The sequence below is a fragment of the Suncus etruscus genome, chromosome 4, assembly GCF_024139225.1.
Source record: "Suncus etruscus isolate mSunEtr1 chromosome 4, mSunEtr1.pri.cur, whole genome shotgun sequence".
NCBI classification, from domain to species: Eukaryota; Metazoa; Chordata; class Mammalia; order Eulipotyphla; family Soricidae; genus Suncus; species Suncus etruscus.
Window position 1 is genome coordinate 86,411,442 of NC_064851.1, and position 129,585 is coordinate 86,541,026.

The following is a 129,585-nucleotide window of genomic DNA, read 5'->3' on the forward strand; positions in this document are numbered from 1 at the left end:
TAATTTATGTTTAATTTTATTCTCATTATCATTTTTTTTTTTTTTTTGGTTTTTGGATCACACCCAGCGGTGCTTAGGGTTTCCTCCTGGCTGTCTGTTCAGAAATAGCTCCTGGCAGGCACGGGGGACCATATGGGACACCGGGATTTGAACCAAGGTCTTGGATCAGCTGCTTGCAAGGCAAACGCTGCTGTGCTATCTCTCCAGGCCCTCTCATTATCATTTGTAAAATTACTCTAAATATTTACTTTATGGAGTCAGAAGACTCACATTAAATATATATTTTAATTTATGTGATAAGCATTTAACTTAGAATAAAACTCTCCTCTTGTTTTTAATATACAATGTACCTGATTTTATTTGAAATTCCATTTTTCAGTATCTCTTTTATGGCAGATATAATAAATATATCAGCAGGTTTTGTTTGTTAGAGAATTTTTTTGTTTGTTTTTGTTTTTGAATCTAGGTTATACCCAGCAGTGCTGAGGAATTATTCCTGGCTTGTATAACCCCATCAAAAAGTGGGGAGAAGAAATGAAAGACACTTTCTTAAAGAAGAAATACAAATGGCCAAAAGGCACATGAAAAAAATGAATGCTCCACATCACTAATCATCAGGGAGATGCCCCTGTTTCCTGTCATTTCATATTTGTCTTTCTTCTCCCTCACTCAGTTTCTTTCCTTCTCACTGTATTCTTTCTTCTCATTGAGGCACAGAGTTGACAATCCCCGTTTAAACCATTACATTTCTTCATGTAGTTATTCTAAATTCCACATATAAGTGGTATCATTCTGTATTTATCCTTCTCTTGGCTTACTTAATTTAACATAATATTTTCCAGTTTTATTCATGTTGCAGCAAATTGTATGATTGTATCATTCCATACAGCTATGTAATATTCCATTGTATATATGTACCATATCTTAATGATCCACTAGTATGTTGTTTGATATCTAGATTGATTCCTAGTGATGGCTATTGTATTAAGTGCGGCAATAAATAGCCTTGTCCATATATCCTTTTGGATTAATTCTTTTCTGTTCTGGGAATAGATACCTCAAAGTGGTATTGCTAGGTTATATGGCAATTTAATTCTGAATTACTGAGAACAAATTTTTTATTCATGAATGTCTAGTTGTTGAACTTTTGGGGTAAATGAAAACCCCATAAAACATGCAAAGATTTTTAGTTAATATTTCTATTTAAGCATAATGATTACAAACATGTTTGTAGTAGGGTTTCAATTATAAATAAAGACACCCTCATTCACCAGTGCAGTATATCCATCACCAATGCTCCCCCCCCATTTACCTCCTGCACAATCTCCTGCCTATACTCGAGACAGGCATTCTATTTCCCTCACAACCATTGTCATGATAGTTGTCAGGGTAGTTATTTTCTAACTGAACTCACCACTCTTTGTGGTAAGCTTCATGCCTTTGGTTGGTACTTCCAGTCCTCATCTCTATTGTCTCTGAGTATAATTACAAGAAAACTATTTTGATCTCACCTTTTTATGGGATACATTTAAGTCTTTTCTCCAAATAGATAATAGATTAGGTCTGATATAAATCATAAAATCTACTTTCCTTCTTTTTTGTTTTAGTGTTGACTAAAGGTCATTGTACCCAACTTCTTCTAACCCATTTTCTGGAAATTTTCTAGCAGTCTTCTTTTTTCAAACTTAAATGATTTAGAAAACCTTAAAAGGATACTTAAGATATTAGTGTATATTTTACCCATTTTAAATAAAAATAAGACTTTGATAAGTTCTCTAAACTAATCTGTTACCACTCATTTGAGGATTTTTTTTAATAAAAATTTCTTATTGAACAGTTTGAGAATGAGGGCAAACAATTAAGTGTGGGAACATTTAACAGGTAGAAAAATAGATCAGTAATTATAGCTGCAGTTTCAACAAGTCACCAACTGGACCCTGACTAGAATGTGATTTGTACAACATTAACTCATTGTTTCTTTAATCTGTTTTAACTCGTAAAAATTAAGTTGTTTTAAAAAACTGAAAGCACTCCATGTTGTCATGATTGGTGTTGAAATATTTCAACTCACAAAGTATGCAGAATATAATTCTCTTGATATATATCTGGAGAGTCTTTGGAGAAGATGCTAACAACACAATTACACTTTCTTTATTCCATGTACCTAGAGTAGCATGAGGGTCAGTTGGGCCAAGGAAAGATATATTTATATGGGTATATTTATTTCTAATTAATTTGTTAATTAATTTTGGTTGCTTGGCATTCTGTTATTTACAATACTATTAATAATGGTTTGTCATGAGCAAAATTTCCAATATTACACCCATCACTAGGATACCCACCTCTCTCCCCACAATGGCCTAACTCTTTAAGCATTACCATCTCAACTGTGTGGATCAATTCCACCATCACGTTGCCTTTGGACCTTTGTTGTTACCTTGAGATACATCTTTAAGTCCCACATATGAGTAATTTTACATCTATTCTTTTCTTTCTAACTGACAATGATTTTTAAATATGCCCTGCATGTTGACTGGAAACTAGTTGTACATTATGTCTATCTAGTGAGATTTTCTAAGATATAAGACAAGAACTGAATGGAATCAGAAATACTGAACAAGTTCTTCCAGTATTCTGTTGAATACCCAGGCTTTGAATTTATGGTTCATTTTTTTAAAAAAGAAGAAAAGCTTCTCGTCTCATCCACTCCAGAACTGAGCTGTACTATATGGCAGTTGTACGTCTATATTATTATGTGTATATATAATACGTACCATGTCACTCTTGAGAATTTAAATTGTGTTGCTACTTGAGAATTCAAAGACATATTGGATATTAGATATTTTGAATATGTTCAGTTAACAAAAATACTATGAAATTTTGTTTCACCTATTTCTTTTTACTTAATATCACTACTAAACATTTGAAATTATATGACTTGCATTATACTGCATAATCCTAATATAAAAAGCATCTATCTTGAAGTTCAGTTATTTTGAGTCATAAAATTCTAAAGTTAACTGAATTGCGTAGAGCCATGTTTCTGACAGGCCCTTCTCCCATTATGTTCCAAGTAAGCCATAGATAAAATCACATTAACAAAGGACCAGAGTATAAGACTAGGGGCTTAACGAGGGAGGTCAAAGGAAGGAAACAAAGTTGGAAGAGGAAAAAGTGTAAAAAATACTGACATCATGGATACAGCTCTCACTTCATAAATGATTAAAGTAACACAGGTGTGTAAAGAGAGTTATTCATGTTGCCTGAAATAGTGGGCAAGCCAAGAGTTCCAAATAGCATTATTTTCCCATTCCCATCATCCTTTGCTGGGGTGTAGTAAATTACTTTAGTATTCCTAAAATTATGGAACATAGAAAGAATCATCAGGAATAGCCCCTACTACACTCTGTCTCTCCCTATACTGTCTGCTTAGCTTGTGCTTTCAAAGTTCATTTCTCAGGAGAGCCTTATTTGAATCCGAATTCAATGTCTCCCATTTTCACCATTTTACATTAATACTAGTTTTGACTCCACATGGATCTATGGTTTTAGCAAAGTTTTTGTAGTTTTCCAATACATTAAAATACATTTTCATTTATTGAGAAGTGCTAACCTTGGAAATTAATTAATATTGCTTTCCTTCTGCCGTTTTTTCCCCATTTCTTTCTGGCATCCACAGAACGATGTTTCTTTTTTCCCCTGTTCTAGTTCTAATTCATTCTTCAGAAAGATCAAATGCTGATGGAGTTGAACCACCCCTGAATCTTATCTTTATCTGCAAAAACAGTCATTTTCACCTGGCATATCAGAGCCTGGCTTATATAAGACTTCTTTAAAGATAGAAAGATATATTTTTCTCTCTCATACTTTAATAAAAAAATTATCTGTGTATTTTAAGAAAATAGTACTATTATAACATTTAAAATATTTTTAAAATAGCTTTTCTGGTTTTGGAGGCTAGCTCTTGCCAGGCATGGGGTTTGGGGAGGCCCCAGGCCTAGGCCTTCTCCCTAGCTTTGGGGTGCTGGGAGGCTTGGCAGGCCCCCAGCCATCCCCCTCTTTTTCCCCTGGACTACGGGCCTTCCCTAGGTGACGGTCCAGGTGGCCAGAGGGTGAGTGCCAGGTGGACTCTATAGGGGTCCTCAGGCTTCCCCTTCTTCTCCTTACAATTGGGGGGAGGGGCACGGGGAGAAGGGCGGACAGATATCTTGATTCCAGTTCCATCTTTGATTCTGGAGACCAGCTCTTGCCAGGTATGGGGTTTGGGGAGGCCCCAGTCCGTAGGCCTTCTCCCTAGCTTCATGGGTGCTGGGAGGCTTGGCAGGCCCCAGCTGTCCCCCTCTTTCTCCCCTGGACTCCAGGCTTTCCCTGGGCGCTGGGCCAGGTGGCCAGAAGGGAGTGCCAGGAGAACTCTATAGGGGTCCTCAGGCTTTCCCACCCTCTCCCTACACTAGAGGGGAGGTGGGGAGGAGGGCAAGCAGATGTTGTACTGGGTTGTGTTGGGGCAGTCACTAGCAATTTTTCTCAAAACATTTTAAAAATATTTTCTCATTATTATAGTAATCTTTGCTGCTCTGAAATGTGTCTTACAGAAATCTATTTTGCTGTATGATTCAAGCCTGTTGAGATCTATGTATGTACATGTCACAAAAAAGTATTAAAACTAATTTGTCATGTGTCAAAGTCATTGAAAGTGAAAGTTTCTAAGTGAAGTGAAAGTTCTAACTGATGTCTATTTTGATATAAACTTCTGAATTCCTTAGATTTAAATGTAAAGTTTATAGAATAATTAATGCATATAAATAATAAATGAGAAGGCTACAGACAAATAAAAGTATGTGAATAAATACTTTTGGGTTTGTTTTTTTTTGCTACTGAGCAGCCTTCATTTCTTTTATATCTTTAAACACCTTGATTACAAACGTGATTGTAGTTGTGTTTTAATCATATAAAGAATACCCACCTTCACCAGTGCAACATTCCCATCACCAATGCCCTAAATCTTCCTCCTCACCATCACCCTCCCACCTATATTTGAGACAGGCTTTTGACTTTTTGGGTTTTTTAAGATTCAGTAATCAAATGCTTTCCAGTTAGAGTTTCATTGTTGGCAGATAACAAACAAAATCCTTTGCATCACTCCAAAGCACTGTGTTAAACACAGAAAAATGATTTGATCGTGGCTTTGCTTTATCATCACTTAATGAATGCTTTTGTAGTTTGTTTTAGTACTTTTTGTTCTTTCCAATCACAGAAAATAATGAATAATAATAAATATTACATACTTATAGACCACAATATTAGAACCATCTGCTAGAGCAGAATGTGCTCTGTGCTGGTTCCTATACTAATATACAATTGTTCATAAATGTAGGTGGTAGGAAGAACTTTTTCAATTCTCTAGCTTTACTGAGAGCTGGAACGATTATTTATTTAAAACCTGAGATGAGATCAAATTGAATATGGTAGGTATACTCTCAGAAGCATAGTCCTTGAAATTCCTTCACAATGGGTGGGACCTCATGACTCATTCATTAGAGTAGAGCTTCTAGTTGAAGAGATGTCAAATCTCCTGAAGCCTCTAAATACTAGCGATTGTCTAAATTCTTTCAATTTTAAATGTTGTGTTTTATGTATTAATATTTTCCTGACATATTGATATGTTATATTGTGATAATCCTAACACAGATGGTAGAGCAGTACTTACTGCTGCAAAGATAGAAAAGGCTGTCGACCCAGTCAACTTTTATCACCTTCCCCTCCATCCTGACCAGGAGCACTTGGAACAAAGATCATTTCTCCCCAGATGATGACCAGGATCACAGGCTGATAATAAGAGATGCTTTATTCCATTCTAACAATGCTTAAATAGGGCAAAAGAAACTGGGATACATGTAGGGTGACAGTGCCAGAGATATATAAGATTGACGGGCAAGGGGAAGCAAGGCACAAGAAAGAAGTTAAATACTGGGGATTAGGAGTGTTTAGGAGCATCATGATAGGTGATAAAAATGGTCTTAAAGTTGATAAGTAATCCCATTAACCCAAGTTCTCTGTGAGGGAGGAAGAATGGCCTGGAGTCAAGCCTGAAAGCAATTACAAATCACTGCGAGAAGAAGCAGCTCTTCATGTTGCTTTTCCCCATCTATTGAGAGGTTTCTCCTAAACTTTCTCACCTTAAGGAGAATCCTGACAACATTTGCTCTACCAGGTACTGTCTGCCAGGTAGTTAAGAAACAGCATCAAAAGGGGTTCTAGCAAGAGCCAATAGAGATACTCATATTATTAATATAAGCAGACATATGTAAGACAAGAACAAATTACAAAATGACTGTATAAGAGTCCTGTGTAAATTAACATTAGTAGGCAGTCCTAATAACACATTTTTGGAATATAGCATCAATTTGTGTATTTGTATTGAACCAGAGTTGCGATGCCTCTAAACTTCTGTAATCCTTACACCTCGTTCAGTGAGGATCACCAGAGACCCATACTCAGCACAGGCATCTCTTTCTCTCCCTGCAAATGGACAACTGCCAAGAAATATTCTGGCCCTCCACTGTTGTAATCTAGCCTCACTGCTAAACCTATTTCTAAGTGGTTATATCCTCTTTTTTTTTGTGTGTGTGGCTACACCCAACTCTGCACTCATGATCACTACTGGCAGTGCTCAGTGGACCATATATTGAACCTAGATTGGTTACATGCCAGAGATTGAGACCAGATTGTCTTACCCATTGTACTATCTCTCTGGTTTCTGTTCTTACCTTTACTCCTTTTACTGCTAATCAAATTTTATTCTTGTAATGGGAACTCCCCCATTCCTAAAATCATATGATTATTACAAAATCATGTGATTATACACAATAAAAACGTGATTTAAGTTGTGATAACATCAATCATAATGTGAAACCTGTGAACATAAAAGTGGAAGTTAGCACTTTTTAGATTTGAAATTCATATTACAACATAGCCCTTGAAATAAATCTTATGAGAAAGCGCAATGCATTGCTTTAAAATGTATCTGTTTGCTACTGTTTCCTTCTTTTACCGCATGAGCATGCTGCCAAATATCTCAATGAGTTTGTTTTCAGGAAAAGATACTTCTACTTTTTCTCTATTCAACTTTAGTTTAGGCACATAGTTTACAAAATTGTTAATGGTAAGGTTGGGGCATAAAACATTCAGCACCACAACTTCCACCAGAAAATGTCCACTTCCCTCTCTCATTGTTCTAATGTCCCTCTTCTCATCTTATTCTTCCACTACCACCTCTGGCCCCACTACTTAAGTACTATTGTGAGTTTCCTACTGAAGACTAGTTCTCAGTTTCTAATGCCTTTGGGATTTTGTTATTCCTCTACTATGTTTCTTTATATCTTGCCTGTAAAAGAAGTCATTCTGTTGTCTGTCCTCCTAACTTCACTCACCATGATAGTCTCCAGATCCATCCACAAAGAAGCATATTTAATTATCTCATCTTTTCTTATAAATAAGTAGTAATTTATTGTGTATATGCACAAAAGTTTCCATATTTAGTCTGGGCACTTGGGTTGTTTTCAGGATTTTGACTATTGTGAATAGTGCTGCAATAAGCATAGGAGTGCAAGAGTAAATTCTATATAGAGTTTTGGAACCCTTGGGGTAGATGCCAAGAAGTGGAGTCAGTGGATCATCTGGAAGCTCAATTCCTAGTTTTATTAAGAAGTGTTCATATTGTTTTTCCAAAAGGTTGGATGGATTGATATTATATGGCTAACTTGAGAAAGCTTTTGTTCATCTTTTTCCTCTTTTTTAAATGGTGTTGGAGTTTTTTTTTTTTTTTTCATTGTAAAGCTATACCAGTGCTTTATATATCTTGGATATTACCCTTAATCTTAATCTTGGATACAACCCTTAACCAAAGTTGCCAACTCTAATAACTACTATTCAATATGACATTTTCTATAAATTATTTTTCTTAGAAATTATGCAATAAGAGATATAAATAAAGGGCATCTAGATTGAAAAAGAGGTCAAACTCACTATATACAAATGACATGATACTAAACTTAGAAATCTTAAAGATACAACATAGAAAGCTCCTAGAGGGCCTGGAGAGATAGCACAGCGGTTTTTGCCTTGCAAGCAGCCGATCCAGGGACCCAAGGTGGTTGGTTCAAATCCCGGTGTCCCATATGGTCCCCTGTGCCTGCCAGGAGCTATTTCTGAGCAGAAAGCCAGGAGTAACCCCTGAGCACCGCCGGGTGGGGCCCAAAAACCAAAAAGAAAGCTCCTAGAAACAATAGACTTATACAGTAAAATGGCAAACTACAAAATCAGTGTGCAGAAATTCATGACTTCTCTATATGTAAATAATTAAATAAGAGAGAAATTAAATACAGTAAATCCAATCCCATTCATGATTGTGCCTCAGAAAATCAAGTACCTAGCTATCAGCTTAACAAAAGTAGTGAAAGAAACTCAAAGCAAACATAGTATGACATAGTATGACATTTGCAAAGCATTGTATGACATAGTAGGACATTTGCTTTACTCACATTCAACCTGAGTTCGATCCCCAGCATCTTACATGGTCATCCTAGTATCACTGGGGTGGTTCCTGAGTGAAGAATCAGGAGTAACTTCTGAGCATTAGTGGGTGTATGTCCCCCCTAAAAAACCAACCAACCAAAAAAATTTACAGGAGAAAACTATAAATCATTACTAAAAGAAATAAAAGAGGACAACACATGCTTTTTATGGACTGGAAAGATTAATGTTGTCAAACTAAGAATCTTGTGCAAAGCATAATTCAGATTCGCCTATCATACATTTTATTATTTAGCTAAAAGAATATTTGAAGAAAATAGACTTTAAGAAAATTGTCAGAGGGGCTGGACAGATAGTACAAAAAGTAGTCCACTGTCTACAAACTCATGTCCACATAAAGATAGATTCTATTATTAGGTTATTGTTGGAGGCCTGACTCTCATAGGCTGGGTCTGAGCTCTTAAGATATGATTGAGTTAAGAAAAGATAAATAATTGATTAAGATATGGCTTAGGAGAGGAAGAAGGGGAAAACAAAAGATAAGAAAGAAGAGAGAAGGAGAATAAGTAAACACAGTGCAATGGATTGAATTGATGAAGAAGAGTAAAGGACAAAGGGGAAAAAGAAGTAGAGGGAAGAAGAGAGAAAAATGAAAGAAAGAGAAAAAAAGGACGTAGTGATTTACCAAAATGTGTTCGGTGAGTGGGACCTGTAGCATAGGTTTGTGGTGCACCATTGACAGTTCCAGTGGTCCTAACTGAAGACATAAACAATAGGAAGTGGGTTAATTCAAGTATTTTATCAAGACATTGACCTAATGGGCACTGTATAGGGTATCCAGTATGATTGACCACCAAGGTTTAAAATTAGGGTGTCTACCCTTTGTTTCTAAGGCCCCCTGTGGACAAAGAAGGTGAAGTGTTATTTTATACTTGGTAAAATTAAGGCATTAAAGCATATTGTTAGTAATCACTGTAGCAGGAGACCAGGCTTCCAATCATATTCTGCACCTGGTTCTGTGGAAAAAAATACATTAGGACATGATTGGAGACCTTTGTGGTTAGAGGTTGATTGCATACCTGTTTACTCAAAAACTGTTCTTTCCGTCGTTGCTGGGTTCTTTAGGTTATAATGGGTATTCGCATCTTTCTGTTGTTACCTTTCCACTTCATTTGAGCACTTCACCACATTATATGGTGGCACCTATGGTGTTTGGAAATTTTACCCTTTTGACCCTTGTGTTTGTTCATGGATTACTATATGTCAATGTGGTATATGTTCTGAATACCTCAAAGAAGTGCTAACATTCTATATTTACCCTTCTTCTGTCTTACTTCGTTTGACATAATATTTTGGAGATTCATCCACGTTGCTGCAAAATCCATGATTGTATCATTTCTAACTGCTATGTAGTATTCCAGTTGTATAAACACCACATCTTCATGATCCATTCATTCATTGTTGGTCATCGAGGTTGGTTCCAGTCTTGGCTATTGTACTGAGTGCTGCGATGAATAGTAAAGTGCGTACATACTTTGGGATGCATATTCTTCCATCTTGGGGGTAGATACCCAGGAGTGCGATTGCTGGATCATATGGCAGCTCAATTCTAAGTTTACCAAGCACACTCCATACTGATTTCCATATGGGTTGGACCAGGCAGCATTCCGACCAGCAGTGGATGAGAGTCCCTTTCCTATCACATTCTCACCGACAGAGATTGGACCCATTATTTTTTATGTATGCCATCCTCACTGGTGTTAGGTAGTAACTCATTGTTGTCTTAATTTGGATTTCTCTAGTTATGAGTGATGGCGAACATGTTTTCACGGTCTTCCTTGGAAAAGTGTCTATTCACACAGCTTTCCTATGTTTTATCCTGGGCACCCCATATGGTTGGTACCATGAGGCTTGTCAGGAGTGATTCCTACACAAATGAGTGTGACCCAAACTCCTTTTCCTCAAAAAAAAAAAAAAAAAAAAAGTAAAAAAGAACTTACAAGTTTGTATATGACATGTTTCTTTCATAAATTCTTTGCACAACCTCTATTTTTGGTATGTGTATGTGGTAGAATTAAATCTCTTATTTAGGTAATTTATTAAAGAGAAGAATCTAGAAGGATCCATTCTCTCTGAGTTGGATCTGGCTCTTTTTCAACCTCCTAGAGATTATTCAAGATAAGAGAGAGGCAAAATGTGAACCCCTCAGATGTCTTAATTTGGTGGTTTGATGATCAGTATAAATGATTGTCAGTGTAAAAAATGAATAAAATAAAAAATAGAATTTAAGTACCTGTCTTTTCAATCACACCTCAACATTTATTTAGAAGTAAAAACTTGTTTATATTTCTAAGCTCTAGAAACACCAAACTAGTAATGAAAAGTTTTACTCTCTTATTGTAAAGAGACATTCTTTGGGAGTTGGGTTGAGGTTTGGTTATCCCAAAGTTTCCAAAAGAGAAAGGGATAGACTATACCCCCTATCTAGGGAGTACAGGAGAAGATGGTATGTTGACATTTCTCTGCAATAAGTAATTCAGACAGATTATTGAGGAAATAGCAGGCAAGAAAATTTATACTGCAAGCTGTTCACCCACAAGCCAGTTGCTCCAACAAAGGAAACCACAAGCCTAGATGACAGCCCCAGCTCAGCTCTCCTGCCTTCAATTTATTGAAATCCAAATTCAAGCCACCCCCCCAAGGGAGGGGAAATGATTGAGATACAAATGAGAAACAAATGGGGATTATTTCAAAATGTCTCAATTTACTTAATACCTTATAATGATTTATATATTTAACAGCATAATTTCTAAAAACTATATATAAGAAATATTGCTTTTGTATGCAATTCTGACACATAAGTCATTTATTTATGATTTACTTACATAAGATCACTACAGAGCAAGAACTGGCAAAGACATATAAGATCTGGTATTTTATAAAGTATTGATAGAGAATCATTTCAGAGTCATTTGTGAACCTAATTTCTTTTTTTTTTTTTTTTTTTTTTTTTTTGGTTTTTGGGCCACACCCGGCGGTGCTCAGGGGTTACTCCTGGCTGTCTGCTCAGAAATAGCTCCTGGCAGGCACAGGGGACCATATGGGACACCGGGATTCGAACCAACCACCTTTGGTCCTGGATCGGCTGTTTGCAAGGCAAACGTCGCTGTGCTATCTCTCCAGGCCCGAACCTAATTTCTAAGCAAAAAAAAAAAAAAAACCACGGATCATACAAGAATAGTTTCTATTTTATGATTCTTCTTCTTTTAGATTTCTGTTTACCAGCAATAAGAAGAGTTGGATACATTTTGCAAACAGTTCCTAGTAAAACTGATAAATAGAACTTTATTATTATTACTAATTTGTGGTCAGATTAAGGGTTGCTGAAGTGAACCTCAGGTTCAGTGCTTAATGATCACTCTCAACAGTGCTCAAGGTATAATGTGGCCAGATTGAACCTGAGGTTTCCATTATAAAGTGTGTCCCAACTTGCTGAGCCATTTCCCTAGCCTCCCCAAACACATAAGAATATATTTCTGAACTAAAAGAATACACATATGTAAGTGCAAAAGTGCAAAACTGTGGAAATGGAAGAAGTCATGTAGTAGGGAAGGCACTTGAGTTGCACATGGTTGACCAACATTTGGTCCATGTCACTTCCTAAGCACTACCAGAAGTGATTCTTAAAAATAAAGTTAGGCGGAAGATGTAGCCCTAAGAACTGGAGGGTGTAGCCCCACAACAACAATAAAAAGTGCAATTTACACACTAAAATTGGTAAGCATTATGTTTACCTGCTTCATAATAATAAATATATTTTAGCAAAAACTATTTCTATAATAATTTTGTAAATTGTAATAGTTCATTGATACAAGTGTATCTTCCTATTGACACTTTTGGCTCAGTTGTAATAGTTATACTTCTTGTTTCCTTCATAGTGTTTAAATTGTAAAATTTAGGAGCTTATTGGCTATGTTTGAATCTCAGGGAATGACTGACATCTTGCAAATTAGAGATGCACAAATAAGTTAGTGCTATTATTTCATACTCTGTTTAGAAACTGGAAAGACAGATCTTTCATTGAAATGAAATATATATGGCAGGTAATGTGGTTAAGTGGAAACAGCTGGAAGACCTTACAATATTATTACAAATGAGAATTTAGTAATACTTCCCCTTTCTTCCCCCAGCTTGTGTTACTTTCAGTTCTTCTATGTGGTATAGGTTTATTTTTGTTTGTTTTGTTTTGTTTTTGGGTCACACCTGGCAGCACTCAGGGGTTACTCCTGGCTCCACTCTCAGAAATTACTCCTGGCAGGCTTGGGGAACCAAATGGGATGCCGGGATTCGAACCTATGACCTTCTGCATGAAAGGCAAATGCCTTACCTCCATGCTATCTCTCGGGCCCCTATTTTTGTTTGTTTGTTGTTGTTGTTGTTGTTTTTACATAAAATAATGCCTCCTGACTATGAATCTTTTAAGTTAAATTTCTAGGCTAATAATTTTTAATAACCTTTAATAAAAATTCACAGTTGGCAATCTTTTAACCTTTTAATCCTTACAAAACTGGTTTATTTATGCACTTGTTTCTAGAGAAAATATTTGTATATGAAAAGAAAGTACATATACATATGAATATATCTATATGCATATTCCTATATACATATTGAATATCAATACATGTTATATATGCACATAAGATATACATTTTAGCATATGTACATGTGTATGTATACATATACACATACATATATGCTATACATATATATGTATATATATCATACATATGTCAAGAAAAATCTTGACCTGTATGCTGACATTTCATTTGCAATTTTTCAGGTAGTATTTACTTACTGAAGTCAAGGAAATATTTGGAAGCTAATTTTAAGGTCTTTACAAAATAAAGTGACATCATCATCCCTCTTTCAACAAAGTATGAGTTTGCGTAGACATATCAATTTGATCACAGGTCAACTAGTTGCTAAATGATGATGGGTTGTATATTTAGTGCTTGAAAGCACCAGCAATACTACAGGCACCATGTAATGCTACAGATCAAATTCAAGACATGCTGAGTATATGTTCTGCCATGTGATTCATAACTAAAGCTTCTAAGATTTATACAGATCTTCCTGGCTGTATGTTCAGATGTGACTCCTGGTAATATTTGGGGACCATATGTGGTACTATGAATTTAAGTAGGCTGCATGCAATGCAAGCACTTAACTTCTGTGCTATCTCTTCAGTCTTACCTAAGATACTTTAAATGTGATTTTAAAAAACTATTATTGTAAACTTTGAGAGATATAGCTATCTAATGTTTTCATCCTAGAGTCATTATATGATGGTATGAAAGTAAAATTGAGGTTATATAATGCAAATTAAAAATTTTAGTATTGGGACCAGAAAGAAAAAACAGGGTGTTTGCCTTATAGACAATTGATCCAAGGTTCAAATTTCTGGCACTACATATTAATGGGTTCCTTGAGCACCACCAGGAGTCACTCTGAAGCACAAAGCTAGAAACAGTCCATTTTTTTTTAAGTTTTTTATTTTATTGAAACAATTGTGATCAACAGAATTTCATAGTTGAATTTGAGATTATACAATCAGTCAGGGCCCTTCCCACCACCAGTGTCAATATCCCTCCACTAGCACTCTAGAGTCCACCCATCCTTTGCCTCCAGGCCTGCCACTATAACAGGCCCCCTTAAGTTTAGATTGTTACAGTTTCAGTCCCATGATTCTATTATTGTTGACTTTGGCTTGGATCTTGAGTTCTGTGCTTAATTACTTCTTTGCCAATTATCTGAGACCTCTTGGCCCCTGGCCAATCAAAGGATCTTTGATCCTTTTTTCTTAGTTTTATAAAAATAAAATGTGGGAATATATGGTAAAATAAAGTAATTCGTGTCCCAAGGGTCTATGAAAAAGGTGGGAGCCCCAATTTAAAAGCTAAGAGATTAAAAACATCCAATTAAATAAAAAAGGTGTGTGTGGCAGGTATTTTGTTTTTGTTTGTTTGTTTGCATACAGAAACAGTCCTTGAGCACTGTTGGGAGTGACTGGAAAACACAGAAGAAGAAAATATTAATACCAACAATATTTGGCTGAATATTTAATTTTTAGTATTAAAACTTAGAGTACCTGAAGTAATAGTACAATGGGTAGGACACTTGCCTGGTATGTGAATGACCCAGATTCAATCTTTGGCATCCCATATGGTTACCCAAGGACCAGAGAAAAGTGATCCTGAGGGCAGAGCCAGGAGTAAACACCGAAGACCCTCAGGTATGGCCCAACACCACTCCTATATAACTAACAAATAAGACTTTACAAAGCTCTAAATGTTATGATTATTATAAATTAATATATAAGCATATGACTACAGTTCAAATCCTCACTTATATTTTGTTTGTTTTTTTTGGGCCACACCCATTTGATGCTCAGGGGTTACTTCTGGCTAAATGCTCAGAAATTGCCCCTGGCTTTGGGGGACCATATGGGACACCAGGGGATCGAACCGAGGTCCTTTCTTGGCTAGCGCTTGCAGGCAGACACCTTACCTCTTGTGCTACCTCACCTGCCCCACACTTATTTTTTTCTTTTTTCTTTTCTTTATTTAAACATCTTGATTACATATATGATTGTGATTAGGTTTCAGTCATGTAAAGAACACCCCCTTCACCAGTGCAACATTCCCACCACCAATGTCCCAAATCTCCCTCCATCCCACCCCACCCCCACCTGTACTCCAGACAGGCTTTCCAGTTCCCTCATTCATTCACATGATTATGGTAGTTCTCTGTGTAGCTATTTCTATAACTGCACTCACCACTCTTTGTGTTGAGCTTCATGAAGTGAGCTAGAAGTTCCAGCCCTCCTCTCATTGTCTCTGAGAATTGTTGCAAAAATGACTTTTATTTTTCTTAAAACCCATAGATGAGTGAGACTATTCTCTGTGTGTGTGTCTCTCTCTCCCTCTGACTTATTTCACTCAGCATGATAGATTCCATGTACATCCATGTATAGGAAAATTTCATGACTTCATCTCTTCTCATGGCTGCATAATATTCCATTGTGTATATGTACCACAGTTTCTGTTGCCCTGTTGAAGGGCATCTTGGTTGTTTCCAGAGCCTGGCTATTGTGAATAGTGCTGCAATAAATATAGGTGTGAGGAAGGGGTTTTTGCATTGTATTCTTGTGTTCTTAGGGTATATCCCTAGGAGTGGAATAGCTGGGTTGAATGGGAGCTCAATTTTCAAATTTTGGAGGAATCTCCATATTGCTTTCCATAGATTTGGACTAGACGGCATTCCCACCAACAGTGGATAAGAGTTCCTGTCTCTCCACATCCCCGCCAGCACTGATTGTTCTCATTCTTTGTGATGTATGACAATCTCTGTGGTGTGAGATGGTATCTCGTTGTTGTTTTGATTTGCATCTCCCTGATGATTAGTGATGAGGAGCATTTTTTCATGTGCCTTTTGGCCATTTGTATTTCTTTTTTATCAAAGTGTCTGTTCATTTCTTCTCCCCATTTTTTGATGGGATTAGATTTTTTTTCTTGTAAAGTTCTGTCAGTGCCCTGTATATTTTGGATATTAGCCCCTTATCTGATGGGTGCTTGGTGAATAGTTTCTCCCACTCGGTGGGTGACTCTTGTATCCTGGGCACTATTTCTTTTGAGGTGCAGAAGCTTCTCAGTTTAATGTATTCCCATCTGTTGATCTCTGCTTCCACTTGTTTGGAAAGTGCAGTTTCCTCCTTGAAGATGCCTTTAGTCTCAATGTCATGGAGCCCACACTTATTTTTATATAGTAAAAAGACATTGTCAAATAAACTTTTGAATTTTATGAATAATAAAAAAGGACAGGGGGTGGAGAGATAGTACAGCGGGTAAGGCACTTGCCTTGCACACAGCTGACCTGACCCTTCATCAATCTCTGGCTTCCCAAATGGTTCCCTGAGCACTGACAGGAGTTATTCCTGAGTGCTGAGCCAAGCATAACCCCTAAGCAAAGCTGGATATGACCCCCTAAACAAACAAAAAAGCACATATATGTTTATATCAACAATATTAACCAAAGAGCATTTCCCCAAAAATAAGTTCCTGTGTAACATAGGCTATGAAGTGAGTAATGAAAAGAGTAAGAAATGTATGTTATATCTAAAGCTATAAAATAGAAAGATACTATCTTGATCATGTCTACTATATATATTTATGTCTTTATATTAAAATACATACTATTTTAAAACTGGAAAAATTACTTGAAGATCTCCTAAAGAGTTTCTCTGGTTTAATGAATTAATCTAAAACTTTGTTAGCAGCCTGTAATACTTATGTTCAAATTTTTGTTATTTGGCCCAATGGCTTAAGTTTTCTCTGGGTCAAATATGCAGCCTCATATTTAGATTAAACGATCTTAATCTTAGGGTTGACCAGTGATCTCCAAATTGACTTTTATATAGTCGTACAATTGCCTTTAAAGTTTGTTAGATCATGAGTTCAAAATTCCTGCTTACTAAATATAACCCAATAGGTCTGATATTGTGAGCCTGAAATATCTCTGGGTCAAATATGCAGCCTCATATTTAGATTAAACGATCTTAATCTTAGGGTTGACCAGTGATCTCCAAATTGACTTTTATATAGTCGTACAATTGCCTTTAAAGTTTGTTAGATCATGAGTTCAAAATTCCTGCTTACTAAATATAACCCAATAGGTCTGATATTGTGAGCCTGAAATATATCAAAATCTCAAGAGTCACGATTCATATTGTGTACCTTAGCCTCAATTCATGTTACAGTCCTAAACCACCCCTCCCCCACCATGTGTTTATTATTTGAAGATCAAACTTTTTATTTTTTAAGAAATTCACTTATTTTCCATCAACCTGATTTCCATTCCTATTTCAGTCTAGAAAAAACAGCTTAAGACCGACCATTCAGTGGTGGTTCCTACCCATTCAGTGGCCTGAGCAGTGGAGCTGCAGACCAGTCTTCTGTGACAGGTTGAGAGCTCCAATCTTCTGTAGAGAACTGCTGAATCAGCACTGAGGGCACCGGCACCCCTTCAGACAAGACTGGAACCTCAGGCAATGAATTCAGAAGCTGGAGCAAAGCATTCGCCTTGAAACTCCTCCTTGGTCACAGCCTTCTCAGCACCAACCTGCTCTTCCTGTTCAACCTCCTCAGGATTTCTCAAGAAGTTGAAATCGGGCATGACCTCCCATGGGTGTGCACAGGAGATGGTGCTTTGCATTCTCAGAACTTCCTGGGCCAGCATCTACCACATGAGACCCATGGAGTGAACTCCATTGTTGTTACAAGTGATGGCAATATTCACATAGCGCAGAGGAGAGTGTGTTACACAGCAATTGTAGGCAAATTAATATAAGATGCCTCTGTGAGGGGCTGGTGGTCGGCCCTGGGATCAGTAACCACCAAAAGTCTCGGCACCCAGAAAGCTGCCTGGATTTGATTAGTGAAATTTCCAGGCGTGTATTGGCCAGCCGCCGGAGAGGCTCCAGTAGCAGCAGCCAACTTTGGCACAGCTCCCAGGCCAGTATACCTGGATGAGATCAGACTGACATCAATTGGGTTTTCAATGGCAACAATGGCATGAGCTGCCAGCAGAAGCTTCTCCTAGGTTCTATTCAAATTTATGATGTAGATGCCGTCATTGTTCCTCTTGTAAATGGATTGCTCGATCTGGAAGTCCAGGTCAGTGCCACCTAAGTGGGTGCCCAGGGTAAGGAATTTGAGGACATCCTCCTCGCTCATTTGCAGGACATCGAGGGCTTCGGATATTGTGAAATTTCCCTTTAAGTCACGATGAGAATCGAGAACAAAGCAGTATGGATCCCTCGCTGGGTACCACCGAAAGCTTTTAATTTTTTAAGTAATAAAAATTTATTGAGAATTCCTGGATTGGTGATTATTGTCTCCCAACTAAAAGGGGGGAACTAACATTGTCGGAAATCACTGAAAAATCACACTGTCCCAGTCTCCTTAGCTAAAGTGTGGGAGGAGGAAGTTCATAACCCTGGTCATGGATAAATCTTTGTTGATCTTGATCTTTCATCAGGGGACAAATGAGATGGGGACTGTGACCATCACGGGATACTGGGGTGGCACTGTGGATTCATGCCCGTTCCTCAAACACCAGGGAGAAGCAGATACACCTCTCTGGGGTAAAGCTTTTAGGAGGTAATGTTACATGAAGTCTTAAGGATAGGATCATAATTTAATAGGACTAGTAGCCCGATAAGAAAAGATAAAGACACAGAAAGATGGTAAAAAGTTTTTTGTGTTTTGTTTTGTTTTGTTTTGTTTTTGGGCTACACCCGATGATGCTCAGGGGTTACTCCTGGCTATGCGCTCAGAAATAGCTCCTGACTTGGGGGACCATATCAGACTCTGGGGATTGTACTGATGTCCTTCCTGGGTCAGGAGCGTGTAAGGTAAACACCCGACGGCTGAGCTATTGCTCCGGCCCCGGAAAAGCTTTTTATAAAATATTTTGTGAATTTGGACTTAATCCTTTGCATAACTGAAAGTAAATAAATTTCTGCTATGTCTGCCAGTATTTAGTTATGGTAGTTGAATTGAGAACTGCTGACGGAGGTGGTTTATGTGTTTTGAATACCACTAGGTCATATCCTCCAGAAATTCTAAATTTATCTAAGGCTAACACTGTTCGTCATTATTTTAACATATTATGAGAAGTGATTCTAATGTGTAATCAGAATTAAAAACCAATGATCTAGGTATTTTTTTTATTTTCTAACTAAGGACACTGAGACTTGGCAACAGTGATTTGCCTGATATTATGTATGCTATTGATGATTGAGCTTTATAGGAAAGAAAAATAATATCCTCTTGGGTACCACTTCTGGTATTTCATTTAGGAGAATTCACTTTAATTGACTTTTCCAATAAGTTCTGGCCTAAGACTTTTATATAGTCTTGTTATATTTTATTTGTATGTCTATGTCATAACCTGTATGTTCTATTTGTTGTAACATACTTGATGATGGATCATATATATCTACATATACATATGTAAATACATATATTGATATATGTGCCTGGTTTCAGATTGTAATATTAATTTGACCAGTATAAAATGAAACACTGATAACATTTTATATGCCTGTATATAATATTATACTATACATTGTATAATATGATATCTGGTACAACAGCAGAAAACTTAAAAAACTGACTCAGTCAATAAAAAGATTAAATTGGGGGCCAGAGCAGTAGCACAGCGGTAAGGCATTTGCCTTGCACGTGGCCAACACAGAATGAACCCCAGTTAGAAATCCGGCATATCATATGGTCCCCCAAGCCGTCCACAGGAGTGACTTCTGAGCACAGATCCAAGAGTAACCCCTGAGCATTTTTGGGTGTGACCCCCCCAAAAAAAAGATTAAATTAAAGATTTATGTTTGTTTTTGTGCCTTACCAGTTTGGTGGTCAGTGGTTACTCCTGGCTCTGCACTCAGGAATTACTTCTGGTGATACTTGGGGGCATATGAGATGTCAGGGATTGAACCTAGTTTGGTTATTACAGGGTAAGTGTCCTATCTGTCAGGTCCTAAAATTGAACATTTTTTTAAATGTCTTAAAAACTCTCAATTGTATGGAGCTGGAGTGATAACATAGTAGTAGGGAGCTTGCCTTGCATACAACTGACCTGGTTGGATCCCTGTCATCCCATATGTCCATAGCCTACCAGGAGTCACTCTTGAGTGCAGAGCCAGAAATAATGCCTGAGCATTGTCTAATGTGGCCCTAAAACAAACCAAAATATGTTATGAAGATCAATAACTTGTGGTAAATAAGCTTGTGGTAAATGGTCTTGACTATACTGAAAATTCCATTACCATTTTATTGAGAATTTTTATCATGAATTAATATTGGACCTTAGAAAATGCTTTCTCTGCATCTATTAATATGATTTTATGAATTTACTTTTACTTTTTTGATATGGTATATTATGTTGATTGACTTGCATATGTTAAACTTGTATTTTTGAAATGAATTCTGCTTGGTCATGATGAGCTGTTGGACTCTTGATGAGCTGTTGGATTCTATTTGCTAGAATTTTGTTGAGGATCTTTGCATCTGTGTTCATCAAAGATATTGGCCTGTAGTTCTCTTTTTTTGTGGCATCTCTGTCTGCTTTTGGTATCAGGATGGTATTATCTTCATAGAAACTATTTGGGAGTATTTCTGTTTCTTCAATTTCCTGGAAGAGGCTGAAATGTATTGGCAGTAGATCCTGTAAAGTTTGATAGAATTCACTGTGAATCCATCTGGGCTTGGTATTTTCATTGCCATTTCAATTTCCTCAAAAGTGATAGGCATATTCACATGAATCCATGTCAACTTGGTTCAACCTTGGGAGGTTATAGCATTCTGAGAATCTATTCATTACTTCTAGGCTCTCTTGTGGCATTAAAATTTTCAAAGTAATCTGTGATAACCATTTGAATTTCTATAGCATCTATTGTGACATCTCCCTTTCTTATTTGATTTGTTGCTTCTCTTTCTCTTTGTGAGTCTTGCTATGGTTTACAGGTCTTAGTTTAACAATGGTTTATTGATCGTGTTCAGTTTTTGAAAGAAACAATTCTTGCTTTCATTGATATTTTGGTTTGGTTTTGGGGTATGCATTTCATTAATTTCTGCTCTAAATTGTATTATTTCCTTTATCCTGCCTTCTTTTAGTTCATTTTGTTGGTCATTTTCCAATTCTTTATGTTTTGCTACTAACTTATGTATGTTGGCCATTATTCCTTCCTAATGAATGCTTGCAAAGTTATAAATCTTTCTCTTAGTACCATTTTGCTGTGTCCCACAAATTCTGATAATTCCTGTCTTCATCTTATTTGTTTCCAGGAATCTTTTGATTTCCTCTCTGATCCACTGTTTGTTAAGTAATGAACTCTTTAATTTACAGGTGCTAAAGTTTTTTTTCTATGGTGTTTGTAATTCACTTATATTTTCAGTGCAACATGGTCTAAGACCATAGTTGATGTAATTTCTACCCTCAAGATTTTATGGAGGTATGTATTATGTTTTAGCATTTGGTCTATCTTTGAGAATGTCTTATGTGCACTGGAGAGGAATGTGTATTTAGCTTTTTGGGGGGTATAAAAACCAATATATGTCTACTAGGCCTCTATCTTCTATTTTTTCATTCAAAGCCAGTATATCCTTTTAGAGTTTTAGCCCAGTTGATTTATCAAGAGGTATCAGAGCTGTGTTGAAGTCTCCAACAATGACTGTATTGCTATTGATGTCTTCAAGTCTATTAACATTAACAGCATTTTAAAGTAATTTTCTGGCCCCTCATTGAATGTATGTATGTATAGGTGTACAATTTCTTCCTGGTAGACATATCCCTTAATTATTAAGAAAGATTCCTCTATGTCTCTTATATCCATTTTAAACCTGAAGTCTAAGTCACCTGATATTAGTATGGCCACTCCAGTCTTTTTAGAGAGTTATCTGCTTAAAGGATTTTCTTCCTACTTTTGACTTTAAATCTGTGTTTGCTTTAACTATTCACATGTGCTTCTTGCAGGTAGCAAAATGCTGTATTCCATTTTCTGATCCATTTTTCCACTCTGTGTCTCTTAACTGGTGCATTTATCCATTGATGTTGAGAGTGAGAGAAATTTATTTAGATTTTGTGCCATCATTTTGTAGAAGTTCGGAGTGTTTGTCTTTTCTTAAAGTATACCCTTCAGTACTTCTTTTAAGGTTGGTTTTTGAGTCTGTAAGGTTCCTTAACTGCTGTTTATCCCTGACGCTGAGTATCACTTCCTCCAGCCCAGTTCATTAAGTTCTTGGAACATCCTCCACATTTCTTCTCTAAATTCCTGATCATTGAGACTATATAAGAGGCTGATGTTAATTTAATCTTCAGAGCTACCATCTTCATTCACCAAGGGTGATGGGGCTATAAGTTGTTATATGTGACATTTGTAGTATGGAGGGTTTTTTATGTGTTATGGTGGGGTTCCTTGAATAGAAAAAATGTTTGGCCATGGAATGGTCATGCTCTTGGCTGGGCAAGATCCCCAACACTCCCTGCAGTTGATGCTGCTAATGTTGGTGGTTACCAGTCATTTCTTTCTCACAGCCATGCTGTTATCTTCTTTTCTGCAAATAAAGTTCAGTTAAAATATAGCCTACTTTAAAAGAAATAAATGGCACTATAAATGTAAAGTAATTAAGATTCCCGTTGCTTATACCGAGATCGCTAGCTACAGTGACTTGATTTTCTCACACACAACTGAGAGGAAAATTTTCTGGCACCACAAAAAAGCCTTTGGGATGGGGTAATGAGTACATATGGAGCCAGGGGTTGATCTCCTGATGATATGCTTCAAGGATGGAGAAACCCTGAATCTCTCAGGCCACGGGAATTCCCTTTCTTCCCCAATGCTTACTGTGCCTATGCAAAAAAAAAAAAAAGTGGGGGAACACCAAACCCTGCCACTCCAGCACCCCTACTTTTTCTTGTTTTGGTTTGATTTGTTAGTTTTTGACTTTATTTTCCTTCTCTTTTTTCTTCCACTTTTCTCTTTCTTTTTCACTCTTGTGGTTATTATTTGGTGTTTTATTTTTATTTTTATTTGCCGGGTGCACTTTTTCTTTTTTCTTTCATCTTTCTCCTCTCATTCTTTATTTGGTAGTTGTTACCAAATTTTTTTCTCCCTTTTTTTCTTATCCTTTTTATCTTCAATGACAGTGGAATGGATGCTCAATCTACAACAAGCTGTAAAGTGGAGACCAGTTGCACTAGCATTCTGGGGGGTAACAGAGGGAGATATAGGATACATACTGGGAACAGGGGTGGAGGGAGGACAGCACTGGTGGTGGGAATGCCCCTTATTCATTTTCACTATGTAGCATAAATGATGCAGTGAAAGATTTGTAATGCACTTTGGTCACAATAAAACAAATAAAATAATAAAATAAGAGCTAAAAAAAGATTCTCTTTGCTTGATAAAGATAATTTTATTTGTGGAAGAAAAAGCCCCCCAAAACTATTAAATACTTTATTGGAATTAATTATTATATTTAGGCAGCAGAAATGTGAAATACAACACTGGAAAAATAGTGGTTCGCTACCTTTCTATAACTTGGAACTATGGGATTTTAAATATTCTAGTCATTATGTATTTTGATTGGTACAGGTACCTGTCCATCAGAAGTTCAAAAATTTCAGACTTTTTAATATGCAACAAAAGTTTAGAATCACTGTTAATGATCAATAGTTCTAACTTTGTCTGCATATCAGAACTAACCTGCATCTTATTCCTGTGCCATGTTCCTGTCTTTAGTAACTTCTGAGCATGATTCTTTAACTGCATTTTTGGGAAGAAGTTTGATCATGACAAAAGAGACAGATCCAAGGCACTATCCAACCTTCTGTCATAAGGATTACCAAATTATAAAGCACTTGTTAGAAAGTAGTCTTGCTTTCTAAAATGTAACCGCTCTTGACTGTTTTATAGCTAGATAGATAAATAGATATGAATAATATGTGAGACCTTTAATAATGAGACTATTCACTTAGCAGCATGCTGACATGAAGTAATATGGTAATGAAAGGTGCCTAAAATGAGATCTTGAATGACAGAAATGTCACATACACACATATGCACAAGTTGCAGAAGCTAGAGAGGTAATTGGAAGGCAGAATTACTCAACCACATCAGTAATACTGAACTCATCAATGAGCTTACGCAGGAGGACTACTTTAACATATCCAATAAAGCGCAGTAGAATCCCATGCTAATCAAAGGTCGATAATGAGTGTAGATTAGAAAGGTTTATTTTGCTGCAGTTGTGAAAATAAAGCAGAATACTTTAGAGTTTTAGTAGACTGTAATACAGTAGTCACTGGGACTATTTCTGCTATACAATTTACATGGGGAAATGCTATAATTAGAACAAATCTAGTAAACATAATTTTACTCTATTATATGGATAAACTAAATTCATTGCTTAGGGTAATAAGGCTTTCAGAGAAATAATGGAAAAGTCTCATTTCAAGAGCTTTCAAGAAAGATTGAGGAAAGCTGATGAAATTTGTAGGTACAAAGGCAAAGTGAAGTCATTGGCTGTAGAATTAAGAGTAGATGAACAAGGCAAAATGACAGATCTTTAAAGTCTACTGTATGGTGACCTTGACTCTGTAAAAAGTGCATGTTATCCAGATGTAAATACCCAGGTAATTATAGACAAAATTGGGGTTTGAATGGAAGCAAATGACATTCTTCTGAAGAATGCTAGTGATCACCTGAGAAGAGGTTTTAGTCTGCTAGATAACTTAAATTCTAATCTCAGAGATTGGGGTTTATTGATCTGGCATGATATTCTTTTAAAAACTATTTTATTAAAGTTTTCCAGCTGATGCTTCAGGTTCTGCTAATTGGAGAATTGCCAAGCAAGACAACTACTTTCTGTGAGGTAACATAGATCAAAATAGATGCTTTTTCAGAGATCTCTTATGAGTTGTAAAAACTAAGAGTATTTTAATACCTATGAGATACATATAGTATGCCAGGCACATTCACAATTTAACCTAATAACTAACTGAATTGATACATATAAAATCCATTAGCACAGTGTCTGATGTGTTCTGGAATGTTTGCCCTTTTCATTGTAACCCCTCTATAATTGTTCAGTGGGGTCTTATATCTGAATAATTTAGATGAGAAAACTAAGGCTTTGAATAGTTAAAAGTCTCAATAGTAAACTGTAAAATAAAATTTTAAACGATATTAAAGTTGATATTAAAAGTTGGTTTTGAATTCTAAAATGCTTTCCTCTTTCACCTTACAACATCTGGAAGTTAACGATTTTGGAACCTTACCTGAAGAACATTTAAAAAACGAAAAAAAAAAAAGGTCACATTTTGACCAATTTGAAGGAACATTCTTTTCAAAGAAATTTATGAAAGAGATAATAAAAGAAAACATACACTTAAAATATTTTATTCTAATTTCTTATTGACACCCTGCTGTAGATCTATGAATTTTCTGAGGATAAGGAAAATGATAAAAGTATTCCTTCAGAACTTAAATCCCTTTAGTTTTCCAACTCTAATAGAGGCCCCATGATTTGCTACTTGTTTGATATTATTGATAGTTTCATGTACTCAGCGTTCAGAACTCAGAAGCACTTTAAAATAATCATGAAGAAAAAGCATTGCTACAGGTTAAACATGTCTCAATTCTAATGAAAGGCTGTTCCTTCTATATACTCCTAGCTCTCGTAGGTTAATAACAGGCTATCTGGGAGGGAGAACTTAATCCTGAGGCGATGGCCATCTACATATCTGCTGCCTCTATGAGGCCCCTGTGCACAGTGTTCTATGATTACTTGACACTTGACGAGGAGACTTCTCTAAGGGGATTCTGACCACGAAAATTGCAGTACTATTAAGGTAACATTCTCAGGAGTGTATATGTGTGTTTCCTTGTGTGTGTGTGTGTGTGTGTGTGTGTTTGTGTGTGTGTGAGAGAGAGAGGGGGAGGGAGGGAGGGGGAGAGAGAGGGAGAGAGAAAGAGGGAGAGAGAGGGAGAGAGAGGGAGAGAGAGAGAGAGAGAGAGAGAGAGAGAGAGAGAGAGAGAGAGAGAGAGAGAGAGAGAGAGAGAGAGAGAGAGAGAGAGAGAGAGAGTCAAAAGTCAAAAGTCCTGTTTCTGACTTTTTCTTTACCGTGGATGATTTCTATCCATTCCATTGCCCTGCTCACTCTTTGGGATTGAGTGTCTTTCTTTCATAGCGCTAAGGAGAAAAGTGCTGCCAAGTAGATGACTTTGGGCTTTCCCCCAAAGAAGGCTTCTTTGCAAACTAGACTTGCAGAGGAAAGGAGGAGCAAGGATTTGGGAGCAGGCTAGGGAGCGGAGCCCCAGCCCCAGACAGAAGGTTCTCCACTTTCCCTCTCTCCTTGGGCTACACCCCAAACATCAGCTCCTCCCCCTGGGCCTCCCAAAGGATCTTTTGGGGAAGGGGGTGGGGGAGGCAATCCCAGAGTGGAACCCAACGCGTTTGGGTCACCAGAAACTAGAGCCCAAGTTGGAGCCCGAGGAGGCCCGGGAGGATCGAGGGGTGCCTGGAATCAAATCAGGGCCCGAGGAGACTGGAGGTTTTCCACGCGCCTCGATCCGCATTGCCGGGAGTGGCGAGGAAAAAGCGTCGGGATCCAGCAGAGAAGTGGGGGATCCTCTGCGACCCTTCCTCATCTTCGCGGGCCCTGGTGACGTTGCGGCTTGGCTTCCTCCTCCCTCCCACGGAACCTCCGCGCCGCCGCGTCGCGCCTCCTCCCTTGGCGCCCACACTCCGCCTGCCAGCCCGCCGGGCTCCCAGTCTCGCCGGCCGAGGCTCCAGGGCGCATCCCGGCGGGGCGCGGCGCCCACGGCACCGTTGCAGCGAGCGCGCCGGGGTGCCCGGGCGCCCCGGAGTGAAGGCCGGAAAGCGGAGCTGGGGCTCCAGAGCCGTGCGTGGTTGGGGAGGCGACGCCCAAGAGCACCCAGCTTCGGGGGAGAGCGGTGAGCCGCGGGGTGCGCGCGTGGCGGGCGGGCGGGCGGGCGTGGACGGAGAGTCGGCTCCGGGCTCCGGGCTCTGGACTCCGCGTGCGCGCCGCAACTTTCTGGCCGGAGCTCGAGGGAGTTTTTTTTTTTTTTTCTTTTTTACCCCCGCAATGGAGTTGTCTCGGGGGGGGCTGGAGGCTTCTATCGCCCCGCAAGAACCTTCTCTGTTCGTGAGGGCTCTGGCCTCTCCGTACCAGGCTGGCTGAATGGCCAAACCTTTTGCGCCCCTTGGATTCCCGTAGTGTCGGAGCCGCTTTTGGTGGTCGCGCGCCCCCCGTGTCCACGGAGGTTGGGGCTGCACATTCCTAGTCTCCCCCACCCCGACACGACATTCCAGCGCGGCCGGTTCTGGAGAAAAAGTGTGGGCAGACGTCCCTCCAGGCATACTCCGCTGGAGAGACTTGGGGTGCGGGGCGCACACTTTGGCTGGGGAGCGCAGTGAGCTCTGCCACCTGGTGCAGGATGCAATCTGCAGAAGTTGGGGAATCTAGAAGTTTGGGCCATTTCAGCGCTTCTTCAGGGCAACAGCCTAGTTTTTAGGAGGCGGCTATGGACAGTTGAGACCTAACCTGAAAGCCCTTGGTAAAGCTCAATGACCTTAAATTCCTTCAGTCAGACCACTTTTCATAGCTGGGAATGTGAGTGTAGTGACTTTATTTAAAAAGTTGGTTATTTATTTATTTATTTTTCCATTATTGCCTGGGTTAGAACGTCATGGCTTCACATTGGTTACATTCCGTTTAAAATGGGCATTTTCACTTGCAGAGTTTCAAAACTGTTTTTATAACTGTTCCCCCCATCCACTCCACCCCAAAAGTTAGAATTTAACTTTTCCAGAACTTCCTTTCTTTCGGGGTGATTTCTAAATTGATGACCTTCATGAAAATCATTATTGATTTACAAGTTTGTGTTGAGTATCCATCCAGACAATGCAACGAAAAGGGAAGTCCAAAATGTTTGTAATGCCCAGGAAGAAAAATATACAGGATTTTCTTTTCTTTTTTTTTTTTGGTTTTTTGGGTCACACCTGGCAGTGCTCAGGGGTTATTCCTGGCTCCAGGCTCAGAAATTGCTCCTGGCAGGCACAGGGGACCATATGGGGCGCCGGGATTCGAACCGATGACCTCCTGCATGAAAGGCAAACGCCTTACCTCCATGCTATCTCTCCAGCCCCCTATACAGGATTTTCTACGCATCTTCCTATCGTGTACTTCCTATGAAAGCTCTTCATATCAATTTAAATTCCATTTGAGGCCTTGAAAATAGCTCAAAGGACTAGAGTGTATGCATGACACACAAGAGGCCTGGAGTTTGATCCCTAGAACCTGATACTACATACATAGGCATACAACAATGGGTTTAGCTTTAATAGCCCCTTCACCCATGGGTGTTGGTATATAACTTACAATTTGGTTTTACCCCAAAACAAAGATCATCCTTGTTTTGCCATATTTTACATGTCTCAAGCAAACCTGAGTAGGACTGACTCAGATAGGCCTTGGTCATTACTCCTCCACCTGGGGGTGATCTCTGTACTCAACGAAAACTACAGTTCTGCTAGGGGTCTCTCTCTCTCTCTCTCTCTCTCTCTCTCTCTCTCTCTCTCTCTCTCTCTCTCTCTCTCTCTCTCTCTCTCTCTCTCTCCCTTGACGACGAGACAGATTGCCACATGTATTTCACTCTTTGCTTTGTTTGGATTCTTTCCTGCAGCAACCCTTGCTCCAGATCTGCCTTCCCTGGGTGGAAATAGGGATTTGGGGGCCATTACACATGAGGAGCACCCCTCAAAGGAAAAAACATAAAACCAAACAAAAGGAGAGGAAGAGATAATACACTGGTTGCCTCTCATGCAACTAACCGCGGTTCCATCTTGAGTACAACATATGATCCCGAGCACAGAGCCAGGAATAAGCACTAAGCACTACTAGGTGTGTCCTAGCCCCCAAATCCTAACACCATCAAAAAACCCAAACAAAAATCCTGTATGAAGTGATTAGGTAAGATGTGATTAAGTAAAATAGACAAAATTGTAGATTGATTTTGATAACTATGTTACTTAGTGACTCCCTTGTGTGGGTTCAGTAAAAAGCACAAGATTGTGCTGGTTAATTGCATGCAGAGAGAGGTAAGTAAGAAACTGCTTTGCTTCCCTGGAACTGCTAATCTAGAAAGGGTAAAACATAAAGAGTAGGAATGGGAAGCCTGAACTCAAGAAGTAGGATTTTTCATTGATAGGCATATAATGCTAACATATGTTTCGTCATACTTAGTTTAAGACCAGTGGGTATGCAGTGCGCATATCTGCCTTCAGGGTAGTAGACATCAATAGCATAGCCATCAAGTAAAAAGGAAATTCTCAAAATAAATAAGCAAAAGAATTAACTTGAACAAAGTGGGAGATTTGCCATCAAATACAGTATAGGCCTTTGTCACATAGTTTCCTTCGGTCTTCTAGTTGGAGGTTGTAACTCAGAGGTTAGGTGCCTGGCTGTAAGAGAAAGTGAGTTAAGACATTTGTGTCAGTTAAGTATTTATAAAATTAGTTCACAAATTAGTTGATAAGGATTTTTAATGAGGTTTGCTAATTATCCAGTCTAAATATTCTGTCTTGAAAGGGCCTGGAGGACATCCTTCCTTGAGATAAAGTTTTTCACGGCTGTGTTCCATATTATTGTAGTGCCTAGTTATACAAAGAAGCATTTATCGCTGAGTGATTTGAGATCATAGATGAAAAATATTCATAAATTAGACAGAATATTTACAAATCTGAAACTTATTTTATTTCATTTGGACCAGCTAGACTTTGTGGTGCTCAGAGCTTATTTCTAGCTCTGTGCTGAGGGTTTACTCCTGGTAAGCACAGGGAACCGTATAGGATGCTGGGGATCGAACCTCATAGGCTAAGTGCAAGACATGGACCCTGTTCCTTGAAATTTTATTTGTGATAGAATGTTTTAGTCTTCATTTCTGCTTGCCTTGGATCATGCTGTAGTATGAAAAAAGTTACATAATTCAAATAGATGATGATTTGAACAAACTTTTGAAAAGGAATAGAGGAAGATAAAATTTAGGCATTCTGTTTCAATATATTAGATTTCAAGTGAGACAAAGAAAACTAGTAAAGGAGTAGCATAGATTAAATATCACAGCTATTAGTATATTTGTGTAAAAATAGCAAATATTCTTGATCTTTTAAAATTCCTTCCCAATCAAAAGAAATATCCTTCATAACTAGGAAAAGGTTTATTTTTTTTTTTGACTGTAAGAGTAAAAATACTATGATGTGTATCTAAGAAAATATATACCATTAAGTAGAATGCTGACAGGAATATGCCCAGTTTGGTCTAGCAGAGTGAAAATTTTCAAGAAAGTGTAGCATCTGGAAAGAAAAAGAAAGGAGTGAGTAAATGATACTGTAAAAGGAAGTAAGAGTAGGTTTCAGAAGCGAACAAAAATTGATATAATAAATATTTTTTAAAAGAGAAGTACGTGGGGTCGGAGAGCTAATACAGAAGTAGGCACTTATATTGTACACTGCCAATTCAGTTATGATCCCCAGCATTACATATGGCTTGTTGGGTACCACCAGGAGTGATCTCTGAACTCAGGACCAGCAGTCAGGCCTGAGCATAGATAGCTATGGCCCCCAAACCAAAACTAAAACCAAAACAAGAGAGAAATACTTATCCTGAGATGGCTTTGTTTCAGACCTTAGAGAAGATACAGCCTCTAGAAGGGGCAATTTCATTATTACATTATTAAATATTTATTATATAAAAAGGTATAATTTCTCATTAGACCTTTTATAGTGCAGGGAGGATGAGTCTTTTTTATTCTGAGAGTAGTGGATATAAGGCAGTGATTTCATAACGGCAATACTTCTGAAAATATCTAAGCAGGGCTCAGGACTGTTCTTACTACTATAATGAATATTGTAGGATTTTCTTACCTTGGTTATTTTATCTTCCTGTGTAATAATATGTTTAAAAAAAAACTCTTTCGGGGTCATCAAAATACCAGTAGATATTAGGATGCCATAATAAATTTATCTAAACCTAAGTTCAGTCTCCAAGATGGAAATTAGTTCAGAATACACTGCAAAGGTAAATTATTTTTTCATATAATTCATATGATGAATTAATGGCAGAACGGGGTATAGATTAAAATCTCAGATCCAAGAGGCACTAATTAATTTTTTCATTTGGTATAGCAATACTTAGAAATAAAAGAATACTTAGAAATAAAAGAATAAAAAGAATTAAGTCTTGCCAAATCTAATGACCGATTCTTTCTCCCTCTTTTTCTTTTTCTTTTCTTTATTTTGATGGGGAGCATTACAGAAGGGCCACAGCCAGCAGTGGTCAGGGCTTACTCCTGACTCTGCTAAGGGATTACTCCTGGTTGTGCCCAGGTACCATATGTGGTGCCTGGGATTGAACCTGGGCCTGCCATAGACAAAGTGAGTGCCTTACCTCTCTGGCTCCTCTAATGCCCAATTCTAATCAGAAATTAACTTTAAAAGTTAAGTTTCCCATAAATAGATAATATTTTAATGAAAACTATTGTTCTTTAATACTTTGAAGAACTTTCGGTAGAGAATAATAAAAAATTGTAACCCAAATTTTGATGTTTAACTTTAGTGATATACAATTTTTAATTATGTATGAAGGAATGGTTTGGTTGCTATTGGTAAAGAAGTCTTGTAGAAAAGAATCAGCTGGAAAGAGAAATAAAGTATTGTAGTTTGGATAAAGAAGGACCTTTACAGATAAATAAATTTTTGTTCAGAAATTCATTTGCATTTAAGAGGCCGGAGTGTTAGCATGCAGTGGGTAGGGCACTTGTTTTGCACGCGGTTGACCTGGGACGGACCTAGGTGCGATCAGACTTCCCATATGGTCCCTGAGCCTGCCAGGAATGATTTCTGAGCATAGAGCCAGGGGAGTAACCCCTGAGCATCATGGGGTGTGACTCAAAAATCAAAGGAAAAAAAAGAAAATTTATTTGCAGAAGGATTGAAGAAAATAAGTCTCTGTTGGATGATACAGCTACACAAATACTTGAATTTTGAATTGGTACTTATAATATTTATTCAGAGAATAATAATATTTTTATATTTTAGTCTACTAAAATGGGGGCTGAAAGTGTCTTATTTTTCGTTGATGGCTGTGGATATAGAAATTTCTTGAAAATAAGGTCTACTTTAATCATGAGATGAACCTAAATTGCATATTTAGTCCATTTTTTCTTTCTACCTCCAAATTCATATTATAATATAGTCTATACTTTATCTTGTTGGCTACTCACTACTACTTCTCATGAACTGTCAGCTCCCTAACATGCTTTGTGCTTCTGAAGTGACTGTAAACTAGCCATTTACAGAGCCCTTTCCACTGCTCCTCCATCTGAATCACTGTCTTTTCTCAGGCCTTATAAGAATTTCATTGTGGAGACTTTCCTAAATCCTGCAGGGCCCTAGGCTCCTTGCTCAGTTCTCATTAACTGCCTTCAAGGTCTTTGGGTACTTTACCAAATGTGTTGCTTACTTGTACCAGAATAGGCAAGCTCCAGCCTGTTGAGAATGTGGATTTTAGATTCTCTTTCTGATGCCCAGAAGAATATAAACCTACAGGAGGCAGAGTGCTAGGAAAGAAAAGGGATTGATTTTTAACTTGGAATAAGAAGAAAAGATAGCTGAGACCATCTGTTTATTTCTTGAATTTAGTAGTTTATTCAATCCTCTGTTCATGAATTTTAATGCGAGTTTCTTGATTTCCATCTTGGAAAAGACCTTGAGAATTTCCACTAACATTACTTTGCTAAATGTTATCATCATTTACCTCTTCGGTAATATATTGAAACTATAAGCACAATGATAAGCAGAACTTGATTTGTTTTTTTGTATTGGGACTAATTCTAACAGTTAGGTAAGTGCAACTTTTTTTTTTTGTTTTTTTTTTTTGTTTGTTTGTTTTGTTTTTGGTTTTCGGGCCACACCCATTTGATGCTCAGGGGTTATTCCTGGCTAAGCGCTCAGAAATTGCCCCTGGCTTGGGGGGACCATATGGGATGCCGGGGATCGAACCGCGGTCCTTCCTTGGCTAGTGCTTGCAAGGCAGACACCTTACCTCTAGCGCCACCTCGCCGGTCCTGCAACTTTGTTTTAAAAAATAACTGCAAATAAGGAAAGAACTCTTCTGACACATAAATGGCACATTCATTGTTTTGTCTATCTGCTTTGTTGTAGACAAACTCTGAATGCTTGCTTGCCACCTTTTGGGGGATATTATTTGTTGTATTATTATTGTCTTACTTATTCCAGTTAGCATGAAAAATAATAGGACAATCATTATAAAATTATATTCATTTAAATTATTTAAATAATTAAATTTAAATTAAATCAAATTCATTACATTTATTTTGTTTTTGGGTCATACCCAGCTTTGCTCAGGGATTACTCCTGGCTCTGCACTCAGAAATCCCACCCTGGCAGGCACGAGAGACCATATGGGATGCCAGGATTCCAACCACAATCCTTCTGCATGGAAGGCAAACGCCCTACCTCCATGCTATCTCTCCGGCCCCAAATTCATTAAATTTAAATGCCCTTTTAATAAAAATTGGATAGATCCACATTCAATGATAAAGTTGTTATGGGGAAACCTGCATCCCAGTCATACTATGGGAACTTTCTGTGCTTTGTCCTTGTTTCTGGCTTTTTAAGTAATCTCTTCTGAGTTTAGCCATTAAAAAATAACTGTATTCTAAGTTTTTCCACTTGAAATATTCATTGTAAATACAGATTGCATTAAGCTTAAAATTTGTATGTGTTCCGATCCAGGACCAAAGGTGTTTGGTTCGAATCCCGGTGTCCCATATGGTCCCCCGTGCCTGCCAGGAGCAATTTCTAAGCAGACAGCCAGGAGTAACCCCTGAGCACCGCCGGGTGTGGCCCAAAAACCAAAAAAAAAAAAAAAAAAAAATTTGTATGTGTTGATTCTCAGGTAACAAGTTTACCTACTAAGCAATGGGCCTTTAATGCATGCAGATATTATACTACAATAAAGTTGAATCCGCATTCCATAACTCTTAAAAGAATTTGTAAAGGAAATAGACTCACCAGGCTTGTGGGTCTATAATATTTTTATTGGTTAAGTATGCAGGCAATATACTGGCTTTACTGTTTGAGACTATTAGCTATTGCAAGAAAAATGAGGATAGTTGTTAGCAATTCCTAAAGTAAGAGGCTGCAACATTAATTTTTTTATGTTTGGGTGTAAAGTTTAATAATCTATAGATAATATTGTGAACCTAGTAGCAATTGTTCACTTAGAGAAATAACAGATTACACATTGATACTTTTGTTTAGATTGGAATGTTGAAAAGGGTTTATATTTCTGAGTCAATATCAAGAAAATCTCATCAGTGAAAAGAAATGCATGATAAAACTGCCTTGATTTTCTTTTTTTCTTTTTTTTATTGATAATTTTTATTTTGACCAAAGTGGATTACAAATCTTTCACAGTAGTATTTTAGGTACATGGTGACATTGAATTAGAGACATTCCTACCACCAATGTTGTTCTCCCTCCACCCCTCTTCCCTTTTTTTTTTTTTTTTTGGTTTTTGGGCCACACCCGTTTGACGCTCAGGGGTTACTCCTGGCTATGCGCTCAGAAATCACCCCTGGCTTGGGGGGACCATATGGGACACCGGGGGATCGAACCGAGGTCCATCCGCTTGCAAGGCAGACACCTAACCTGTAGCGCCACCTTCCCGGCCCCTCCACCCCTCTTCCCAGCATACATTTCATATCCTCCCTTGTGTGCCCCCCTAGGCTGCTAGGATAAGTGGTCCCTTCTGTGTCTAGCTTGTTGTAGATTGGGTATCGATTCTGTTGTAGTTGGTCTTGGTGCCCTCCATTATTTCCCTCCATTATTTCCTCCATTATTTGTGAGGCAGAACAAGATGGTTCAAGTTATGTGGTTCTGTTTGAAGGTAATAAAAAATAAGGGGGGTGGATTCAAACAAGCAAAGAACAGGAGGAGTCCTAGAGACTATAAAAATTAGTTTAAGAAAAGAAAGGGAAAAAGGAAGGAAAACATAAAAATAATTTTAAAAAATCAAACAAAAATTGCCTTGATTTTCTATCGGTTATGTCCTGATAAAACCTTGAGTAAATTGAGAATATTGAAAATGCATTTAATAGACTTGATTTACTGAACAGATAATTTAGCCTTTAACTTAATGTATATTGCTTTCATAGTATTGTAAAGTTGAAAATTCTTTTTTAAAACTTTATTTATTAATTGATTAATCAATTGATTGGTTATTGGTCCGCACCGAGTGGTGCCCAGGGGTTACTCCTAGCTCTGCACTCAGAAATCACCCCTGGCAAGATAGGGGACCACATGGGTGCCAGGAGTTGAACTGGGTCCCTCCTAGATCAGCCACATGCAAGGCAAATGCCCTACCACTATGCTGTCTCTCCGGCCCCCTAAAGTTGAAAAATCTTTAAGTTGAACCATCAGAAGTCAGGGATAGCTTTTAGGTTAAAAATGATGTATGGGACTGGAGAGATGGCATGGAGGTAAGGCGTTTGCCTTGCAGGCAGAGGAACAGTGGTTCGAATCCTGGTATCCCATCTGGTCTCCGAGCCTGCCAGGAGTGATTTCTGAGTGTAGAGCCAGGAGTAACCCTTGAACGCTGCCGATGTGACCCAAAAACCAAAAAAAAAAAAAAAAAATACTTGCAACATCTGACAGGTATGGTAGAGAGCCTAGCTTCCTAAACTGGGTTTCCTTGTGGGATTGCAGGGATTACATGACTTAATGTGGAGGGTCAAAAAAACCTTGGCAACAGTAAAAGCAGTAGTAAAGTAAAAACACTGTTCTCAATGAACAGTGACCAAAGATGAATTGAAAATGAATTAACTGCATAATGAATCTGAGGTGTTTTTTGGCAGCTCCCACTGTGTTGCATTTGTTGGGTGAAAAGGAGTTGCCTGTAGAAGAGATTTAAGAAATCCTGGGGTAGAACAGTAATGAAGACCTAGATGGTCTGGCTTCGGGACATCATCTTTCTTATACTTGTTTTAGAAAACTTCTTTTTCTTTGGGGGGAGAAAGTTCACACCCGATGGTGCTCAGGGATTACTCCTGGCTCTGAGCTCAGCAATCGCTCCTGGCATGCTCAGCAGACCATATGGTATGCTGCATGCAAGGCAAATGCCTTACCGCTGTGCTTTTGCTCCGGCCCCAAGAAAAAAAATTCTGAAATTTTCTTGTTCTTGTTTATTTTGGGGCAGTGCTCAGGAATCACTTCTGGTGGTACTCAGGGGACTAGATGAGGTTCCAGGGATGACATTGAATCTGGTTGGCCATAAGCAAGGCAAGCAACTTAACTCTACTATCTTTACTGTCTTTATACATCTGACTGTAAACTAATCTTTTTGAATTACATCTTTTGCTGTTTCAATAAAGTTGAAGAAGGACAGACTATATATGATGTATGTCTAGAGTTCTACAAATTCTGGTAAATGGCATTTGCAATTTAATGATATATTTCTAGGAGGTATGAGTAGGGCCCAATTCACAGGACTGGTCCAGCTGGGTTTTGGAGTTACCTGCCAAATTTACTTTTCTCTCTTGGGGGCAGTGGGCTTTCCATGAGGAAGGAAAACGTAGCCTGAAAGGGAATGTTGAACAGCTGTTTTTCATCTTTCCTGAATAAAAAGAAGAGGAAATAGACTTAAAGCAAGTATCAAGAAGGATTAATGCTAAATACTGGGGAGTTCTGAATGTTTCTAACATTTAGATGAGGTTTTCTGAAGGAGGCCTTTAAGTTTTGTTATAGTATAAAAGGTTTTTTTTAAGTGAAGGTTCTTTGAAGGAATGTTAAAATTTGTTTCCTGAACTTATAATTTTTTGACTTCCACTCATCTGAATATGAAAATCTTAGGGCCACAAACTTCATGTAATGATACAAAGGCAGAAAAATAAACAATTTTAATGTTTCAAATATAAGTTGCCTTTATAATTTGTACTTGTAAATATTTTGTTACAATAAATACAAACAGGTTAAATATTAACAGATATAACTCTTTCCACCTTTCTTCAGGTAAATGTTTTCATATTATTTATGTTTAATCTGTTCTATTACTAAACAGGTTACATTTCTTCATACTTCTTATTCTGAAAATTTTTTCTCAGAGGTCTTGCTGAATGACAGTTTATCTGTATTTACTTGGACTTTCAATAATATTTTTTACATTTAGCTGCTGCATTTTTTTGTATTTTTGGTTTTTTGGGCCACACCCGGTGATGCTCTAGGATTGCTCCTGGCATGGGGTACCATATGGGATGCTGAGGATTTAAACGAGGTTCGTCCTGGGTCAATAGTGTTTAAGGCAATTGCCCTACCACTGCGCTATTGCTCTGGCCTCAAGCTGCTGCATTTTTTTTGGGGGGGGGGGGCACACCCATTTAATGCTCAGGGGTTACTCCTGGCTAAGCGCTCAGAAATTGCCCCTGGCTTGGGGGGACCATATGGGACACTGGGGGATCGAACAGTAGTCCTTCCTTGGCTAGCACTTGTAAGGCAGACACCTTACCTCTAGCGCCACCTCTCCAGCCCCAAGCTGCTGCTTTTTTTTAATAGCAGTGAACATATTAACAAAATTCATTAATTATGTGGTCAAATTTTAGAGGTATATATCAGAAGAATGAAAATTTCTCCCATAAACCACAATATTGTAATCAAATTTATGATTAACGATACTTCTGTGAATGGAAGATGGACTTTATTTTATTTTCTTAACTGAATCCCCAGGAGAATTGATTCTTTGATTTCAGGTCCTTGGTTCTACCCTTTTTTCAGTTGTTTTTGGTTTTTTTTTTGGTATTTTGGATTGAACCTCGTGGTGCTCATGGGTTATTCCTGGCTCTGTGCTCAGAAATCGCTCCTGGGAGACTCAGGAAACCATGTGGGATGTCAGGATTCGAACCACCATCTGTCTGCTCTGTGCAAGGCAAACGCCCTACTGCTATCTCTCCAGTCCCCCTTTTTTTCCAGTATTAAGTTAGAATGTTTAAGATAAAATTATCTTAAGAGACCCTTTATTTTTATACAGCAGAAGATGGTGTAAAATGCTAGTAATAAATCATTGTATTTGGGGAAATGACACTAGATAGAGCCCAACAAAGTCAGTGTCTTAGGCGACTGGACTTTAAATGCTTTTATAACTGTAAGTTTTAAAACAATTATGAAATGCCTTTCATAGTTTCCTTTTTTCAAAGAAAATGAAATATTGGAAGCCCTAAAAAGATAACTGTGAATTTCTTTAGTTGAAAGAATTTTTGCTTTCCTTCTAGTTGAATGGTTAATTTTTTTTTCTCCCTCTTTGTTTTATAAGATGAAGGTTAGATTTACTTAAAAATTATTTTTTTAATTTAAGGCATTGCGATTTGTAATTCATAAAACTCAACTATTTAGTGTTTCTGCATCAAACCACAACCATTTTTTCCATCTTTATATAACTTACACAAGAATTTCATGTTCTTAAACGAAGACCCAGAAGAATAGAGCGGACCAATAAGCAGTTTATTGTATTTTTAAGCAGTAGTTCAATATATCCTTTCTGAAACATTATGTGATATTTTAAGGATCATCTTTTTAAACATACAAATATTGTTCAGATAGATTCATCCTATTTGCTGTGTGTTATGTCTGGAATCTAAGCTTTTCACTATGAAAAGTAAGTAAGTTTAGACTTACTGTGAAAGTAAGTTTAGACTTACTGTGACTACAAGAAATCATTCCATACAAAACACAGACTTTCAAATGGCATTTGATTAAATATAATTAAAAATATAAAATAAAATGGCATTTTATATCTATTGTGGAAACACTTAAAAATTCAATTTCACCTCTTGTTAAACTATAAGTTTTAGGTTAAGCTGAATAATTTCCATAATCTTTTTTGGGGGGAAGAAATGTGTGGTAGTATTTATATTGTAAAATTATCATTAAATAATAAACTCTATGCCTAAAGAAATTGAATTGACTTAGCAGTGTTAGTGTAGTTATACAACAGTTCCTTCTTTGTGTGCTTGTACTTTTTTTTGGTTAAGACACTGAAGTTTGATTCAATGATTGCAAGACTTAGAAAAGATAAATCTGTGTTACTTGGGAATGAATACTTTGACATACAACTTTTTCAAATGTCCTTTTGAACCCAGAGAGTCAGATGAAAGAACACTATACTTTAGCTATAGAAATACTGAAAGGATTTAGTCATTCAGTATGTATTTGCCAGGTACTTCTATATTTTCAAAGATGCTAGGTGGGGCAAAGAGGAAGACATACAAAATAAATATGACATTTTCTCAGAGATCTGCGTAGGTTACATTGACCAGGTGTGTGTGTGTGTGTGTGTGTGTGTGTGTGTGTGTGTGTGTGTGTGTGTGTGTGTGTGTTTCTGAAGACATTGGTCCCTATGGGGAGATTATGACAAAAAAGTGCTGGGGCAAGTGAGATGGAGGGTGGGGCAGAAAGCACTGTCAAAGTGTGGAAACTTTTGGATGAAAAAAATGCAAAATCCAGCTATGTAAAATACAGCCTCTTGAGTTGGAAAATGATTGGATAATTGTGATTTTTTTTAATATGTAAGAAAGTTTGTGCCTATAGATAATTCATGAATAGGTTTGATTACACTTCATTTTTGTGGTCCCATTCTTTTTAAGGAAGACCTTGGGTGACTTAATCTATGCCATTAACAAACATTTTAATGCAGTGTTGAAGAATAAGTGTGCTAGTTTGTGGGATATATAAGCATGGTGGATTGCACTTAGTATGGTTTCCTGGTACTTACTAAGTATATATATTATATATACTGTTATAAATATTATAATTTTTACTTACATTTATTTTTTATCCATAGTAACTTCTGTATAAGTAGAATGAGTCAAATCGTGCCTTAGAATTTTTAGTATGAAGAAACTATTGAACCAGTAAGATTCCAAGTCAGATCCTTTGAGCCTCTCAATATATGATCATGGTGTGTCTAAAGGATGTAATAGAAAAGAAGAAAAAAATCTGTATGTTTAAATGAGAAATACTGAAGCATTGTCCTTGGCTCTTCATCTCTTCTTGTCTGCACCTCCACTGTTTCCTGAAAATCCACATCAATAAACTCATCTCAGTATGTTGGTGTGTGCTTCCTGATTCCCAAAAGAATCTTTTGCATTTCTTTCAGATTAATATTCTCTGTAACTGTTTGTCTTGCACTTTGGAATTGATGATAAAAATATTGAGAAGTTTAGGAACATTAAACATATGCTTGGTTATTTATCACATATACTTGATAATAAACATGTCATTGTTCCTAAATATAGATGTTACAAGAAAAATGAAATGCTTTTGGGTGCAGGCTATTCTTATAGTATGAATGAAGTAAAATGGACAAATATAAGTAAGGTTCCTAAATCCTTGAGAGGTTGGAAATATCCCAACTCTGAAATATCCCATCTCTGAAAAGTAGCAGGAGTACATAGACAAATAGTTATTTCAAGTGATAAAAGGTTTCATTCCTAGAAAGTAATTAAAGGACATAAAGTGATATTCAGTGTTGTTTCTATCATTCTTGAGAGTTGAGAGAGTGAGATTCCGTGTCTATTGGGAAGTTTAAAACACACCAGTGCCACTTGAAGAATCAAAGCGGCATCATCAAGTAAATCTTACGTTGGAAAAATCTTAAGTTATATGTAGAACCCCCTTTCCTGTTTTCTAATTAATAATTTTACTGGCAGGTGGTCTTCCAATTATTGCATCCTTTTAAAATAAGACATGAGAAGAAAGTTTTAAAAAATGAGATTAGTACGATTGAAATATTCTATAGCATGGAAGAAGTAGAACCTACCATGTTGGTCCAAAAATAATAATTATTAGACTCTAAATGTGAGCAGGGATGGGTGCATACAGGGTAGGTAGATTTGAGAGATACAGGCCTGTATTAGCACAGGCAGCAAAAGGAGCTTATATTACAGAGTAGGATGCTAAAGACAGAGTGAAGCACAGATAGTTGGCTCACTGTGATGAGTCTTCACTGAATTAAACATTTATGACCTTGAACTTGCTTACAGACACTGACAAATCTAGCCATGTTTTCAACAATGAATTGGAATGCTTGCCAGGAATGTGGTTTTTCCTTCCATGTGTATATATGGACATCAGTTCAGACATTATTTTGTTTCACACTGCCTATGTAATTTATAACAACCTAGCCAGGCTTTCAATCAAAAATTGTTTCCAGAATACACAATTGGGGTTACTGAGTAATGATATAATCAGAATTCTGGTGGGCAGGATAGCTCTGGTCCCTACGTGCAAAATGGCACTAAGTAAAGTGAGGGTGAACACAGACAGACTCTGAAGGCTGTTGAAGGGATATAGGCAAAACAGATTATAGAGTGAGCTGTTAGAGTGGTGTGACGAAGGGGACTGGATACTTTCTGTATGTGTTTGAGGATTAAGCCAGTAGAATTTGCTGATGGCTTGGGTATGGAGATCGGGCCTAAATTGCTGCAGAAATAGTTGCCTGAGCTTGAGAAGTTTGAAATGATAGTGCCGACATCTCTGGGTTAATTACATGAGTATGTTTTACAAACCAAATCTGTGGTATTGATTTTGATCATGACTCATAAGAGGATATTTGGGAAGTACTTAGGGATTTTTGATGTCAAAGAACTATGATCTTTGGGACAAAATTGAAGGTGGATAAAATTGAAGATGGAAATACCAAAAAACTTGAAAGATAGTAGAAAGAGAAGTTTTATTATTGGTGAAAATTTGAAGATTGAAAATAAAGGAAAGGGCTGGAGTGGTGGCACAGCAGTAGGGCATTTGTCTTGCAAACGCTGATCAAGGACGGACCATGGTTTGATGCCCTGGCGTCCCACGTGGTTCCCCAAGCTAGGAGCGATTTCTGAGTACATAGCCAGAAGTAACCCCTGAGCATCACTAGGTGTGGCGCCCCCCCAAAAAATCCAAAAAATTAAAATTAAAAAAGAAAATATAGAAAAAAGCTTGAATACATGCAAAGTGTAAAAAAAAAAAAACTTCTGTAGTGACTCATGAAAGCACTTCTATACTCATCTGATAAATAAAATTGCCATTTATAAATCAAGTGATTTATAAAGAATATGGTTAGTGCTAGTAAATAACTTTTCTGTTAAACTTGCTAAAGCCTTTGTCTGAGATTTATGTTTTTGATTTCAAGCAATATAAAAACCTGCAATAACTCTGTAGCATTCTGATGTCTGAAGTCTAACTTCAGTGTGAATGTCCTTGAACCCACTCATATCATTTTTCTTGGTCTAATGTCAGTGTTCCCAAAAGTGTGTAATAATGACTTCTTAGAATTGGAATTGGGAGTAAGTGAACACTTGAGGGGAAGCAATTTCTGCTTATTCATTTAATAAAAGTAGACAGCTGGGGATGGTAAGCTGAGTAATTTTTTTTTCTAAATAGAAGACCATAGTCCAAATAATTTTGGGGATCTCATCTCTGGCTAGCAAAAATTGAGAAAAAAATAACTATTTGTGGAAAGTTTCCTAACATTTTCTTTATTAATTTATTGTTTGAACAAGGATTAAGATGATTGGATGATTGAAAGTTTGGAGGGTCCTCAAGGCCACCAAAGAACTGAGTGCCTCACTAGAGGACTCATTTTAAAAAGCTGCTATAGTTACTGTTATAGTTTAATACTATGAAATGACAGATTAGAATCAGGAAAGAGGAAGAATTCATGGGGGCAGAATTGAGAAGTAATCAGTTCAATCTCCTGGATGTGGTTTTCTAGAGAAGTGCCCAGCAGCATTCTGATAACACAAGCAAAGTGTTCCCAGAAGAGGCACTCATCCATGCCTTGGTATCCAGGGCTATTTCTTTGCTTTCCAGCTAACCAGGTGATGTTCAGGAGCTCTTTCCAGCACACTGCTGGTAAGGGTTTTCTTCCCAGCAGTACTTAAAGGACCAGTAAGTACTGGAGATGTGACTGGGGCTTGATCTTGAGCTCCCACATATACATACAGCATGCACTCAATCCTTTCAGCTGTCTCTGCCCAGGCTTTTTATTGGGGCTTAGCTGCATAGGTATTTAGACTTTTGTGTGGCTGACTTCAGCATTTCATACTCCTGCACCACTTAACCATAAAAGTTCATCATAAGTCACATGGTTAGTCTAAACTATCTGATTAAACCAGTACCACATGATTTAAGATTCAGGTTTCCAGGAAATATTATCAAACAGCATTGTAAAAGCTTAGAGTATATCTCCCTTGCACTAAGCAAGGGCTAGTCTTAAAGGACTTTTTAAAGAAATGGATAAAGTTTGAACTATGGGCCTACTGTGTTTGACCTCCTATATACTGTAATAGAGTCTTGCGTGTGGTATCATTACTTCTCAGCACCATATGATTAAAGGTTTAACTTATTGAATGTGATCCAGGGGAGATGATACAAGTATATAAATAATCTAAATTTATAAATGAATTAATAAGAATAGGTTACAAATGAGTTTATACATGCTTAATAGAATTTTATGCCAAAATCAGTAATTGATATTATGACACATTCTACAAAAGTTTTCATATGCTGCCTAGCAGATAAGAGGAACATGTAGTATACGGTAGTATTGAGTGGAATCGGGGGGGGGGGGGGCGGGTGTGTGCGGATTTAGTGAGAGGTGACAGGCTAGAAAGTCATATGAAATCCTGGACAAATATCTATGTAGGGTAATACAAGTGTAGCTTGGGGAAAAATGTATATCTTTATGAGCTGGAAGTGTAAAAAATGGGAAATAATTTCCCAACAATCAGATCAGGAAACATAGAGGAGAAGTTGTGAGAGTTTAGACTGCAAGAGGAAGTGAATTTTAGATGTAAAATTATTATCTTGAGTAGTGTAAGAAGAGGATGGTTGAGCAAAGTGAATCGGGATCCCTCTTTATGCTATTTTGTGACCATATATCCATGAGAAGTCCCAGGAGGGAAGTTTTAGGAATCCTTGTTGGGAGGGAGAAAAGTGAGGCATAATGGCAAATTTTTCCCCAACAAGACCTAGCATCAAGATCAATCTAATCAGTGGCTGAGCAGTTGAGCAGAGTACTTAATCCCCTCCTCCTACATCTAATTCTCTCGACCATTTAAACAAAAGGACGCCACAAGATGTTTTCTGAAAGGAAATAAGATTGCTTTGAACAACTTGAGCAAAGCCCTTTTTCTGGAAATAAACACTTAAGAATGCTTTTTTGGAGAAAGAAAAGAATTGGTATCCCTGGAACTAAGTCCTTAAAGCTGGAAGGAAAACTAAGCATAGTATCATGGGTGGTAGGGGAGGCTGGACAATGAGGCACATGAAAAGCCACTGAGTTTTCTAATGAGGTTTTGAAGCAGACAAAGCTTGGACAGCTTTGGTGTATTCTTAGAGTTTTGTTTTGTTTTGTTTTGTTTTAAATGAAGCAAGAGAGGGAAAAGGAGGGAGGGAATAAAAGGAGGGAGGAAGGAAGAAAAGGAAGGAAGGGAACAGAGGAGAGGAAAGGGGTAGGGGAGAAGAGAGGGAAGGAAAGGGGAGGGGAGAAGGTTGGAGAATTACTATTTATCTAACTTTTTTGTTCCTTTAGACCAGGGGTCCTCAAAATGTGGTCCACAGGCCACATGTGGCCTGCCAAGGACATTTATGCAGCCTGTTTGGTGTTTTTGTCTCCTCTGTTTGTCCTGCTTAGAAGTGGACTCATCCTTGGCTTCAGTACACATGTGTGGAATGTGCACTGTACGCTCCAACTCCACTCCCTCCTCTCTGTTTCTGAGCTTTTCTCATTCTCAGGCAAGGATCCTCAAGCTGGTCGGCCTGTGGGCCACTATTGTTCATACATTTTTTTTAAACTAAAATTTGGTCTGAAGGATACTGAACTGGCCCCATTTTAAAAGTTTGAGGACTTGGACTTTAAACCTTTGTCAGGTGGAAAAAAATAACCCTACACTAGGGAGGCAGTCTTTGGTCAGTTTATTAAATTATATGCTTATATGTGGTGGAAACCTAATCACAGATAGATCCAGAAAATATTTAGTCAAATTTTTGGGTTGATACATATATCATCACAATTGCTAAAAAAAAAAAATCAAATAATTAAAAACCCAAAGGAGCAAGTTGATTACAGAAATAACGATAATTTCATACATGATTCAGGGATTCAACATAAATTTAATGTATGTTGACATTATTATATAAGAGATATATAATATTTCAACCGAACATCACAGTTTTAAAAATTATAATTAAGTTATGGGGCTGGAGTGGTGGCACAGTGGTAAGGCGTTTGCCTTGCACGCCCTAATCTAGGATGGATCCCCTGGCATCCCATATGGTTCCCTAAGCCAGGAGCGATTTCTGAAGAAGTAACCTCTGAGCATCACTGGGTGTGGCCCCCAAAAAACAACAAAAAAAATTATATTTAAGTTTAGAAAAAGTTTTCATCTTGGGGCTGGAATGATAACACAGCAGCAGGGCGTTTGCCTTGCACGTGGCTGACCCAGGATGCCCCTGGGTTCAATTCCCAGTGTTCCATATGGTCCCCTAAGCCAGGAGCAATTTCTGAGCTCATAGCCAGGAGTAATCCCTGAGTGTCAGTGGGTGTGGCCCCAAAACAAAAAAAATATATAAAAAAAAAGAAAAAGTTTTCATCTTTTTATGTTTCATTAGAGCTGCTGTTTTCAGAAGTTTTCCTGACCTTGTGGACACATGGATATCAGTGTGCTGCCTTAATAGCTTTATCTTTCTATAGAAACTTTAGTTAATAAACTAATATCATTATATTTGAAGATTTATTTTTTTCTTTTTCTTTTTTTTTGGTTTTTGGGCCACACCCGGTGACGCTCAGGGGTTACTCCTGGCTATGCGCTCAAAAGTTGCTCCTGGCTTGGGGGACCATATGGGACGCCGGGGGATCGAACCGCGGCCCGTCCTAGGCTAGCGCAGGTAAGGCAGGCACCTTACCTTTAGCGCCACCGCCCGGCCCCAGATTTATTTTTTTCTAAAATGTATTTAGTTACTAGAATATATAGTTGAAAAGTTATTTAGGTACAGTTGAGCAGCAAGGAGAAACCTCTTGGCAGCAAGTACTTTATATTTGTCAAAATATTTGATATTTTTAGGTTTTTGAAGAGCATGCAAGGTTATGAACACACAATGCATTGTGTCTCTTTTAAAAATAACTTGATGTGAATTATAGTTCTGTGAGTACTTCCTCCTGGTGTCATGGCACACTTCCTTTCAGCACTGACCTTGGTGTTCTGGTGGAGAGGAGGAGAATGTCTGCTAGCACTTATTAAACATTTTAGAACTTCAGGATACTCTTTTAATGCTTCAGGTATATTATGTTATTTAGGCTTCACCAAAACCCTATGAAGAAGGTATTTGTATTTTAGCTGTTTTTACAGAGGGGTTGGGGAGAGAGCTAAGGATGTGGTGACAGTGGAATTTAAACCCAGGAAGTCTGGCTCCAGCTTGTGCCCTCAACCACTAATCGTGTTCTGTGGTAAATGATAACTGGGATTTGGAAGGAAAGCTTATTATCATAAGGAGGAATATGCTTTATAGGTGTTATCTTATTTAATTTCCCACCGACTCTATGAGACAAATACCATTTTTATCTTAATTTTACATGAGGAAAATTCGTTAGTTATTTTGTTCAAAGTTTTGTGGTGTTGAAGAAAAGTCACTCTAGCTGCCATACTACTTCCTCTACACACACTGCTCTGCCCTAGTGAATCTGTGGTTGAAGAAAACATATAGTTTTCATGAGCATTTAATAGTTTAGTTTAACTGTTATTGGGAGCAGTAGGAGGTTGTATGTAGATGTTGACTTCATTATCTTTGTTCGTCTTCTCTACCATGTTTTATGTTTTAGCTACTATACCTTGAATGAGTGTTTTAATGGTTAAAGCCACCGCTTAAACAGGCAAAGCTAGTTTTCCTGATGTTTCTAAAAAATTTCCTTTGTATATTTCTATAGATGTATTTTCTTTTCTTTTTTAATATATAAAATCTTTATTTAAGCACCATAATTACAAGCATGATTGTACTTGGGTTTCTTAATAGGTATGATTCTTATTGTGTATTTTCTTATGTAGAGGTAGTTTTCCCCATCCCTTTTTTGGATCTGTTTAGTAGAAAATTCTATTAGATAAATTTCTTGTGGATTTTGAGTTCATGTTAGAACCAGATTATAGGGATTGTTTAGCTTGTTATATTTGCCCCCATATGCACCAGTTGTGTCATGTGACATTGCTTCTTTTTTTGCATAGACATATTAAAATGGGCAAATCTTTAAAACTTTTAATTACTTCACTATTTATAAATATATTGTTAGCATCTAGAATTTCAGAGTTTTTTTGTAAGGAAAAGGAAACTCTCCAGTAGTATCATCTGTGGTTTTGTAGATCAACCCTCCCACTTCTGCTTTCTTTACTTCCTTAAAAATGAAATAAGGGTTGTGCTCGCATCAGCAACATATATACTAAAATTGGAACGATACAGAGAATATTAGCATGGCCCCTGTGCAAGGATGACATGCAAATTCATGCAGTGTTCCATATTAAAAAAAAATGAAATATGGGGCTAGAGGGATACCACATGGGTAGAGGCTTTTTGCACTGCCTGATGTGGCCCAAAAACCAAAACAAAAAAAAAAGAAGAAAGAAAAGAAAGAAAGAAAATGAAACTGCTTTTACTTCCTTTGTATATTTAAAATACCACTTCTCTTTTCACTGTGAAATCTTAATAATTTTTAGTTTTTTATTTACAGTAAAATGAATTTATGCATTTAACTTGTTAGCTACTAAACTACTTATTTTATAGTGTCCGATTAATAGAAAACAGCCTTTACCCTAGAAATTATGAAATTCCTATGGTCATTTTAAGTATACTGTAGAGTAATTACTCTTCTCATATGAAGAAGTTACAGTTGTTCCTATTGGTATAGGAAAGAAAATATGGTTCAGATTATATTTTGAGAAAATATCTTCATAGAAACTTTCTTGGGGACCATATGTAAATGTTTTTTTTTTGTTTGTTTTTTCTTTATGTTTTTTGGGCTTTTTTGCACATATCTGCATTTAAAGATTTAACCTAAAGCTTCTCCAGTGTTAGTGGGTAAGTGGTGGACAACATTATTATATAGTGTGGTTTTACTGTGTGGGCTCAGAGTTATACTTACTGTATCAGTAGGAATGTGTAAATTCTCATGAGCTATAACTTTGTGTTGAGGGTTTATGACTGAAAATGATTTTGAGGGAGATTTCTTTTTCATTTCACTTTTAATTAAGAAAACAAACATTCTGGGGCTGGAGAGATAGCATGGAGGTAAGGTGTTTGCCTTTCATGCAGAAGGACGGTGGTTCGAATCCTGGCATCCCTGTGCCTGCCTGGAGCGATTTCTGAGCATAGAGCCAGGAGTAACCCCTGAGCGCTGCCGGGTGTGACCCCCCCCCCCCCAAAAAAAAAGAAAACAAACATTCTGCAAAAGGAACTTTTATTTTGATTAAGAGATCTTGGTTTTTAGAATTTTTGATTTAGACTGGATCAATAGGCTTTTACACATCAGGGAGTATATGTTTAGAGAATGATTGCATAGTAAACACCATATGTCTTCTTAAGATTTGATTTATTTTAAAATGTGATTTATTTCCTACAATATTTACCGAATATATTTAAGGCTTTATTTTATTTATTTATTTATTTTTATTTTTTTATTTTTTATTTATTTTTTATTTTTTATTTTTTTTATTATTATTATTATTTTTTGGTTTTTTGGGTCACACCTGGCAGTGCTCAGGGGTTATTCCTGGCTCCAGGCTCAGAAATTGCTCCTGGCAGGCACAGGGGACCATATGGGGCGCCGGGATTCGAACCGATGACCTCCTGCATGAAAGGCCAACGCCTTACCTCCATGCTATCTCTCTGGCCCCAAGGCTTTATTTTATATCCATTATATTATTTTATACTTCCAATAAAATTTGAAAGAAAAGTTAAGAGAGTTAAAAAAAAAACAATGTACATTCCACTAATTAACACATTTGGAAACAGTATGTGTAAGACCATGGCAAGATGTTTCTCCAATGCTTGGAAACAGATTTCTCATAATTAATACTAAAATGGACCAGAGAAGAAATATTCAGCTTGATTAAGAAATATTGGTGCTCTCAGGCCATATGAGTTTGTCTAAAACATTGTTGAAGATCTTGAGTCATGAACTTCTTAAAATGAGTGAGACTATTCTGTGTCTATTTTTGCAATAACTCTCAGAGAGAAAGAGATGAGGGCTGGAAGGTCCAGCTCATGACATGTAGCTCACCACAAAGAATAGTGAGTGCAGGTAGAGAAATAACTACACTGACAACTATCATAACAATGTGAATGAGGGAAGTAGAAAGCCTGTCTTGAGTACAGGCGGGGTGGGGGTGGGGAGGAGGGAGATTTGGGACATTGGTGATGGGAATGTTGCACTGGTGAAGGGGGGTGTTCTTTACATGACTGAAACCCAACTACCATCATATTTGTAATCAAGGTGTTTAAATAAAGATATTAATAAAAATTTATATACAATATAAGAAAAAGGATTGGAAGGAAGAATACAAGCTTCAAGTATAACCAACAGCTCAGAAAGATTATACTCAAAATAAGATTAAAAGAAGAAACAAAGGGCCTATTTTAAGGCAAGGCAGACCAACCAACACACTGAACCACTACAAAAAAGATGACAATAAGTCCTATGACAATTATCTCTCAACTGCAATAAACTAAATGTACCAATTAAAAGATACAGAGTGGAAAATGGATCAGAAAATTGAATCCAACATTTTGCTGCCTGCAAGAAACACATTTGAATAGTCAGAGCCAATATAGTCTCAAAGTTAAGTTGGTGTACAATCACTCAAGCAAACAATTACCTTAAAAAAGGGTGAAGTGTCATACTAATTATCAGATGACACAGTCTTAAAAAGATTATAAGAGACAGAAATGGGCATTTCTTAGCAATTAAGGACTGTGTACACCAAGAAAAATCACACTCCTAAACATATATGCACTCAGGAGGGGCCAGGAAAATATTTAAAACAACTGCTAATAAACTTGAAGAAAGACAAAATAAGTCATGAACTTGAGTTTCAACTGAAGGATGAACATTTGCTTCTGTGTTCACACACATTGTAGAGGAGAGCATTGGTCAGCCTGATGTTCTAATCCTTTTGTGGTAATGGGGGCATCCAATTCTATTCTGGGGGATAGTTAACTGTCCTAATCATTTAACTATTGGGTCTATCTACTGAATTGGTCAGACTGGAGCAACTATTGTGTAGGGCTAGGTTGGTGGCAGGATTAGTAGTACATATACATCTGTACTTCATTCTCAAATGCCATTAAAATTCAATTTAAAATGGTTTTGGTAATATCCCAAAGGGATTCTTGATTGACACAAGCAATACAGCCTGTGTCAAGTGTAGTTATGACAGTGACTATATAGTTGAATTGATCTAAGCCCAGGGCCCATCTCACTGCTTTCTTCTTTGTTCTAGAATCTAGTACAAGGTAATCTTACTTCCTGTGTGGTTGTATATTTATTTTTTCTATTACAAAAATATTATATATTATAGAAATGTGTTACAAAAGTTATTTTAAGTCATCTGCTTAATAGACTTATTATAAATAAGTATGCTGACACTCTTATTTATATATTTGGGCAGAAGGGTTTGTTTAATTATCAAACAAAGATGATTATCATCATCTTCCATGATGACCAACTGAGATACTGATGACATTTACTAAGCAAGATCAAATACTAGAATTGAGGTTGAGTCATCAATGATGGCCCTAGCTGCAGATATTCCCTGACTATTCATGTACCCATTAAACAGTATAAACTTGTTACTAGCCAGAGAAGATTGTTTCACTTCTGTTGTACCACTATTCTATATTTTTTCAAAGGGACATAAGAGAAAGCAGTCACTTTTGAATACCAAGAATTAGTTCAACCCTTAGGAGTGGGAGTAGTAATACAGTGGATAGGGCATTTGCTGACCCAATTTTGATCCCTAGTGATCCATTTGTAAGCTCTGAGCACCACCAGGTGTAACCACCCCGAATCAGAAAATACTTTATTTAACCATTATATTTTAGGAATGAATCCCCAAACATCATCTTAGAGGTAAGATGATTTCCTTTCAGTGATAAATTTACCTTGAATGAAGTACCAGAGTTTAAGATTGATTTGAATTTGTATTGAATTTCAGCTTAATTTCTAAGAAATGACATAACCTTGCCATAACTAGTCAACAGTTCTGATTCTCATTCTTTGTAAATATAAGGTTTCTTTAAAATACAATATTTTATAGATTTATAAAATCTTCATTATCTGAAGTTTACTCATTTTTTTAAAAAATGAAAACCAACCTTGACCTCTTTGGGTCGGGTTCTGTGCTAAGTGCATTTAATATTTAATTGTCCAATGAATTGGGACTGTTTTTTTTTTTTTGGTTTTTGGGTCACGGACCGTATGTATGGGATGCCTGGATTCAAAACATCATCTGTCCTGGATCAGCTGCGAGCAAGGCAAATGCCCTACCACTGTGCTATTGCTCCAGCCCAAAATTGGGACCATTTTATGGAGGCTTTGAGAGCAGAAATCAGTGGTAGATATCAACTGAGATTTTTATTCATTTTTGTTCCACTTCACATCCATAAACTGTGACACAGTGTGCCTTAGACCTTAGCACACTTAAAGGATTTTCAATTCATTTTAATCTGGGACTTGTTTTACAAAATTTCAAGGAAGTTGTTCCTTTCTTCCATCTGTACAAAATCTATGATTCAACAATGTGATTCCTGGCTTTCTAAACTTTCGAAAGTCATGGAAATTGAAAGAACTTTTGTACTACTATGTTTTATTTATAAATGTTTTCTCCCCATTTGGAAATGCACATCATTTTGGAAGCTGAGATATACTAGTCTACTTTTCAGTAGCTCTTAGTACTGTTTTCCTACATTGCTATTGTAAAATAAAAGTTCAAATCTGTACAAAGAATTTCACACAAATTTATTTTTGTGTCCGCATTTGTACTAGTTTATTGGAACCAGAATTAAAGCAAAAACAATGTGGGCATATTGCTGCTTTGTACGAATTTACAATTAAAAGACATTTAGAGTTTCGGTCTATTAAAATACTTTAGGCCACTGATCTTGGCTAAGCATCACATAAAATCTAGGTTACTACAGATATAGATATATGTACACATATATTTATATTTATACACACACATATAGCCTATAGAAAGAGCTGTCTAATTTTACCTTGTATGGCAAGTTTATTGTTTTAGTTTTCTTTCTTTTTTATAGGGTACCTATGAACAGATAGGTCTTCAGTGATTATATATTATATTTTTTCATTGATTAGATGGAAATGTATAAATGTTTTGCTCTCTTCTCAGTTAAGAGTAAGGACAATGTGGGAAGGAAAACTGGAGTAGAAAGAGACTTTCAGAGGAAATTGGACTGATTGTAATCAGTAAGGAACATTCAGAGAATTAATTATGAAGAAAGGGTTGCTGAGGAGAAACTTAGATTTTGCCATATTGAAAGCGTGATATTTTTCAACTGGAGCAAGTGTACCTTAAAGATAAAAAGGAGCTGACAGTGCTTTAATGTGGCAGCATCATAAGAGACTTGGGGGTTGATGGTCTACAGACTTTTAAAACAGACATTAAAATACAGACCTATTTGTCCAAGAAGTGTGGCTGTGTGTGAAAGTTTTATGGTAGGGGGAGTGGGAGAGTCATGTTGACAGTTCTGGTAAACTCATCAATATTTAATGGTCTTTGTTTCACTAGCATTGCATTTTAGTGTCTCCCAAACTTTAGTCATTCAGATAACAACTTCACTAGTTTTTGCCTTAGCCATTTATACTTTTAAGGTTTTCCCTTATATACATTGACACACGTACATGAAGTTAACATAAAAATCTGTCCCAAAATTGTCTTGAGATGTGTTCCTTTTATTAAGTTTTAGCTAGAATGTCAGGGATAGAAGGTTAAAAGTGGAATTGCAGACTGGATATAGGGATTTTCCTGTGGAATCTTCTAGATAGTTTGAATCTGACAGTTGGGAGTTACCTTTTGGTTGGTAGCTTAAGGCATGCTTAAATTAGACATCAGTTAAACTCAATTCTTTCCTTTCCACCTTTTCTCTTTCTTGCTTGCTTCTCTTTTCCTTTCCTCTATCCCTCCCTTTCAAAAGACCTTTAATAGTTTTCAGGCAATTGTAGATTGTAGACCTTATGAGTCTCTAAGTTTTCTAGGAAAACATTACTTTGGAATTTTTAAATTTGATTAGATTTAAATTAAGAGGGGTGTTGAATAAGATTTCTTGTTCTTTTTTTTTTAAGGAAGTTATTTACTCAACTAGCTTGTAAATGTAACAGTTTGATTTAGCTTCACCAGTATACATGAGCTGCCTTTTTTTTGCCCAGCACAGAGTTCTGTGAGGTGAAGAGGAAGTTATTGTTCCTTGCTTTTCTGAGACACAACACATAAACAGCTGAAACAGTCTGCTGTGATACAGCAATATGCCAGACACAGGAGAAATTAACTCCCAGTCCACAGTGACTTTAAGCTGGGAAAACTGAGTATGGAGAATGTTGGCTGATACAAGAGAGAAAGCTTACAACATGTACCTCAGTCAGTACCTTTCTCCTCTGTTAATCTTCATAGATGATAATAGTAAAGAATTTCTATGAATTCTACATTGGTCTACAACTACTTTTTCATTGCGTGATAACTCATAGCCTTACCACTCTCTCACCCTTGCATGAATTTGAAGAGATAGGAGGAACTTTCAATTATCAGTTAGCATATTAAGATGAAATCATCCCCATGTAAGATGTTAATAAAGTCCTTAAGATCAGTTATTCTTGTTTAAATATACTTAGGCAGAGATACATAACTGGAAGCAATATGGCAGAAGTGCCTGAAATCATAATATGAAACCCACATTGGGAGAGACTTTGGGGAAGTCCTGGCTAGTTCAGTGACTCCTTTGGGTGGAGGATCAAATGCATGAAAGAAATAGAATAAAGAAAATTTGCCTTAGTTTCCTTTTAAGGAATGTTTACAGAATCTGAAATAGAAATATAGTTTCCATTTAGCTTCTTTTCTATTGCTCCTATAATCTACTCCCCCCTCCACCTACTCAAAACCGGAGATTTGATGGGATCACATATAAAATTTCTGACCTTATCCTGGTTATCTAACATAGACCACCATCGCCACACCTCACCATACATATAATGCTAGTAGCTATGCTGTCTGCATCTAAAACTAGACCTTTGAAGCTTTATTATACAGACTTGAAAATATGGTTCTCTGAAAATTGTAAGAAGTATACCTGGTGGTAGGAGTAAAGTGGCATGGGGAACTGAATATTGCTTAAGACCCAGCCATATCTCAGGGTAGCCTGAGACCACACCCCTGCATAGACATAAATACAGAAGATTATTTCTCTTGGCCAAGTCTCTGACCTTGAGGAATCCAGCCAGCCGCCTTGAAGTTATGGGTGCTAGACATAATACCGATAGAGTCCAAGAGTTATTTTAATTTTATATATTTAACATGACCATATTAGTTTAATTAATTCATCACCTGTTCCATTTCTGAGGTAAGTAGAAAATGGTGTCTCTAAACTGCCTTTGAGTTTTGTAGAGTCTAATGTACATTCAGATATATGGGAAATATTAGAATGCATCATAGCATCCAAAAGTAAAACCTTTTGCCATTTTTTCTTTGAGATTGTAAGATGAGAATGAGAATTGATCATCTGCAGGCATTAAATTCTTAATTTTCTTTCTTCTGAATGTTATGCGGCAGTTTTTCCTTGTAAAAATTATTTGTGTTCAGCTTGGAAGACTGATTTTTCTCCTTTAGTTTCTCTTTAATAATTGAAAACTACTGTTCATTATTTACATAAAAGTTTCTTTTTTGCTGGCCTGCTTTCTATAACCTTTTCCCCCTGAAGAATTTTAAGAATTCCCTGATTTCCTCTGGGGGATTTTATAGCTGCTTTATCCCAGATGTGGAATATTGACTAGGCTGAGGTTCTCTCTCTCTCTCTCTCTCTCTCTCTCTCTCTTTCCCTCTCTCTCTCTTTCTGCATATGTTTAATCTTCATATAGTTGAAAGACAATCTTTTAACTTCTGGGCTTAAATGATTTTTTAAAAAGTTAAGTAGTTAAGAAAATGTAAACTTTTTAAAATTTCTGACTTACCTAATGGCACCAAAATCCCATGTGCAAAATGAAGTGTTAGATCGTAAAGGGAAGGTACATACTTATTTTAGTCTTTTGATTATTGAATTTTATTTTCTGAATGAAGGCATGTTGGTTTCTAGTTCCAGCAGCCCTGTGTCTGATTTCTCGGTACAGACTTGCTGATGCCACCCCAGCAAAGACGCAAACTTGGCAAACCTTTACCTTGCTTTTTATCTTCTCTTTTTCCACCTTGTACTGGCACAAAGAACATAGTCCACCTTATTTATAATATTTTGCCTGCTCACATATTATAGACATATCACTATTAATCCCTGGTTCAGAATATTAGAAAGTGTGGAGAAAAATAAAGGAGGGAGTATTAGGAAAAACAAAATTTTCTAATTTTTCCAAATGCCCATTTTGATTCTAAGATGACAAGCCTTTGGTCATTGTAGTTTTCATGTTAGTGTCTAAAAAATACTATATCATCTAAATTTGCTTATGTGGAAAAAATGTGAGAAAAATGCCAAGGAGAGTTTGTGTTTTCTATTGAGTAAATTTTAATGATACTGTTGTCCCAAGTTCAGACTTCTTTCCACAATGACTACCTGTTTGGTGTGTTATGCTTAACGTATTGATTAGATTTTTAGATTTCAATAAGTTTAATTTGTTGTATTTTTAAAAACTATATGAATAAGCTTTGTTTCTCAATGCTTAGTCTTTTACCATGTTAGCTGAAGTTGCTGTCGATCATATTTCTTATAGGTCTGCAATATGCCTTTGGTTGACAAATCTTCCTTTTCTTCTTTTTCTTATGTAGGAGCTTTCAAAGATGGTTTGGCTGCCTTGGAGAGTTAGAGATTTTATGCCACGATGAGGACTCACACACGGGGGGCTCCCAGTGTGTTTTTCATATATTTGTTTTGCTTTGTGTCCACTTATATCACTGACGAGAACCCAGAAGTCATGATTCCTTTCACCAATGCCAACTATGACAGCCATCCAATGCTGTTCTTCTCCAAGACAGAAGTATCTGAGCTCCAGCTCAGGGCCACCGGTTCACACAAGCACATAGCTGCCAGGCTCACAGAAGCTGTGCATGCCATGTTGTCTAGCCCCTTGGAATACCTTCCTCCCTGGGATCCCAAGGACTACAGTGCTCGATGGAATGAAATTTATGGCAACAATTTGGGTGCATTGGCAATGTTCTGTGTGCTGTATCCTGAGAACATTGAAGCCCGAGACATGGCCAAAGACTACATGGAGAGGATGGCAGCGCAGCCTAGTTGGTAGATTTTTATCTTTTTATTTTTACTGTATTAACCCTGTCATTTAAAGAAAAAATTAATCTCAGATGTTTGTGTGTGTGTGTGTGTGTGTGTGTGTGTGTAAGAGTGATTTACTAATTGTGTTGCTGATGGTTTCAAAAGACCTCTTAATTTCCATATTTAAAGTTAGAAAAAAATATATTTTGATTACAATAAAGAACCAGAGAAAACTAATTGCTCAATTGAGTAAATTGTATCAGCTTGATGTTACGAATTCTTTACTTGTTTAAATGGATATGGTACTGATTGTTTCTCAAGTGATTAAAACCTTTTGCTAAATAAGACATTTCCTCTAATTAAGGTTGATTTGCATTTTATAATAGTAAGGCACTAAAAGTAAATGTGATGAGACATTAACTGACAATTTATAAACAAGATTTTATGCAATAGCCAGCAAATTACTCAAGCCTGTAGGAAAACCAAAGTAGTGTAATTGTGAGAGGCATTTTAATTATGTAATAATTTACTTTAAGAAGTTTAAGATGTGAGAAAAAGCCCTCTTCTTGGTTAGCTTAGCTTGGTTAAAATGTGTGTGTCAGCACAGAGCCAGGAGTGTGCCCTGAGCGCTGCTGGATGTGGACTCAAAATCAAATAAATAAGAAATTGAATATAGTGAATGTTTCATGTACTTTTAGAAAGCTTATGGGCGAATTAAAGTTGGGATTCACTGGCATTTCAATTTAATCTGTTTCAGGGTCCCACCTGGCAATGCACAGGGGCAACTTCCAGAGTATTTGCTGGGGAGAGAGAGAGTTGTTCCTGAAGATGTTTGGGGATAGGGTAGTGGTTCTAATTGAGCTGTTTCCCTGCTTGCTATGGATATTCTTATTTACAGGATGCTTTAGGACTAGAGAGATAGAACTGGGCAGAGTGGGGATGCTGGTGGGGTCTGGTGTACTTGCTATACATGTGCCTGATCTGAGTTCTATTCTGGGCACCAAATATGCTCCCCTGAGCACCAAAAGAAGTAAACCCTGATTATTGCTGGATGTGGCTCAAACCACTCCCCCCAAATGTGTGTGTGTGTGTGTGTGTGTGTGTGTGTGTGTGTGTGTGTGTTGCTTGTGGTGAGAGAAATAGCAGCTCAACTAGTGCATGGTTTTATGTGGTAGTTCTGGATTTTGGCACTGCCATTGCAAGCAACTCTGGAGTGGCTCTTGAGCACAGAGCCAGAAGTAGTCCTTTAGTAACTGGGTATGACCCCAAAACTGAATCATAATTAATGGTTAAGTTACACTAACATAATTACAAATATGTTACAAAATCCCCTTTAAAATTATGCAAAACAATTATAATAAAACTAGAGAAAATTCAGTTTTAAATGCTTAAAATCAATGAATTTGTTTACATTAATATTATGATAAATTATATTCCACATGAATTACATTTTCTCTGTGATAAAGATTAGGAATGGTAGTTTAAGGGGTGGGAGATATATATGGAGGTAAGGCCTTACCTTGCAGATGGAAGACTCAGATTCTATACCCAACACGGATGATCTCTGAGTACTAACAGATGTGGCCAAATATCAGAAGGAAAAAAAAATTAAAATAAGAATGGTGATGTATAATCTTTCTGAATTCTGCCCATATGGTAAACTTAAATTTCTAACTAACAATGTTAAAGAAATTTTATTATTTCAAAATTTCTGCTGTTTGTTATAAAATTTTAAAGCACTTGCTTGTTTTTAATAGGGCTATACTGTTTTGTTTTTTTTTTGGGGGGGGGGGATGAGGAACCAAGGCATACTCCATCATATATATACCTGGTTATACCTGGTCCTGTTCATGACCCAAGTGATGCCAATGATAAATTTTGAGCTTAGAACATGCTAAGCACATGAGGTACCGTTTGGTCTATCTTCCTGGCTGTTTTCTGAAATTTTTTTTGGCAAAGTTAATGCAATATTTGGCATCAAATTCATACAGATTTTTAAAAACTTTTTATTAATTACTTTGTACACTGTGGTTATAAGGTTGTTTATAATACATTTAGTTTTTTCCCCACAGTTACAAAATTGTTCATGATTGAGTTTCAGTTATACAATGTACAACACCCTTCACAAGTGCACATTCCCTGCCACCAGTGTCCCAGTTTCCCTCCTTCCCAAAAGCTGCTTGCCTCTGGGACAGAAATTTTCTTTCTTTATTCCTTCCTTCCTTCCTTCCTTCCTTCCTTCCTTCCTTCCTTCCTTCCTTCCTTCCTTCCTTCCTTCCTTCCTTCCTTCCTTCCTTCCTTCCTTCCTTTCTTTCTCTTTCTTTCCTTTCTCTTTCTTTCTTTCTTTCTTTCTTTCTTTCTTTCTTTCTTTCTTTCTTTCTTTCTTCTTTCTTTCTTCTTTCTTTCTTTCTTTCTTTCTTTCTTTCTTTCTTTCTTTCTTTCTCTCCTTTCTTTCTTTCTTTCTTTCTTTCTTTCTTTCTTTCTTTCTTTCTTTCTTTCCTTCTTTCTTTCTTTCTTTCTTTTTCTTTTCATTCTTTTTCTTCCTTTCTCCCATCCTCCCTCCCTCCCACCTTCCCTCCCTTTTTCCTCCCTTCCTCCCTCCCTCCCTCCCTTTCTTCATTCCTTCCTCTCTCTTTTAGACACTGGTATGCAATATTCTTGCTGAATGGTATCATGCATATCACTTTATCTCCTTTCAGCACTCGGTTTTTGTCTAGAGAAATAATTTCTGACTATCCTTGCCATAGTGGTCCCTTCTCTGCCCTAATAGCACTCCTCCACTATTTGTGGTAAGCTTCCTACCACGGACTGGAACTCCTGGCCTTCATCTTTGTTGTCTCTGGATATTACTAATGTTAAAGACATGTTGTATAATCACTGTACTTTATGATATTTTAGCTTATTTAGCTTATAATATTTTCGTTGTAATGAACATTTTATTTATTAATATACTTCTAATTTAAGTGGTACAAACAGTAGTTTCTAACTTTAACCCTGGTTAGCTGATTTCATTCTATTCCTAAGACCAAAATATAAAATAAATAATGAAAAGTTGTTATATAACAACTAATAATAATAATATTATCCTACTTTTATCAAAGTGTTAATTATTTACTTGACATTGCGCATTAGTTACAAATGGTAATCCTTTTATTTCAGAAAAACTTTGTCATCCTAAAGAGTACTTTTCCAGGGCCCGGAGAGATAGCACAGCGGCAATTGCCTTGCAAGCAGCCGATCCAGGACCAAAGGTGGTTGGTTCGAATCCCAGTGTCCCATATGGTCCCCCGTGCCTGCCAGGAGCCATTTCTGAGCAGACAGCCAGGAGTAACCCTGAGCACCGCCGGGTGTGGCCCAAAAACCAAAAAAAAAAAAAAAAAAAAAGAGTACTTTTCCACTATTGATTTATTATTGATTGGTATAGTTTTATGTCCCTGCATATGTAAAAATGTAATTCACACCCAAAGTCATTACAATGTTATGCTACTACCAAAATGAGACCCCTTCAGTCCCTTCTTCCCCACTCTCATTCCTTTCTGCCCAGTAATCACCATAGTTCTCACTGAGTCTAGGAATAAAGTTTTATTTTGGTGAGTTGGTTCATTTGCAACAAACATATTCCACAGAAGTGAAAGCATTCATAATTGTCTTTAACTTTTTTATTTATTCCACATAGCATATTCACCTCAAGATCCATCCATCTTGTTCCTCCAAAGGCCTAATTTCATGCTTTTAACTTCTGATTAGTATTTTATTGATTATGTAGCCATGTTTTATTAGGAATTTAAGTTGATGCTATGTTTTGATTGTAAACAGCATTGAATTAACATATATTAACACGAATATCCTTTCAAATTGGTGTTTTTATATGCTTCAAAAATGCCTGTGAATGGATTGCATGGTATTTACATTTTATTTTATTTTTAATTTTTTATTTAAGCACTATTTACAGAAATTTTCATATTGGGGTTTCATTCATAGAATGTACACCATCCTTCACTAGTGCAATATTCACATCACCAATGTCCCCCATTTTCCTCCCCCACTTCAACCCCTGCCTGTCTCTCTCAGATAGACATTCTGCCTCTCTCTATCATTGTCATTGTTGATGTCATTGTGGTTAGTGCTCTCTAGTTGTGGTTAGTGCTCTATCTGCACTCACTGCTCTTTGTGGCAAGTTTCATATCATGAGCTGGTCCTCCTGGCATTTAGCTCTATTGTCTCTGGATATTATTGCCATACTGTCTTTTAATTTTCTTATGTCCCACAGATGAGTGAGACTATTCAATGACTATTCTCCCTCTGGCTCATTTCACTCAGCATAATAGTCTGTCTCCATGTCTATCCGTGTATAGGAAAGTTTTATGACTAATTGCAGTGTAATATTCCATTGTGTAAATGTACCACAGTTTCTTTAGCCACTCATTTTTTGTTGGGCACCTGGCTTCACTGCTGAGCTTTTCTGCCTCATGTCTCTGGGCAGGAGAAGTCTGTATTCCCTCAGCAGAGGAGAAGCTTCACCGCATGGTAAATTTGTCGTTTGGGGAGGAGGTACTTACCCTCTGTTTCACAGGGCTTCTGCCAGCCTTTGTCTTGAGCTGGGATTTCTGCTGCTTTTATATCTCTGGGCAGGAGAAAACCTGAGTTCCCTCAGCAGAGGAGGGACTTCGCCTCTCAGCTTAAATTTGTCCTTTGGGGGAGGGGGTACTGCTCTTTCTCAGAGCTTCTTTTCATTTTATTTTTTAAAGGAATTAGCATACCTGTTCCCATCGAGACGGCACCAATTTACATTCCTACCAACATAAGTGTCATCTCTGAGGTCCTTTTTGTTTTTGAGAAATGAAATTTGACAGATTAAGCTGATGAAAATGTACTAGAGACAGAAAAAAGCCATCAAGTTTACCATTTAAAAATGCCTCACAGTCAACTACTCTTTTTAAATGTTTTTTTTTTTAAGCACAGATGCAGTGGCATTGGGCAAATTGCATAAGAACAGAGTAGTTTTATTTTATAGAACATTCAGACTTGTAATACTAACTTTAATGAATGCTGTTACTAAGAAGGAATTAATGGCAATGCTAAAAGAAAGAAGTAACAGTAGAAGGAAAGTAAATAAAAATGATAACTTTCACATTATTGATACAAATTTATAGTTATTGATTAATTAAGATGTATTGAAATTATATTATTCATTATATATAATTATAATATTGATTAAGAATAGTTTTATTTTGTTTGTATTTTTGTTTTCTTTTTTTTGGTTTTTGGGTCACACCCAGCAGTGCTCAAGAGTCAATCCTGGCTCCATGCTCAGAAATCGCTCCTGGCAGGCTCGGGGGACCATGTGGGATGCTGGGATTTGAACTACCGTCCTTCTGCATGAAAGGCAAACACCTTACCTCAATGCTATCTCTCCGGCCTCAAGAATAGGTATTATTCTAGACCATTATCTAGTAATCCAAAAGCCAAGCTGACTGGATAGAGCTCAATAGTTAACTTCTTTCTCTTGATCTACTAGAAACTAGAGGTCCTAAATTTAGAATTTTACCTTTATATCTGGTTTCTAGTTCCAGAAATGATCCTGGCATAAATATTTAGCTTGTATTTTGTTTTGGCAATTTCTGCTACTAGGTTATTCTTTTAATGTCTATGAAAATTGTTGCTTATCGGGGCCAGAGCGTTGGTGCACAGTGGGGCATTTGCCTTCCAAGAGTCTGACCTAGGACTTGGCATCCCATATGTCCCCCCAAGCCAGCAGTGATTTCTGAGCGCATAGCCAGGAGTAACTCCTGAGCGTCACCAAGTGTGTCCCCTGCCAAAAAAAGAAAAGAAAATTGTTGCTTATCAAAAGCTACCATACTCAAGACCTAACTCATAACTTGTAAATTAGATTTGTGATGGAATATTATCACTTTCTTTTCATTTTTATTCATTTGATTATTTTGTTTATTTTTCAATTTTTATTAACACTGTGATTTTACAAAGATGTTCATAATAGAGTTGTTTTAGGCATATAACAAGTTTGGTTCATATTACTTGCTCCAAAGAAATCTTAAAGAAGATTTGGCAAATGGAATTTTAAAAAATCCATTAAAGTTGATTTGTGATGATTTAACTATGAATAAAAATGTGAATTCATTATTAAAATGTCAGAAATATCTCAGCAAGCTAGGAGTGTATATCCTCTCTTAATCTAGAAGAAGGCAACCATATGCATTATTGTTGTGTACCATCCTCAATGCCACATTTTGAGAGTGTTGTCCTGTCCTTTAAAGATGCTTTGTTATGCTTCTCACCAAGTTGGCTTCAAGGCTGTGAACTCTTTCAGTGAAGAATATCACTTTCTGACAATTTGAAACACTGTTAACTATCTTATTATTCAACTACATTTAAATCAGCCAAATCACATGCTCCCTCTAGGTACAATGAAGTATACCTTGGCTGTTATTATTATAGACTTTAGAGGATATAGTTATATAGTTAACCAATGTATAGAAAAATGTTAGCTTTTATTTATAAAAGAGAGCAATGATTATTATTATTTTGGAACAGAAGAAAATAGCTTCCTAAAATGGCCTCCTTAAACCGAAACATTTTTCGTTTTCCCTGATTAGAATTTCTGCTTTGTTTTGAAATCTAAGAACAAGATTGTTTACTGAGTCAGCAAACATTTAGTGAACATTGATTTTGTATCCTGTTGAGTGCTTGAGGTTCAAAGATGAAGAAATAACCCAGTAATTTATGTTTTACATTTGTACCTTAGGTAAGGGGTGTTTGAATATTATCACTGGGTGTTCGAAACCCAAACTATGTGTTCAGAACGGGTTTAGTCATGACCTTAGGTTTGTATCATGCTGCCTTCTAAGTAGCAGAAAACTTGTTCCAATGGTCTTGGCCTCTCTCTGGATCTAAACTCCCCCTATTCAGCTGTGTTACTTAAAACTAATTTGCTTAATTTTCTTATCCATAGTTTTCTAATGATGTATTACTATTTACCTTAAAGGGTTGTTAGGATGATTAAATGAAGTATTCAATCTAAAAGTAGTTTCTGCCATAGAATGTCTTTACTAAATCACTAAAAAAGAATAATGACAATACTGTAATCATTTTAGTGGGTTTTTTTTTGGTCTAGTTCTTAGACCGTGTTTGCTTATAGTTTAGTACAGTATAGGAAATAGTATGTTCGTCATTTATCTGTGATTTTTGCATGGTTTGTTCCAATTCTTTTAAAACTAGCACTTTTTTTTTTAGTTTGTAATGCTTTTTTTTATTTATTTAAACACCTTGATTACATACATGATTGTGTTTGGGTTTCAGTCATGTAAAGAACACCACCCATCACCAGTGCAACATTCCTATCACCAATGTCCCAAATCTCCCTCCTCCCCACCTGACCCCCACCTGTACTCTAAACAGGATCTCCATTTCCCTCATACATTCTCATTATTAGGACAGTTCAAAATGTAGTTATTTCTCTAACTAAACTCATCACTCTTTGTGGTGAGCTTCCTGAGGTGAGCTGGAACTTCCAGCTCTTTTCTCTTTTGTGTCTGAAAATTATTATTGCAAGAATGTCTTTCATTTTTCTTAAAACCCATAGATGAGTGAGACAATTCTGCGTTTTTCTCTCTCTCTCTGACTTATTTCACTCAGCATAATAGATTCCGTGTACATCCATGTATAGGAAAATTTCATGACTTCATCTCTCCTGACAGCTGCATAATATTCCATTGTGTATATGTACCACAGTTTCTTTAGCCATTCGTCTGTTGAAGGGCATCTTGGTTGTTTCCAGAGTCTTGCTATGGTAAATAGTGCTGCAATGAATATAGGTGTAAGGGAGGAATTTTTGTATTGTATTTTTGTGTTCCTAGGGTATATTCCTAGGAGTGGTATAGCTGGATCGTATGGGAGCTCGATTTCCAGTTTTTGGAGGAATCTCCATATTGCTTTCCATAAAGGTTGAACTAGACGGCATTCCCACCAGCAGTGGATAAGAGTTCCTTTCTCTCCACATCCCCACCAACACTGTTGATTCTCATTCTTTAGCACATTTTTAAGCCATAAAAATATTTTTGACCTTGTTCCAAAAAATTCTTTCAGGGATGCCCCCCCCACCCCATGAATACACAGATGTCTTGGTAATACTAATGAAAACATCTTGGAGGAAAATAATTATGTGTCTTCTATTTAGTCTTAAAAAGTAGTAGATCTGGGTCAGAGAGATATGGAGGTACGGCATTTGCCTTGCATGCGGAAAGACGGTGGTTCGAATCCCGGCATCTCATATGATCCCCTGAACCTTCCAGGAGTGATTTGTGAGCATAGAGCCAGGAGTAACCTCTGAGTGCTGCCAGGTGTGACCCCAAAACCAAAAGAAAAAAAGTAGTAGATCTGAGCTACACATGCATCCTGATTTGTTAATATAGATCACTTTATTTGTAATTTTGATTTTGTGAATAAAGATCAAAAGTTTATATTTATGGTCTTACTTAAGAATCCTATTGAAAGAAAAGTTAAATGGCAAATATCCAATTCCTTTAACCTTGACATGTATCATCATATTAAAGTTGCTACAAAGTAAAAGGGAATCTGATGATAATGTTGGTGGTGAGAAAAGTAACACTCAAAGATATATTATTTTAAATTTTCTTTTATTATACTTTAGATAACACAATTTTAAGTTTATGATAATATTGTATAAAGCTAATGTACTCCACTCTACCACCACCTCTACCTCTGTCCTTGTTACCTCTTCATCTCCACACATCCCACCATACACATTGCTTGGTGATCCGTTTTTATAGTTTGAAGCCAAGGTAAAGCTTCTTTCTATTTTTATGTAAGTAAGCTGAGACTTATATGTGTGATGTATCTGTCTATGCTGAGCTGCCCACATCCTGTCACAGAAGTCTTTGTTCTTCTGCCATTTACTAATTCTAATAATACATTTTTATAACAGCTAAAGTAACAGTATAACAGTAATTTAAGCTTGTTCAAAGTAGTTTGAAAAATAAAATTTGAAGATATATTGTTATTGTGTTGTTATAGTGGCAGCTATGGAGGTGTTAACTGGTGGTTTTGTGGGAGTATGTGCTTCTGGGATCAAGCCCTCGGCCTATTTGAAGACCTGTCTTCAACCTGGAACCACATCCTGACCCAGATACTGTCTTATTTATATAAAAAGTGGTAGATTGAACCCTGGCATAGAAACAAAAAGAGACAAGAGCAACAACAACAAGAACTTAAAACTTTAAGGAAGTAAAATAGTAAAAGTAGTTATTAGAAATTTCTACACTGTCAATTTAATATTTTTGTAATTTGAGTTTATTTTGTATGCTGGCTTATAGTTATTTTCGTCAGACTTTTTTCACAAAATGATTAGGCGAACATAAAATACAAGAGACAGATTAGAAATCGCTAAGTAAGAAAGGATCTAGGGCAGAGGTCTCAAACTCAATTTACCTGGGGGCCGCAGAAGGCAAAGTCCGGTGAGGCAGGGCCGCATAAGGGATTTCGCTTACCGAATATTCACAATAAAAATCGCATTAGTAAGGAAAAAATCGCATTAAACATTTGCATACCCCGAACAGAACTGCTCACGGTATGAGAATGTTTAATGCGATTTTATTTCTTACTAATGCGATTTTTATTGCGATTATTCGGTAAGCGAATAAGCGCGAATACTGCGATATTTGAAGGCCGGCCGCGGGCCACAAAATGTTGTATGGAGGGCCGCAAACGGCCCGCGGGCGGCTAGTTAGAGATCCCTGATCTAGGGTATGAGGTGATTACTGAAAATGACACCATTAGCCAGTTGGTAGTGGGCCCTGAGTTATTTTCAGCCAGAAAAAAGTGGGCTCAGTCTGGTTTTGAAATGCAGATGCAGTGTCTTTGGAATCAAAAATAGAATACCCTGCAGAACTGCCACTCAACACAAGGATCAGAAAGAAAATTCTCCCGAGATTTCCTTAAGGCGCTCACACAACAGTCTCAGTGTATAGGTGATGAATTGCTTAGTGCTGTTTTTTGTCCCAGACTACTGTGAGGGCAGGGCTCTGTCTGTTCTGCTCAAATTTATACCCTCAAGTACTTCATAGAGCAACTTGCGGAATTTTGTCAAATGATGAATGGAGAGTGTAGCATCTTGATGTGGTGTATTTGCAAAGTGAAATTCACTAAAACTGAGATGGAGGTGGAGTGGGCGAGCATAGATTTTTGTCCAAGGCTATCATTCTTTTGCACCCTTGCTTAATCTGTCAGTATGATTTTGTTTATATTGAACCATGTTTCCCAGAGTGGGCAATAATATCCCCCAGAGCACGCTGGAAAGATCTAGAGAGATTGTAAAAGCCTATATGCAATTGGGGATTGTTTCTCTTTCTTCACTGAAAGAAGGTAGATAACCTAGGGTTTGCTAAGTGTTCCTTCCCTGAAAATAAATAAATTGTATTTATAAATAAAATAAATGTAGAAGAATGAATGATTGTTATCAGTCTCTTTCCTTCTGTATGTGTAGCTCTGCTGTGGAATGATCATGGGTGGTGGTAGATTGATATATAGACCCTGCATGTTTTTCCGGTGATTTTACAACTACTGTTAAAAAAAAAAAAAACAAAAAAAAACAAAAAAAAAAAAACCTCTTCCAAATGGTTATTAGAAACCACTGGAGACCCTGAGTAACTTCACAAGGATCAAATGTTCCTTGTTAATAGAGAAGAAAGCATTTGAAAGAGATTTAAGGTAGAATTATAACCAAAGAGTATGTTTTTTAAGCTATAATTGATAGTGTATAGTTATCCTATGTGCATTTCTGAACAGGATATTTTCGGAGGCTCTTTTCTAAATACTGTAAACCTGGAGAACATAGTGGCATTAAGTAGAGTTGTGCTTTCATCTTGTCTGTGCCATTTTATGAATTAAGTTCCTTAACTTCTGTAAACCTTCATTTTTATAGTGTAGGCTATTCTTTCATTGCTAGATTGTTCCAAGTATAAAATAGATCAATGTACATAAATCTCTTTGTACTATATGCCTGCTCAAAGTTTAATTGAAAAACTTTATTCCACAGAAATAGGTATGAACATGTAGCTCTCTTCTCAAATTTCTTGATAAATTCTACATAATATTTACTGTTGTGTTTTTGAGTCATTCTTCTATGATTGATTTACAATCGTTCGTTCTCCCTTTATAATATTTTTGCTTATCACCAGAGAATAACTCACAGAGGAAAGAAATGACTTCATCCTTGCATTGGAGCCAGTTAGCTACAGGAAATCAGAACTGGTGAAGGAAATAAAGAAAGCTGAACTGTTGGACAGAGAAGTAATTGTATTTTTATTCACAACAGACCACATATTAAATCCTTGCCTGTGGATTACAAAATTTTGAAGCATGACATCTCAGTGTGTATCTGAAAAAGAAAGTGAAATAGTCATGAGAGAGAAAGAAAAGCCTCTGGCATATTAAAGTGAACCAATCCATTTCCTGGCTGCACATTCCAAAGGGAGGAGCAGGCCTGTCTTTCTCAGCCCAGCCTGCTGGGCTCCTAATGCAGCTTCCCAACAGCTGTTTCACAGGCTTGGTGCTTTCTAAATTGCACATTCTGGCTGGGAATCAGAGGGGTTGTTTAAGCTGGGTTCTGACATGTGGAGTTCCAGCCCTGTGTGTAAAATGATTAGGCTTTTCTCTCATGACCTTACAGAATTGACAATGGCAGGCTTAGTCCAAAGTGCACCTGGAATCCATTGGATCCAAGAAAACAAATCCAGAGGACTGGTGTGAATGGAGCTCTCCAGAAACCCAGCCCCCAACTCCCCGTGCTTATTCAAAGTGTTTCTTCTTTCTAGTCTTCTCCTTCCCTTGCTTTCACTTGTTTATCTTTGCTTTTATTCTGTGACTTAGGTATATTAGGACAAAGGGGACAAATAGATGGTGAACCATCTTACTACATATACATGTTGAATTTCAATGATCACAAAGAAAATTTATATGCTTATAGAATGCAACATTCTTTTAAAAATAGTAAATAAAAGATCATTTTTACTCTGGCTTCTCCTGCCCAGAGACACAAAAGCTGCAGGAACCTCAACTCTAGTCAGGTCTATCAGAAGCCCTGAGAAGCAGAGGGGTGAGTGCCTCTTTCCCCAAAGAACAAATTTAAGTTGAGAAGCGAATTCCTTCTTCTGCTGAGGGAAAGCAGGCCTCTCCTGCCCAGAGACATGAAAGCAGAAGAGTGCAACCACTATACTAGATGCCCAACTACAGATGAGTTGCTAAAGAAATTGTGGTACATTTACACAATGGAATGTTACACAGCAATTAGTCATAAATTTTACCTATATATGAATAGGCATGGAGAGAGCCTATTATGCTGAGTGAGATGAGCCAAAGAGAGAAGGATAGACATAGAATAGTCTCAATCATTTGAGGGATATAAGAAAAATAAAAGACAGTATGGCAATAATATCCAGAGAAAATAGAGCTTAACGCCAGGAGGACCAGCTCAATGATATCAAACTTGCCACAAAGAGCAGTGAGTGCAGCTAAAGCACTAATCACAGCTAGAGCTCTAACCACAATGACATCAATCATGACAATGATCATGAGGGAGAGAGGCAGAATGCCTGTCTGAGACAGGCAGGGGGTTGGGGTGGGGGAAGGAAGTGGGGGGAAATTGGTGGTGGGAATATTGCACTGGTGAAGAGTGGTGTACATTTTATGACTGAAATCCCAGTATGAAATTGTTTTGTAAATGGTAATTAAAAAAATAAAAGATCATTCGCATTTATTCTTTTTTGACTTGATTGATTGATTGATTGACTGGTTGGTTTTTGGGCCACACCCAGTGGCATTCAGGTGTTCATACTGGCTCTGCACTCAGAAATTGCCCCTGGCAGCCTGGGAGGCCATATGGGGTGCCAGGAGTTGAAGCAGCCCTCTCTCATGTTGGCCATATACAAGGCAAAAGCCCCACTGCTGTGCTTTCTCCGGCCCTTACCCTTTTTTGATATTTGGAAGTGGAAGGATAGAAACTGATAACAGTTTTTCATTTAGTTCAACTGAGGGTAGAGTGGTTTTAAAAATACTTATTTCTATTGCCAAACTTAAGATATTTTACAACAGCTAGAATTATATGCAACTGAAGTGAAATCTAAATCTAAGTTTCTTTGTGAGGTGTGTTATTGGTCTCTGAGAGTCAGTATTAATACCACCAATCCTGAATCACAGGTATTTTTATGATGAGTGACTCTCCTACCCTAGTGATAGTCTTCTGTTGTCTTTTTAAATACTGAATTGTGGGTACCTTGCTACAAATTTGGTACCACAAATGCCAAAGTAACACTCATTGCTCTTTTTTATTTTGTTTCTGGAAAACACCTCATAGTATTCAAGACTTACTCCTGTCTCTGTACCCAGAGATCGTTTTTCATGAGCATGAGGACTATATGGAAAGCCAGGGATCAAACCTCTTCTGGCTGTGTAGAAGGGAAGCATCTTATCCACTGTTTTATCTTTACAATCCCAACTTGGTGCTCTTTGGTGGGGTTCTAGCAGTAGCCCCACTTTACATAAACACTCATGGGCAACACTATTAAATTAGTTATATGTAGTCTTTAACTTTTAGCATTTAAAGACTTGCCAAGTCTAAAATGTTAAATTTTTTTGCATTTCCTATAGTAAATTGTTAGTTGGCAAGAATTGCATGGATATCTTTATCTTTTTTAATATTAACTCATAATAATTTCTTTATTTAAAGATGATGTTAGATGTTAAATAACTGTTCAGTCTAACACCAATCAAGATGTATCATTTCAGAGGCTTTGAGCTCTTGTTAGTGGTATGTTGCAATTTCTATACAAAAAGTCTCATTTTATCGGGGCATGATTTTTACTTTTTCAGTTAAGAGACATTTTTTTATCTTCTAGGTTTTTGTTTTGTTGTGTTTTGTCTTGTTTTGGGGGGCACACCCAGTGATGCTCAGAGGTTAGTCCTGGCTATGCACTCAGAATCATCCCTGGTTTGGGGGACCATATAGGACTCCTGAGGATTGAACTGTGGACCGTCCTACGTTAGTGTGCACAAGGCAGATGCCTTACTGCTTGTGCCACCACTCTGGTCCCAAGAGACTTTTTTGTTTTTTGTTTTTTGGGTCAAAGAAACATTTTTTTAAATAAAATTTTAAGGGGCCGGAGCGATAGCACAGCAGTAGGGAGTTTGCAAGTGGCTGATCTAGGACGGACCTTGGTTTGATCTCTGGCATCCCTTCTGGTCTCCTGAGCCAGGAGCAATTTCTGAGCATATAGTCAAGAGTAACCCCAGAGTGCCACTGGGTATGGCCCAAGAAAGCAAAAATAAAAAAAAAAAGTAAAAGTAAATTAAAATAAAAATTTAAATTGAATCCTTTGGAGATATAGTTACAAAATCGTTCATGCTTGAGTTTGTCATATAATGTCTAGCACACATCTTTTCATAGCTGCACATTTCCCACTACCAATGTCCTGTTTCCTTCCCACCCTCTCTTCCCTTCCCCACTGCCCTCCTCTAGGAGTCAGCTTTTTAGCCATGTCCTCCATCTTCCCTTTTATTTTCCTCCTGTGTAAGCATGCTTGCTTAGAGACAAAGGAGGAGAGAAAGGACAGACTATTGCTAATTCCACATAAGCCTGTGGTTTAGAAACCAGTGTGTGGGATGATTTGGAAGAGAGGAATCAAGAACATAGGAACTTGGAAGAAGCTAATAATATTAATGTAGGAAGGAAACAAAGACCACAATTTAGAGAGTAAATCTGGGAAGAAGGATAATTAAGGGACAACCAAGAACCTATATAAGAATGCTTGGATAAGTAGCATTACTTCTCATAGATGATTTAAAAAAAAGTAAAATAGTTTGAGGGAGAAATATATCTAGGGAGAATGTGGGCTTCTGCAGCAAAGGATAACAGAGGTGAAGGAAATTGTCATCCTAAAGAAAGCACAGGCAACTGCTACAGAATGGTTAGAAATTATATACCCTGACCTGAGATACTGGTGATTACAATTTGGAGTGTGTCATAAAGTATCATTCTTCATCAGATTTGTAAAGTGAAAAACAGAACAGATTTCTGAGCCTTTTCAAATTCATTCTCTTGTGGAATATCTCAGAGAAAGTACTCTGAACGTCCAGTCAGTCCCCTGTGTGATTCTGAGGCCAACTCAGAATTTAAATAGTAAAGGAAGGCATAGAAAATGATACCTAGTTTGTCTTGGGTGAATGGTTACACGATGATAAAGTAGAGATATCTCTACCAGATAAGGTAGAGAATACAGAAGAATAGAATTTGTGGGAGAGAAAGATATTTCACTTTTTGCATTGTGTTTAGTCTATTTACTTTATCTTTGTCTTTAGATACACCAACTGTGTAAATAGGAGACTTTCAGTCGTTATAAGGGCCTATAAAATCGTGGTGTATATATGCTTTTACTACTATTGTCTTGGGTCTTGTGCTGAGTGTTTTAGCACTTATCAGTTCACCATTTTTTACTTTCTCATTTCTACAGCTTTTGTACTGCTACTGCTATGCTATTGCTATGATATTCATTGTCTTTCCTTATCCTTCCACTTCTTTAATACATTCTTCATTCCTGCCTTTCTGTGAAAATATTATTTCTTTTTTGATTATGGTATTGTGGAGCATGAATGAGATTTTTAGGAGAAAGTATATTCAAATGATAAAAAAAAAATAAATAAAACAGACCAGTCTGCTGATGTTAACATCAAGCTGTTCCTACCACAGCTTATCAATCATAAACGTTTTTTCTTACCTCTAATATTTTGTGATTTTAATGTCTTAAGCTTTTCATCGATGACATTGAAGTTTATAGCTATAAAGGGCTCCACTCACACTTGTACATGCAGTTTTTTGTTCTGGGCCTAGCCAGTAATCATTTATAGATCATCCCTCAGTCTCAAGAGATCTCAAATTTATCTCTCCATTTCTCATTTCTTTCCCTCAAACTTTTTTTTAGACTTCAAGATCTCTAGATTTACCTTTTCTTATTCCTGAACATCTACTCTATGTCTTATTGCTCAGAATTCTTATCATTATTAGTTCTTGTAATTCATTGGTTTGCAATAAAAAACAAATAACTTACTTGGTTTTCTGACTGAGCGTCTGGTTTTTTTTCCCTTTGCTTGTTTGTTTTGTTTTGTTTTGTTTGTTTGTTTTTGGGTCACATCCGGCAGTGCTCAGGGGCTACTCCTGGCTCTATGCTCAGAAACTGCTCCTAGCAGGCTCGGGGGACTATATGGGATGCCGGGATTCCAACTGCCGTCCTTTTGCATGTAAGGCAAATGCCTTAGCTACATGCTATCTCTCCACCCCCGAGCGTCTATTTCAAGATGAAGCCCAGAAGAACCTTCTCTGTAGAAACCTCCAGTTTTTACCCCTATTTCTTTTTAAACAGGTGTGATCCCCTACCTTTTTATTAACTAACTCAAAACTGAGAAGATATTTTGTGCCAGAACTATAATTACTTTTTATTGGTTTATTTCTCTTGCTAAAGCATAAGTTTGTAGAAGGTAGCCCCATCATCATGTTTAGTCATTGTGTCCTGAGAGCCATGTACAGTATAATGGCCTTAAAAGACATATCACTTTGAATGAATGAGTGAATAAATGAATGATTTAATTTTCTCAGGAGTCTGAGTGTATCAAGAACAAAATTCCTGATCTATGTACAATTATGAATCTGATTTGATGTCTTATGCACTGTGGATACAGGCCTCACTTTTACTCTGGAAACCAGCCTGTAATCACATTGCTATTATTGTACCTTTGACCCACTTGGAAGCTGGTAGGAAGCATGTCATATTTGACATCTCACTGTATAGTTAATGGGGAGTCTCACATTACTGGCTTTTTGAAGTGCTCTTTCTGCACCTGGCATTCTCTCCTGTCTAATCCCTTGAATTTTCCATCCATCATCTCACAAATGTGTATAAATTCATGGTGTGTCATATCAGTAACTTCAATCGCATTTTGTTTCTACTCACTTTAAAACCACCTGATTCAGTGTTTGAAATGAATAGTAATAAGAGGTGGTGGTGGGGATGATAATTTTTTGAGATTAAAATAAAGAAATATGTAACCAAACCGCCAGTGTTCTGATCCCATTTATGAACTGTGTGACCTAGCGTATGTTACTTGCCTTCGTCATGACTCATTTTCCTCACCTGTAACAGTACAGTTATATTTAATCACATGGTATTTAGAGGATTAAATGAAACAGTTCCTGGCATAAAATGTCAGCTATTGTATAATCATCAACTTGTTCTAAATGAGGAGTGGGGAATACGGGCCCTCTGGCTGATATATGTGTGGCCTGTTTCCTCCTCCACCTATATTACATGGCCTGGATGATGTAATAAACATCCAAATTGTTCTTGGCAAAAAGAAGGTTCCCCACTCTTACCCTAAATTGTTGGCCACAAAGACCATTTGTGTTTATATGTATGCACATAATCATATATACTTAATTGTGTTCTTATTCTGTTCTAGATATTGCTAATTACTAGGGATACAAAAATTTGGGACAAGTGTATACATCCTTACTTAGAGTTAATGATGAATAAAATGCATAAATAGATAGATAATATTAATGGATATGAGTAATGCCAGTGTTCGGAAAGTACAGTGTGTAATGGAAAGAAAGACTTTGACCTAATATGGGAGTCTTGGGGAAGGTTTTTCTTTCTTAGACTCTTCAGGTAGGAGTCAACCTAGTGTAGAAGGAAGGTTATATGTTTTAACTATTTTGAGCAGATATAACTTATGAGTAAATTTGAGTAAAGAAACAGATGCTTCAGAGCCTTAGCCATTATGTGACAACTTGGAAATCTCCCTCCAAGCACTGTGAGGTCACTCAAAGTTTCAACAGGATAGTGACAGGATTCATTGTGTGTTTTAGCTTTGGAAAATAAAAACAAAACACCAGAGAATAAAATTGTGGCTCAGCAATGTAAAACAATGCCCTGGTAACAACAACAGAAAGATAGCATTACCAGCCATCTAAGGATGTCCTCAGGAGAGCCTTGTCCCTATCACAGCTCCCACCAACCCTACAGAGACACTCTGACTTCTGTGATCACTATCCTTGTGTTTCTTTAGAGTTCATTCCAGTATACTTCACTTGGCACAAATGGAGTTTTCCTTTTTTTTTTTTTAATGTCTCTGGTCTTTTTAAATATGTAGCATTTCCTTGCCATCCCTTTATTCCTTATATTTTTTCTGTGGAAAAACCCAGCATGAAACGCATGCTCAAGGTGCACCTCAATGAGATGCTACTCTTGCTTCTGCACTATGGCAGATGGATGACAGTATCTGCACCAGCATGTTTACACAGGCATAGGTGGCGACTGTTTTTCAACAAGAGTCATAAAATGACTGCAAGCTTCTCCCTGTGACAGATTTTGTTTCAGGAAGACTCTCTAACCACATGTGGAGAATAGGGTTCAGAAGTCAAACCAGGAAAACAAATTAGGCCTTTTATGTTTATTCAGATGAGAACCTGAAATATGGACTCTGACAGCAAAGAACCAATGATGGGTTCCAGAAAGTTTTAAGAATTAATATGAATATGACTTGACCATTTTGTTTATTTATTATTTATTTATGACAAAGAAATATCTTGATGAAATATGAAGAGACAAACTAATAGGGTCTTTCAGTGAGATTGTAGGGAAAACAAATAAAAGGCTTGGTTTGTGGTCTGGTAAGATCATAGAGCAGGTAGGAACTTGCCTTGCACCCTGCTGGCCCTGCATAGCATACCTGAGCACCACTAGGACTGATTCCTAAGTACAGAACCTGAAATATGCACTGAACACCATCAGATGTGAACCCAAAACAACAAAAAATGTTTTGAGCTATGCACAGTTTGAAGTACTTGAGACTCAGGAGGAGATGTGGCATTTACATCTCTCTGGTTTAATTTTGATCTATTTCCTGTTTGCTGGTAGCACATGGTAACTTAAAAAAATGTCAACGGAAAACCTTTTTCTCATTCAGAACAAAATATGCTTTCTACATGCAAAGTTTTGTTGGTGATAGAAAAAATGTAATAAGTTCAAAGAAGATCAGATTTAATTAAAATAAGTGACACAGTAGATAAGTAACAGCCAGAAAAACTAAAACACAAGGTGCTTATAAAACATTACAGGCACCTGGTGTCCCTGAATCACTCTCAGGAGTGGAAGCCAAAATGAAAAGTCATGCAGCCATTCTCCACAAGAAAAACTTTAGCTTGAATGAATTACACTTTTTCTTTTGAAGTTAAAAAATGAAAAAAAATTTTCTGATAAAGTGTGTGGACAGTGACTTGGACTTCTAACAGTTCAATGATCAATTATTCATTACTTTATGTTTAGTTTTCAATTCATATACATGGAATTCACTATCACAAGAAAAAATATGAAGAAAGCTAAGTTAAGAACTTATTTTACGGGGCCGGAGAGATAGCATGGAGGTAAGGCGTTTGCCTTTCATGCAGGAGGTCATCGGTTCGAATCCCGGCGCCCCATATGGTCCCCTGTGCCTGCCAGGAGCAATTTCTGAGCCTGGAGCCAGGAATAACCCCTGAGCACTGCCAGGTGTGACCCAAAAACCAAAAAAAAAAAAAAAAAAAGAACTTATTTTACTAAAAAATGCATTAACTTTAATATCTTCCCACCCAAAATTTTTGACCCTCATTTAAAAAATTATGTAGTTTACTCTTTTGTATTTATTGGAAAGCTTATTAACATGGACAAGATTTTATAGTATTATTAAATCCCATTTGAATTCTTAACCCTTTGGCTTTCTACCATGGCCCATTTCTTGGTTAGAGAAGATAATGATAATGTGCGTATATCTAACTTTTTTACAATTTCCATTTTCATATGAAAGGTTATTCAAGATCTGAAGCGTGAACACTGTTTAATGCTCATGTAAGCTAAAGGTAGCTCACAACTTGTGGTCCATTGTAAGATGACACCCAGCTATTAACCTCAAAGACATCCCTCATCTTCCTCTTTCTCATAAATCTGTCTTTTAATATGTAAAAGCTCACCTGGATTAGTCTCAACCTTTCCTCCTCCTGGTGGATGGGTTGTTTTAATAAAGAAAAAGTAGTTCTAGCTTTTGGTGCTAGAGACGCTATGAGTGGGAAGCCACAAGAAGCCACTGCCTCCATTACTCTCTCCTGACTGACTTGGCTTATTAATTCTTCACCTCTACCCTTCTTCTCCAGACTCATCTGTGTGGTTTTAGAAACATGGTGCCTAGGGTGATCTCACAACTCGTGAGTTTTATTTTACTGTCCATAACTTACTTTAGTTTTTTTCATTAATTTTTTGTGGTGACTTAATGAGATAGTAATCCTCCAAATTTTTTTTATTCTCCAAGAAAATCGTCAAATAATTTTACCTTCTCTGCTGCCCAATTACTTTTAAAGATGTAATTTTGAAAATTGTGTCTTCAAGGGATGAAATAATATTTTTTGGGTGCAGGGAGCATGGAATTGTTTCCTTTTCCTTATTGATTGTAAATGACCAAATAAAGCCAAACAAAGCTCGCTAAAAATTTTAGTTCAGGTAATGTGTTGACAGTATTATTAACATTTATGGTATTGGTGTACAATTACTTCATCTTACCATCACCAGCCACTCACAGTCCCACATGCCCCTGTGTCACAATCCCATTCAGCTACTCCCCTTGACACAAATCTGTTTTGTTTTGGGGTCAAACCAGATTATACTCAGGAGTTACTCCTGGCTCTACATTGACAGCTCACTTTTGGTGGGCCGGGGGACCATATGGAATGCTGAGAATTGAACACAAATCGGCTTTGCGAAAGCAACCCTCTCCCTGATGCACTAACACTCCAACCCCTTTGACTCAAATCTGAATATATTAGTTTGTGTTTCAGTACCAAGAGTTTGTTGTCAATTGATACACTTCAGTCTCTTGTTTTCTTTCCATATAAACTACAGAGAAGTGAAATCATCCAGTACCACTTGTGTTTTTCCTTCTAGTTTTTCTTGGCAAGATATCTTCCAGTTCCATACAAGTTGCAGCACACTTCTTGCTTTCATCTTTTCTTACAATTGCATAGTCCTCAATTGCATATACATATCACATGAAACAAAACTATTTAGGAAGATAGAGTTATTTTCCTGCTGTTTTCTGTTAGGTGATGCGTTATTTCTTTTTCTTGACTTGACTCTCAGGGTCCATGCTGATTCACATCTACCTCCATTATACAATATCTCTGTCCTCCGCTTAAACAGTCTGAGCTTTTCTGGGATTTTGGTTCCTTCCTAATAACTTCACAGTGTGATTTTTTTCTTGGTGCTGGTTCTAGATCTCCTACTGAAAATACTTTGGGTAGTCTGGGTTTCAAATTCATGCTACACTCTGAAACAGGTCCTGAACCCATTTCCTCTAACTAGCCATTTATTTAGTGTCATGCTTAGCTTCTAAATCAGTGGTTTTCAAATGTTTTTGGATTGGCTCACTGTTAGAAATAGAATTTATAACTCAATTCTTGAATTCACATAACTTTGACTCCTTATATTTAAATACATAAGTAAAATCATGAGTCAGCCCTTGTATTTAGGTCACGCTTTGCACTCTTTTTTCTTTTCTATTCCATTTCATTAAAATCCATTTAAAAAATACTGGTATTTTTATAATGAATACAATGTATTCATTCCACATCTATTAATAGCATATGGTATATACTGTGTAAAGTTTTCTGAACATTCTGTTAAACACAGGATTTCTTTTCAGAATCCCCCTCTGACTGTCTCTAGTGAGGGTCTGCTCTTTTTAAATGTGACTTCTTTATTACATAAATTTTATTTTTGAATGGGAAGACCTCCCAAGCAGAGTTTAGGAGGCCCAGGGTCCACTCCTGGGAAAAATTTAACAACCAACAGGAAAGTTCGATGTTCTGGCCTAGTAGACATGGTGCTACTTATGCCCAGTGGTGCTAAGAACCATCAGGGCCACTCTGGTGAAGCTTGAGGGTCAGCAAGGTCACACCTGGTTCTACTCTGGGGCTATGTGTTTCCAGGAATCAAACTCATGATCCTTGTACATGCCAGATAAATGCCCCCTAAGCTTCATAATTCTGGTGTTTTGAAATACTTCTTTCTAAAATGTATTAGGAAACATGTTTTTTTTTTTCTCTTGGGAAATGATGCAGGGCAGTGTTTAATGATTACATTGAAGATTTCTAGGGATGAGTGAAATAAATTCTGAAAAACTTTCCTATATGCCTAGAATAAAATCTGCCACAGTTCATTCACTCTTTGAAAAGGCAGCTTCAAGGACCAGGGAGAGAATATAGGGACTCTGGTTCTGTCCTTGGTACCGAGTGGTCTCCTGATATCTGTCAGATATAGCCTTCTAGAACCCCCAGAACTGATGAAGTATTCCTGGTGATTTCTTGCACTGTAAGTCCTAAGTAACACCATTTCTGAGCCCTAGCATGAAACATTATGGTCCAGTTGGTGAGTTTTGTGGAGATTGTCCTCCCAGGTTCCCTGAGCACTGCCTAGGTGTTTCAAGCCTACTCCATTACTCAGTAAATAAAATTACAATTTGCTCATTTCTTTTTTTTTTTTTTTTTTTTTTTTTTTGGTCACACCCAGGAGCACTCGGGGGTTACTCCTGGCTCTATGCTCAGAAATCACTCCTGGCAGGCACAGGGGACAATATGGGATGCCGGGATTCGAACCACCATCCTTTTGCATGAAAGGCAAACACCTTACCTCCATGCTATCTCTCTGGCCCCTAAAATTACAATTTGAAAAAAACAACTTATTTGTTTTTGTTTACTTATCCTCTCTCAACCCCTTTAATAAAGCATGAAAGCACACATTGTAAAAAGAGAACAATTTTAATAAAGCCTTAAAAATTGGGAATCTCAAGAAAGGGTTAACCTTAATGAGATCATAATGGAAAGCAAAATGTTTTCTGAATCATGACAAAACTCATTTCAATATTGATAATTTTCTTCCAGTTAGTTAGCAATATTTAGTAATTTGAGTATCATTTTTTCTATTTTAAAAATGGGTTAAAAATTCAAACTTTACATTGTGCTGTCACAGTATTAGAAAATTGATCTTTACTTATCTTAAAATTTATTTTAATTTTATTTGTCCTTCCCCTTCTCTTTGTTGCTGTTGCAATGACTGGCGGTAGAGGTGGTGGGTGAGGGGAAAGATGCTTGATTGTGGTGCTGACAGGGAATTACAGACTTGATTGTCATCCTTGGGCTCACTAGTGTTCATACAATTTAGGTGTACTGCTTTCCTGAGTGTGCTTACCAGGGTTTGCACTCTTTTGTTGGTTTGTTTGGGTTTTGTTTGTTTCTTTGGCCTCCCAAGCATGCTCAGCAAAAGGCTATTTCCAGTATTGTTCTTCCTGCTAGTCTGGGCAGTTCAGTGGTTTGGAGGTGCTGGTAGTGGTGGGGGCATCATACAGCAGCAAAGATTAATTTTGGGGTTTGGTATATGCAAAGATAAATTGCACAGGAAAAGGAAGGGTCATTACGTGACCCCCTGAGCCATCTTCCAGTTTGGGGCTTACATTATGCAATGCTTGCACTTTCCTGAACAGATTCCAGAGATCTCACACTGTTATGATGCTCAGATAGAGACAGAAAATGCAAAAGACCTCCTTCCATGATGTCATTTACATTGGGAATCAAACTTGTAGCCTCACATTTTCTAGACAGCCACATTTCCCCCACCCTGAGCCCCAATAGGAGTCATCTTTAGCATAAAAGGGAATAACTACATATTCAGGCCATAGGTAGATGCTTTGTATTCATCTTGAGTCAGTTCTAATTTCAGACTATTATGGGCAATGTAAACGATCTTTGGCTTTCTTTAGCTCCTCCTACTTATATCACTATTTCTCATGCATATCATTCCCTCACCAACATATGCATTCCTCATGTTTTAGCAACCTTACAATACAGCTGTTTTGTAATTTTAATTAATTGATGGAGTGTTTATTTTAACATGACAAAATATTGGAACCATAGCACATACTGTCATCTATGTATAGTCTTTTCTTTGGGATTCATAATAGTTTTCATGTTTCATTTGTTTAGTTTTGTATATATTTATCACAAGCTACTAAACACTCACTTAAATTTCTCAATCCATTCAAATGATACTTCTAAATAAGTCTATATTCCTGATAATGTGTTGTCCTGAAGAAGTGACATATTTTATGATCTCTTCTGTACAGCAGTGGTGTGATCTTGCTTATCTTTTCTCTCTTGTATGGAATCCCTGTGTCAGGAGTTTCATATTGTTTTCTTTTTGGTATCATCCTAATCCACACAGAGAAAATTTCCCTAGTTTCCAGAGGAAGTGTTTGTGAAAACTCTTCAGCAGTACTGGAGGAAGAGTCTCAATAATGCTTTATTTGTCAGGTGGGACTGAAGCTTAAATTCTAGAGCCCAGCAATTTGGTACTTTTGGAATCTAATAGTGTTATGGGCCACTAGGACCATACACATTCAGTGGTGCTAAAGAATGGGGTATGTAATTCTGGGTATCAAACTCACACATGTACTACAGTCCTATTACCCACTTCTTCATCCCTGATGCCAGTATTCTTAATTCTTTTGTTTTCTTTTACATCAGTAAAAATATCATATAGTAATATCTTGATAACATTATTAAAATGCTATTTTTGTTGATTTTTAAAGTGGTCTCAGAGACCCCAGAGTGTCATGAAATTTGCTTTCAGAACAAAAGAAATTCTACAGATTTTTCTGACTTTTTTTTTTTACTTTTTAATGAAATTAATCTTCGTTCATATAATGCTGAATGCCAGCTGGTAGGTTTCCTTAGATGTAGACTTCATTTCTTTTCCAAAAGAAAATTTGGTGTTTAAAGAAATATTAGTTGTCTTTGCTCTTAAACTGTTTGATGCCAATTACTAATACCTATAATTACATAATTTACTTCTATTATGTAAATAGAAAAAGTATGAGTTCAAAAGAAAAAGAATTAATGTTTCTAAAACAATCATCTTAAATGTCTTGGAATGACTTCTGTATAATTTAATGTAGATGAAATTTACAAAAGCAAGGGAAACACTCAAAACTATGAAGAGATTCCAAATTCTCTCATAAGTATCTTTAATATCTTTCTATATAACAAAGAGAACTGGCCGGACTTTATTATAATGTATAATGATAATGTATTTGTGGGCTCTCTGGAGGAAGGAACAATGAAATCTCAATTAGAAAAGATCTGTTTATTCAAAGCAAAAAAAATTTCATCTACCTTAAAAAGATTGGTGAATGTTTATATATAGATATCTTTTTTATATCTTTATATCAAGATTGCAAATATTTTTGTAGTTGGGTTTCAGTAATAAAAATGTGCACCTCCTTCACCAATGCAACCTTCCCACCAACAAAGCCCCCCCCCCAATTACTCCCCCACCTGCTATCTGTCTTTGTGAGACAGGCATCCTACCTCAATCACTCAATCACTATCATGGTAGTTTTTTGTGTAGTTTTTTCTCTAAAGGCAATCACCAATTGTTGTGATTCATATCATGGGCTGGTCCTTTCAAACCTCATCTCTATTGTCTCTAGGTTTTATTATCATATAATCTTTTATTTTTCTTAAATCTCATAGATGAGTGAGACTATTCTGTGTCTATCTCTCTACTGCTAACTTATTTCACTCATCATAATCTCTCCATGTCCATCCAGGTATAGGAAAATTTTATGTTTTCATAAAATGGCTGCATAGTATTCCATTGTGTATATATACCACAGTTTCTTTATCCACCCATCTGTTGTTGGGCATCTGGGTTGTTTCCAGATTCTACCTATTGTAAATAGAGTTTCAATGAACATAGGCATTCAGAGGGCCTTTTTGTATTGTGTTTTTGTGTTCCTAGGATATATACCTAGGAGTGGTATAGCTAGATCATATGGGAGCTCAATTTCCAGTTTTTTTGAGGAATCTCCATATTGTTTTCCATAAAGGCTGGACTAGACAGCATTCCCACCACCAGTGAATGAGAGTTCCTTACTCTCCACATCCCTGCCAGCACTGATTGTTCTTGTTCTTTATGATGTGAGCCAGACTCTGTGCATGAGATGGTACCTCATTGTTGTTTTCATTTGCATCATCTCTCTGATGATTAGTGATGTGGAACATTTTTTCATGTGCCTTTTGACCATCTGCATTACTCATTTGAGGAAGTGTCTGTTTATTTCTTCTCTCGTTTGTTGTTTGTTTCTTTGGGCTACACCAAGCAGTGCTCAGGGGTTACTCCTGACTCTGTGCTCAGAAATCACTCCTGGCTTGGTGGATCATATTGGATGCCAGGAATCAAACCTGCATCCTTCTGGGTCAGCTGCATGTAATGCAAACATACTATCACTGTGCTATCTTTCCAGCCCCTCTTCTCTCCATTTTCAATGGGGTTAGATTTTTTTTCTTGATAAGTTTCACCACTTCTATTAAATATAGTACTGGAAGTATGTGCCATGGAAATTGGGCTAAAAAATATATCAAAGGAACTCAGCTAGCTAGGAAAGGAAGAATTCAAGCTCTCACTTTTTGTGGATGGCGTGATTCTACATTTAAAAAACTTAAAGACTTTGGAAAAGTTTCTTGAGACAATATATCTTTACAATAAAATGGCAGGCTACAAAATTAATACATGAAAATCCATGGCTTTCATATATACAAATTATTAATGAGAAGAAAGAGATATTAAAAACAATCATTCATAATTGTGGCTTAGAAGATCAAATACCTCAGAATCAACTTAACTAAAGAGGTGTAAGTCCTATACAAACTACAAAACACTACTTTAAAAAATAAAAGAGCACAAAAGGAAATGGAAACACATCTCCTGCTCATGGATTGGGAGGATTAACATAATTAAAATGAGAATACTTCCCATGAGGAAAATTGGAGCAGGTACACTATGGTAGTTATAAGAGGGAATACTAAGAAGGATATATCTAAGCATTAGAAACCTTTAAGACTACCAGATCAATATTTAGGAATGGCTGAATATAAGAGGAGTACCTTAGTGTCTGGAGTGAGGTCAAGGGTAGAATTCTTCACTCTGTTGATGACCATCTGTGTATCTGAAGCTATTGAATAGATGAACCAATCAAAGGAGGGAGCATACATGTAGAAAAAAGAGGACAGGCCAAGTCTAGAATTCTTTTAGATATTGAGAATAATAAAAGAACTAAACAAAGTTAAGAAAAGATACTTACAGAATAAGCTTAACAAATTGTGGCTCTAAGTTTCACAATTTGAGCTGTGGCTGCCTCATCTACAAAATGTTTACTTACTCTAAGAACTTGAGAGGGTTAATATGATAAATATATGTAAAGTTTCTACTAGAAAATGTAGTCATAACGATCACATAATAAACTCTAAATATTGACAACATTTAGAGTGATTCTTGTATGCATGAGGATTTTTATATTTGAATTAAGATAAACAAAAGTATGTGTTGAGATATAAATAAGATCTGATGCCCCATAATGTGCCAATGAAAATATTCACAGAGATGACAAAAAGTCTATAGAAATAGGAAAGTCTATAGAAATTTTAGAATACCACATGACATGTATAATGAAAAGTTGTTTCTAAATATTCTCACATGGAAGCTTCTTAAAATGGAGAGTAAGGTATGTAAAGGTTTGGCAGAGAATGAAATGAGTATTGAGAGTTTCTTGATTATTAATAATAAATTACTCTAATTTTAGTTAACTTAAGTCTTCATAAAAGTATTATGAAATAATATTAATACACTCCATTTAATAATTGGTATTTTAAAATAAAACTGCTACAAAGAAGATATAGTAATTACATTTTTTTTTTGTTTGTAGTTTTTGGGTCACACCTGGCAATGCTCAGGGGTTATTCCTGGCTCCAGGCTCAGAAATTGCTCCTGGCAGGCACGGGGGACCATATGGGACGCCGGGATTCGAACCGATGACCTCCTGCATGAAAGGCAAACGTCTTACCTCCATGCTATCTCTCCGGCCCCGTGTAATTACATATTTTTATTTAAAAATTATTACTCATAAAAATATAAAAATCTATGATGAAGGGACCGGAGCAGTGGCATGAGCCTTGTGCACACTAGTCTAGGATGGACAGCAATTTGATCCCCCAGTGTCTCATATGATCACCCAAGCCAGGAGTGATTTCTGAGTGCACAGTCAGGAATAACTCCTGAGTATCACTGGGTGTAGCCAAAAAAAAAAAAAGCTATTATGAAGATGCTGACTTTTTATTTACTTATGTTTTATAATTTTCAAAAGTCCTATGGATGATTGGTATTATTATCACTGTTATGTAGAAAACAAACTTTAAGTTCAATAAGTTTATACCAATTACATAAAAAGTGGAGTGTTCCTAAACAAGAGCATGTCAAGGGGAAAGGATTGTTGCCTGCAGCAGCTGGAGCAGCAGACACAGAAAATAAGTCTTTAACACCTGGAATAAACAGCTCACTACTGGACAAACAGTGAGTGGGTCAAAGAGGATATCAAAGAGGAAATCAAAAGATTCCTGTAAACAAAAGAGAATGAAGACATGGATTATCAGAATTTTGTAAGATACAACAAAAATACATTAAGAGGAAAATTTATAAATTGCTATTAATTCATCATCAAGAAGGAAGAAAGATGTTATTTAAATAACTTAGTGGCACACCTTAAAAGGCTGGAAAATGCTCAAGAAAATGAACACATCTAGGCAGACAGAAGGAAATAATGATAATTTTTATTATTAGAGCAGAAAGAAATAATAATAATTTCTGCTTAGAGCAGAAATTAACGAACTGCCTGCCTCCCCAAATCCAAAAGATCAATGAAAGCAATAGTTTGTTCTTTGAAAAAATAAGGAAGATCAAGAAACTACTAGCAAGACTCACAAAGAAAGAGATATTTAATATCAAATTAAAAATGAAAAGGCGGGGGCGGAGCAGTGACGCAGCAGTAGGGCATTTGCCTTGCATGCGGCTTACCTAGGTCAGACCACGGTTTGATCCCTCAGCACCTCATGGTCCCCCAAACTAGGAGGGATTTCTGAGTGCATAGCCAGGAGTAACCCCTGAGAGTCTCAGGGGGTGGCCCAAAAACCAAAAAAAAAAAATGAAAAGAGGGAGGTTACTATAGATACTATAGAAATTCAAAGGGTAATCAGATTACTTTGAGAAACTTTATGTACAAAATGAGAGAACTTGGGTGAAATAGATAAATTCTTGGACTCCTCTCCAGTTTGATCCTGTCAAGTTTGATCCAAGATTATCTGGAATATCTGAGCATACCTATCACTATTGAGGAAATTGAAATGGTGATCAAAAGACTTCTCCAAAACAAAAGGCCAGACACAGATGGATTCACTAGTGAATTCTTTCAAACCTTAAAAAAAAAAAAAAAAGAAGAAGACCTACAGTCAATCCCTTTCAGACTCTTCAGGAAATTGAAGAAACAGAAACACTCCCAAATAGTTTCTATGAAGATAACATCACCCTGATACCATAAGCAGATAGAGATGCTGAAAAAAAAAATATACTGACCAATATCCCTGATGAACACAGAACCAAAGATCCTCAATAAAATCTTAGCAAATAGGATCCAGTAGGCTCATCAAAAAGGTCATATACCCTGATCAAGTAAAATGCATTTTAGAGATGCAAGGATGGTTTAATATATGCAATTCAGTCATCGTAATAGTAGTACATCATATCAACAAAAGGAAACAAAAATCATACAATCATGTTAATTGATTCAGAGAAAGCATTTTACAAGGTCCAACCCTCGTTCATGATAAAAACTCTTAACAAGGTGGAAATGGAAAGACCTTTTTTCAGTATAATCAAGGCCATTTACCACAAGCCCATTACAAATATACTCAATTGGAAAAATGGGAAAAACTAAAAGCCTTTCCTCTAAGGTCTGGCACAAGACAAGGTTGACCCCTCTTGCCATTTCTCTTCAACATGCTACTGGAAGTGCTTGCCATAGCAGTCAGCCAGAAAAAAAAAAAAAGATATCTCAAGCATCCAGGTAGGAAAGGAAGAAATCAAGGTCTCACTGTTTGCAGATGACATGAAACTATATTTAGAAATCCTAAAGACACTACCAAAAAGCTTCTAGAAATAATAGATTTGTATATTAAAGTGTCAGCTGCAAAATTAACACTCAAATCTATGGCGTTTTTATATACAAATAATGAAAGAGAAGAAAGATATTAAAAAGGCAATCCCATTCACAATTATGCCTCAGATAATCAAATATCTTGGAATCAACTTAATTAAAAAGATGAAAGACCTATACAAAGAAAACTACAAAATGCTGTTTTAGAAATAAAAGAGGACAAAAAGAAATAAAGATATACACCTTGCTCATGGATTGGGAGGATTAACATAATTAAAATGGCAATAATTCCCAAAGTATTGTACAGATTTAATGCAATCTGTCTATGGATACCCATGACATTCTTCAAAGAAGTAGATCAAACACTCCTGAAATGTATTTGGAACAATAAATAGCTAAAGGAACCCTTAGGAAAAAGAAGATGGTAGGCATCACTTTCCCACTCTTTAAATTGTATTACAAATCATGGGGCCAGAGCAACAACACAGTGGTAGGACATTTGCCTTGTATGTGGCTGACCCAGAATGGACCTCGATTTTATCCTTGGTGTCCCATATGGTCCTCCAAGCCAAGAGCAATTTCTGAGTGCATAGCCAGGAGTAGCCCCTGAGCATCACAGGGTGTGGCCCAACCCCCCAAAACTTGTATTACAAAGCAATAGTCATTAAAACAACCTGGTGTTGGAATGAAGACAGACCCTTAGATCAATGGAATAGACTTGAGTATTATGATATTGCCCCCTAGACATGCAGTCAATTGACTTTTGATAAAGGGGTTAAGAAATACAAAGTGGAGCAAAAAAAAAGCCTCTTCAACAAGTGGTGCTGGGTTAACTGCTCAATTACATGTAAAAAAGTGAACTCAGAACTCTCTTTAACACTATGCACAAAGGTCAAATCAAAGTGGACTAAAGATCTTGATATTAGATCTCAAACCATAAGGTACACAGAGGAAAACTTGGGCAAAACTCTCCATGACGTTGATACTAAAGACATTTTATAGGATAAAACATCACTGCTCAAGCAAGTGACAGTAAAGATAAACAAATAGGATTACATTAAGCTAAGAAGCTTCGCACCTAAAAGGAATTGTAACGGGGCTACAAAACTGTCCACAGATTGAGAGAAATTATTTACCAAATATCCTTTGATAAGGGGTTATTATCTAAGATATAAAGGCATTGTAATATCTGAACAAGAAAAAAAAATCTAACCCCAACAAAAGTGAGGGTAAGTGATGAACAGAAACTTTTTCAAAGAGAAAATAGAGATAGCCAAAAGATTTATGAAAATAATTCTCCACATCCTTAATCGTCTAGAACAGCAATGACAAACCTATGGAACGCGTGATAGCGGTGGCATGCAAAGTGCTTGCAACTGGCATGCGGGAAGGTTTACAATTAAAATATACTGCATGTGCTGCATAGTTTTTAGATACTACAACCTTTTTTCGGGGGGGGGCACACCCATTTGATGCTCAGGGGTTACGCCTGGCTAAGCGCTCAGAAATTGCCCCTGACTTGGGGGGGGGGACTATATGGGACACCAGGGGATCGTACCGCGGTCCTTCCTTGGCTAGCGCTTGCAAGGCAGACACCTTACCTCTAGCGCCACCTCACTGGCCCCAGATACTAAAATCTTGTTATTAAGGTTTAATTGATGTGCTGGCACTTTTGAGGAAATTAATTGGTTTTGTGTGGCAGTTTGGGTATGCAGGCTCAAAAAGGTTAGCCATCACTGGTCTAGGAGATGTATCTCAGAATAACAATGAGATATCATTTCATACCATAGATACTGGCATACATCAAAAAAAAAATAAGAAACCAGTACAGACAAGGATGTGGGAATGAGAAAAGGACTCTCATTCTCTGCTGCTTGAAATGTAGACTAGTCCAACATTGTTGGAAAACAATGTGGACATTCCTCAAAAAAACTAGAAATTGAGCTACAATGTAACCCAGCAATACCACTTCTGGAAATAACCCAGGGACAAAAAAACAAAAACAAAAACAAAACAAAACAAAACAAAAAACAAATGAAGAAAAGCCCTCTGCACTCCTGTGTTCATTGCAGTACTATTTTTTTTTTTTTTGGTTTTTGGGCCACACCCGGTAACGCTCAGGGGTTACTCCTGGCTATGCGCTCAGAAGTTGCTCCTGGCTTGGGGGACCATATGGGACACCGGGGGATCGAACCGCGGTCCGTCCAAGGCTACCGCAGGCAAGGCAGGCGCACCTTACCTTTAGCGCCACCGCCCGGCCCCTATTTTTTTTTTTAATATGGAACACTTCACGAATTTGCATGTCATCCTTGTGCAGTGGCCATGCTAATCTTCTCTGTATGGTTCTAATTTTAGTATATGTGCTGCCGAAGTGAGCACTCATTGCAGTACTATTAACAATAGCCAGAATCTGGAAACAACCCATGAGCCTGAGAGCAGAGATGATTAAGTAAAGAAATCATGGTACATCTACACAGTGCTATACTACGCAGCTGTTAGGAAAAAATAAGTGATGGAATTTACTTATACATGGATGTAATTTTCTTATACATGAATAGATATGGAGAGTATTATGCTAAGTGAATGGGCCAGAGGGAGAAGTACAAGAATAGAATGATAATACTCATTTGTAGTATATAACCCCCCCCCAACAAAATAGTATGCACATAATTATTCCCAAGATAGTAGAGATAAGGACCAGGACAACTAGTCCATGTTAGGAAGCTTGCTCCAAAGAGGATGGGAGTGAAATTAGAACAGAGAAGGCAATGATAGTTGGAAATGATCATTCTGGACACTAACTTGGTTCTGAAAGGAGGTAAAGTGATATACATGCTAACTCTTTTGTAGAACTGTTTATTGAAAACCACAGTGCTTAAAAGGAAAGAAGGAGGGAGGGAGAGAGGGAGAGAGGGGTGGGGGGAAATGTCTGCTATAGAGACAGGTGATGTAGTAGGATAGGGAAACTGGGAACTTTGGTGGTGGGAAAAGTGCTGGTCACAGAACAGATATTGGAACATTGTATGAGACTCTATTATGAACAACTATTTCTCACTGTGATTTAATTAAAACACATATTAATTAAAAAATATGTTCAAATGGCTCAAGTGGTTAAGCACAGACAGCATATGTGCAGTCCTGAATTTAACTCCAGCACATCATGATCCTTTCAGTACAACCAGCGTTAGCCTGGTGGTCCTCAGTCCTTAGCACTGCTTTACTAGTAGGTGGCATGAGTATTGGGGAGGGTGTGGCGCTGTGTGTGTATATATGTGTGTGTGTGTGTGCCTTCTATTTAAAATAGTGTCAGCTATTCCTGTTTTAAATATTATTTTATACCTTATAGACACATAATAAAATATGTATGCATAATTACATTTCAAAAGTAATAGATTTCCTATACTCCTAAGTATTATGTTTTAAGATTTTAAAACAGAGATGAGGAGATAGGACTTTAGTTAAGATAACACAGTCAGTTAAACACCTGACCCAGTTTTGCTCCAAGGCATTACATGTGGTAAGCACCACTAGGAGTGCTCTCGAAGCCAAAGCCTGGAGAAACCCAGCCATCCATAAAAGAATTTTAAAACTCATTGAGAAAGAGGCTAAGACTTCACTAGAATGCAAGAGGTTCATGACTTAGAAATGTTAAATTTTAATTTAATCTTCAATTGATATCTCTCTTCCCCCTCTCAGAATACAGTACTCTCACCATTTATTTCCCCTCTTAGAAAGTACTACAATACATCCCAAACACTTGGGGAGGTTTTTATGGTTAATTTCATAGGTTTCACTGTAAGATAACCTTTTTTCTTAACTTCCTTTCTAATAAGACCACACTCTGGAATCACTGCTGGTAGTGCTCAAGGGTCTATAAGCAGTTCCAGGAATTAAAGTAGGATCAGACATGTGTGAGGCAAGTGCCTTAATCCCTGTACTATTTCTCCAACACCTTGTTTTTATTTTTAGCAAGGCAATTATCAGGATAGAACTAAGGATCTCTTATGCAGATAAAAGGTAGGGTGAGCACTAATTACATGAACATGACAAAGATTTTTTTCTGTTCCTTTATGTCATGTATTTTATATTTCTTAAAATATAATTGTACCTTTCATCTAGAGTAAAAGTGGAAAATTTCTCAGTATCTTGATGTCGTCAGAAGCTGGAGAAACCAAAGTATCAATTCTGCACATTAAACAAATTTTGTACTGTGTCTAACATGGTGAAAAATTGATTTGTTGTCATTAAAACCCCTAAATCATATCTTCAGTGTGTTATTTTGTTTTGGGAAATAGACACTTTAAAAATGTGATGAAAGCTGTAAGCCTTGTTGTACTTATTTGTGTGGCTTATATTTCTCTGTAGGTTGGTGAAAGATGCTCCTTGGGATGAAGTCCCGCTTGCTCACTCCCTGGTTGGTTTTGCCACTGCCTATGACTTCTTATACAATTACCTGAGCAAGACACAACAAGAAAAGTTTCTTGAAGTGATTGCCAATGCCTCGGGTTATATGTATGAAACTTCATATAGGAGAGGATGGGGATTTCAATACCTGCACAACCATCAGCCCACCAACTGCATGGCTTTGCTCACAGGAAGCCTGGTTTTGATGAATCAAGGTATGTGTGAACAAAGTCAAGGAAATGCCCAAGTTAGTATTATTTGTATTTGCCATGTGTGAACAAAGAATTTTTATTAGTATCTTTAGAACATGTTCATACTTTTATCCTAATTAAATCCATGAAATGAAAAATATCCAGGGCATTTCATAGAGAATTGAGAGACATCTCCTTCCAGTTACATTATTTAATTATCGAGTTATGACTTAATTATGATTATAATTATTTATGATTTAATTCTGACTTTGATTGCTCAGGATAGGTGAGTGGTGACTATTTACTTTTCCAGAGCATCTGACTGTAAAGACAAGCTTGGATAAATAGGATTTTTTAATACCCAATAGGTGGCTTATTATTTGGAGAAAATATGACTCATACATAGATGTGCATCAGTATACTTCTGTTTAATACTTTTTCTTGTTAAAAACTCAAAACTTCTAATATAGGATATTTAGATCAAGAAGAGGAACCTTTATTCTACAAGAAACATAGTATATTTTTTTGATTTTTGGGCCACACCCTTTGACTCTCTGGGGTTACTCCTGGCTATGCATTCAGAAATCGATCCTAGCTTGGGGTACCATATGAAATACCCAGGATCCAACCACGGTCTGTCCTGGATTGGCCGCGTGCAAAGCAAATGCCCTACTGCTGTACTATCACTGCCAGAAACATTGGATTTTTATAACATTATTTATGAATCATAACTATAATCAGCTCATAAGAAATATAATGGTCCATTCCATCATGTACCAGGGCCAGACCACATAATTTTATGGGACTTAATACTGGCCTATGTAATAGTGTTGTTTCCCCATCTTGATTCAGATGAAATTTGAAAGTGACTTTTGTGGATTGCTTTGACTTATTATATTACATAATTTCTATTTATTATATCATATTACATAATATGAATTGAATATATACACATATATACATATATTACATAATATGAATATGAATATAAAATTGCATTTAAGAAAAAATTTCTATTTATTATATTATATTTAAGAAAATTTTTTATTTATTATATCATATTACATAATATATCATATTTAATAAATATGACATATAAATAATGATATATAATAAATAATATAATAATATAAAGCATATATAATATATAAAATAAATAATATAAAAAAATAAAATAAATATATAATAAATAATGATATAAATATATATAAATAATGATATAATAATAATATTTAAATAAATAATAAATTTAATAAATATATCACATTTAAGAAGAAATTTTCTATTTATTATATCATATTACATAATATAATAATAAAGTTGCATTTAAGAAAAAAGTTCTAAAATCACAATGAATTACAGAATGCTAAGTTAGATGCATGGAGTTGGTAAATCTGAAATAATTTAGTATTATATTTCCAAAAATAATTAGTATAGATTAGAATTGAATTTTACAGATTATCCAGCATAAAAATATTACTTGATTTAAAAAATTTTTTGACACATCAGCCATAGATTTAAATACAGTCTTAGAAGAAAATAAACAAACAATGAGCAGGTTAGAGGTTCTAAGCCTTGTCTACATTTTATTTTTCACATGTACCTCTTAAGGAAAGTGAAATATAAGCTCACTTCATCCAAATTCAAATTTAATTTCTTGTCACTCTATTTTGTTGCTTCTCTGAGAGTAGAAATTAGCAGTAATTTAAGGATAGCTTAATTATGAGGGTGAATTTTTACTTTGCTCTTTACACTCACAAAAAAATTAAAGAATTAAAATTAAAACCTTATGAAAAATCCATTAGATTATTCAGAAATCCCAAGGACTGTCATAAAATGATGGCAAGAACCTTAGTATGAACAAGATCTTAGTTAAGTGCTTCAAACTTTAGTCTAATATGGTTTTGCTTCTTTTAAATAAATGCTTATTTCTTTACTGTCAGGAATATAACTTATTTAACCACTCTCTGTGGATAAAATTGTTCCAGTTAATAAGCAGGCATCTGAAGTGATGCTTCAAATAGAATTAAATTTGTTCTCTGGCAAGAGTTTTCACATTCATCAATTTTCTGATTACATTTCTGAGTTGCTCTGGGAAGCCCCTTTCTGAAATCCCCACATAAACAATATACAGATTCAGAAAAAGAGTGGGCAGAAAAAAGGGTAAAATCTCAGGTCTTGCTTATATCAGTTAATATTTAGCCTTAATGTCCAGCTTCCTGGAGCATTCACTTTAACTTTTGGAGCTGTTTTAGCAATATTAAATAGTTTCACCTTCTCTAGGCCAATTTTGTAGATACTTAGTGTATGCCTGAGGCTTCAGTAGACTCACAAAACTCATAGAAGTGGGAGAATTACAGTTTACTTTCTGTTCTTCTAACCCTATCAGGGCCCACAAAATTACATGAAAGTATATGAAATAAATTGGATGAAAGTAAATGTTTGGATAGAAGTGAAATGTTTCTGTCACTCTATACTAGTAAGAGTAGCATCAAAGTGTGCAATAAAAGGTAATCATGAAGTAATGGTTACATATAATATAAACATATTGAATTTGAATTTAGGAAAACAATTGAGTTTGAATTAAAACAACAGTTCTCTTTAGGTGGCTTTGAAAAGGTGCATAGATGGCATGAATCAGGAAACAAAGAAGAGTTATAGTCACTTCTGCACAGCCCAACCTGAAAGCACTGCTGCCCCCATGAGACGAAATTGAAAACTTACGTAGGCTGGACTTTCTTATGAGGCTGAAAACCAGGGAGGGATTGTTGGAATTCTGGTCCTCCCGGCCCCTCACATACCTTGTGGGTCGTATTAGAACATTTAGCATTGAGAATCACATGCAAACAACTATAGTAGTCAAGCAAGATTTTACCCCATTAGAAGGTAGTAAGCTTAATTTTAATTTGCGTTAAAATTCAGAGCTTGTGTGTTTTAAATAAGTAAATGAAATAAACCTTGAATCTAAAGACCCAAGATCAAAATTTCATTATTAATAATAATTAATAATAATATATCAGAGGCCTTCGCAAGTCAAACCTCCTTTGCTGTTGGAATACCATATAATTGTCATGACAAGGATTAGGTAAGATTATTTTCAGTGCTGTGTAAATTACAAATGCTATGTGAAGGGTGTTTTTGTTTGTTTTGTTTCACTGATTACTAGTTTTACAAGAATCATAAAAAGTATTTCCAAGTCAAAGGATTTTATTTAAAAGCTTTAAGTTTTCATTTTAGGTGGGGAGATTAAAAACTGACAGGTTGGAAAAGTGCTTAACTATCGGACACTGGTAGAATGAACTGGGCGCTCCAGTGATGATGTAGTGTTGGAACAATATATGCATGAAATGTATTCTTTAAAGTATTGTAAATCATAGTGCCTCAAAAAAGATGGTAAAGAATAAGGAAAAGTGCTTGAAGGCCTGAAAGAGATAGTATGGCTGGTAGTAAGCCTTGCATTTGATCAACCTGGGTTCCATTCTCAGCATATATAGTTCCTCAAAGCAACTCAGGAGTGATTCCTGAATGAACAGCCAGGAATAAGTCTTGAACATTGCTGGATGCAGCCCCAAAACAAAAACATGAAGTAGAAAAAGTACTTTGGATGATAATATTTGTTTAGTTTATTTTTGGCAGATTCTGAATATCTTGATATTTACTATTCAGGTGTCACTCCAGGGCTCACTCTACTGGGGAATCTTTAATCCCAGACAGAGATGAAAAGTTGTTTTTTTAAAGATTAAGAAGTTGAATACAATCTGCTTAGTCTTTATAGTAGTTAAAGCTTGCTATGAATCCTATACAGATGATGAAAGTTTTTTGAAGTAATAATCTTCCAAGATATTTTCAATAATGATGTTTTAGAAATGTTAACAAATTTTAAACACATAACTTTTCTTGCTGTTGGAGTGTTAGTAGTTTGTAATCTGAGATGTGATGCAATTTAAGTTTAAAAGAGATCTCTAAACTATACATTGAAGGCATATCTTTAATAAATAACAATTGCTGAATTTATATATATATATATCATGGGCTGATCACAAATCTGGATAAGCAGAATATTATAATGCAGATAAGTGAGATTTACAAACACAGTCTCTAATATAAACTATTCAGTTAACATCTGTAGAGTAGACTTTCTGCTTTATTTTTATATTTTAATCTACAATTATCATTGAGTTTTGTTTAGGTGTAATTTTATTACTTATTATATCCTCACATACTGTGTTCATCTTTTAGGGTATCTTCAAGAAGCCTACTTGTGGACCAAACAAGTTCTAACCATCATGGAGAAGTCTCTGGTCTTGCTCCGAGAGGTGACAGATGGTTCCCTCTATGAAGGTGTTGCATATGGCAGCTACACCACTAGATCCCTGTTTCAGTACATGTTTCTTGTTCAAAGGCACTTTGACATCAACCACTTTGGCCATCCGTGGCTTAAGCAACATTTTGCATTTATGTATAGAACCATCTTGCCAGGTATATCAAGAATCATAGTGAAAAGTATTAACTATTACAATGTTCTCTTACAAGGAAAATGGGCTAGTCCAGGAAAAAAAATGCATGATTTGATTCCTTTTAAGGTTAAAAAGGACTTGTTATTTAATTTAAAAATTCAAGAAATTCAATTGTATTTAGTTAATTATAGTTAATTAATAAACAATTCAATTGTATTTAGCCAGAACATTTTGACTGTTAATGAGAAGTATTGGAGCATGAACAGAAAAAATTATTATTTATAATTCTTACCTCATTTTATTTTTTTCGAGGTGAGCAAGACAGTTTTTGAGCTATACCAACAGTGCTTAGGGTGTGCTTTGTACTCAGGGATTATTCCTGGCGATGCTCAGGAATCATATGTAGTGCTGACATTGAACCGGAGTTGACTATATGCATGCAAGGCAAGCACTTTCCCCACTGTATTTTTATTTTTCTTTATGTAAAACTTACACTACTTTTAAGAAATTTTTCTGATTTCAAACAGAATAAAGCATTTATGATCAATGCTAATTTTCCTTTGTATGATAACTGATAATTTCTCATTTGTATTTTAATTTTTATCTTCTAATCTATACAAACAGGATTCAAAATGAAAGACAACAACTAGTAATTAAGAGGAAAAGTTTAGTATTTTTTATATATTTTATTTAAACACCTTGATTACATACATGACTGTGTTTGGGTTTCAGTCATGTAAAGAACACCACCCATCACAAGTGCAACATTCCCATCACCAATGTCCCAAATCTCCTTCTTCCCCGACCAACCCTCGCCTGTACTCTAGACAGGCCTTCTATTTCCCTCATACATTCTCATTATTAGGACAGTTCAAAATGTAGTTATTTCTCTAACTAAACTCATCACTCTTTGTGGTGAGCTTCCTGAGGTGAGCTGGAACTTCCAGCTCTTTTCTCTTTTGTGTCTGAAAATTATTATTGCTAGAATGTCTTTCATTTTTCTTAAAACCCATGGATGAGTTAGACCATTCTGCGTTTTTCTCTCTCTCTTACTTCTTTCACTCAGCATAATAAATTCCATGTACATACATGTATAGGAAAATTTCATGACTTCATCTCTCCTGACAGCTGCATAATATTCCATTGTGTATATATACCGCAGTTTCTTTAGCCATTCATCTGTTGAAGGGCATCTTGGTTGTTTCCAGAGTCATGCTATGCTAAATAGTGCTGCAATGAATGTAGGTGTAAGGAAGAGATTTTTGTATTGTATTTTTGTGTTCCTAGGGTATATTCTTAGGAGTGGTATAGCTGGATCGGATGGGAGCTCGATTTCCAGGTTTTAGAGGAATCTCCATATCGCTTTCCATAAAGGTTGAACTAGACGGCATTCCCACCAGCAGTAGATAAGAGTTCTTTCTCTCCACATCCCCACCAACATTGCTTGTTCTCATTCTTTTTTGATGTGTATCAATCTCTGTGCTGTGAGGTGGTACCTCATAGTTGTTTTGATTTGCATCTCCCTGATGATTAGTGATGTGGAGCATTTTTTCATGTGCCTTTTGGCCATTTGTATTTCTTCTTTGTCAAAGTGTCTGTCCATTTCTTCTCCCCATTTTTTGATGGGATTAGATGTTTTTTTCTTGTAAATTTCTGTCAGTGCCTTGTATATTTTGGAGATTAGCCCCTTATCTGATGACGTGTTGTGTGAATAGTTTCTCCCACACGGTGGGTGGCTCTTGTATCCTGGGCGCTATTTCCTTTGAGGTGTGGAAGCTTCTCAGCTTAATATATTCCCATCTTTAATCTCTGCTTTCACATGGTTGGAGAGTGCAGTTTCCTCCTTAAACATGCCTGTAGTCTCAATGTCCTGGAGTGTTTTGCCTACGTGTTGTTCTATGTATCTTATGGTTTCAGTCTGATATCGAGGTCTTTCATCCATTTGGATTTTACCTTCGTACATGATGTTAACTGGGGGTCTAAGTTCAATTTTTTGCAAGTGGCTAGCCAGTTGTGCCAACACCACTTGTTGAAGAGGCTTTCTTTGCTCCATTTAGGATTTCTTGCACCTTTATCAAAAATTAGGTGAATATATGTCTTGGGAACATTCTCTGTGTATTCAAGCCTATTCCACTGATCTGAGGGCCTGTCTTTCAACACCATGCTGTTTTGATAACTATTTCTTTGTAGTAAACTTTAAAGTTGGGGAAGTAATTCCTCCCATATTCTTTTTCCCAATGATTTGTTTGTTTTTGTTTTTGTTTTTGTTTTTGGGCCACACCCAGCGATGCTCAGGGGTTACTCCTGGCTGTCTGCTCAGAAATAGCTCCTCGCAGGCACTTGGGACCATGTGGGATACAGGGATTCGAACAAACCACCTTTGGTCCTGGATCAGCTGCTTGCAAGGCAAACACCGCTGTGCTATCTCTCTGGGCCCCTCAATGATTTCTTTAGCTATTCTAGGGTGTTTATTGTTCCAAATGAATTTCAAAAGTGCCTGATATACTTCTTTGAAGAATGTCATGGGTATCTGTAGAGAGATCGCATTAAATCTGTACAATGCCTTGGAGAGTATTGCCATTTTTGATTATGTTAATCCTGCGAATCCATGAGCAGGGTATGTGCTTCCATTTCTGCATGTCCTTTCTTATTTCTTGGAGCAGAGTTTTATAGTTCTCTTTGTATAGGTCCTTCACATTTTTAGTCAAGTTGATTCCAAGATATTTGAGTTTGTGTGGCACTATTGTGAATGGGGTTGTTTTCTTAATGTCCATTTCTTCCTTATTACTATTGGTGATAGAAAAGCCATTGATTTCTGTGTGTTAATTTTGTAGCTTGCCACCTTGCTAAATGAGTTTATTGTTTCTAGAAGCTTTTTGGTAGAGTCTTTAGGGTTTTCTTAGTAGAGTATCATGTCATCTGCAAACAGCAAGAGCTTGACTTCTTCCTTTCTTATCTGGATTCCCTTGATATCTTTTTCTTGCCTAATCACTATAGCAGTACTTCCAGTGCTATGTTGAATCAGAGTGGTGAGAGAGGACAGCCTTGTCTTGTGCCAGAGAGGGAAGGCTTTTAGTTTTTCTCCATTGAGGATAATATTTGCCACTGGCTTATGGTAGATGGACTTAACTATATTGAGAAAGGTTTCATTCATTCCCATTTTGCTGAGAGTTTTGATCCAGAATGGGTGTTGGATTTTATCAAATGCTTTCTCTGCATCTATTGATATGATCATGTGATTTTTATTTTTCTTGTTGTTGATGTCGTGTATTATGTTGATAGATTTACGGATGTTAAACCATCCTTGCATTTCTGGAATGAAACCTACTTGATCGTAGTGGATGATCTTCTTAATGAGGCATTGAATCTTATTTGCCAGGATTTTGTAGAGGATCTTTGCACCTGCATTCATCAGCGATATTGGTCTGTAATTTTCTTTTTTGGTAGCATCTCTGTCTGGTTTAGGTATCAAGATGATGTTGGCTTCATAAAAGCTATTTGGAAGTGGTCCTGTTTTTTCAATTTCATGAAGAGTCTTGCCCGGTTTGGTAGTTGGAAAGTTTGAAAGAATTTATTAGTGAATCCATCTGGGCCTGGGCTTTTGATTTTGGGCAGATATTTGATTATCGCTTTAATTTCATATGCTACATCCTCTTCATTCAACTGTGGAAGATTATAAGAGTCTAAGAATTTATCCATTTCTTCCAGGGTCTCATTTTTAGTTGCATAGAGTTTCTCAAAGTAGTTTCTGATTACCCATTGAATCTCTGCCATATCAGTAGTGATCTCTCCTTTTTCATTCCTAATACGAGTTATCAAGTTTCTCTCTCTCTCTCTTTGTTAGTTTTGTCAGTGGTCTATCAATCTTGTTTATTTTTTCAAAGAACCAACTTCTGCTTTCGTTGATCTTTTGGATTTTTTTCTGGGTTTCCACTTCGTTGATTTATGCTCTCAGCTTTGTTATTTCCTTCTGTCTCCCTATTTTTGGGTCCTTTTGTTGAGCACTTTCTAATCTACTAGCTGCGTTATTAAGCTATTCAGGTAGGCCCCTTCTTCCTTTCTGATGTGTGCTTGCAAAGCTATAAATTTTCCTCTCAATACTGCTTTTGCTGTGTCCCATAAGTTCTGATAGTTTGTGTCTTTATTGTCATTTGTTTCCAGGAACCTTTTATTTCATTTTGATTTCATCTCGGACCCACTGATTATTCAGTATGAGGCTATTTAACTTCCAGGTTTTAAAGTTTTTCTTCTGTGTCCCTTTGGAATTCACAAATAATTGTGAATTTTGGTCAGCGAAGGTAGCCTACAAAATTTCTATCCTCTTGATATTATGGAGGTATGTTTTATGTGCCAGCATGTAGTCTATCCTGGAGAATGTCCCATGTACATTGGAGAAGAATGTGTATCCAGGTTTCTGGGGATGGAGTGTCCTATATATATCTACTAGGCCTCTTTCTTCCATTTCTCTTCTCAGGTTTAGTATAGTCTTGTTGGGTTTCAGTCTGGTTGGCCTATCCAGTGTTGACAAAGCCATGTTGAGGTCCCCCACATTTATTGTGTTGTTATTGATATTATTTTTGAGATTTATCAACAACTGTATTAAAATTTTTGCTGGCCCCTTATTCGGTGCTTATATGTTTAGGAGAGTGATTTCTTCATGCTGTACATACCCCTTGATTAATACAAAATGTCCATCTTTGTTCCTTACAACTTTCCTGAGTATAAAGTTTGCATCATCTGATATTAGTATGGCTACTCCAGATTTTTTATGGGTGTTATTTGCTTGGATAATTTTCCTCCAGCCTTTTATTGTGAGTCTGTTTGTTCTGACTATTCAGGTGCATTTCTTGTAAGCAGCAGAAAGTTACATTGAGTTTTTTGATCCATTTAGCCACTCTGTGTTTCTTAACTGGTGTATTTAGTGCATTGTCGTTGAGAGAAAGAATTGTCCTGTGATTTGATGCATCTTTATATCGAAATTTAGTGTGTCTTTTGGTCAGTATTGTCTTAAATTAGGTCTTTCAGTTTTTCTCTTAAGACTGGTTTTGAGTCTGTAAAGTTTCTGAGCTGTTTTTTGTCTGTGAAACCATGTATTCTTTCATCAAACCTGAAAGTAAGTTTTGCTGGGTACAGTATTTTAGGTGAAGCATTCATTTCATTGAGTTTTGTCACTTTGTCCCACCACTGCTTTTTGCCCTTGAGTATTTCTTATGACAGGTCGCTGTAAATCTCAAGGATGATCCCTTGAATGTAATTTCCCTTTGTGATTTGCTGGTTTCAGAATTCTGTCTCTATCTGTGGGATTCGTCATTGTGACTAGGATGTGTCTTGGTGTATTTTTTTCTGGAGTCTCTTTTGGTTGGTACTCTTCGGGCATGCAGGATTTGATCGCATATATTCTTTAGCTCTGGAAGTTTCTTTAATGATGTTCTTGACCGTTGATTCTTCCTGGAAATTTTCTTCCTGGGTCTCTGGGATTCCAGTTATTCGTAAGTTTTTTCTGTTGAGCTTATCATAGACTTCTATTTTCATCTGTTCACATTCTTTGACTAATTTTTACATTGTCTATTCATTTTCTTTAAGGTTTTTTTTTCAATCTCTTCCACTATATGGAGTTTTTATGTATCTCATCTTCCACAGCACCAATTCTATTCTCAGCTTCTGTTAGCCTGTGTGAGAGTGTATTCATTTTGCCATTTAATTCGTTTACTGAGTTTTTCAGGCCTGTTTTTGACCTGTTATTTCAGTTTGGTGTTTTGTGATTTCTGTCTTCATATTTTCTTGGTTCTTATTAGTGTTTACTTAACTCCATCCATGTTTTCTTTGAGTTCTTTGAGCATCTTTCATATTTCTTGTCTAAACTCCTTATCTGAGAGATTGATTAGTTGGTTGGTCGTTTTCTGGTCATCAGAATTGTCATCTTCATTTTCTATGTCTGATGCTGGCCTGTGTTGTTTCCCCATTGTCACACTTATATTGTGGGTTTTTCTACGTGTTGTGGTGGTATTCATTGGCTAAATGATGTGTGCGGCCAAGCTCCTCTCGCTCCGCCCTTTCTGGGTGGGTCATCTTGCCTCCAAGGAAGGGGAGCCCTCCGTGGCATGAGCACGCAGCAGAGAAGACAGTCTGAGAGAGATGCTGGCTTTAGTGATCCAGCTCAGTTCTTAGTGTGATTTTTTTCTTCTTGTTGCAGTGGCATTCTTTCCTTAGAAAGAGTGCACAGCCGAGTAGTGAAGCACAGCTAAGTGCTCTCTGGAGCCTCTGGGAGAGCGAATTTACTGGGCCCTTTTTGGCCCACTCCCAATGGCTTCAGGAGACAGGACAGGAGACAAACAAACACAGGAAGCATTCACAGTTTCTCACAGTTGGGCCCCACTGGGCAGGCCTTTCGTAGATTTTCCCAGCCTGATGTCACAAACAGGGGACCTGCTTTCTGTAAAGTACTGCGTATAGCCAGTTTTCACATTTGGAAGCAGTTCCTTGGCGTTCTGGCCCTTGAATGAGCCTCTGGGAGAGCAAATTTTCTGGGCCCTTTTCGGCCCACCCCCAAGAGGTTCAGGAGACAGGACAGGAGATAAACACACACAGGCAGCACTCACAGTTTCTCACAGTCAGGCACCACTGGGCAGGCGTAGATTCCAAGTTTAGTATTTTTTAAAGCCATTTTATTTTAGCAAATAGTATAGAAATTAACTGAGAAATTAATTCCGACAAATCCGTAATTTCTTCCTGTGTAACTGAGCCTTTTAAGAAAACTAGCTCTACTGGAAGAAGATAAAAAAAAAAAAAAGAAAGAAAGAAAGAAACAGGAAGAAAAAAAACATAACAAAAACCAAATATTTTGTGAAAGATTTGTTATTAACTTTGGTCAGAATATTTTTTTAAAAAAAAAGAAAAGAAAACTAGCTTTAAGAAAAAAAGATACAGGAGCTAAAGAAATAGTGCAGGATCCAAGGTGTGTGTCCATGGCAAACATGGTCCCCAGAATCAGTGATTCTGTTTGAACAATGTTTCTCATTTTTTCTCTATTTACTATTCTAATAATGTTTGTTCTTGTCCAGCCACACTTTTTCCATTTTCCTCTTTAAGAATACCAGAGTCTGGGGCCGGGAAGGTGGCGCTAGAGGTAAGGTGTCTGCCTTACAAGCGCTAGCCAAGGAACGGACCGCGGTTCGATCCCCCGGCGTCCCATATGGTCCCCCCAAGCCAGGGGCGATTTCTGAGCACATAGCCAGGAGTAACCCCTGAGCGTCAAACGGGTGTGGCCCAAAAACCAAAAAAAAAAAAAAAAAAAAAAAAAATACCAGAGTCATTCTTGTCATTTCCTTGCCTGCTTTTGTTTATTTTTTACTCGTCTACTATGATTTTTGCATTTTTCTCTCTCTCCCATAACTATCAGCAATATATAGACAAGATACTCTTTTTCTTTAATATATAATTTTTATTGAGACCAATGTGAATTACAAGTCTCTCACGGTTATATTTAAGGTACATAATAACAGTGAATTAAGTCAATTCCTACCACCATTGTTGACCTTTTTCTGCCATTGTTCCCAGCATACATCTACCCTTAGTCCCCTTGACTGCTAGTGTAACAGTTCCCTTTTGTGTATAGCTTGTTGTAGTTTGGTTCTCTTGATTCTATTATTGTTGACTTTGCGTTGTGTATTTAGGCTTTATCATTTTTTAATTTCCACTTAATGCTTATGAAATTGCTTTGCCCCTGATATTATCCACTTTTTTCCCTCAAATTGTAGGAAGACATATAAATATAAGGCAGAACAAGCTGATTTATGTTCTGTGGTTGTGTAAAAAATTATAAACAAGTGGGTGGGAGCTCCTGTTTAGAAGTTATACATATAAATTTAAAATAAAAATAAATAAAAATAAAAATAAAATAAGGGGGGCTGGAGTGGCATTTTTTTTTATAGGCATAGTAAGTATTGAGGAAATTAGAAAGGAAATTCCCTATGAGATACAGGGTGTCTCCACTGTTGAACCATACTGTCATGAGACCAACTGCAGGCTCCAGACATGTTTGCTGATTGACAGGATCTTCTATAAAAACTCTTTTATTACTATAGAAATTCAGTTTCTCTTCTAACTACTGAACTTCCACTTTATGTGTATGCCAAATAAAAGCATTTTGTCATGTTATCTTGGTGTATAAAAATGATATTTTTTTTTGCCAGGAGATCTGGTTCAGATTCAGGAACTCACCTAGTAAAATAGGATAGCTCAGATAACTTTGTAAGTAGTTATTCCCAGCATAGATATTAGAAAGTAATGAAGGGAGCAAGGTGGGCAATATATGTATAATCTCTGTATATATACATCATATTAAGCATTAATAATTGTGACATTTCTTTTACCAAAAACATGTTGCCACGTAACAAATTTTCACATAAGATATGTGGGATACCTTTAGATTAAATTGTCTGGGTGGAATGTGAGTATTGTGGTTGTGTGTGGGCAAGTGAGCAAGCAAGTGCTCAGAGAAGGAGGTGGGAATAGGAGAGTAAAACAAGCCATTTCGGAAATTTTCAGATCATCCCTGGAAATTCTTGGATCAGGTTCAAGGATACCATCTGGGGACTACCTGGACCACTCCAGTAGTGCCCAGAGGCTTGTAGGGCCAGGGCCATGCCTAACAATATTGGGGTTCTCTAGATCTATAATACGGTGTTCAGAAGCATTGGTGCTTCAGATCAAAAAAATCTAATCTGGATCATGACAGCCATATCCAACCATCAAATTCATGATGCATTTCCTTGGCCCCTGTTTATTATTTCATCTAAAATACATGATTCTATTTTTCAACCAGGGTTGAAAATTATTATTTAGATATTTATGGTCCTGTATTTTCTTGTTTATCTTAATTCTGTCAAACCTCTTTCCCCAGGATTCCAAAGAACAGTGGCTATTGCAGACTCAAATTATAACTGGTTTTATGGTCCAGAAAGCCAATTAGTGTTCCTGGATAAATTTGTCATGCGTAATGGCAGTGGTAACTGGCTGGCTGACCAAATTAGAAGGAGTCGTGTGCTGGAAGGTCCAGGGACCCCATCCAAAGGGCAGCGCTGGTGCACTCTTCACACAGAATTTCTCTGGTATGACACGTGAGTCTAGCTTTAAAGAAAACTTGTGCCCAGAAGACAGTTTGCATTTTTTGTGGGCTTTTTTGGCACTTAAAAATTAATTAGAAACGCTTTATATCTTTTCTCCGTGCCACTTAAGTACTTGGCAGCTTCCTTTTAATGACCTACCACAGCATTAGAAACTCTTTTAGACACATTTCTGACTACAGAATATCTAATGAACTTTCATTTTTATTTTTGCTTTTCTTGTATTAGAGATGTCTCATATTATTTTGTAGGTATAAATTTACTTTTTTTTTTTTTTCATTTTGGGCCACACCTGGTAATGCTTAGGGGTTGTTACTCCTAGCTATGTGCTCAGAAATTGCTCCTGGCTTGGGGGACCATATAAGACTCCTGGGGATTGAACCGAAGTCCGGTTCGTCCTGGGTCAGTCGCATGCAAGGCAAACACCCTTACTGCTGCACCATTGCTCTGGCCCCAAATTTACATCACTTTTTAATTCATAAAGAGAAAACCCCAAAATGTTGACTAGGGTATTTTGATGATCACATCAGAAAATAATAAAGGTAAAATATTTTAGTTTTGGTAAATGGAGCATTATAACCTAATAGCAAGGCTATTAAAATTTCAAAACTACTTAAAACTATTTGACAGTATAATAACAAATGTAATTTTTTAAGCCTCGAAGTAGCAACCATGGTTTTCTTTTTAAAGTACTGCCAGACATACTGTTGGCATCTAATACTTTAAAATAAAAATTACAGGGAACTAGCTGATCATGAATCCTTGATTTTTTTTAAGGTATTGAAGCTTGAATTCAACACCAAATAAACTGTTATGGTTTAATAGTTTCTCTTTATTATTGTTTTAAAATTAAACACTTTAGATAAAAATAAATCAAGTTGTAACTTGACTAATATAGTTTATCTAACAATTTTAAGAGCTGTTTTCACAGATAAGCTAAATGTATTAATATATAGCAGTTCCTGATCCCAAGAAATTGGAAGTAATTATTTAACAGTGTTTTTATTTGTTCATAATAAACAATCAAGAGAGTTCTGTTTATTTCACAATAGAAATCAGATTAACACCGACTATAACTTGGTTATCAAAACTTTCTTTATAGGAATCTATATAAGCTGACTAAAAACTGATAAAAAGATAGCCAATTTATCTTTATTTGTTAAATCATAGTAATCAAGCTAGCATTATAGTAGACCTCAAATATATTCAGTTTCTAATTTCCTGAAACTACCTCTACAACAAATAATGCTCCATTTACCAAAACTAAAATAAAACATCAATAAGATAAACTCTGCCATAGGTCATTGATTCACTTTTGAAAGAAGTATTTGAGAGTTGAAAATATAGATCTTGTTTTTTCTTTTTTCATTTGGAATCTATCTGAACATGTGAAAACACATTGGGCCAGAGCAATGGCTCAATAGGCTAGAGAGTATCCTTTGTACGCTGAAGGCCTGAGTTAGTTCTCCAGCTCTGCATATGGTCCCCTGAGCATTGCAGAAGTATCCACTGAATAACACTTCTCGTGGTCCAAAAAACAGAAAGAAAAAGATGCAAATTATCTTAATCAGAGAAAAACAATCATAAATTTCGTTTTTGAGAGCTTTTCTGAATCAGAAGCTCCTGTTTTTTTTAAATGATCTTGTAATCAAGGTGATAGTTTGATATTATTGTATTACTTTGATAAAAACATGAAAATGAGAGTATTGTTTGAAGTGCTTATCATCAACTACATATTAAAACAACATTTTTGGATCTGAATTAGACATCGATAGCCCCAGATATAAATCTTACCATATTAGATTGTTCTTGAATTTATTTTTGTGTGTTAGTGGGAAGTGGATGGCTTTTGGGCCACACCTATTAGTACTATCTCTGGCTCTATGCTGAGGGGTGACACTTGTCAATGCTCAGGGGACCATATGTAGTGCTGGGGATCAAATCCATGTCTTACCTTGCCCCCTGTACTATCTCCCTGGTTCTATATGTCCTGAATGTTTTTGCATATATATATCCTTAGATGCTGTTTTTGAATTAAATTTAATTTAATATGTGATTTTTAATTCTATATAAGTTAATTTTGGTATTTTCTGAATAACAGTACTGATCAAGCCTTTAGTGTGCAAATCCTAACAAGAAGATCCTTAGAATAGGAGCCACTTAACAAGAAATTCAGATAAAATGCTTATTGATTTTTTTGTATCCAACTCATTGAATTGAAGTTCTTAAATTTGGGGGGGGGTTATCATAAACACCTCTTTTTGAATATTTAATATTTTAAAATTCTAAGATTTACATTAAAATTATAACAAAATATGCGATTTTAAATTACAATTAAGATATAATATACATTTTCTGTGTATATGTTTTGTTTGTTTTTTAGTATATTTTTTATTTATTTAAACATCTTGATTACAAATATGATTGTGATTAGGTTTCAGTCATGTAAAGAACACCCCCCCTTAACCAGTGCAACATTTTCCACCACCAATGTCCCAAATCTCCCTCCATCCCACCCCACCCCCACCTGTATTCTAGACAGGCTTTCCAGTTCCCTCATTCATTCATATGATTATGGTAGTTCTCAGTGTAGTTATTTCTATAACTGCACTCACCACTTTTTGTGGTGAGCTTCATGAAGTGAGCTAGAAGTTCCAGCCCTCCTCTCATTGTCTCTGAGGATTGTTGCAAAGATGATGAAGTTCTTAAATTCTTAATATGTAGTTATTGCAACTCAGTTATTATAGATTCAAACTCCATGGATCAAAAGTTGTATGGATATACTTCTCCTTTCTGCCAAGAGGGTTCCCTCCACACACAAATCACACAGTGACTATTTTCAGAAATATTCCCTAATACAGACAACAATGCCACTGTCCTAGCTATAATTTGTGAGTTTATGTAGCCACATTACCATGTGGAATCACTGTTTTGTTTTTCCTTTTGTTTAATTTTTAAGTTTCTACCATTACTTTTAATTACATTTAAAACCACAAAAATTTTAAACATTACTTTTTGTGGGGGGGAAAGGACACACCCAGTGGTACATGAGGAACCATTTGGTTCCAGCAAAGCCCTCGTATACTAACTATGTTTTTCGAGCTATCTTCCAAGCTCTAGATTTTACTAGACTTTACCATTAAAAAAATTTAGTCACCATTATTTATAATACTGTTAAATGATAGATTTTCATGTGTGCAATGTTCCAATACCCTTTTTTCACTAGTGTCCCCCTCTACCTCCTATATCCCCTGCTATGGTAAGCTCAGTCCTGTAGACCAGTTCTCAAGCTCTGTTACCTTTGACCATTTCTTATTCCCTTACTATACTTCTTTATATGTCACATTTGAAAGACCATTCTGTATATGTCCCTCTCTCTCTAACTTGCTTCACTCAGCATAATACTCTCCATTCATCTTCCATCTATCAGCAAATTCTATGATTTTTGTCTTTTCTTATAGCTAAGTGATATTTCATTGCTTAGATAAATCCCAACTTTTCTTTTTTTGTTTGCTGTAGAACCAAACCCATTGGTACACAGGGATTACCCCTGGTTCTGCTCAGGAATTGCTTTTTGTGGTGCTCAGGGTACCATATGAAGTGCTGAGGATCAAAATTGGATCATCTTCTTGCAATATCCTTATTCTCTATAATATCTCTGGCCCCTGTACCACAATTTATTTGTCCATTCATCTGTTCTTAGTCACTTGGGTTGTTTCTAAATTCTGACTATTGTAAATAGTGTTACAGTAAACAAAGAATGCAAAGGTCTTTTCTGAACAGAGATTTAGGCCATGGGGAAGGTAGCCACACTGTTTTGTGTATTATTTTTACTTATCAGACAATATTTAATTGTAACAATTCTTTCAGGTATGATGCCAGCTTGAAATCCATTCCTCCTCCAGATTTTGGCACGCCTACATTGCATTATTTTGAAGACTGGGGTGTTGTGACTTATGGAAGTGCTCTGCCTGCAGAAATCAATAGATCTTTCCTTTCCTTTAAGTCAGGAAAACTTGGGGGACGTGCAATATATGACATTGTCCACAGAAACAAATACAAAGATTGGATCAAAGGATGGAGAAATTTTAATGCCGGACATGAACATCCAGATCAAAATTCATTTACTTTTGCTCCCAACGGTGTGCCTTTTATTACTGAGGCTCTCTATGGGCCAAAGTACACATTCTTCAACAATGTCCTAATGTTTTCTCCAGCTGTGTCAAAGAGCTGCTTCTCTCCCTGGGAGGGTCAGGTCACAGAAGATTGCTCATCAAAATGGTCGAAATACAAACATGACTTGGCAGCTAACTGTCAGGGGAGAGTGGTTGCAGCAATAGAGAAAAATGGGGTGGTTTTTATTCGAGGAGAAGGTGTGGGAGCTTATAACCCCCAGCTCAAGCTGAAGCATATCCAAAGGAATCTGATCTTGCTGCATCCACAACTGCTGCTCCTTGTAGACCAAATTCACCTAGGAGAGGACACCCCTTTGGAATCCATGGCAAGCTTCTTTCACAACGTGGATGTGCCTTTTGAGGAGACAGTGGTAGATGGGATACATGGGGCATTCATCAGACAACGAGATGGTCTCTATAAAATGTACTGGATGGATGATACAGGCTACAGTGAGAAAGGAACCTTTGCTTCAGTGACTTACCCTCGGGGATATCCCTACAATGGAACGAATTATGTGAATGTTACCATGCACCTCCGAAGTCCCCTCACCAGGGCAGTTTACCTCTTCATAGGGCCATCTCTAGATGTTCAGAGCTTCAGCATTCATGGAAACTCTCAACAGCTGGATGTGTTTATAGCTACCAGTGAACATGCCTATGCCACTTACATTTGGACAAGTGATACCACAGAACAGTCTGCCTTTGCACAGGTCATTGCAGACCGTCAGAAAATTCTCTTTGACCAGAGTTCAGTCATCAAGAACACCATTGTCCCAGAGGTGAAAGACTATGCTGCAATTGTGGAACAGAATCTGCAGCATTTTAAACCAGTGTTCCAACTGCTAGAGAAGCAGATCCTATCTCGAGTCCAGAACACAGCAAGTTTTAGGAAGACCGCTGAACGCCTACTGAGATTCTCAGATAAAAGACAGACAGAGGAGGCCATTGATAGGATTTTTGCCATATCTGAACAGCAGCACCAGCAAATCAAGTCAAAGAAAAATCGAAGGGTAGGCAAACGCTATAAATTTGTGGATGCTGTCCCTGATATTTTTGCACAGATTGAAGACAATGAAAAAAAGATTCGACAGAAAGCTCAGATTTTGGCACAAAAGGAACAGCCTATAGATGAAGATGAAGAAATGAAAGACCTTTTAGATTTTGCTGATGTAACCTATGAAAAACACAAAAATGGTTTTATAAAGGGCCGGTTTAGAGCGGGACGAATGGTGACAACTCACAGCAAAGCTCCATCACTGTCTGCTTCATACACCAGGCTGTTCCTGATTCTGAACATAGCTATTTTTTTTGTCATGTTAGCAATGCAACTAACTTATTTCCAAAGGGCCCAAAGCTTACATGGCCTAAGGTGTCTTTATGCAGTACTTCTAATTGACATCTGCATTCTGTTATGGTTATATTCTTCATGTTCCCAATCACAATGTTAGTACTGAAGCTGCAAATGTTGAACCATATTGTGATTACAAGAATCTGTGCAAAAAAAAAAATTATTGTTGTTGGAATTTTCTTCAGATATTTTTTTGTAAATTAAGGGAAAAGTGCTTTTACATCAGAAAGCTAGGATGTGGAGAAATCAAAAACAAGTAAAACATTTATCAAAGACATAAAAACAGCTTCATTGTCATGTGGCGTTTCTGACAATGTTTCTCTCAATTAATTTGATAATCTATAAATGCAGCTTTAGAAGAAATGAAGTCTAGCTTGACGAGTATTTATCTTAAAAGACACACAAGAATTTTAGGCTGGATTTTATTAATATGTCAATATTTTATCAAATTCCAGATACTATATTATAGAAAAGACCAGAGCACAAAACTTTTGAAAAGTACCTATATTTTTATTTAGTTATATGGAAAAGTAATATTGATATGTCCTGATGTGGTGGTGGTCATCCCTTAAATAGTAATTCTTTAGCCAAGTGAAAAATAGGATTGCATATGGCATTACAATGGTGGTAGAAGTTAATTAAAAATTTAAAATATATTTTCACTAGAAATGAAATTTATGAATAATAATTAGTTTCCACAAAAGAGCTTGCATCCATTACATTTTTCATACCTTATTAATTTTATCAAAAAGATATAAGCATATAATTTAATATTCTATTTTACTTGTATGAAAAACTGGTTGTATATCCAGTGGCTAAAATTCAAAATTAATGATTTTTTTTGTTTTAAACATAGATTTCAATACTAAAGAAAGTGAAATGGCTAAATTTTGGCTATAATTCTTATGTTTTTTTGATAAAAAATTTCTTCAACTTTATTTTCCTAAATAAATATTATAATTATGATTTTTGTAGTGTTTTTCTTTTATTGTTTCATTACATTCAGAATGCGTGCAACAGTTTTGAAATCTTTAAAGAGAAATGTTTATTTGGATATATTAGTTAAACTTAACAGTATTTTAAATTGGGAAGTCATTTAGCTGCTCCCTTTTTTACTGTTTAAGACTATTTTATACTTTTAAAATTAAAACCAGCTTCTGATAAGTAATATCAAGCTTTAAAACATGGAATTTTTATAGTTATTTTTAGTTAAATTGTCAAGAGGTTACAGCAACACAGAGAATCAGATTATGGCTTATTCATGGCTTATTCTTCAGCATTTAAGGTGATTAAAAAGATTTATTAATTTAATAATAAATTATTTTAAAATTGGCATGTTTTATTCATTTCTCCCTTGAAAACAAAATATGATCCAGTCAAATTTCACAGTAAGATGCATTTATGATTTATAAAAAATAGTAATGGAGGTCCCTTCATGAAAGTACCTGTTTGTAACTGAAACAAACATGGAAGAAATTATTTGAGCATTATATTTTTGCTGTTCTCATTTTTTAACTTTCTCAAAAGTAAAACACAGTTCTAACTTTAACTTCATTCTTACCTTGATACTTGGAATCTAAGAAATGTCTTGAAGAACGTTTTTTTAGGGTTTTGGGAGTTTTTATTTGTGTGTGTGTTTTGTTTTTTTTTTTTTTTTTTGCTTTTATGGAAAAAAAATCTCCAGGGAGGATCTCACTACACACTGTTTAAAGAAGTGTTTTCAAAAGAATAATGCTTCTTTTTTCCTGCCTGGATGTTGTTACTGGGATTTAAATTTGCTTTCTGTGACAGACTCTCCATTTACTTAACCTCATTCAACAGTCCTCATTTCTACTTTTATCCTCATTCAAAAGGCTGTATTGTCTCAAATGATCAAAAGGAAATTTTGACAAAAAAGGGAAAATTGGTCTGTGAGACTTTCAAGTAACTCTAATCTCAGGTCTAAACTTTTGACATACTTTGTAATAGGAATCAAAAGTAAAAACAATTGGCAAATCCAGATTTTTTTTCCATTTTCATTAAGTGAAGATGAGACATTTTATTTATCTCTCTAGCAGGATTCATTCTAACCCACTAGTTTATTCTAAAAGAAATTTAAAATGAAATGAAATAAATGACTATTGTCTTTTAATATATTTCTTATTTATTTTACTTAAAAAGAAATTATCCCTGTGACTAAGGGGCTATGTGAAAAAATGCTGAAACAAATTACTTCTGTATAATGAGATATGTTTTATATCACAGCTAGTACATGTATGTTAAAATTAAGGACCTTTTGTATCTTCAAGTAAACCATGTAAAGTTCAGCCTTCTTGGAAGCTGAGTAATTAATCCTGATATCTATTTCAGTGCAATTCACTATGAAAGAAGTGTTTCAAATTCTTTGGATAATACACAATTTGTTGTTTGGAGCACTGGCAGGGTTTCAGTACTAACCTTCAAGAAAATCTGGGAAACAGCAATCTGTTGTTTGTCTGTGTTTGTCTGCAGTGGAAGAGACATATTTCCTAGATTGTGTTGATTACTTTATAAATAATTTTGATGATGAATGATCTATTAAGAGATTATTCTGTTGAGATCAGTGTAATTGTCAGTGAATTCAAATGGTAGACCTTAACTAGGACTATTTTAGTAATGTATAGGGTACTGCATAAAACAATTCATACCTCCACAAAAATTTTTATAAATATTTTAATTGAATCACCATTATATACAATTATATACAATATATACAAAATTATTAATATATGTATATATGTGTATATGTATGTATAATATACATGGATGCATGCATATATGCACATATGTATATATGTGTGTATATACGTATATGTGTATATTTATATGAATACATATATGTATATAATATATACAACTACATACATACATACAATATATACAAAGTTGTTCATGATTGAGTTTCAGTCATACAATGTATAACACCTTCACTAGTGCACATTTCCAACCACCAGTGTCTCCATTTGCACTTCTGCTCTCCTCCTGCACTGTCCCCTCCTGTCACTGTGACAGATATTTTTTCTCTATTTTTCTTTTTGTCCTTTTAGACACTTGTATTTTGTAGTTTTATTACTGAAGGGGTATTATGCATATCCCTATATCCTCTCAGCACCCCGTCCTTGTCTAAAGTGATCATTTTCAACTATTACAGTCATAGTGGTTCCTTCTCTTTCCTGCTGCACTCCCCCACTATTTTCTGCACAATTTTTTAATTTTATATTTTAAGAGGTACTACATAACATATTTATTAGAAAATGGTTTTAATAGCATATTGTGCATCCAATTTTTTTAAAATTTATTTTTGCAGGGTTGAGGAGTAAACTTATATGCAAGGCAAATGCTCTATCATTGAGTATATCTCTAGCTCTCCTATTTGGCAGGGAAGAGGGGGTTTAGATCACATCGGTTCTCAGGAGCTACTCTTAGCATTGGGTGGTGGTTTTTGGGGATTATATGTGGTTATAGAAATCAGCTACATGTAAGGTAAATGTTTTTACTTTATGGTGCTATCTTTCCAGCAGCCCCAAAAGGCTTAGTGAAGAGAAAAATCTGATTGTAGCATTTGGTTATAAAATATTCTTGATCATATTTCATCTATAAAGGAATCAAAAGTTTTTTTATAAATTTTTAGATAAAACAAGCTTGAAATATTTATATAGTAAAAAGTAAATGCCTGTATTCTCATTATAATAAAAATATTATCATGAGTAGGATTGCATTGTAATGTATCTTTCAACTCATATACTTTTGAAAGTTAAGGAACAGCTCATAGATAAAAGCCAGGTCTATAGTTGGAAAATTGGGACTTATTCAGTCATTAATGTTACAGATTGCTTCAGGAAATAAAAAGGTTAGAGAGGTGTAAAATTCAAATGGGAACATTTGTGCTATAAAAAGAATGAAATGATGATCAAACCTCTAAAATCTGCATATAGGGTAACAGATTACGTGAAGGTAGCCATCTTATCTTCCCACTCCCTGACTTCTGTCTGTTCCTGTCTCATTTAATTTAATGGCAAAGCCACTTTTCAGATTCTCTCCTCTTTATATTTATGTTGAGCAAAGATCAGTTTGTGTGCCTTAATTATATTAATGGCAAAGGGGATGTTTTCTTGGCAATGTTTTGCTAGATCTTTCAGCTCCATGTGTGGAATGTCAAAGTAGTATTGACAAGCTTTCAGAAAATGACTCAGACTAATTACGCATTACCCTACATGGCCTGCAATTTTAATTTTTGGTTATATGTCTGATAAGTTTAAGCAATTAAGAACTTAAAAATAAATACCATATGACACAGAATTCTACTTTTTGGTATAGACTCAAAGGAAATGAAAATGAAAAAAATTTGAAAGTCTTATATGTACTTGTCAAATGCAATGCTAATCATAATATCCAAAACATCTTGATTCATAGCCCACAGAAGTAATAAATTTGTCATTGGCTTGGCTGTTGCATGTATGTCCTTGTTTAGAAGATTTAAAACTTTATTCCCATGAAGAAGAGCCCTCTCATCTCTTTTGGTGGGTAGAAGAACTCCTGTACACCCCAGAGTCAGCCTCTGCAATTCCAGGCTTACTGGGTAGTTGTCCTATGCAAAGAAGGATCTGAGAATGTGATCCTGGAGATCAAACTAGGGCTGGCATGCACTCTAATCTCTTTAGCATTTTATATTTTAGTGCTCTTCTGTTCATTTATTCACTTTCTTCTGTTTCATTTGTTCCTAACCTTAAAACAGAATAATCATAATTTTGACTCAGTATTCAGCTTTTATGTAATATAATAGATAAATATGATTTTAAAGAAGCATATAGATTACTTTTATTTTATTTAATATAAAATGTTGGCTTCCCAGAGTTGATGGTTATTCACTTTTTCCATTTGTTTAGTTGTCAAATAATTTTATTTTGTCCTTGTGCTTTTCAATTAAGTGTGACTCTTTATTATGTATTCAGTCACATCTGTACAATGTGGCAAGTTTTTGTTATGGTTGTTTTTTTTAGGTTGTTTTTTTGTTTGTTTGTTTGTTTTTTGTCAGACCATTGGTTTTCAGGGGTTACTCTTGGCTTTACACTCAAGAATTACTCGTTGTGGTGCTTGGGGGACCACATAGGATGCCAGGGAATGTACTTGGCTTGGACACAAGCAAAGAAAATACCCTCCTCACTGGGCTTATATCTCTGGCCCCAAAGTGCTACACCCCACTCTGGAGAAGCACACACCAAAGTGTAGTGCTCTCCTGAAAAAAATTATCTGCCAAAAAGGCCCGCTTAGAGCAGTCAAAATCACTTGACCCTTTGCGTGGATTATTTGGACATAATTTCATAAGGGCTGTAACTATTTCTCTCCTTATTTTAAACCTTTATTAGAAATCAGGCCTTAGTTATTTCTTCCTACAACAAAGGACAGTGCTAATCCCGCCAAAAAATCTCCCATTCAACAGCTCCCTGTAATTTTTCCTACCTTGGCCCCTAAATTCAGGTTTTTCCATTACTTAGCTCAAAATAAAGTAATTTTCACTTTTCACCCCGAAACTCTGATACATTCCTCACATTTCACCCGATAATTACTTTTTCCTTCTGTTTTACCCAAAGCAAAGCGAACCCAAAACAAGCTGTCTTTTTCACCTTCAGTATTCAGCTCTTTAATATGCTAATCTAGCCAGGGTTTTTCCATTCTTCTCCCAGTTTCTTTGATGCCTAGAATTTGCATCTGCTTTCCAAGTCTCTAACCTTTAAAAGCTGCCAGCTTAAAAAATAAATTTGTCTTCGTTCCTTGAATGAAGTCCCCATGCAATCTGCGTGGTTTCATTTCATTTCTACAATATATTTTTCGTCATTAGCCATTCCGCGTGCCCACCTTTTCCCGTGGAATTTTTCCCGAACTCCACGAAGGATTTGTTTGCAGGTGCTGTAGACTGCAAACAAAATTTGGCTCACAGCACCAAAGTGGCAGTTTTGTTCTTGGTATTAGTCTTTTCTCCAATTCTTCCTTGAATTGGCTTCATGATCACTAGGTTAAAAAAAAGCTCATAGCTCTAGTAGCTCAATCACTACAAGTGCACAAATCATTATAATCAGATGTTTTCAATGTTTCTTATTTAGTGGGGGAGGTGGATGGGGAGAGGCAGTGTTAAAAATTACTTGCTAAGCTACTACCCCAGCCCCTGCATAGTGTTTATTCTTAGATTTCTTTTCATCATTCTGAGGATTCTCTATAACTCTATTTTGGAAAGAAAGACACAGACCTTTTTTTTTTTCCTGAATCACCTTCTTTAATTTTGCTTTATTAATATCTGATTTTGGTGAAGTATACTTTTCAACATTCCTGAAAGAGGATGCATAGTCATATGTGTTTTACTTTCTTTCACATCTGAACAAAATTACATTCTCATTTAGTTATTGACCTGTTGAGCAAATAATTTTAAGTTGGAAAATACACTTGTCAGGAATTGTACAGGTATGACTCTTTTAATCTGGTGGTGGTATTGAGAAGTCTTTTTTCCTGCACTGAGGAATTTTAAACATAAATTCTACATATAGTTTTTTTCCTTGATTAGATTGGAGAAGGATGCTGAAAGGAGGTTTTTTAGTTGGCTTAAGTCCTTATGTTTTCAAAGCTAAATGGGGAAAAGATTCTGTTAAGTAGAGTTCATCCTTCAATAAAATACATACATTCTCTCTCTGTTATTTGGTATCTTTAAATAAGAATTGCTCAGTTTTATCTCTCCAGGAAGTCAATACCTCAACTATTAGGGTCTAAACTGACATGACTCCATTTTATAGTTGACCACATTTTTATTTTTAGAGGTATCTGTTGCTGATTGCAGAGATGATTCCAGATCTGAGGGAAATAGCCCTTTCTCTGTTAACTCCAATCTTATTCCCACAGTTTTGAATTTTAGTCTCCTATTTAGTTACTATTCTTCCATTTCTTTAAGTTTCTAAGGATGCTTATTTTTCAATTGACATACAAGTGCTTTTTTGAGTAATGGATAATTTAGGCATGATTTTATAACAATAGGTAGTAAAATAAATAAATAAAATTTAGGAAGTAAAATAAAGATTTTACCTTGTAGTTTTTGCAACTTAGAGATGGTTCTGACAAATTAGCATATTTTAGAGCCAATTTTTATTTTCTAATTCAGTTTTGTTATTCCAGTTTTTAGGCTCCTTTTTCACTAGCTAGTGCTTTTCTATTAATAAGACTCCAGTAATTTTTTTTTGAAAGCTACTCTTGTATTTTTGGTATAACTCCATCAAGATATACAGAGTATAAAAATTCTTGGACATACCACCCTCCTTCCCCAAACTGTTTCTTCTGTAGACTGCCTTATTGCAATAGTTAGCTCCAAAAGAAACACTAGTGGTTTAGACGAGCCATACAGGATGCTTAAGATAGGATTTCCTTGATTTGCATCTCCCTGATGATTAGTAATGTGGAGCATCTTTTTGTGTGTCTCATCTCATGCCACAGAGACTGGCACGTATCACAAAGAACAAGAACAATCAGTGCTGGTGGGGATGCTGAGAGAAAGGAACTCTCACTGCTGTTTGGAATGCCATCTAGTTCAGTTTTATGGAAAACAATTTGGAGATTCCTCAAAAAACTGGAAATTGAGCTCCCATATGATCCAGCTATAACACTCCTAGGGATATATTCTAGAAATATAGCAATTAGAAAATAGCAATAGCAATCAGAAAAAAGAAGGAAATTTAAAAAATTCAAATCTGAAAAGAGGAAGTAAAACTATCTCTATGTGCAAATTGCATGATAATTTACATCGAAGACCCTAAAGAGTCCATAAAAAAGCTCCTAGAAACAATAAACCAATAAAGCAAAGTGGACAGCTACAAAGTCAATACACAAAAATACACAAAAATACAATTCAAAAATTTCATATTCACACCTATATTCACTGAAGCACTATTTACAATAGCCAGACTCTGGAAACAACCAAGATGCCCTTCAAAAGATGAATGGCTAAAGAAACTGTGGTACATATACACAATGGAATATTATGCAGCCATCAGGAGAGATAGTGTCATGAAATTTTCCTATACATGGATGTATATTATGCTATCATGCTGAGTGATATAAGTCAGAGTGAGTGAGATAGACACAGAATAAGTCTCACACATCTATGGGTTTTAAGAAAAATTAAATACATTATTGTAATAATACCAAGATGAGGACCAGAAAGACTGGCTTATAATATGAAGCTCATCTCAAGGAGTGGTGAGTGCAGTTAGAACATTAACAACTCCCATGACAAAGTTTATGAGTGAGAGAAGTAGAAAGACTGTCTCGAAGATAGGTAGGGGGTGTGGGAGGTGGGAGATGGGGTGCATTGATGGTAGGAATGTTGCACTGGTGAAGGGGGGTATTCTTTTTGTGACTGAAACCCAACTACAGTTATGTTTGTAATCACGATGTTTAAATAAAGATATTTAAAAAAAATAACAGTTATCTATAAAAAGCCCACAGCCAACATTCTTAATAGTAAAAATCTAAAAGCATTTCTACTAAGGTCAGGCATTAGGCAAGGTTGTCCATTGTCTTCACTCTTATTCAACATAGTATTAGAAGTCCTAGCAATAGCAATCAGAAAAAAGAAGGAAATTTAAAAAATTCAAATCTGAAAAGAGGAAGTAAAACTATCTCTATGTGCAAATTGCATGATAATTTACATCGAAGACCCTAAAGAGTCCATAAAAAAGCTCCTAGAAACAATAAACCAATAAAGCAAAGTGGACAGCTACAAAGTCAATACACAAAAGAAAATTGCATTTCTTTATACAAATGACTCAGAGAAGGAATATATCAAAGAGTCTTTCCCTTTTAAAACAGTACCCAAAACTATTCAATGTCTAGAAATCAACCTAACAAGAGAGATAAGAGACCTATACAATGAAAACTTCAAAACACTTTAGAAAGAAATCGAAGAAGACCTAAGCAAATGTAATACATTCCATGGTCATGAATTGAAAGACTCAATATCATCAAAATGGCCATCTTCTACACTACTATATAGGTTCAATGATATCCCTATTCAAAATTCCAACAACATTCCTCAAGGACTTAGAACAATCAATTATAAAGTTTGTGTGGAGCCATATAAGACTGAGAATAGCCAAATTCATACTAAAACACACACACACACACACACACACACACACACACACACACACACAAAACTGGGAGGCATCCCAATAACCTAATTTGTAGCTTTACTACAAAGTCTTAGAGATCAAAACAGCATGGTATTAAAAAAAGACTTTCAGAACAATAGGTCAGAATAGAATACCCAGTGACAACCCCCCAAGTATATGGTCAATTAATCTTCGATAAAAATCAAAACAAGGGGCCGGGCGGTGGCGCTGGAGGTAAGGTGCCTGCCTTGCCTGCGCTAGCCTAGGACGGACCGCGGTTCGATCCCCCGGCGTCCCATATGGTCCCCCAAGAAGCCAGGAGCAACTTCTGAGCGCATAGCCAGGAGTAACCCCTGAGCGTCACAGGGTGTGGCCCAAAAACCAAAAAAAAAAAAAAATCAAAACAAAACAAAATAAGAATTTGCAATAGAATAGACGGTCTTTTCACAAATGGTTTTGAACAATTGAATAAAGATGTGTAATAAATTTAAGATCAATCCATATCTTACAACTTACACAAAAAGTAAATTCAAAATGAATTAAAGACCTTGAGATTAGACCCTTGTCCATAAGTTTATTGAGGAAAATATAGGTAGAACACTCCAAGATTTAGACCTCAATGATGTCTTTGATGATAAGATGCCAATGGCAAGAGCTATAGCATCAAACCTGAAAAAATGGGACATCAAACTAAAAATTTATATATGGCAAAAGAAACACAGGTTTATATTAGAAATGGATAACAGAATGGGAGAAAATTTTTGCACTCAACAAATCAGATCAAGGTTGATATCTAGGATATACAAAATACAAAGTTTAACTCCACAAAACCTAAAATATCTATTACAAATGGGGAAAGAAAATGAACAGACACTTCTCTGAGGAAGACCAACAGATGGCCATCAGACACATAAAAAAATGCTCAGAATTATTAATTGTTCTCCATTATCATAGGGAAATCCAAATCAAGACAACACTGAGATATCATCTTACACCAGTTAATTTGGCACATATAAAAAGTACTGAGAACAACTTCTGTTGGTGGGTATGTCATGAGAAAGGAACTCTCAGTCTCCGCTGGTGGGAATGCTACCTGATCCAAATTCTATGAAAAGCAATTTGGAAGGTTCTCAATAAACTCAAAATTGAACTGCCATATGACTCAGCAATCCCTCTTTGGGTATCTACCCACAGGACAGAAAAACATTCATCCTAAAGGATATATGCACACTGCTATTCATTGCAGCAATTAGTACAATAGCTAAGATTTGGAATCAACTTAGATTTCCAACAATAGATGAGTGGATCATGAAGATGTGGTACATATTTACAATGGAGTACCAAATAGCTGTAAGGAATCATTCAATTTGCAGCAACATGGATGAAACTATAGGATATTATGTTAACTGAAGTAAGGAGAAAGAAGAAGAAGAAGAGGAAGAAGAAGAAGAAGAAGAAGAAGAAGAAGAAGAAGAAGAAGAAGAAGAAGAAGAAGAAGAAGAAGAAGAAGAAGAAGAAGAAGAAGAAGAAGAAGGAGGAGGAGGAGGAGAAGGAGAAGGAGGAGAAGGAGAAGAAGAAGGAGAAGAAGAAGAAGAAGAAGAAGAAGAAGAAGAAGAAGAAGAAGAAGAAGAAGAAGAAGAAGAAGAAGAAGAAGAAGAAGAAGAAGAAGAAGAAAATATCACTTATATGTGGCATTTAGAATAAATGCATGAAAAAACACAATGGTTTAAATGGTAATTGTCTCAAACACTGGTGGCTTCAGAATATAGCGTGTAGAAGGAAAGAAACTAAGTGGAAGAGGAGAAACACAAATATGAAAGATGGGGGCAGGATTGAAACCTTCTCAGGTGCAATGGTACTGTTATAAAAGAACAGAACTAAATATTTAAGCCAACGACAACAATGGAATTGAGATCCAAACTTCAATAATCTAAACTTAAAATGGTCCTATTATACTGGCAGACTGGGGGACAACAAGGGGTGGGGTGTAGGTGCTATGGGATGGACCTGAAGAACATTGGTGGAGAGACATTGACACTGGTGGTGGGATTAGCCCTGATCCATTTTATGTCTAAAACCCATCTATGAAGGACATTGTAAATCACAATGGTTTCAATAAAATTGAAATTAAAGAAAAAGAAATTAACAGACAACTCTCTCAGGAAGACCAATATATGGCTAACAGACACATGAAAAATGTTTATCATATCTTATCATTAGGGAAATGCAAATTAAGATGAAAATGAGATATCATCTTATATCAGTGAGGAAGGAAGGAACTTATAAAAAAAAAGTACTGGGAACCATTTGTGTTGGGGATATGATTGAAAAAGAACTCTCATCCACTGCTGTTATAAATGCTGTCTGGTTTAACCCCTATGGAAAACAGTATGGATGGTTCTCCGTTAACTTGAAATCAAGCTGCCAAATGACCCAGCTATTCTATTTTTCATTATATCTCTTCAGGAAAGAAAAATATTCATTAAAAAGTACATCTGCACACTGCTATTCAATATATACAATATACAATAGCTAAGAGTTGGAACCAACCTAGATGCCTAGTGACAGATGATGAATGAATCATGAATATGTGGTATATGTAAATATGTATATATACATTATATATATATGTATATTATGTATATATGTATATATACACAGCTCTAAGGAATGATACAATCATGCAATCGCAACAATATGGATAGAACTGGAAGATGTCATGTTAAATGAAGTAAGAAAGAAGGATTAAATACAGAATGTAGTAAATACATATATTAATTTAATGTATTTAATTAAATTAATTAATGTAATACATGTATTAATTTAAATGCATGTATTAAATACAGGATATATATATAATATTTAGAATAATTGCATTGAGGAATGCAGTGGTTTAAATAGGGGTTATCCAGAGTACTTTTGGCCCCAGAGCAATAATGAGAAGGAAAGAAATTGAGAGGAGGAGGTGAAAGACAAATGTAAAATACTGGTGTCAAGGGCTAAGAGGTACATTTGTGACTTTAAGAAAGGACAGAACAAAATACCAAAGCCATTGAATCAACAATAATGAAATTGTTACTTAAAGTGTAACAACTAAAATTTAAAGAGTTCCTGTCATGTTGGCAGGCTGGGATGGGGTGGTGGTGGTATGGGATGGACTCTGGGAACATTGCTGGAAAGAAGTGGACACTGGTGGTATGATTGGTATTGAAATATTATATGTGTAAAACTTAACTAAGAATTTGCAACTTAACTCGGTAAATCACAATGACTTTTAAAAAATATGTAAAATATGATATGACTATTTGTGAAAAGAGATGTGGAAACAAAAGTAATTAAAGTAAGTTAAATATATAGACTAAATATTTTTGAGTGTTTTGTTTTGTGTTTTCTTTTTCCCCCTTTTTAGTGTTAGTGTTATGATTAGGGTTATTTCTAGAGTTAGTTTTAGGGTTAGAGTTAGGTTTAGTGTTAGAGTTAGGGGTTTTGTTTAGGGTTAGTGTTAGGTTTAATGTTAGTATTTTCGTTAGCATTAGGTTTTATTTAATTAATTTATTTTTCTTCCATGGCACTTTTTAAATTTAACTATCATGATTACAAAAATTTTTATACTGGGGTTTTAGTCACAGAATGTACACCACCCTTCAGAAGTGCAATGTTCCCACCAACAATGTTCTCTCATTTCCCTTTCCACCCCAATCTCCTGCCTGTCTTTCAGACAAGTCATCCTCTTCTCTTGCTTTCTATCATTGTCATGGTAGTTGTCATTGTGGTAAGTGCTCTAGCTGCAGTCCTTGCTCCTTGCTTTTGTGGCAAGCTTCATGTTATGAGCTAGTCTTCCCAGCATTCAGCTCTATTGTTACTGGATATTATTACCTTACTATATTTTATTTTTTTAATTTATTTTTATATATTTTTATTGTGACCAATGTGAATTACAAGTCTTTCACAGTTATATTTAAGGAACATAGTGATAGTGAATTAGGACCATTTATACTACCAGTGTTGTCTTCCCTCCACCCCTGTTTCCAGTATGCATCCCATACCTCCCCCTTTTGCCCCTGGACTTCCAGTGTAACAGGTCCCCTTAGTGTATAGCTTGTTGTAGATTGAGTTATCTTGATTCTGTTGTAGTTGACTTTGGGTTTGGTGTTTAGGTCTGATCAATTTTTATCTACACTCAATGTTCATGCAATTGTTTGTTCCTGATGCCATCCACTTTTTTTCCTTCAATTTTTGTGGCAGAACAAGATGATTCAAGTTCTGTGGTCTGTTGAGAAAAAAAGCTGGAGGAGCCCACCTAGAAGCTATAAATATAGATTTAAAAGAAGAAAAAAAAAGCAAAAACAAAACAAAACAAAACAAGCAATGACAAAAACACAACTAAAAATAATAAATAAATAAATAAAACTAAAAATAAAAAAATAAACCAGCAACAAAACACGAACAACAAAGAGGAAAAAAAAAAAGGAAGGGGGGCTGGTGTGCTGGTGTGACAAGATAGTTTTTGTTTTGTTTTGTTTTGTTTCTTTGAGATACAGGGTTTCTCCACCCTGGAAGCATACTGTCATGGGAATAACTACAGGCTCCAAACATGCACATTGTCGAACCCCAAGGTCTTTTTATGTTGCCTTGCCTCTCAGTTAAATTTGTCTTTTGGGTGAGGAGGTACTCACCCTCCTGTTTCTCAGTGCTTCTGACTGCCTCGGCCTGAGCTGGGGTTTCTGTTGCTATTATATGTCTGGGCAGGAGAAACCTGTGTTCCCTCTGCTCTAATAATTATTTTTATTTTTTTAAATTTTTGAATCCCATTAAAAGAATAAAAACCAACTTTACTTCTTTAAAATTGTGCTATTGTACATTCTTATTTAAAATATTTGTAAATATATGTAAAAATTTAACCCATTGTAATGGATTGTTTTAGGAAACAGGGTATAAAGAAATAAAATAGGTAAATAAGCAGGATAAAAAAATAAAATTACTTCATTTAAAATAAAAAGAGTCTAAATGCCAAGCACAATTTGAAATGACACTATTTGTTCGGGAAGTTGTAAATTACCAGTAATCAACAAATTTTGCTAAATTTCAGCCATTCCCATAAAAATCTTTTGAGCTCATGAGATTGTGAAATCCAGAAAAAAAAAATACACATCAGCACATAAAATATAACTTCCTAGACAAAACAAAACAATGTGGTGACTGTGGGTGGCTAAGTGATGGGAGTGTTTATTATTCAACTGACTTGTCACACCTGCATGGGTGGAGAGTCAGACCTGAATACCTCACAACACATCTGACTTCCCGAGATGAGAGTATCTCATCTAGGTGACTATGTTTTCTCTACTTTTAAATAGTTTCAATGAAATCTATTGGTGTCTTAAGAATCTTATAGATATGAGATACACAACTGCAGAGATGTCAATTTTTTTGTAAAAAATACCTCATAATTTTGATGCCAGAGAAAGAAGTAAAAAAACAAAGTGTATGTGATAATTCTGAAAAGTAACTTTTAAAAACATAGGATCTAGGGGGCTGGAGCAATAGTACATTGGGTAGATTTTTTGGATTGTGTGTAACCAACCAGGTTAGGTCTTAATTGTTCCCCAAACCAGCCAGGAATGATACCTGAGCAGAGAGCCAGGAGTAAGCCCTATGCACCACCTGGTGTAGGCCCCAGAAAATATATTAAAAAACAATGTTAGGTTTGTATTTTGAGGGGATGTTTTGATTTGGGGGGGATATTTTTATAGTCTACCTATCCATGAAATGATGCTCAATTCATGTTTGCATCATTATTATGTTAAATTATATTGGAAAGCAGAGATAATAGTCATATTATCATATTCAGAAATGCTGCATATATATGGCTGCCAAATCAATAATAAAGATGCAACTTAAAGCACCATCTTAGAAATTTAGATGAAACTGACCAGAGCCACATAGCAAGCAATTATCAGGGACTACTGAATGAACCTTAAAATAACAACTTTTGTATTTGATTTTTAGATTTTTGAAATATTAAAACATGTCATAATTACTTTCACTATTAAAAAATTGGCATTGCTCAGTTCTTAATCTTTGCTTTTACTTAGGTCTCACTTCTTGCAGTGATTATGAAACAATATATGCTGTGGGGGGGTCAAATTTAGGTCAGTCACATACAAGACAAGCCAAATTTTATCCTCTATTCTACCTCATTTGTGCCATAATTATTTGAACTATTAATTTATAAGATTAATTATATAAAAATAATATTAAGCTACACATACAAAGGATTGATTTATAAGCTTAATTATATTAAAATAATAAATTTCACAACTTAGGAGGTTTGGGACATACCAGCAGTATTCAGGTGATATTCCTAATGCTGTGCTCAGGGGTCACTTCATGTAGATCCAGGGATTGAACTAGTGTTGACCACATTCAAGGCAATCAACATAATTGTTGTTTTATCTCTGTGGACCAAATCCAGAGGTTTTTTTTTTAACCATTGTCAGAGAAACTAAAAAGAGCAATCAAAAAATATTGTCAAAGTAGATTTTTCAAAATGAAATAGTCTTTAGGACAGTTGACCATTTCAGAAATAACTACAGCAACTAGGTGTCAGAGTTCGGGATACTACAGCATAACCTACAGAGAACACACTGTAACATCAAAAACAGTACAAAGATGTGTGTTTATTGTTTGAATATCGTCTTGTACCCAGATTGTGAGTTATTTTTGTTCATTTAAGGTTTTGAGTCTTACAAACAGAATAAATTGCCACATCTCTATTTAATAAAACACATTTCTTCTGACTTTGCTCTAAACATAAACATCTGTAATTTCTTAGGTTGTTGAGAGAAATAAAATCTTTATAAAACCTATAACACTTCTAGAGAATTTGACTTTGAATCTAAAAGTGTTCTCAAAAAATAAACTTAAAACCCTGTAAAATAGTTTCTCTAAGCAGACTAAAGATAAGAATACTAAAATTTAAGAAACATGTTAATATATAATAAGCATGATTTGTTTCATTTATTTATAACCAATAATTGAATTAAAAAACCTATGACACTCATAATCAGTTAATACCTTATGTGAAATAAATATAATTTATTATCTTCTCCTAAAGAAGATCTATTGAGTGAATTTTTGTAGGTTTTCAGATGTAGACATGATAAAATGTTTCAAAATGAATACAACTCTCAGACAAGTTGTCACTCATATTGCATTTTCCACCCAGTCATTCTACAATAGGAGAGTAAGCTATAGTTTTGGTGTATTCTGTGATTTTAAAATATTTAAAATTTTGAGTCACTTTTGTTGAATTTTGTCTCTTCATTATTGAGTATTGTCACTTTTATACACTACACTCTTCCATCCTTCCTTCCTCTTTCCTGCTTTCTCTCCTTCCTTCCTTCCTTCCTTCCTTCCTTCCTTCCTTCCTTCCTTCCTTCCTTCCTTCCCTTTTCTTCCTTCCTTCCTTCCCTCTCCTTCTTTCCTTCCTCCTTCTTTCCCCCTTTTTTCTTTCTCACTTTCTCTTTCTTTCTTCCTTTCACTAGTTTTTTCTACTATAGAATGAGATTGAAAGTAACTTAAATATGATCTAATGCTACCAACTTGTTTTACAATTGAGAAAACACTTTGGAATTTCTTCACTTTAGGAGATGAGACATCTCCATTGTCAAAATTGTCTGCTTTGGCTTTTCTACAGCTAGCTTGACCAACCCCACTTTGGGGAATAAACAGAAGGTAACAACAACAAGTTTATGATAACATCAATTTGGCTGTTGACTTGTTCTTCCCCAAAGTGATTATAGTAAGTTAGAGACTTTAATTACTGGATTAGAGATAACAGATATTTGGTCTCCTAAGCACTAGATTTCTGCCTTTTTAAAAAGTAATATCTTTATAAAAAGCACCATGATTACAAACATGTTTGTAATTTTCAGTTATAAAAAAGAACCCCCCCTTCACCACTGTAACCTTCCCAACACCAATGTCCCCTCTCTCCTCCTCCACCCCTTGCCTGTATTTGAGACAGGCATTCTATTTCTGTCACTCACTACTATTGCCTTGATAGTTGTTAATGTAGTATTTCTCTGTCAATTAGTATTTCTTTAAATGAACTCACCACTCTTTGTGGTAAGTTTCATATAGTGGGCTGGTCCTTTCAGCCTTCATCACTGTTGTCTCTGAGTATTATTACAATAATGTCTCTTATTTTTCTTAAATCCCACAGATGAGTGAGACTATTCTGTGCCTATCTTTCTTCCTTTAACTTATTTCACTCAGTATAATAGTTTACTGCTGGGGCCGGGCGGTGGCGCTCGAGGTAAGGTGCCTGCCTTACCTGCGCTAGCCTAGGAGACGGACCGCGGTTCGATCCCCCGGCGTCCCATATGGTCCCCCAAGCCAGGAGCGACTTCTGAGCGCATAGCCAGGAGTAACCCCTGAGCGTCACTGGGTGTGGCCCAAAAACCAAAAAAAAAAAAAAAAATAGTTTACTGCTCTGTTGAACTGACGCTACACTGAGGACAAAAATTAGTTGTGTAGTGAATTAGTGCCCCCTAACACATTTCTGATCTGTCACTGTTTAAAAATCTTAGAAAATCAGTGAACTCTTACAAAGTCAATGTCAAGTACTGTGCTGAGTTCTTACAGCATCTCAATTTAATTTTAAAATAATATTGTGTTGCATCTGTTGAAAAACCTTTATAAGAAAAGATAGCTCACATAACATGGTAAGTGCTATTTCAGGTGTGAGAGGTAACAACAGGTGTCAGTGATGAATGATTAATAAGACTTCCTGGTCCTTTGGAAACTCTCAGTAGGTAAAATATAAATATAGAATAATGTTGCAATATTTACAATAAGAAATATGTCTGTGTTTCTGCTTGTTTATTTTTTAATCATGTGGGACAAGTTCACAATCTATCTCTGCTTGGAAAGTTTGAGGATGGCTCAATGAAGAGTATTAGAATGAATATTAAAGAAGTAGATTTCCAAATAAAGAACTCAAAATTATGATTAAAGACATCAATAAGAGGGGCTGGGATGATAGTATAATGGGTAATGTGCTTGCCTTGCATGTGGCCCACTTGGGTTCAATCCCTAGGACCTCCAGATGGTCCTCCATGTTCTGCCAGAAAATGATTCTTTGCTCAGAGCCAGAAGTAATCCTCTAGGCATTGACTGGCATGCCCTCCCCAATTGAAAAACAAAAGAAATACATCAATAAGAGTGAGTGAGAAACAGAATAACAGACACATGGTATGTCCGGAGTCAAGACTGTTGGAAATTAGAATGTAGATGATAGAGTGGAATAGAGATGGCAAGCAAAACTGGGAAGAGCTTCTGTACAACTTGGAAATTAGGGGTAAATATGTTCTGATAGTTAGAAGCATGAGATATTTCAACTGGAAAATAATTTAATTGAGTTTTCTTCATGCTGTATAAGTTAAAAAATATAAAACATAGAGGAGCAGCTAAAATAAATATGCCATATAATCCTTGACTTTGTATAGAAATAAAGAATAGTGAACAACCTCATGTTTATACCCATCCCAATCATATTCCCATTTAAATTCCTAATATAAAAATCATTATCTTTGTGTTTAAACTGTTTTTAAAGTTTATTGATTCTGTATGCAATCCCAGAAATAGTTTAGTATTTATTTTAAGTTTTTTTTAATTGAGATATTTGTGAATTATAAGTATATCATAATTGTATTTCAGGCATATAGTGACAGTGATATTTT

At 36.3% G+C, this 129,585-nt stretch overlaps 1 protein-coding gene, 2 non-coding genes and 1 pseudogene across 4 annotated transcripts; 2 read left to right on the top strand and 2 right to left on the bottom strand.

Moving 5' to 3' along the window:
- Positions 1-17,457: 17,457 nt before the first annotated feature.
- LOC126007129 (40S ribosomal protein SA-like) lies at positions 17,458-18,344 on the bottom strand (annotated as a pseudogene).
- Positions 18,345-47,712: 29,368 nt separating this feature from the next.
- LOC126007457 (U6 spliceosomal RNA) lies at positions 47,713-47,819 on the top strand. Its single transcript, XR_007495029.1, has one exon. It is a non-coding gene; the product is annotated as a U6 spliceosomal RNA (small nuclear RNA).
- An 8,548-nt stretch (positions 47,820-56,367) lies between these two features.
- Positions 56,368-110,811, top strand: DSE (dermatan sulfate epimerase). 2 transcript variants are annotated; one of them, XM_049771353.1, is made up of 5 exons: positions 56,368-56,798; positions 91,341-91,594; positions 95,810-96,049; positions 104,930-105,137; positions 109,023-110,811. In XM_049771353.1, the coding sequence occupies exons 1-5, from the start codon at positions 56,383-56,385 to the stop codon at positions 110,773-110,775; spliced, it is 2,871 nt and encodes a 956-aa protein (XP_049627310.1). In that variant the 5' UTR covers positions 56,368-56,382; the 3' UTR covers positions 110,776-110,811. The 2 variants fall into 2 exon arrangements, with proteins under 2 accessions (XP_049627310.1, XP_049627311.1); XM_049771354.1 differs by lacking the exons at positions 56,368-56,798; positions 95,810-96,049; positions 104,930-105,137 and having other exon boundaries at positions 91,512-91,594.
- LOC126008512 (U6 spliceosomal RNA) lies at positions 89,248-89,354 on the bottom strand. The gene has a single exon (XR_007495839.1). It is a non-coding gene; the product is annotated as a U6 spliceosomal RNA (small nuclear RNA).
- Positions 110,812-129,585: the final 18,774 nt, after the last annotated feature.

Excerpts from the sequence above, each read along its gene's own strand:
- DSE (XM_049771353.1), top strand. The coding sequence starts at position 56,383 with ATGAGGACTCACACACGGGGGGCTCCCAGTGTGTTTTTCATATATTTG. Across the intron at positions 56,799-91,340 it reads ATGGCAGCGCAGCCTAGTTG|GTTGGTGAAAGATGCTCCTT; the intron begins GTAGATTTTTAT and ends ATTTCTCTGTAG. Across the intron at positions 96,050-104,929 it reads GTATAGAACCATCTTGCCAG|GATTCCAAAGAACAGTGGCT; the intron begins GTATATCAAGAA and ends CTCTTTCCCCAG.